Here is a 125,475-nt window from a genome sequence, read left to right on the forward strand (position 1 = left end):
TTATGCAAGCTGATGGAGCCATACAATCCACCTATGCGATATGTCACTATCGTATAAAAATACTACTAATAGGAATGGATTCATAGAATCTATACAAATGTTTATATAAATATGGGTCTTAATTTGTATTTTTCTGAAATTTGGATATTGTATAGTATTTATCTTTTTGGGAAATGAAGAAATTATTTAATTAAAATAATCGACTTTATGTAATGCATCTGAAATTAGTGTTACTATATGTGGAACAAATAATTGGCATATAATTTATAATCAACAAGTGCTGTCTTCAATAAATTTATACACTAATTTTCCTAGTCATTAAATAAATAAACTAGTTGAAATAATGATAAAACTTTCGATTAATAAGACAGTTTTACATAAAATTGTAGGGCATGTACATTCTATATACATATTTTGATCACTATATGCGAAATAGTTTTATAGGCGTATGGCTTCATATCTCAAAATATCTATTGTTGCTTCCTAACAACCTCACACATCTTAATCAAAGTTTAAAGAGTTTAAGACTATAATAATACAAATCGTACTACACACACTAAGTGTCGTAATAATACCAATATATAAAGTTTTTCTACGTGAGATTTGAAAATGACTTCCAATATGTATATTTTGAAAACATTGGCCAAATATTTACAATTTTAAAAATACGATAGTATTTTTTTAATTGCAAAATTTTTCAAACCGTTAATTTCATACTACTATATTTTATCCCGATTATTTTTCTATACCAAATTTGCAATTATTTTGAATAATTATGTCAATTTTTTGCAACTCTACTTAACAGTTGGGCTATAAAATATAATTAATCCTACATTAAATTTAATTATTGCAGATAATATTATTTTTAATTAAATTTGATGTTAATTATTAGAGTTTCCAATTAAAAATGGAGTTTATGATTAAATTTGAATTTTAACTCAATTTCTCCATAAACCGTAAAAAGTGAAGTCAGAGCGAAAGAGGTTATTGGGCCTGACATCCACTAAATGACGCTATACTATAGTTATATAATTGGAATTTAATTTTATGACTGAAGCCCAAACTTAATAGCCCATTTTAACATTTCAAAATTTTCATATGGTGTTGTCACATTCAAAGAATGAAAGAATGAAAGAAAATAATACTCTCTCCTTACATAATAGATGGCATATTTGTGAAATGATATGAAATTTTAGGAGATGTTGTTTTGCATGTTAAGTGGTGAGTGAAAATAGTATATTTGTATTAATATGAAAGAGAGTTTTTTTCCGAAAAAGGAAATGTGACGAGGAAAAAAAGGAAAGTGTGATATCTATTACGGAACGGAGGAGATACCAAATAAATATTGTTGTTTGAAGCAAATAAAGATAAGATATCGGACAATTAGTTTCATCCTTTTAACTACAATTTATTATCAGAAAGACAAATAGTTAATATAGAATCTTGAATCATTATGTGAGAAAAAGAAAGACTCAATAGCACAATTAAAATTAATTATTCTAATAGTTTGTGTTTGACTAAATCAAAATTTGACCCCATGATAATTTGATGCACAATAATTGTATTTTGTTTTGCCCGTGTATCGTATTCTAGTACAATCATTTTATGTAAAAAATATATTTACGAATTTTCTTCTTTTATTATGTTGACTAATCGATAAAATAAATAATTAAATATGTTTACAGATATCCGTCCTTGTATAGTTGTATTCATATTTAACTTAGCAAAAACATATATCGATGTTTATAGAGTAATTTAAACGTTGATATTATAATGATTGATATAGTAATAGGTATCTAATTCATGGTATATAGAGCATGATGATAAAATATGTACTTAAAAATGTTGCATACGTTTAATTTTTATGATCAGCTATCTCAATTTTAAATATGGATACATATTTATTATTGGTTGCATACAGATTATTTGATTTTTTAGTAATTTGAGTTACTAATTGCATATTGGCATGTTCGAAAATAGATTTGGAGGAAAACTATTTTAGGTAATGGTTTTGATTAGTCAGTAATTTAACACACAATCTGATATCACTAATTCGTAATTAAATTCACTTGTATTTCTGGATTTTGTAATTCAACGCACATTAAGAATAAAACTGAATGCTTTATTTTGATGAATAATAGATCCCCTAAAAATATATCACCTATTTGAAATTTATTGTATTTATTTATTTGGACCAGCTAACAAGATCTAATAAACAGAGACGAATATTATATATTTATATGAGTATTCTATTAGCATAAAATATGACAAAGTAATAAAAAATTTCATTTTTATAGAATCACATAAATGCGAGAAAAAGGAAAAAAATAATAATTTTAGATCTATTTACTAAAATTATAGATTGTCATTTCATATTGACTTTTTGTGTATGCAAAATTGGAAAAATATGGCATTCAACTTACATTTCCATAATTTGCCCATTTTTAGACTTTCTAGTTTCTAATATATAAAATTATTTATTAAAATTTTGAAAATTAGTGGAAAAAATAAAAGGAAAGGGAAGAAAAGAAAGAAACAAAGAAAAAAGAAACGATCTTTGCGTGTTAATGGCGCCTGAGGTCGTAAACGCTATTCTTCAATCTCTGTTAGTCAGAGATTTTTCAATTTTCGCATTCAGCAGGTGCATTTCCATTTGTTGCATTTCTCCGATTTAGGTGTTCACATCCATTCCCCCAAAATATTTGCGTTTTTGTGATTGCAATTCATCTTAAAACGATCATTTCTGTGAAGGAGTACGATTTAGGGTTTTTTAAAACCTTATTAAGATTGTTTGTAGTGATGTTTCAGTTTTGTGGCTAATTTTATTGGATATGTTATTGAAATTAGATCTGATTTTGTGTCCGATTGCAGTTATTTCTGATCGGGTAGGATCGAGTCGAAAATCGCGATTGAGTGATAATGTAAGTTTTATCTTCTGCTTTTGTGCTTATTTGTGATGTTTTTTTGGTTTTCATGAAAATTATGATTAATGAATATGCTGACGAACAGTTGATGATACGGTTGGAGGAGAGTGATAAGCCGAGGAGTTAATACTTTGTACGTGAGAATAGAGGGGAGTGGGGTTTAGGTGATGTCTTTCGACGAAGGTGAGAGGCAATGGAAATGCGTAGCTCCAGTGAGTTTTCAGAGAGTCAGTTCGATTGTGCGCGATATTGGGGAGCCTTGTCTCTATCAATCACCACTAAAGGTTGTGTCGACTGTAAGAATCTCAGCACTTTTCTTCATGTTGCAAGAAATTCCTTTACTTGATCTGAATAACTGGATGGTCATGCTCACTCGGCAGGGTGATCATGACGAATATATTTGAGTTGTTGTATCTTATCTATGATATTGACTTTGTATGATCCTTTTCCTTCTGTCAATTATGTCTTGAGATGAAAATTGTCCACGTTTGTATGAGTTATATGATCATGTTGCATGTTGATCACTGGCTAAGTTATTACTGGTGTTAACTTGGAAAATCTCGTTAACTTTAAGTGGCCGATAAGTTCTAGATATGCTTAATCTTACGCAGTTTCAAAAACACAATTGTTCTATCATGTTGTGACTTCAGCAGGTACATGTTGATGGGGTGTATCTTTTTGGTATTGTAGATTTAGGATTATATATTGGGATTGGTGTTATTCTTACAATCAACTTTTTCTTTCTTTTGATTTTTGGACTATACAGGCAGGAAAGATGCTTAAGCCAGATAAGTGGCAGTCAACCTTTGACAGCAATGGAAAAATTTCTGGTTTCCGGAAAGTGCTGAAGCTAATCATTTTGGGGGTAAGTCAAATATGCTTTTGCAGGTTCCCATCTCCTATTTCTGCTGTCTTATTATAGATATCCTTGCCAGAGTTTAGACCCATGGATAATTTTGTATTGGGTAGTTTTTCCTATTAATAATTTAAATACCAATGCTATGCTCTCTATAGTTTTTTTTTTCATCTCTATTAACTTACCATGAATGTTCTCTTCGGCTGAATTTTCAGGCTTGGCTTTCTTTTACCTTTTTACTCTTGGAGTGCCTTGTTATATTTATGGCTAAATAAGCTCTAAAACTGTCTATAGCCACTTTTAGTGAGATTGATTACAGTGATCCATCCCAAAACCTATATTTTAAGTAATCAAGTGTCTCTTTGTATTTTAATGTCAGGGTGTTGATCCCTCCATACGAGCTGAAGTCTGGGAATTTCTTTTGGGTTGTTATTCATTGAGCAGCACTGCTGAACATAGGAAGCAATTAAGAGCTGCTAGGAGGTAATGACTACTTTTAACACCAGTTTAGTGCTAAGCTAGTGACATCACTCTTTTGTTCCTTTTATAGTTTAAAGTAATCGAGCGCTTTTGATGTGTCTTATTCTTCTGTGCTGAGTGCTCAGGTCCTGCATTGACTACTTGCATCAATAGGTTTTAAAGAGTTTTTTTCTAGCAGTCTAATTTAGGATGTACTATCTCTGTTACCAGTCACTTCTGAAGTCATTTTGAATTAACCGCAAACCTTTCCCAGAGAACGTTACAGAGACCTTGTTAAGGAATGTCAAGTGATGCACTCTAGCATAGGAACTGGTTCCTTGGCTTATGTCGTAGGGTCTAAAGTCATGGATATGAGGCTGAGTTCTCAAGAAGAAAGAAGGGATGCTGAAGATCAAACTGAACGAATTTCGAAAACCAAAGATGTTAGTTGTGCTTTAGATGGAGGCTGTACAGAAAAATTTGATACATGTTTGAAGGAAAGCTCTAATGATTATGGTGACCTTGTATCTGTCCGAAGAAGCACCATGGGAGGAGCATATGATTCCTCTAGTTATCCACCTTCTCCTGATCCATGCAATTACAGTTCCCCAACTGCGTATGGACCACATGACTCCGATTATGGATCTGAAAGTTATTTGGACTTCCCAGCTTTACCCTTTACTAATTTGTTTGAAGACAATAATAACAAAGACGGTGATGCAGTTGGGTTTCAGGGTCACACAAACTCAACTAGGCGTAAATTGAGATATGAAGATGATCATATGCACAGTTTTCAGATTGAAAACAATGCAGATCTTATAGAGGAATTAAATAGTTTATCATCTAATGATGTCTCTCCACACGCTAATTCTAATGGTGAAACTATTCTTCCTGACACGCGTGAGTCTCCTCGGTCAAATGATGTGGAATGCAAAGGACCAAAGCACAAAATTAGGATATCAGATGTACCAGATATACCAGCCAAATATGCAAACACAGCCCAGGGAGGATCTGCTAATGGAGATAAAGTCTCTGAATGGCTTTGGACACTGCACCGAATAGGTGAAAAAAAGTACCTTGATTTTCATTATCCTTTTTGAATTATGTTAACCACCATATGTTACCATTTTCTGGGGCTAAATAAAACTTCTTCCCTCCAGTTGTTGATGTTGTCAGAACAGATAGCCATCTTGAGTTTTATGAGGACCCAAAAAATTTAGCTAGAATGTCAGATATTCTTGCTGTTTATGCATGGGTAGATCCTGGAACAGGATATTGCCAAGGTCACATGTTATTTCTTTTTTAATTTCACTATATCATCCATTTTAGTTATGGACATAGCATTAACATAAGAATATTTCTGATCTGCAGGGATGAGTGATTTATTATCCCCTTTTGTGGTTCTTTTTGAGGATGACGCCGATGCTTTTTGGTGCTTTGAGATGCTCATAAGGAGAATGGTACATATATGTCAAGATTTTCTTAAACTTACCTTTGCCTTTTATGAATTTCTACTCCTTTTGTTTGCTAAATATCAATGTTCTTCAGCGTGAAAACTTCACGATGGAGGGGCCAACCGGTGTCATGAAGCAGTTGCAAGCACTCTGGCATATTTTAGAACGTACAGACCGGGAAATTTTTTCTCACTTGTCTCACATAGGTGCTGAAAGCCTTCACTTTGCTTTCCGCATGCTGCTGGTACTCTTCCGCCGGGAGTTATCCTTCAATGAAGCTCTTTGTATGTGGGAGGTCTGTGCCTAAATTTCTGCATCTTTACCATCTTGTATCATCTGATCACAAACATGCTGTTGAGTCAGTGATGATTTTTTTTGTTATTGCAAAAAATAATGCTGCAAGAGAGGTGGGATGGTTACATTAGAGAGTATGTCTGAAAGAGATAACTCACAAAATTATTTTCTCACACTTAGTTGTTTTTCCCTCTCAGATGATATGGGCTGCTGATTTTGATCTTTCCCTGACCTGTCTTCTGAATGACAAGCACCTGGATGTATTGTCCATACACTTACCTAAAGAAACCGAGGGTGAATCAGGAGAAGATAGCTCTGATAGTAACAATGTTGGTCCGAAGACTGGGATACAAGAAAAACACGGGACAGCAGAGTGTCCCATGCCTGACAACACAGGGATTGGATCTGGATCTACCACACCTTTTTGTGGATTGGGAAAGCCCTTCTGGTCGAGGACTGAACAATTCCAGATCCGTACCCTTTTATCAACAAAAAATGGTGATGATGAACTGCCTGTTTTTTGTGTAGCGGCTATTCTCGTTATGAACCGTCACAAAATAGTCAGAGAAACTCATTCAATCGATGATCTAATAAAGGCACGTGACTTAAATTCTTTAGTCTGTGTAATAATGCCTCTTCCAGCTCTTCATATTTATCTGTTTAGCATATTAGTACAATTTGTGATATCTGGTTTAGGGCCTTCATTGATGATACAATGTTTTTTTGGAAGCATTATTCGTGGCTGACCTCACACATAGTTTTATGCCTCTGCATTTTCTCATTCATTTCCTTTGCTTTTAGGTGTTGAAAGCATTTGTTTCCTTGTCAATTTCCATTTCTTTTTTGCAGTTGGCCTTGCATAGAATTTTGTGGCCTGCATTTTCTCATTCGTTTCCATTTCTTCTGGATGCATAGAGCATTTGTTTCCTTGTTAATTACCCTTCCTTTTCCATATGATTGTCCCTCCTCGGCATAATAGGGTTCATTTTTTGCTGATGACTTATAGGGTGCTTCAACAGGTCGTGTATTAATTGAATATTTGCATACGGAAAATCAGTCTGTAGACATGTTGACTCTGTTCTCTTCCTTGATCTTCACATCTTATTTGATACATTTTGCAGATATTTAAGAATAATATATTTATATGTTGAAAATCCGAATCCTGTTCTCACTCGTCTCACATCCTACTTGAAACATTTTACAGATATTTAATGATAATATATTGAAGATCAGAATCAAGAGATGTGTACAAACTGCCATCAAACTACGGAAAAAGTACTTTTACAAGGTTGGTACTTGGTCTAGTTAGTTGCCAGTGCTATTTTTCTCATCTATCTGCACAGTTTCACTCGGGTTTCATGGTTTCCTATATCTTGTTTTCTGGAACCTGGAGTTCATAAAGGATGTGTTTGGATGGAAGGACATGGAGACTGCTGGTTATAGGACCATTGTTGCAAATCAATTTATGGTTTTGTTTGAAAAATGATTTTCTTTGAAATCGATCCATTCTACCTTGCCCATTTTGGACATTTTTAAAAATGACGTAGGTCGATTTTGATCTTCACTTTTACATTGAGTCCTTTGAGTTCACTATCCTAAAATCAACCTCTTCAATCTAAATGCAACCTTGGTACTCTTCTTTTTGTTTATTGCAATTTATTTTGTTTTAAATAACTGCATTTCAGCACTGGTAAGTCGAGACAAAAATGGCTTAGAGTCCTGATTTTGCAGCATCGCGCAGTTACCTCTCCAAATTTGAAGCATTAATGTTTGCCTTCCCTCATTTATAAAGCTATATATTTTCTATGGATATATCTTCTGTCCTATCTTCTGATGTATAAAACCACCCCATGATTAACAATGTCAGAGGCTTAATTTAAGTGTCAAGCATCTTTAGCTTGTTACCGTTCTTCCACTCATCCTACCGTGCTAATCTTTCCGTCTTCCTTGAAACAGCTTATCAAAAGTAGGAGTCCAGCAGCTCAGAATGAGAGTTAAATTCTGATCTTTGATACATTAGAGATACTTTTCCTCGGAGCCTTGAGTCCCTGCAGAATATTTGAGAATTAATGTTTTGGGTAGCAACTATTTCTCTTCATAGACCCTTGGAGGAACTCTTAGCCAACAAAAAATAAATAAAAATCATGCCCGTGTGTGTCCCTCCAAGGAGCATTCCCCGTCTTTATGAAGGTATCGTAATCTTTTATCTGTGTTCAAGTGTTCGTACGTGTTCTATATCTGCTGTATTACCATTCCCTTATGAAGATGACTGAATTTTTATTTTGGCATGATCTCGTTATAACATAGTAATATTGCATTCACCACCATCTCATTTCATGCTGACGCTTACTGTCAATTTCAGCTCTATAGGTGGCTTCGTTTTTGTTTCCGTTGAAGGACTACGAAGTGATGCAGGCTAGAACATTAGACACTGGAAAAAAAATGTTTCTTATATTCGAAAAGAGTGGTTTATATCTTCAATTTTGATTTTTGATCATGTCAAAACTGTCCCAGTTATTAAAGAAATATATATACTAATAGAATCATGTGTAGTCCATTTTCTTAGACGAAGTAATTACATGTAGAAAGTCTCCCACTCTTTATTAATTCTACTTTTCAAATATTGTATTCCTCTTCTTTTAGTAGTAGCGAATATATTTCATGTAGCTATCCTTGCATCACTTTCATTTGGAGTAAATTGTTGTGCCTAACTATAGAAAGCTGCCCATTACTCTTTTAATTATTTATGGTGTGTCTCATCCACTTACATGGACATGCACTCACAATAAATCTCGATATTTATTAAACAACATGTTTATTCTCTCTTTATCTAAAATATTTTTGTGAGACCATAAAAGATGTCTCTATCCTCTATGTGTGTATAATATGTCACGAAAGGGTCTTTCTAGCATACCAGATCATGGCTAGGATTGTGACCAAAATTATATTAGTGTATGATCTAAGAACATATGAAATGATTGGTCTACATTTATTTTTATTATTTGCTTTCTAGAAAGTAGACCATATTTAATGGACATATGTCACTTCATCGCTTAGTGCAAGTAAAGTTATTTAATATTTTTCGTCGTGTGATAACAAACTCCATATCCTATGATTCGATTGGTATCTTAAGCATGTTAAAGTGAAAACCCCAAATACAATTTCTAAATACTACTACTATATGCTAAAGTGAAAGGGACTTGACAAAGTACACATGTTTTGTTCGTCATTATCTTCTTTCTTCCTTTCAAAAATATCTCTTCGTTTTAATGGAAAATTATGCTACAATAAAAGGGTAATAATAAATTCTAGTGTCATTCATTGTTCCATATCTCACCTAGTCACTTTCGTAAATTATGATTGTATATAAATTTCATATAAATATGACCCATATCTCATAGATCGAGATATTTTCAAATTAAGTATTAGAAAAAAATATTACAATCTCACATATAAACTATACTAGTATAAAAATAGAAAGTGCCAGAACTTTATGTGTAAATTATGTCTTTCGAGAATTAAAGCGATTGAAATTATTTTGCGTTTTTTCTCTATGCTTATTAAGAGTATCCATTGTGGGCGCGGACGATAGTCCGCCCGATGCATCGTCCGCCACTGTAGCCATGCGGACGATGCCCGATGCATCGTCCGCGCCCTATACATCGTCTGCGGACGATGGCGTCGGAACACGCATCGTCCGCCCAACTGCGGGCCACGCGGACGATACCGCGGACGATGCAAAGTGTTTTCCTTTTTTTTATATTTTTTAAAATTTTTATCTATTTAAACCCCATTTCTCATTACATTTTCCACACCAAATTTTCACTCACATCTCTCACTTTCCTCACACACCAATATTTCTCTCCTAATCATTCTCACTAAAAAAATGAGACCCGGTGACGACTGGAGTACCTCGGAGGGCATTACTCGGGCCTTATTCGATTGTGTTCATGAGGCTGCGACGGAATGCTTGGCCGAAATGGAGCTTGAGCGTGAAGCGGCGGAGCAGATCCAGACGGTGAACGAATCCCCATTGTGGATGCTCTAAGTTGGAGCACTATTTTTACATAGTATTTTCCAACAGCAAAAAATGACTTTCACAATACCACAACAATACCACCTTTGATTTAATAAGAAAAAGTCGAGATCTACTATTTTTCGATATAAAAACAACGCCGTTTCACATAAAAAAGAAATTATTTTCTAAAAGGTTATGTATAGAGAAAATATGATGACATTTTTATCAAAATATAGCAAAAACAATATCCATTTCCCGATTGAAATAGAATTTCTCAAGCTAACCCGCTTTGGTCAAATGGGGCGGGCCTATTGAATCCACTTTCCAGACCGGCCCGTACTTATACCCATACCCGTATCCGACATATATAAACACAGTATAAAGATAATCCCCCGTCTATTCAACCGGAAATCCCTAAACCTTGCCACAATCCGCCGCCGCCGATACCGACACCGACACCGTGCCGCCGGTCAAAGACCAGCTACTCGCTCCGTCGCGTAAGGGTTCGAGTTCCCCTGAAATTAATTAAGGTTTTGATCCTCACAAAGCGATTTTGAACCAAATAGGACAGGTTTTTTCTTTATGATGTTCTAAATTGGAATATCTAATGTATGTTTCGTTTGTAATTTCACTTATTCTGCTTAATTTTGCTGTTATCTGGAGTTGGTTTATTAAAAACTTTGATTTTTTTGATGCTTTCATTAGAATGTTAATGCAGCTCATTTGCCCCAGTTTTTCTTTTTAGAGATGGAAAAAAATCTCTGCTTATGTCCTTTTAGTTTGTGATGTATTGGTGAAAAGCTACAGTGGTCTAGATTTTGAGGTAGAAAGACAAAAATATTACAATCTTTGTAGAAAAATATGGATGTTTGGCATAATATTAAGGGTTCTAGGGTTTTTAAGATGTGGCTTGGTTGGAATATATTGTGTTATTCAGCTCTTCGAAAGTGGCTATGCTGACTAGTGATGAAATGTTAAGAAAGAGTGTCTCGTTGGGTAGTTATTCGTGTTGTCCCAGTTAATGGTGAGCTGCACATCAATTTGTAACCATGATTTTATATGTTGCTTTAAGTACTCATCACTGGGAAATTATGCTGCGCTCATCTTTTATTTCAGCTCGAATTCAACCTTCCATCCCTATATTTGAATCATTTGATGCAATAATGAAACTAATTTGATGTCCATGAATTGATTCTATAACTGGGGGAGCTGGCTGTTGCTCTGTTAGCAATTTTACCTTGAAATAACAATGTGTATCTTGTTGTTGTCAACCATATGAACCCTAGAATTCGTTCTTGCAGTTGCAAACAAAAGGTTTTCACTGAAAAGCATGTCTGACTCTGAGAGTAAGGCAGCTGTAGGGCTTTCTTGGCAACCTAAACTTGATTTATTTTCATCAACCAAAAAGGGAAAAAGTCTGGCTGAAGGAGGTGCCCTTTACAAACCTGAATCTCAGCTCGTTGATGGCCTTTTCGTTCCACCCAATGATCCCAGAAAGCTGAACAAAATGGCTAGGAAACAAGTAAAGGACACTGCTGGAAAGAATTGGTTCTCAACTCTTCTATTTCCTCCTAAATTCCATTAGCATATATTGTCCATGTAGGGCCTAAACGCTTTTCGTTTTGTAATATGAACTTACCATCTGTTTGTGACAGGTTTGATATGCCCGCACAAACGATAACTCCAGAGCTTAAAAAAGATCTCCAGCTATTGAAGGTTCTGATGCCTATCTATTTTCCCTTGTATTCTCACAATTTTTATTCTTTATCAGCAATTCCTATCATGTGAAGCTGGGGTAGTTTAGGGTTTAGGGTGATTTTCTGTTGTTACTTGGTAGTGTTATTGTTTTTGTGTGTGTGATCTTTTATGCATGCAAAGTCTTGTTTCATGTGCAGCTTTATGAATCTATTGCAATTAATTTAGAATGGTACTCTCTTGATCAAAATTGAGACGTTGATTGTTGCAGTTAAGGAATGTGATAGATCCAAAGAGGCACTATAAGAAAGGAGATTCCAAAACACTTCCCAAGTATTTCCAGGCAAGCCTAACCCCCAATGTTATCAACAGTGCTATATCCCATATCTTCCGAAGACTCTAGTGGTTGTTGATCGAGTTATTTGCTAATTTATCAGGTGGGTACTGTGATAGAGTCGGCATCTGAGTTCTTCTCTGGTAGACTTACTAAAAAGGAGAGAAAAGCAACTCTTGCTGATGAGCTTCTCGCTGACGGCACTTTCCACCAATATAGGTATGTGATGTTTGTTATGCGGTGTACTTCACCTATCCTGTTAGTTCAAAAATGCATAAAAAGCAAAAGTGATGCATGCATGTTGTTGTAGTGTGTTGCCTTTTTTCATCAAGAAAGCTTGTACTCATTCATGTGAAGTTCGGAACATGTCATGCCTGTTGCCTGTCAGTCTACATCTGCTACTTAAAAGATGTAAACAAAACCAAGCTAGCCATGATCGACTAGACTGCTAATTCGTCTTGCTATCCACCATTGTGATGCAGGAAACGCAAAGTTAGGGAAATTGAGGAGAAAAACCGGCCAGCTGGAGTGGACAAGTGGAAGAGGAATAAGTTCAAGAAGCATGGAAGGAGCAATGGAAAGAAAAACAGGCACTGATGCAGAAGCAGATCAACAAACAACGGACGTTCCTTGTCAAATTTTGCAGCTTTTGGTAGCAAGTTTGGTCTCTAATTGGAAGTATATGCATCAGATTTTGTGGTTGAGATCTTCAGCTTTTGGATTAAGATATTGTGTTATGGTTGATTTTCTCTCTTTGTGTGAGGATTTTCCATGAAGGAGAAGATTATATGTAGTAGTACTTGATATGTACTAACTGTATTTAATCAATTTCAGTTCTTTGTTACATGAAAAAGAGAAGAAAAAGTTATAATCTTTAGAGTTAGACACAACCATGTTGAAGACAAATGAAATTGTTCGATCTAAATTTCAGTAGACATTTCCGGTAACTTGATGAGTTATAAGAAAGTTTTATAAATAATTGGACTTTATCATTTATTTGTTATGGATGAAATATATAACTAGAAAATCAAAAGAACAGTTTTTGAAGGATGCGAAATACTAACTTCACACTTCAATCAATTTCTGTTAACATGATTCTGGTTTGAACACATCATCTTATATTTTGGGCAAAAAATTATGAAGATTTACGAATAGTTGGGTAACAACTAATTCACTCAACTATTTATCATTTCAATAATTATTACATCACATGATTTTGTTTCTAACATTACATGTTCTGACCAAAAAAGTTCGTTAACACTTGAAACATATCGGGCTAATAATTAATTCACTCAATAAACATTTATTGCTTTCTTAATAATTATACTCAATAAATATTTATTGTTTTCAATCACAACATGTTTTATTTGTAATACAAATAATTATACTCAATAAACTTATTTGTAATTCACAAATAAACATTTCGATACTACGAGGCTGAGGCAGGCAAAAATGGTAAAGAAGAAAAATGATTTTTACAAATCCTATGACCGACTGTGATTTGATACCGAATCTAGCTAGTGTTATGGGTGAATTAAATTAATTTATACATGACAGAGAAAGATTGTGACAATACATATCACTTAATTTTGCTTTGAGCTCCGGCAATCCCCCTAATTAAGAATACTTGCTTTTAACCTATGTTTTCCCTAGTAGTTAAGACAAAATTTAAATAAAATGATTATTTATATTTTATTGGCCTAGTTTTCAAAGGGCTGATAGCAAAAAAATACCCTAACTATAGACCCATTCATATTTTTACCACAAACTTTAAATATAGTGAAAAAAATATTATGTGTAGCTAATTTTGCACGTTCAAATAATACGACATAATTAAATCATCCAATGACAATTTTAAATGATGTGAAGATAAAATGAAAAAAATAGTGTTAAATTGACAAATTGATACCGTTTTGATATTAATTAAGTAGATTTTTTTATATGAAATTTGAATTTTTATGTATATTTTTTAACGAAACGACGTCATTTTGATCTAGTTAGACATTTCGACATGCCACATCAAATCAAGTCTGACATCATTTCAGACATTCCAACGTGTTATTTTTGATTTAATTTGATCCAAATTTGATTTTGTGGAAAATTGACTACATGCTAAAAGTTTGTCTATTTTTCACCATATTCAAATTAAGTTGGGAGAAAACTTGAATAGGCCTATAGTTAATGTAATTTTTGGCTACTAATACTTTTCAAAATAATGCGATCTTTAGAAAAATATTTAATTCACTTAAAAATATACATTCATTGGAGTCAATTCATCGGCTCTCTTGAATAAGCATAGTTTGATATTTGAGCTTAAAATTAGACTATTAAATTATTATTATTATTAGTATTATTTACAAAAAATAACTTTTATGGATTTATATTTAATTTTTCTAGAATGATAGACGAGAACGATCATAATTTCCTATACATTTTATACTCTTGTTTGTTGTCTAGTCAAATTCTTCGCAACTTCACATTTGATTTCAAAGTTAGATATTTAGCCGTTTATCTAATTGCGTAGAAGCTTGTACCATGGTTATTTTAGTGTAATTGGATTAACTTGATTGATCAATATTATTATAATGAGACATCATATAAGTTTGGAAGTGCGGAGTGCATGCTTGTTTGAATTCATTATGATTAGACAGGGGTTCGGGGGCAGCGCCCCCGAGTAGCGGGGTCCAAGGGGCAGAGCCCCTGGCTGGGGTCGAGCTGTACAGAAAATTCATCCGGAAATATAATTTCCGATAATTGAAGGACTAATTTGCAATTTTCGAAACCTGCCAAAAACTGTTAAAACAGTTATGAAAACAAAGAGACGCGACGTTTCATTTTCAGCCTCTTCTTATTGATAATTTTCTGGTTCAAAGCATAATAAAAAAAGTAACATACGAAATATTGGTAGAACCATCAAATTGATTTGATCTGAAAGTGTTTCATGCCTTTCAGGATATCCAATTGTTCACATCTAGTAAATCTCCCTAACAAAAATCAAATCATTTTGTGAAAATGTCGAACAAGGAAACGGCGAAGGAAGCAACAAAAGGTTTCGCGAAATTGGACAAGTTTGCTGGCCAGGATTTCAGACGCTGGCAAAAGAAGATGCATTTCATGTTGACGAATCTGAAGGTCGTGTATGTTCTGAGTACTCCCATGCCCGAGGCTGTTGAGAATGAAACTCTGTAACAAACAAGGAGGCGGCTGAAGTGGGAGAACGACGACTACATATGTCGTGGTCACATCTTAAACGATATGTCTGATTCCTTATTTGATGTGTATCAAAACGTAGAGTCTGCTAAAGAGTTGTGGGATTCCCTCAAAGCCAAATATATGGCAGAAGATGCCTCTAGCAAGAATTTTCTTGTTGGGAACTTCATTAATTATAAAATGGTTGATTCGAGGCCTGTCATGGAACAATACAACGAATTGTTGAGGATATTGGGACAGTTTTCCCAATATGATATGAAAATGGATGAATCCATTTCTGTTTCTAGCATTATCGATAAACTGCCACCCTCCTGGAAAGATTTTAAAAATAATCTGAAACATAAGAAGGAGGAGTTGAATCTGGTCGAACTTGGAAGTGACTTCCAAATCGAACAGTCCATACGTGATATGGAAAAATGCTCTGTGGTAATGGGAAAACAATGGTTGGTTCTTCTGTGAACATGGTGGAAGAGGGTGAATCCTCCAAGGCTGGTAAAGAGAAACATACATTTCAAGGGAAACAAAAGTTTCAAGGAAACAATAGTAAGGCTGGGAATAAGAAGCCTAAACTGATGTGCTGGAAGTGCGGTAAATCTGGGCACTTCAAGAGGGATTGCAAGTCTGGAAACAGTGGAAGTAAAGGAAAGAACGAGGCTGGTACAAGTGGATCCAAGGATCCGGGAAAACAAGCAGGTTCGTTTTGTGTACCTAATGACCATTCTGTTGAGAATTATTATGCATTAATAATTTCTGAAGCACTTTATGTGCAGGATGATGATCTTTCGTGGTGGGTTGATTCGGGTGCAACATGTCATGTGTGCAAGGATCGTCAATGGGTCAAAGATTTCAAACCAATTGAAGATGGATCTTCATTGAAGATGGACAATGTTGCAACTGAACCAATCAAAAGAATATGAATTGTTAGCCTAGTGTTTACTTCTAGACACTCTTTAGTTTTAAAGAATGTTGTATATGTACCTGGTATTCGTAAAAACTTAGTGTCTGGTATTGTATTAAATAATTGTGGCTATAAACAAGTTTTAGAAAGTAACACATACATTCTGTCAAGACATGATTCTTTTATTGGTTTCGGTTATCTTTGTGGCATGTTCAAGTTGAATCTAGATGTTTCTTTGGTTAATAATTCTGTTTGCATGACTTCTACTAGTTCTAGTAATCATGTTAGTAAATCAGAATTGTGGCATGCTAGATTAGGACATGTACATTACAAGAGATTGAAAGACATGCCGAAAATGAGTTTAATACCAGCTTTTGAATTGAATATTGAAAGGTGTAAAACTTGCATGTTAACTAAGATTACTCGACAACCTTTCAATAAACATATCAGTAAAGATACTAAGGTATTAGATCTTATACACAGTGATTTGTGTGACTTTCATTCGACTCCATCACTTGGTAATAAAAAGTATATAGTTACTTTTATTGATGATGCTACTAGATATTGCAATGTGTATCCGGGCCATTCAAAAGATGAAGCTCTTGATAAATTTAAAATCTTCAAAGAAAGTGTAGAGCTTCATCATGGTGTGAAGATTAAAGTTCTTCGCACTGATAGGGGAGGTGAGTATTATGATCCAGTATATTTCGAATATACTGGTATAGTACATCAGACCACTGCTCCATATACACCACAACAAAATGGTGTAGCGGAAAGAAAGAATAGAACATTGAACGAAATGCTTAATTCAATGTTGTGCTATTCTGGCCTAAGTGAAGGATTTTGGGGTGAGGCTATGTTAACTGCCTGCTATTTATTGAACATAGTTCCTAATAAAAGGAACAAGATAACCCCTTATGAACTTTGGCATAAGAAACCACCAAAACTGAGTTATCTCAGAGTTTGGGATTGTCGGGCAGTGGTTAGACTAACTGACCCAAAAATTAAAACCATAGGTCAAAGAGGTATAGATTGTGTATTTCTTGGCTATCCTTAAAATTATGTCTGCTATAGGTTCTATGTCATAGAACCTAATGACTACGTATACGTGCACTCTATTATTGAGTCAAGAGATGCTGATTTTGGCAATGAGGATAGATTCACATCTATACCTAAACCTGGAGGCATGATTGCAAGTTCTAGTAACAGTGATGTGACTAACAAAATGACTGATACACCTTCTGAGGTTAGAAGGAGTGGTAGAGCAAGAAAAACTAAGTCTTTTGGTAATGATTTCCAATTATACTTGGTAGAAGGATCAAGGGATGAAATTAACTTTCAATATCAATATTGTTTTAATATTGGTGATGATCCAAGGACTTACAAAGAAGCTATGGCATCGAGAGATGCTGCATTTTGGAAAGAGGCAATCCAAGATGAGATGGATTCTATAATCCAAAATAATACTTGGAAACTGACTGATTTACCACTTGGGTGTGAACCTTTGGATAGTAAATTGATCTTCAAAATGAAGTTGAAGGTGGATAAAAGCATAGACAAATATAAAGCCAGATTAGTTATCCAAAGTTTTAGACAAAAGGAAGGAATTGATTTCTTTGACACATATGCTCCTGTTGCTAGGATTTCCACTATTAGATTATTGTTAGCCTTTGATGCTATACATAATCTTATAATTCACCAAATAGATGTTAAGACTGCCTTTTTGAATGGTGAATTAGATAAAGAGATTTACATGAAACAACCAGAAGGTTTTGTCATGCCTGGTAATGAACATAAGGTATGTAAATTGGTTAAATCTCTTTATGGACTAAAGCAAGCCCCCAAGCAATGGCATCAAAAGTTTGATGACGTGGTGTTGTCTAATGGTTTTGTATTAAACCAAGCAGACAAGTGTGTATATAACAAATTTGATACTACTGGTAAAGGGGTGATCATTTGCCTATATGTAGATGACATGCTGATTTTTGGTACTGACCAAGATCAAGTTGACAAAACAAAGGAATTCTTGTCATCTAAGTTTGAGATGAAAGACATGGGAAAGGCTGATGTGATTCTTGGAATTAAGATCACACATGGAGAACAAGGAATTTCCATTTCTCAATCACATTACGTTGAGAAGGTGTTGGAAAATTTTAATTTCAAAGATTGTCCTCCAGTTAAGACTCATTTTGATCTTAGTGCAAAACTAGTGCCTAATAAAGGAGTTGTTGTGAATCAGCTTGAATATTCAAAGGCTATTGGATCACTCATGTATGCTATGATTAGTACTAGACCCGATATAGCCTTTGCAGTTGGAAAATTGAGTCGATATACTCACAATCCAAGTTTAATCCATTGGCAAGCAATGAATCGAGTATTTAGATACTTAAAAGGAACCATGGATTATAGTTTGTCTTATTCTAGATTTCCTTATGTTCTTGAAGGTTATTCGAATGCAAGTTAGATTACCAATATGGAAGATCATTCTTCCACAAGTGGTTGGGTATTCCGTCTTGGAGGTGGTGCTATATGTTGGGCATCAAAGAAACAAACTTGTATCACAAATTCAACAATGGAATCAGAGTTTGTGGCATTAGCAGCAGCTGGTAAAGAGCCTAAATGACTAAGAAATTTAATTTATGAAATTCTATTGTGGCCTAAACCGATATCACATATATCTATCAGATGCGATAGTGCAGCCACCTTGGCTAAGACATATAGCCAAGTGTATAATGGAAAGTCAAGACACTTAGGTGTTAGACATAGCATGATTCGTGAACTTATTACGGATGGGTGATATCTGTGGAGTTTGTGAGAACTCATAACAATTTAGCCGATCATTTAACCAAATGGTTAAGTAGAGATCTTGTGCACAAGTCGGCTATAGGGATGGGATTAAAGTCCACTACAAATCTATGATATTAAGATACCCAATTCCCATTTAGTAGTATGATACTAGATGCTGAATTCAATGTGGAAGGCTTAATGTTTGGAGATCAGAACGCATTGATGAATCATCCCAAGGTATGTGTTCAGACCTACAAGTTAAGGAGGTTGAATGTATATATTCTTAATAGTTCTTTTGAAAAATTGCATATGTAGGTGCAAGAATAAAAGAATTACCTATGTAAGAATGAAAATTAGCCGCTTCAAGAAACTAGGACTTGGTTTCGACATGTTTATGAAGGATAAGGACATAGGCTAGTAAATATAGTGTCAAGATAGAACATATTCGTATGTAAACTTTTGTGTACATTATCTTCGTGTATTCAATGTGAGTTCACATGGTTCAATCCTTAGAGACACCCTGTGTATTCGAATGTATGGAATGTGTAATGTACTAAGGTGGAATTCAATCGTTACGATATTTCATTTATGCAAAAGTTTGAATTTTGAGATGACTTGTTTTAGTTAATCAAGGATTGCACTAAAATGGGGGAGGAATGTTGGTTATTTTAGTGTAATTGGATTAACTTGATTGATCAATATTATCATAATGAGACATCATATAAGTTTGGAAGTGCGGAGTGCACGCTTGTTTGAATTCATTATGATTAGAGAGGGGTTCGGGGGCAGCGCCCCCGAGTAGCGGGGTCCAAGGGGCAGAGCCCTTGGCTGGGGTCGAGCTGTACAAAAAATTCATCCGGAAATATAGTTTCCGATAATTGAAGGACTAATTTGCAATTTTTGAAACCCGCCAAAAACTGTTAAAAATAGTTATGAAAACGAAGAGACGCGACATTTCATTTTCAGCCTCTTCTTATTGATCATTTTCTGGTTCAAAGCATAATCGAAAAATTAACATACGAATCTTCTACAAACCTGAATTGTATCAGATCAAATATTAGTAGAACCACTAAATTAATTTGATCTGAAAGTGTTTCACACCTTTCAGGATATCCAATTATTCAATCCAATTATTCACGTCTAGTAAATCTCCCTGACAATATTGCCATAGAAGAATTGAAAGAAAAGTTGAAAAAGTACATAATGATTTTATATCAATCTAAAAACAATAGTGACTATCTGTCTCTTAGTGGGACAAAATATGAAGATGAGACAACTTATGTAGGTACGAGACATAGACCTATGAAAAAAACAATCATTTAGAATATATCATGACCAACTCTTGCACATACTAATATATCTAAACGTAAAAGCACAAAAAATGTCAATTAAATTAATTAATTAAATAAATGAATACACTGTCTCCATGTGTGATAAAATGAATTAATGGAGATATTAAGTAGGTTAATATATATACTTCAAAAATGGAAAAATGATATAAATAAAAATGTGTGTTAATATAGTATTCATCATGAATATATATCACCTTGAGTTTCCTTTAACTAAATAAAAGGACATAATTTATAGACAATGAATTTAAAGAATTTAAAATCGACCACCAATTGAGCTGCATTTTGCAGATTTGTATTCTTTCAACAGTTGGTCATTCCCAATGAATTTTAAAAATATTACCTGTAAATTTAGATCTAGACATTTGCTGTCTTTAATATTGATGGTCAATGTATATATACATGTCAATGCATGATCATTTTAAGGAATTTAAGATTTCAAGAGTCACATGCTTGCAAAATCAATTTCACATAAATATTCTTAATTAATATACCCCTATATATTTAACTATTCAACCAGTATACAACCTTATCTTGCAGTTGTAATGAATAAATAAATAAATAAATAATTTTAATTCTTCGGGTTCCTCTAGGAATATAAAATACAAAAAGAATATTTAGTTTAACCATACACAAATCTCGAGGATTTTATATTACCCATTGCAAATTAAATTAAAATTGCAAAAAAGGATTCTTTTTGCCTAAATAAATAATTCAAGCATGGGTTTGCGTAATTAATTAATTTGTAAATCAGAATACCATTTGAGATCAAAGAATGTTTTAAAATTAATTTACTTTCAGATTAGCCTCTAGTTGGAAATATAATACTATAGGCTAAATTGGAACCATAATCTGACATATTTTTATTGCACTGTTGGTGCAGGTTGGAGCTAATATACTACTCCCTCCGTCCCGGGCTACTCGCTCCTTTCCTTTTCATCACGGAGATTAAGGAATGAGTGTATAGGAAAGTAAAAAATGACGGCTGTAGGTGAAATTTTTTACTAAAAATGGAAAGAGTGCAAGTAACTTGGGACGCCCAAAAAGGAAATAAGTGCGAGTAGCTTGGGACGGAGGGAGTATTATATTTAAAAAAATGAATGGACGAAATACAAATATAATCTAATATAAGAAAATATTTATTTTGTGTTTAATATTATAATCAAAACCATACATAACAAAAACATGAAATATTGTCACTTGAAAGGGTCTATTATTTTATGTCTAAAGCAAGTAAGCATTTTTAATAACGTTTCAATATAACATAGGGAGTATTAAGTAAGCATGATGTATTAATTAGTATTCTGTTAGTCACTTTAAAAGCATTTAGTATAACATTATTTCTTGGGCGTTTGAAAGCATCAAAATTCAAAATATTCCATTCGGTAAAGCAAAGAAAAAGCTGGTGCTTATCCCATCAATCTAAAAGATAAACACTGAATTAATGCACCATTGCATCTTTTATTTATTTCAACAAACTTACTTTAAAATACGTATACTTTGGAAAATAGTTATTATTCTTTTGTAAAATCGATGATTCAGAAATAATTAGCAATATTTTTTATTTATAAATTCGACGATTCTGCATAATATTACATGTAAAGACTTGCTTTCAACAAAACTGTCAATATGAGAATCGATTCAAATTCCTTAATACTATAAACGGCTCCCAATATTTTGATTTATGTTTTTATATTTATTCTCAACAAAACGATTGCCACCACTTCAGCAAGTGTTACATAGACATTTAGCATCTTTTTTTTACCATGAATATTGAAAACGTGATTTTGAAAAATATACCCTAAGTTTTAATTTTCAAGTGCGAAAACTCTAGAATCAAAAGTATGATCGATTCATTCTCATAGTATAATGATTAAAATAATAGTATATCATTTTTTTGTGTGAAAATTATTATATTCAAATTAACTATAAGAGTAACTGTTTCAGAATTTTCATTCTTTGAGAAGCCTATAAATTAATATGAGAAATAGTCAATGAATCCACCGATAGAAATCCCGACTATGACTATAGTAAAACCACCATTTCAAACCAAAAATACTAGTTTTCTTTTTCTTCAAACCGTTAAACTTAGAAGACTAGTTCCAATTAAACGACTAAAACCCCACGAAAAATATGTGATTACTTCTTGAAAAAATAAAATATAAATATAAACGAAAGTCCAATGATGTTCATATCATTACAAAGTGAGTGAAAATGTCAGTTTTTCCACCACATAAATATTAAAAGTACATTGCACCAGACTTTAAAGTGTGACACTTTTCCCCTGGCCAATAATAACTACGCAGGACAAAGTATAAAGAATACTCCAAATCTATCATCTTTTTTAAAGGAAATAAATTTATATCAAATTTTTTAAAAAATTAAATAAAATCCCATAGATGCTATGCTGTCGTTGCGTCAGCCCCCAATTTCCCATTTTCTTAAAAGGAAAAATCTTTTTCCTCTTCTCTCAAAACCCATAAATTCTTTCCTATCCCACTGTCAAATTCCATTTTGGAAAACAACAAAAGGCACATGCATTATGTCATGCGAAAACCCTAATTCACTTCCCTTGAAATAAAAATATGAGTAGTGCTAAATGGCCACATTATGGCCAGCCATAAAAATAAAAAATAATAAAAGATAGTGTATTTAATGTCATTTCATTGAAATCAATACTTCTAAAAAGTATCAATTTTATTTATACAATTGTACCCTTAGTTATGAAATATAAATATGAAGATACTAGAATTTATTTAATTGGATCATTAGTTAACTCATGTTGCATGAAATTTATATAAATAAAAATTAATATTTATTAAGGTTACATGATAATTAATTTAATTATTTCTTATATTTATAATACCAACGCATCGTGGTAATACTTTTATTTTTCATATTTACTTAAAATACTCTAAATGTTTGTATATTTACAAATAAGTAAAATTGAGCTTTGATCAATATACTTATTTATATTAATAATCATGGGTTAATATTATAAATGATCACCAAACTACAGAGCATGTATCAAATTAGTTCCAAATAAATTTATTTCATAACGAGTACAAAACTTTATTGATTCCAACTTGGTATAATAGGAAAACATTTTTAAAAGGACAAAATTTTAATCTTAAATTTAAAAATAGTGTAAAAATAAATTATTGAAAACATAAAATTAAAAAAATGAATGAATCTAATAAAAGAAATACGTATAAAAGTGTAAAATTTGGATTAGAGAAATGAAATAAAAAAACAACTAGAATTAAGTAAAAGGGTAATAGTGTAAAATTATTTGAGCATTAAATGACTTATTTGAAACATTAATAGTCATACTATCTAAATTTACTAAAATGCCATTTTATGGCCAGCCATAATGTGGCTGCATAGCATTTCCCTAAAAATATATGTAATGGTGAAATAATATCGTTTCGAGCAACACGCACATTAATATATAGTCGTGAAGAAAAATATTGAGCATTCGTTCACTCACAAAATAAGACTAATTATTCATTTATTCGGTTGGTATTGATAAAGAAAAAATCAAGTCAATAGATTTTTAGAAAGATAGACAATCATACTAAATTAAATTTTATGACTAAATCAAAATAAATTAATACTCATATAATTTACAAATAATTAGGGTCTTAGATCGCATTAATCATTCGTGTATTTAGTTTTTTTATACATGTCATATAATTTACAAATAATGTCATGCTAAGATCGTTTTAGGTCATGCTTTGTTAGCATGACCTAAAAATTACCTAATTATGACCTAAAAGTAACCTAATTATGATATTGTTCTGCGTTTCTGTATTTAAATCTAGTTTTGCATAGATCAAAACCCTATATATATATATATATATATATATATATATATATATATATGTATATGTGCATATGTGTCATGTGCATACATATATGAAGAGATGTTCTCTATTCACACGCGTGCTACCAAAATATATAAATAGCCACACAAAAAGTTGCTTCCATTTGTATTTCCATACTTTAATTTTCTTTCCTTCTTTTCTGTTTTTTTTTCTACGTGCACTTCATAATTCAGATTCCATCTTACTTTTATTTTTCCCCTCTTCAGTCTTCACCTTCCCACCACTTCCAATTTCTCCCAGCAAGAATCTTTGAGCTGCAAAAAAAAAAAAAACAATCTTGTTCCATGTTCTTCCTCTTTTCTTGAGCCCCTCGAGCACACCAACAATCTTGATCAGAAAGAAAATCGATTTTAATCCAAAAAAAGCAAAAACAAAAAATTGATCTTTATGGGTGCATGTTTCTGTTATGATGGCTAGCTCAAGTGGGACCTACAAAGAAGGAGTTAACAAGCAAGCTCACAACTCTGTTTCTTCCTCCTACAATGGAAGCTCTGTGCATGGAGAGTGGGGTGTGCCAACTTTTCAGCATCAGCAGACCATTTCCATGGATTGGACTCCTGAAGAGCAAGCTCTTTTGGAGGAGGGTTTGTCCAAGTAAGGCCCTTTTTGTGTTTTTTGGTTTTGATTTGGTTGAAGATTTGTGGGGAACTTTGCATATTTATTGAAGATTTGTAGGAAAGGTTGCATCTTTGTTGATGATTTTTGGGAAAGATTGCATCTTTATTGATGATTTGTAGGAAAGGTTGCATCTTTGTTGAAGATTTGTGGGGAAGGTTGCATCTTTATTGAAGCTTTATAGGAAAGTTTGCATCTTTGTTGCTGTGGATATGGGATTTGGGATTTTTCTGCTGCTTTTCTTGTGTTTGTGTGTGTGTGTTTGGTTTGAGTAAATCTTGATTTGTTTTGTTGTAATAAGGGTTGGTGTGGTTTGAAGGGATGAAGACGATATAATGTTTTTAAAAAATGTTGCGTTTGATTTGCTGTGTTTTGTTAAGAGGAGATTTGTATGTTGCGTTGTGTGTTGTACTGAGTGTGGTTTGGGATCTTCTTCTTGGTCAGCCTTGGAGAACTTTGTGGTGATTTTTTTTATCTTTTTCTTTGGAATTAAGTTTCTCTGTTTGCTTTTGAACATTTTATTGGCTTTCTATTCTTTTTTTTTTCCTTTTACTTTTCAACTTTTGGTTGATGTTTGCTTTATCTTCTTCTGATAGTGTGATCTGATGTGTAGGATGTGTATCCAAATTGCCTGTGAGAGTTAAACACGTGCTGAAATGTTTATTTCATTGCTTCTTTGATGTATAGAATTTCACCTATTTTGAAGATATTTGCATCTAGGTGATATTTACATGGTTTCTTGATTTCTCGAGAGATTGAGATACGGAGATTCGATGTTCTGATGCAGGTTTTGATTCATGGTTTTACTGTCGATGTTTCTTTGTTATGAAGTCTTCCCAATTTGAAAATCATACATATAGAGATCGTGTTTTGTTGTTATCGTGTCGTTACTGCTGTTAGTACTTACGTCATCATGTTCCTCGAATCCTGCATAATCTACGCTGAGCCTCTCTGCATATTTGGCAGCATTTTCTGGGATTTTGTATATTACTAACTATTAGTAATCAAAGACTAGAAACAATTTGTTATTCAATTTCCACATTTTGTAGCAAAATCAAGAAACTTAGTGCTATTAATTAAAAATTTTGCTTTCTAGAATATTGTTTTCTGTCTCAAAGATACGTTCTGATTCTTTTGATTTCCTATAGTTATGCCACAGAGTCGAACATCATCCGTTATGCAAAGATCGCTGTGCAGCTAAAGAACAAGACCGTTCGAGATGTGGCTTTGAGGTGCAGATGGATGACTGTGAGTATTATTCGACTTCTCAAAGTGGCATAGTTGTATTTCATTTTTATGTTATCAAAGAAAATTTCCGTATTTATAACTAAAAACTCGGAAACTTAGAAATCGAACTTGCATATAGCTAGAGAGAACAAAAACTGTCAAAATGGCAATGTAGTATGAAGTCTCAATGAGATAGTCATAAGTAGTTGGTGTGATGAATTCATTGGCATAGCTATCTTGATTGATTCGTTCGACTCTGCAGAAGAAGGAAATCAGCAAGAGACGGAAAGACGATTTCAATGCAAGGAAGAGCAAAGATCGAAAGGTATACTACTTCCCTTGAGTCCATTCTCTCATCTACTGCTAACAATTTGAAGTAGCAGAGAATCGACTTTTTCCTTTTTCGCGGGTGCCTTTCAAATTCTGTTTCATGCGTATCTCCAACCTCTTAAAATAGAAAACTCTCAATGATTTAGAGCTTATTTAGCTCCCACCTACCATATTACTTCCTCTAATATACTAAATATTTGAGGCTTGATGAATATATTGCGTTCTGTCAGGAAAAGTACATCGACACTACTGCAAAGCCTTCTCGACTATCCATCCAATCGGGTCCATCTCAACCTTCGGGAATGATTTCCAATTGCAATGAAGAAAACATCTCATACAATGGTTAGCTTATCTATGCTTCAATTCTGCTTTATTTCCACTGTTTTTCTTTCATATTACTCTGTACTGTATTTTGGTGGTTGTGTGTTTTGCACAATATAAGCCAAATTCCTCTTTTTTCCTCCAAAGTTATCACAATACGCATGAAATGTCGAAGATTCAAAATCTGCTCTTAAAGATCTTCCTCGTATACTACTATTGTGTCGACAGATGTAACTGGAGCCACTCGACAGCTTCTTCAGCATAACGTGTGGACTTTCAAACAGATATCAGCAAATCTTTCAACTCATCAGGTATAATCTTGATGTTTAATCTACCTTAATAGAGTATGATTAACTTGGGATTATATACTAAACTTCCTGTCTTTATACATCCATTACTTCTTGTTTAATTCTTTTTGCATAACATTTGATACCTTTGTAGCGAAATATATGTTTACGCGGTTAATGCATGCTCTCTCATTGTCGTGTTTTGCAGATACATGACAACATCGGGCTTCTGAGCCAAGCTCGAGATAACATCTTTAAAATTTCAAACAAGTAGGCCATCATTCTATTGATTTACACTACTTTCTTGATTGTAAGTATGGTTCTTGACATTCATTTGATGCATTTTTTTTCTGATCTTTTATCAATGTATGCATCGACTGCAGCTTGAACGGCATGGGGCCAGTGATGAAGAGAATGCCTCAGCTCCCGAAGCTGAACGAAGAGCTAGCAAACTCCATCCTTCCCTTGACAAACTTCCCTATCCAACTATGATCGAGCCACTGATCATCGAGAAGCTGCAGATTGTGCACGGCCTGACTTTGCTGATGCTCGTGATGACAAAAAAGATGGATGGCTCGACGTGTTTCTTGCTATCTTGTTTGACAGTAGAGGTAATTAACATCTGAATGTATTGAAAATGGTTGAATCAAATCTATTGGAGTATACTTTGTACCTTGAAACGCTGAATTTTTGAGTTGATTCATAATAGAGTGACTTGGTATGGATGACTTGGATTTGTATAACATTAGTACATTACACCATGGAAAAGAAAGTATCCAATTCTGTAGTTGGAATTGCAACTTTTAACATAATTTTGATGCTTGTTGGAGATGAGTGTTTATTAGTATTTGGCAAATTGGGCCATGTTTTCACGGGCTTGAAAGCCGGCCCGACTCAATTTGACGAGCAAAGTACATTTCGGGCGGGCCGGATTGGTCACATGACCATGCATGCAAGGTATTGAAGTGGAATAAACTAATACCTAATCTTTGCACATGATTCATTAAATCGCATAATATATTGGATTAAAACTAGATTTAATTCATTTGATTACCTAATCTTTGCACATGCTTCGTTAATATATTTCAATTGATGATGCGTGTTATTGTACATTTTATTATTGTTGTTCTACATTATTGTTAATTTTTTTCCAGTTAGTATTCATTAGTAATATTATATATTTCTGATATAATTAACTACGAAATTAAATCACATTGTGTTCATTATTATTTTTCAAATTCCATAAAAAAATGTTAGCCTATTTATATAAACAAAAACAAAAACAAAAATGAACTACCTCTCTACCATTCAAATTTCAAACTTTTCACCCTTAATTTTTTTGGTTTTTCTTTTCCTATTGTTGTTGACAAAGGGATGGGAACAACATGCAGATTCTCAATCAAGAAGCCAGGGAAGATAATTCCTTTGTTTCAAAGAATCTGCATAAAACATTCCAATACACTATGAGCTGGTATGATTATCTTCTTGTTTTTAATGAAAACATAATTTTTAAATATTTAATTACTTTTTCTATCATATGCACGAAGCTCGTAGATGCACATATAACCAATCGTAATAATGTGTTAAAAATGGCGGATTATTACTTTTCTCGTTTATTTATATTATGTATAAGGTGCATTTGTTAAGGATGTTCTTGAATTGGTATAAAACAACTATTTTCGTCGCGTTACTGTTAGGCTGATATCCTGCGTTGAATGTTTTTCACATCTAATTCTGGAATTGGTCCCTTCTATAAGAATTTATGGTTTTGATAGTTATGATATTGTAAATATTTGTTTGTGTATTTTTCTTTTCTCAGTGTATAACGATTATTATATTATAATTATATGATCATGGGTTAAACTTTTAATCTTGTTTCGTGAAAAACCTTTCTTATTTATCAACTTTTTTTTCAAAAAAAAAACTTGGTGTGTATGTGTGTGTATTATTTTAATACAGAATATTTGAATACTTAAAAGAATTATGGAAACAATTGACAATACAATCCAACAAATTCAAGTACTGAATATATTACAAAATCCTTAAAAATCGAAAGATGTTTTAATCAGTTTTTCACACATTTTCCGGTCGGAAACATAGAAAACATTTTAACTGACTTACTTTTAAAAGTCAAAACTGAGAAAAGGACAGAGCAAATTACACACTAAATTACAATAATAATAGTAATATTTAGTGACTTGTTACTCAATAATTCTATTTGTAGCTTTTCTTCGTCATGCATAAACCTCTCCCCTAAAAAATATAAGGAATGGCCAGTGATAATATTTTGCCCTTTTCTTTTTTCATTTTTTATGAAAAATGAAGATCTTCTATCGATTCCAGTTTAACTGGATCGATGGAATACATTGATCAATTCCTACCCATTTTATTTTATTCCAAGGTACTCACATCGGCTTCCCTGAGCAAAACTTCATAATCAACGACAAGAAACGCGAGCTCAGAGGAAAAAGGAGTAGCAGTTCTTTTCCGAGTGAGTTTTTTGACTGCTTCCTTCTTTCAATATCTATACACGTGGCATGCATTGATGACGAATAATGCAAATAAAACACCATTTATTATAGCATCTATGTACCAACATGGCAACATACCATTAATAGATTGCATCAAGTACCAAAATACCACTAATAGGCATATCCACGGATTCGTTCCTACTCACTTCATACTCCCAATTTTCGGCACCTAAGCTTAAACACGAGAAAAATGTTCGATCACCTAAATCAATGACCATCAACTCCTGTCTCCTATAAATTTGTTTTTCAGTAGAAGAAGAAATGAAGCACGTTACGCTAATTCTATAAAGCTAGAAGCTGTTTTTCTCTACATTTTTTTCCTTTATAAGTCAGGCTTTCGCCTAGTATGGTTCAGTCTCTGTATCTCACATTTAAAGTACACTTTGTCTTCACTATCTATCAATCATACCCCACAAAGTAAACACCCCCTAAATAGAGTTAGCTTATCTCCAATTTACTTCGTTGTGTAATTACTGCATACAACAGAAGGTGTGATGTGTGTCGGTGTGTGCTTGGAAAAATCTGAGCATGCATTTCTATATTTCTCATGGTCTAAGTTGGGGAGGCAAAGATCCTCTAAATGCCCTATCCAAACAATAACCAAATGTAAACAGAAAATCAATGATAGGTAGAAGAAATGGGAACCTTTCGTGGAACAAGGATGGCAAAGCATGTAATTCTCGGGATGCTTGCCTTGAGCTTCACAGGAGTTTCCAGCTCTGAATCAGGTGTCTGATTCATCTCTTCCTTTGCTTCTACTTTAGGAGCTTTTAACCTCTGCATAAACTCTTCTGTGATTATAATCTTTGCATGAAAGCTGTCAACCTTTCAGGACGAATTTTAACAGGATCGAACATGACCTCAGTAGGGATGACATATATGAAAGAAACCGTTAGAGCCGACCCTTTAAATTTATTGAAGAAATACAGAGGAGGATATAACGTTACAAATGACCATTACTGGAGTGTAAGTATTGGTATAGCTATTGCTCCCACCACTTTCATCTTAACGAAAATGAAAAGTTGACTTATTTTACAGCATATGTTCTGTTGTGCAGTCAACGGCATTTACAGGCATACCCGGGTATGCTGTTGCACTAATATGGCTTCTATGCGGTATAGGATATGGAATTCTTCTTTTAGTAAGAACTGATTGCTTCAGGACGAGCAGAAAGCGCAAGAACAAATCATCGTGTTATGAGCAGTACCATTTACAACCTATTATTTTGGCTAGTTTCTGTACGCTCCTTGCAGTGTAAGTAATAGGCACATCAGGTTACTCTTTATTACATGGCAACAACAGTCAATAGAAGCGAAGCAGCTGTAAAAGTTGTGTTTCAAACGAGAAGTCCTAATTACACGAAAAAAACATCATACCTGCTGCTATCATTTCAGAACGGCCTCTGGCTTGGCTTTAGGAGGTAATTCAAAGTCCCATTCCAGAGCAGAGAAAGTGGTAGAAATTCTTCTTGACACAGCAGATGGTGTATCTGACACAATATTCAACATAACTGGAGCCATGAAGGAAATAAGCCAGAATTTGCAACAACAACAAATGGATGAAAAGAACAAGCAATTAATAAATTCAACAACCATAAAGCTCGAAACTCAAGGTTCTGCTATAAAAACACATGCATCCAAGAACAGGAACTTAATACAAAAGGGCCTGAAAACATCGTATATATTCTCATTGCTCCCCCTGTTTTATGTTTATTCGAAGCCAATATAGATCTATGATTACTACTTTCTGGTATTGACAGATACGCAATGACAACAGTGACGATAACGCTTACACTACTTGTCGTAATCTCTCTCTTAGGTAAGGCCAAATGAGCACCTAGCTGCTACTCTGATTCCAAAGACGAGTTATGTTAAAACAAATTAATCTTCTGTTAAAAGAAAACTGTCAATAGTGATAACAGTCAAGCTTTCTTTCCTGCACTTTCCTTCTCTTCACAAAATGCTCTTGTTATTACAGCACTTGGAGTTTCAAGCTTTCAGAGGCCCTTTCAAGTGTAAGCTCAAGGAATTAATACATAGAATACTCATTTGATTAAAATGAAATAATTTCTAACGGATTTACCCCATTGCAGATTAATAGCAGTTTGCTGGATGTTAACTTTCTTCTGTTGGTGGCTTTTTGGGATAAGCTTCTTCCTACAAACGTAAGTTTTCACCTCCCAGCTCCAAAACAATTGATGTGAACCAAAAAATGTATGGATATATCTAGATAAAAATAAATTCTAGTACAATATTTGACTTGCATATACATGTCCATCGGATCAACTAAAGGGATAAAAACTTTCAGCTTGACGGGAGACACATGCAGAGCACTTGAAGGCTTCCAGAAGAATCCTTATAACAACAGCTTGAGTCCCATTCTACCCTGTGAACAATTGCTTTCTGCAAAACCAATGCTTAATAATGTTACTGCAGGGATACACAACTTAGTGAATAAGGTAAGCTGATAAGCAGTTATAAGAAATGTATTCTGTATGAATAAAATGTTTGTTGGTTCATCTATTTGTCATGGTAATTTATTAGGTGGTATAAACTATAAACCCTTTGCAAGTATAGTTCAAAGGTGCTCAAGTCCAATTAATAGAACATATCAACATTTGAACTTGTGAATGAAAGAAAGTTGAAGAAAATTTAACTAGAATATTATCGAGCCATAGATGACAATCTTATTATATGCAATAAGACTTCATCTTTCATGGCACTCAACTGGTCTAATGGATTCTGGGGTGATCTCAGTTCCCTGTGTCATTAAGAGATCCAAACTATTCATGATGGGCATAATATATTTCAGTGGAAGACCTAGTGCATTGCTTTTTCTTTAATTATTTAGAAATTTTTTACCTGATATCATTATCATATTCATACCACTCGTGCAAAGGAAAAGGAGAATGTTCTGTGGCTTACATTCTTGAGATCAACTATTGCAGGTAAACGAAAATATATCTATATCATATGGAGGAATTATTCAGATTTGCAATCCTTTCTCCCCAACACCTGCACATGACTACCAGCCATGGAACTGTCCAAACACATCTGTGCGAATAGGAGATATTCCTAAGGTAAGGGGACCTATGAAAACTGAATCTACTTTACACACTCACATCAAAGCTCCCAACTTCTTTATGTGTGTGTGCGTGTGAGAGAGAGAGAGAGAGAGAGAGACTCACCGAGACCAACAATTTTTCTTGAGGGCGATGTTAAACTAAGAACAGATCTCTTGCTTCTGAAGGTTATAGAACAGATAGCCTGTCCTGATACCCAGACCACATGTAATGGAGGAATTCTGGTTCCTGCAGATTACTACAACTCAATAGGAGCATACTGCACTTCTATACAAATATTACTCGATCAATTTCCTAGCATAGAAGGCCTTGTTGAGTGTAGGCCAATCAAGGATGCCTTGTCCGAAATTCTTAACAAACATTGCAAGCCACTAAGGAGATACATACGATTGCTATGGTCAGCATTGTTGTTCCTGTCAGTGGTGCTAGTGATCTTGGTTCCCATTTGGACAATCAAAGAACACCACGACCAAACTCATCATTCATCAGGTGGATCAATCAACCCTCATAATGGTGGTACCATAGAAAGTGGAGCAACAAATCATACAGGTGATGACTCAGAAGATGGTCCAGAACAATAAGTAACATTGTAGAAAAACTATAGGAGATGCTAACAACCTAATGACTGTACACATAGAGAAACCCCTTGTATGGCAAGTTGTAAAAATTTCCTCAGCCGATGAAATATAACTGTTTGGATCATGTGAATGACAATGTATCAGAGAGACGGATAGAAAATTTCACAACAGCTATATAGGCACTAACACTCTGTAACACAGTAGGACTTTTGACAAATGTAGGAATTTCAATTAAAATAGTTAAATTAATTTGTTCTCAGCCATTGTGTTCAAATACTTGGCAGCTGGCACAATAGCCATATAATGCAGCAGCTGAATATCTTATGCTGCCTTGTGTTGTTTTGAGTGGGCAGCTAAATTTCTGTGCACTCGAGAATGATCCAAATAGTCTAAATCTTTTTTCTTTTTTTTAATTCAGTTATATTATGCTGGAATTTGATATCATTCCAGATCCTTAGAATCTGGATGCAACATGTCACTTATGTGTTATGAGGGACTAAATTTCCAAACAACATCATCATCATTAACAGATAAGCTACTGCAACATGGAAGGGCAATTAATGATTCCATAATCCAATCACAAAGGACAAGTTAATGAATTCCATATCGAATTATAACATACTAGATGACATTGAAAGCATAATGTATGTGACAAAGTCAAGATGGATATGAGTAGATCACTGCCATTCAAAAATCTCAAAAGTAATGTAAATACATCCAATCTTCAGAAAGAACAGTAGAACAGCTGTAGGATCATATGCATATGCTGCAAAAAATCAGAACCTTCATCCAAGATTCCCTTCATCCTACAAGAAATATAATAGCTGTAAGTTTTCATGCAGATAAACCAAAGTACCCAAGGAAAACTAAAATCTGTATGGTTATGGTATGAGAAACCACGGTATGCGATAATATTCCATAAGATTACATTATAGAAAGTATATATTGCATAACATGATGGTGTATATTATAGAAAACACAGATCGGTGCCGAAGATTGAATTTTCCTCGACCACTGAGGGTTCAACTGTAATTATGGTCAGGCACACACCAGACACCAGTACACCGCATCCTTAAGTTGATGAAGATCCATCCCTGTTATTCACACACCTCTCTCTCCTTTTTCCCTGCACTTACATTCAAACTGCCTCCACTTACTTTGTGATTTCTACATGCATAACACCGACTCACTGAGGACATAATATATGAACAAACAACCACAATTACAGTTCAAGAAGAACTGTCCCTCCCTAATGCCTTTCACTCGACCCACAGGACTTGATCACTTCTTCAATACATAATTTTCACGACATTACAAAAAATTCTGCAATCCATAGGCTAGCTTCTCCTAAAACTATTGCAATGCAGTTTCATTCTAGAAAAACAGTAAATAAAATTTCAATTAAAAAATATAACCTCAAACAACAATTACAGCAACAAGCAACCAAACCTGAGGTGAAGTATGATTGCTGGAAATCACAGACTCCAGATTAAACACTCGCGCATCCAGCGAATCGAACTTTTCCGTCACCTGCACATATATTAACAGTTGATTACTTTAAGAAATTTATATAATCATCTATCGTTTTCGATAAATTCGAATTAAATGATAAACAACAATACTTGAACATGAAATTCTCACCTGAGAAGCAAGGGAAGTGCGATCCGTCCACAGATCCTTGAGCACAAACTGCGCAATTGCTCCAGAAGCAGAGGCGAAACCTACACCAAACCACAAAATCCTTGTTCGCATCATTGATACGCTTTTAGCAGAGTAGAGACGACTGTTCTGCACTACTTGGTCGGAGTCAAACTCAAATCCCCGTTTTGCAATTTCTCTTTTTATTTTTACATTTTTAAAACATTTCTATATCAATTAAAAAGGATAAAATATGTAAATTACAATTTAGTCAACTTTTTATTTTCATGCGATTTTAAAAACTCATATTGGCATGTGGTTTTATATGCTCAGACAATACTATTTAACTCAATACCGATGAGTTCACATATAATTTCTTGGTTGTTAGATAAAAGTTCATCAAAAATATTATCATGAAATAACTACGAACAAATTTGATTTCTTTTCACATAATTCTAAAATTATAAATCCTAATGCTCATCCGCGCCGCTCGCGTTTCTTTTCTCTGTGTAAAAGTTGGTTACACAAATTTGTCATATATTTGCCTCAAATTTCCGGAGGTTGAAAGTTCTCGAAGCTTTTTCTTTAGTATCGTTCATATTTATGATTGTATCATTTGGTGTTTTCATTGATTTTGATCGATTCTAAAAAAGGAACTCACTCGTTGTGGTTGACGCACATGGGAATGCTTTGAGCCAATCTATACTTGGGATTGACAAAAAACACACAACCCGCCCTCAACTGAGAAACGTTTTGAGAGAAGGGTATTTCAGCATCCATCGCATGATTCCAACTCAATTTGCTCCCTTCACATCTCGACTCATAAATCTTCGCATATATATTCCTCCCTTCGTTCCTTGTTAATTGAGACATTTCTTTTCGGCACCGAGATTAAAAATAGTGTGTTAGTGAATGGTGAATAAAGTAAGAGAAATGAAGAGAGAATAAAATAAGAGGATTACTTTTTGACAAAAATAGAAATGACTCAATTACGTTGAAACTTCCTGAAATAGAAAAATGACTCTATTAACATGGAAACGGAGGAGTACCTTGCAAACCAACTGGTATTACAGGCAAGACAATGAAGACAAACGAGTGGTCATCTTCTGCAAAAATCTCTGCCCAACTTGTATCTTCCGACCAATCTGGCAATGAAATTGTCCGAAACACTTCATTCTTCATGTCCAAACACAATATAAACCTCTTTTTCTTCAAAATATTATCCGCAGAATGTAGCCATCCTTGCACCGTGACTTTATAGGTTCAACCCAGGTTAGATCGGGAAAGCCGGCCAACTCCCTCCAAGAATTCGTCTTTTTGCAATAGAGCTGAGCACGGAGGAAACGATGAGCATAGCACCACAACATCTGTACAACTTTGTAATCTTGGTGGAAACCAATTGAAACCTCGCGCCAATATATGTCACTCGAGGAGTTGGGAGAAGACGGAAGAAGTTTGAGTTGACCTAAAAAAAGGTTGCATATGGCTGTGGGCACATCGGGGTGACTTTCACAACATTCACCGTGGATGCAGATTAGACCACACCCTTAACTGGCCCAGATAACACAACTTGATCATTGATATGTGAGTAAGGTAGCGCGGAGCTGTCCAAGTGGTCGGATTCACACGACATTAATGACCTCCCATTGTGTTGAAGCTCTATCAACAGTTGCTTCCGAAGTTGATCATTGGCAAACGGAATTGTAAATATACCGCATCCGGTGGAGAATCGATAGCATCACGCGACAACTTGGAAACAGCTCGGGATCTCAAGAGAGATTGTGTAGGCAGATACGAGAAAATCTCTGTCAACACATCCCTGTTCATTGCTTTGTGTTTGATTGTAATGATATACTCCCTCCTCCGTCCCGCACTACTCGCACTTATTTCCTTTTTGGGCGTCCCAAGTTACTTGCACTCTTTCCATTTTTAGTAAAAAATTTCACCTACAACCGTCATTTTTGACTTTCCTATACACTCATTCCTTAATTTCCGTGCCGAAAAGGAAAGGGGCGAGTAGCCCGGGACGGAGGGAGTAATATTCAGAGAGTAATAATAGTATTATTGATGATTCGAGATACATGTATGTAAATATGTTTTTTTCCTTTAGAGAACCCTAGAATTAAATGCGTATATAGTCATAGATATGTATATATTCGTGCGGCTATGTTTGGTATGGATATCTCTTATCTCGTCTGTTTGGTATTAAATTTCTATGGTTGATATTTTATACAAGGAAAATATTAAATTATGCAACATTCCATAATTTTGATTAGATACTCCTTTTTCCTAATTTCCAAAATTCTTTGTTTCTTACTGTTATGAATGACTATATTTTTACACCTTTAAATAATATCTTGATGAATGACAAGTTTTAATATAAAATTTATAAAATATAAGAGAGAAGAGGTGGAGTAGGAAAATATGAATGAAGTAGGAGAGTTATAAAAAAATGAGTAACAAAAGTAAGCAAATTTTCATTTTTAATATGAGACTATCATTGCCATCATCGCGGTAAGGAAGCACGTAATCCAACCCAATTTTAGTTTTTAGAGGTAACTCAACCCAACATAATAGTTCAAAGCTCAAAATATTTTGTACATCATGTTGGCACTTTAAGAAAATTAGGTAATTTTCTCCTAAATATTAAAATCAATCATTTTAGTAACTCAAAGGTTGAATTATGAACAAAGAATTTGGATTTGAATTTTAATTACTCTCTCCTTCTACAAAAAATAACTCCATTTTACCATTTTAGATAAAAAAAATAGTCTAATATCTAAAAATGAAAAATTTATCTCTCATGTTTTTTATTCTATCTCCCATACTTTACCTATTTTTTCTTCTTTGTTATACTCTACTTACTTCTTCTCCATATCTCTTTTACTCTCTACCCACTTTTTATCTTATTTTTTTAATTTACTAATTTATCCCTAAAACTCGTACAGTCCACATATAAGACTTATTTTAAATTCCATATAACCCTCTATTTTCCTAGAAAAGACGGAAATGATTTCCGAGTCAATAGTAGATTGGCACAATATTCAAAGTCAATCGCATATTCAAACAATAAACGAAAAAAATTATCATTCTTCGAAATTCATTTAAAACTTACTATGCTGGATCTAAAAAATGAATCAGAACCCTCACGAAAATTTGGTAAGCCATTATACAAAAGTTCATAGAAAAGAAGCCTTCTTGGAATAGTCTTGCACTAGACTAATTTTCAAGTGAAACGAAGCTCCCTCTATACTCCACCATCTCGGACCCTTTGGGCAGCTCGGAATGCTTGCTTATGACTGTGTGTGTGCACGCTGATCATACACAAACGTGCCCAATACATCCTCAAAAATCACACAATCATTGCTCCACAAAGGCACCTCAGAGTTAGAGGTGCGTACTTTCCCAGCCATAGTATAATTCCAACTCAATTCGCTTCCTTCACATATCAACTCATGAATATTAACTCCATTCTTTTTAAATTCAAACCCCTGAAACGAGTCCTCGTCTTTTGCAAAGATGGAACTTGCAAAAAAATTTGGCCTCGACCTAATTCTCCGAAACACTTCATTTTTCATGTCCAAGCTTAGTATATCTGCTCCCGTCATGTAGTCATGCAGACTCCAATGCGAAAAGTAGCCATTCTTGTACCTTGATTTTATGGGCTTAATCCATACATATATATCATCAAGGATACGGTTGTCTCCCTCCAACTCCCTCCAAGAATCTGTCCTTCTTGAATACAGTTGGGCGTGAAGACACTCGTGACTCCTGCAATGCTGCAGTTGCACCACTTTGTAATCTTCATCCTTGTCGAAACCAATTGCAACTTTGCGCAAGACTATTTCACACGAGGGGCTGGAAGAGGACGGGAGAATCTTGAGTTGGCCTAGAAAAGGGTTGCATATGGCTATGGGCACCTTCAAATCATAAGGGTTTATGAAGATTAGACCCTTAACTGCCCCAACAACAACATTACAAGGCCAGTAGGATTTCAAGTAGCTGGTGAATTGGTCGGATTCATATGAGTTGTTGCTCTTGTATTGTAACTTCATTGACAGTTCCTTAAACGTACTTCCAAACATGCCTCGTCTTGTTTCCTAGGTTGACAAAGCTGTAGATAAACCATGTCATGTGATTTGTTGTTTTGAGTGTGCAGTTTTCTGAATGGCTGAGAATCGATACTGTCACGCCAGAATTTGCAGACAGTTCGGAATCTCAAGAGAGATTGATCATTGATATAATAATGATATGTGTTTGATTGTGCTGTTGGAATTATTTAGAGAGGAAAATAGTGTTAGCAATGCAAGGACAAAAAGGAGAATGTATTTCCAATATAAAGACTAATTCTCAAGTGAAACGAAGCTCCCACTATACTCAATAATCCCCACAAGCCCCAAAGGGGGTACGTGCTTGCAGATAAATTTGTGTGCACGATAATCATACACAAACAAGCTCCTCCAATATTTGATAAACACACAACCACTCCTCCAGAAAAGTGCCTCAGAGTCCAAGTTAGAGAAGGGTACTTCCACATCCATCATATGATTCCAACTCAATTCGCTTCCTTCACATCTCGACTCATAAATCCCTACCAAGTCAAGACGTGAGCGAGAATGCAAAACAAAGCGGCGAAATGAGTGTTCATCATCTGCAAAAATCGAATCATAATAGTAAGTATAATCCGCCGGCAACCTAATTGTGTGAAACACTTCATTCTTCATGTTCAAGCTTAATATCTCCTGCACAATACCAGCTCCCACCTTAAGCCGATACACGCGCCAGTGTGCAAAGTGATCATTCTTGCACCACGATTTTATGGGATAAGGCGAGAAAGAATGTAGGTTATCAAGGAGGCCGCCATCATCTCTGGCCAACTCCCTCCAAGATCCTGTCTTTCTTGAGTAGACTTGGGCGAGGACATGGCGGTGTTTTGGGCACGACATCAGCTGCACAACTTTGTAATCTTCGTCGAAACCAATTGCAACCTCGCGCCAGCATATTCCACAGGATTTGGAAGTGGGAGGGGTGGTAAGTGGGAGAAGCTTGAGTTGGCCTAGAAAAGGGTTGCATATGGCTATGGGCACCCAAAATTTATTAGGGTTAATGCAGATTAGACCCTTAACTGGCCCAACTAATTTTAACGAGGAATCGGTTAAGCTTTCGGCTTCATACGACATTAATGACTTCCCGTTGTGTTGGAGCTTTATCGACAGTATGTTCTGCAAAAAGTTGGTAGTATAAACTTGAAGAGTGACCGCGTCATCTGATTTGTTGTTGCGAGTGTGCAATGTTCTGAAAGATTGAGAATCGATAATGTGACCCCAAGATTTGGAGACAGCTCGGAATCTCAAGAGAGATTGTACGGGAAGACACAAGAGAATCTCTGTCAGCACATCGATGTTGATTTTTATGACGGGGTCAATGACAAGAGATGCACGGCGAGAAGGGATCGAGATAGTGCTACGATCCTCCTCAGCTTTAGCATTGGCATTGACCAGAGATGCATTGCCCATGATAGAGTGAACGCTCGAGAAATATATTGTATTGCATCAAATTAGATGGAACATTGAAGACTACAATAGTAAGCATTTTATAGCGGAAAAATAAATCCTATCACTACTTGGAAACGAAGAGATGATTATAATGTAAAGGACATCGAGTTATAGTAGATCTCGGACACAACAAATTAGTTTATAAATAAACGATAAGCTCACAATATATGCTACTACTGTATTAATTAGCAGCGGTGGATGTGTGCGTAAATTCAGAGCTATTTGAGAATTGGGCAAAGCGAGAAGAAAATCCATCGAATTGCAAAGGTAATTTCAATTTCTTTCACATGTAATTATTGAAATTTATTTGGTCCTTAGTTCTTTTCTTCCATCTCCCATGGGATTTTTGAGCATGAAATCTATTTAAAAACAAACAAAATTTAAATAAGCATTAACAAAAACTAAATGAATCAGAACCTCAATTCAAATAATTATGAATATTTCTTAGGGCATATTAGTAAGTAGTACAAATTATTTTGACACTATATAATAGTAGTATACGGCAAATCAAACATGTTTTGAATTATATTAAAATTGACGATCTAACCAAACAACGAAACAACTTTATTCTAACCAAGATATAATCATTGTATCTTTATTAACCAAGATACAATTTTATATAGTGTATCTCACTATTAACCAAGCTTGACACTATCCCTATATAATATCGAGGTGATATTAAATAGGAATTTTTACCAAAGGGTCCTATGGACACATATCAAAGGGCAAAGGTATACCAAAGCCTTATAAAGCAAATAATATCAAATCATAATGGACTAATGAGAGATGATCAAGGTGAAACGAAGCTCCCTCTATACTCAACGAAAGCCAAGGGTATCACACAATGGCGTCCGATGAGTTTGCGTGCACAATAATCATACACAACTTCCGCACCATCTCCGTCATCCAAAAACACACAACCAGCCCTCAATAGAGGCACTTGAGAAAAGGGTACTTCAACATTCATTAATGGAATCCAACTCAATTCACTCTTTATCCATATCGACTCATAAACCTGCACTAACTTATCATCTTCAAAAGCATTACAGCACGGATGAGGTAAAACAAATTTGAGAAACGAGTGCTCGTCTTCTGCAAAAATATGATCCAAAGTATCAGGTTCATATTCCGGCAATGTGATTGTCTGAAACACCTCATTCTTCATGTCGAAAGTCAGTATAACCTCCTTCAAACTAGCACCATTTAGTAGATTAGCACGCCAGTGCGCAAAGTAGCCATTCCTGCTCCGCAACTGTATGGGGTCAACCCAATCGAATTCTTGATTATCGAGCACGACACTCTCTCCAGTCAACTCGCTCCAAGAATCCGCCCTTCTCTTATACAACTGGCCATGGAGGCACCGATGTTTCTTGCATGACAAGAGCTGAACAACTTTGTAATCTTCGTCGTCGAAACCAATTGCAACAGCTTTGTAATCTTCTTCGTTGGAACCGGCGCACGAGGTTGTAAGAGGAAGAGTCTTGAGTAGGCCTAGAAAAGGGTTGCATATGGCTACGGGAGCCTCGGGTTTCAAGTTGCAGTTGATGCAGATTAGACCCCTAACAGGCCCGTGTAACCTAACTAGGTAATCGCTGATGTTGTCCCAGTAGTTTAACGACAAGCCGTTAAAGTGGTCGGATTTATACGACATCAATGACTTCTCGTTATATTCGAGCTCTATTGACAGTTCGTTCCGTAGTTGAACTTCATCATTAGGCAAACTAAATTGTAGATATACCGTATCGTCTGGATTGTTATTGTTGGTGTTGGTGTAATGAGTTTGAGTGTGCAGTTTTCCGAAAGATTGAGAACTGATAATGTCGCGCCACAACTTGCAGACAGCTCGGAATCTCAAAAGTGATAAGAAGGGCAGCCACAACAGAATCTCGGTAAACACATCGGTGTTCATTGCTGTGTGTTCTATTGTAATGGTCGAATTATTCAGAGAGGATAACAATAATATTGATAGAGGCGTGACACATATAATATTTGCTTAGCTTATTAAAGAAGCCGAGTGGGTTATAGTAAATAATAAAAAAACATGTTTTCTAAATATATGGTTGAAGATCTTTATTATAAATGAATGTGTATGTAGTCAGATCTATATTAGCAAATGATATTGCATGAAAGATAATCCGATTTCATAAAAATATATTCATATATGTTTCTTCATTCCCTAGTTTTGATTAGATATTTTTTCCTAATGTGAGATGTAATACAAACATAAATATTTAATTTAATTATTTTATTTATTTTATTAATATGCAAACTCTAATCTAACTTTATCATCTTCCTCTGAGAATTTCTTATAATACAATATTTATTACACCTGATCTAGTTTTATTAATCTAAATTATTAATTTATAATTTATTTTCATGTCATATTATGATTATAATTCATTATTTATTACACCTAATCTAGGGATGTCAATCTGGTTATGAACATTTAACCCTAATTCTAAACTCTCAGTTTTGGGCTAGCCCAACGGGCTAATTAGACTGTTACCGATTAAATTAATACTTGATCAATTCAATATATAATGATGAAAATTAGTCATATTTATATGTTATAGAACATTTAATTATGATAATTTTGAGATTATGTTTAAACTCAAACATTTAAGATTTGTATAAATAAAATAAAACATAAATATATTTTGAGAAACTTTAAAGCACATTTTATTAGTATAATATTTCTCATGGTGAATATAATTATACTTTAATTTTCTATTATTATACATTAATAAAATACTAATTTATATATATATATATAGTACTCCCTCCGTTCCATAGTAGTGGGGGCATTTCTTTTCGGCACGGAGATTAAGAAAGTAGAGAGATGAAGAGAGAATAAAGTAAGAGAGAGTAAAGTAAGTGAGAAGAAATGTGTTAACTTTTACTAAAAAGGGAAATGACTCCACTACTATGGAACGTACCAAAATGGCAAAATGATTCCACTACTATGGAACGGAGGGAGTAGTAATTTAGGGTAAGTGCTCATTAACTACATAATTAGAGAACAAATCATAGCCACATGATCAAAAAAATCAAGGGCTAGTATTAATTTTCGAATTTAAGGAGAAATTAGTTCCCTCAATCACAAATTTACTCCATAATAACAAGGCAGGTGCATTATGGTCATTGCATAGCAAATTGAATTTACTCCGACATCAGATTAGGTTGGCAAATTGAATTCATTTGAAAAGGAACCTGCGGTTCTTCTTCTCTCTTCTCTTCTCTGCTCTGGAAATTAAACCAACAAATGGAGTTGAGCTCGGAAGTTTCAGTTAATGCACAAGGAATAAACAATGACGCAGAGAAACATCGATGGATTCACGAGTCTCTCGCCGAAAGAGAAGCCGCAGGAATTGTGCTCTCCGTCGGCGGTGCCCGGAGGAAGTGCCTGCGGGGAATTACGAAGAAAAGCAGGTAGCAGATGGTTGTTTGGCAGGGCGGTGGCGGAGATTGTCACCGGGAAGGAGTGAGAAATATATTAATTAATGGATTTTGTTTTTGGGAAATGGTGACGATGACGATCGATAGTGCTAAATAAAATCCAACCGTGCATGTTTTTTGGGTCAGTTGTTGTCTCTTGGATACGAGTATACAGCTGCTTAGAATTGAGGAAGAGCTAGGTGATCAAGCAATATATGGAGGTCTCTGAGTGATGTGTTTTATAAACAACAGTGAAGTAAGATCATGCTAAGAGTGATGTGTTTTGTAAACAACAGTGAAGTAAGATCATGCTAATGCTAAGAGTGATGTGTTTTGTAAACAACAATGAAGTAAGATCATGCTAAGAGTGATGTGTTTTGTAAACAACAGTGAAGTAATATCATGCTAAGAGTGATGTGTTTTGTAAACAACAGTGAAGTAATATCATGCTAAGAGTGATGTGTTTTGTAAACAACAGTGAAGTAATATAATGCTAAGAGTGGTGTATTTTGTAAACAATAGTGAAGTAAGATCATGCTAAGAGTGATGTGTTTTGTAAACAACAGTGAAGTAAAATCATGCTAAGAGTGATGTGTTTTGTTAACAACAGTGAAGTAAAATCGTTCTAATAGTGATGTATTTTATTAACAACAGTGAAGTAAAATTGTTCTAATAGTGATGTGTTTTGTTAACAACAGTGAAGCAAAATCATGTTAATAGTGATGTGTTTATTAACAACAGTGAAGTAAAATCATTCTAATAGTGATATATTTTATTAACAACAGTGAACACTACAATAATATTATCACAATGCAAATACTCTACACATTATTAGCTTTCCCTACATATATCAACTTTCTAACATCCAAAATACAATAAGTTTTCCCAACAAATTAAACTATGTTGTAAAACCAACTAGGACACATTAATTAATAAAACCAACTCTTACTCCATCTCGCATATTTATATACATATATATGTCGATAGAGATACATTGGAATAAGAAGGGTTTGTTATTGGGATTGAGATGTGATCAAATATGAAATTGGTTTCTCAAATTAAAGATTGCCAAATTAAAACATTTGTATAAAAAAATACTTACTTTCTTAGTTCCAACTAAATTGAGTACTATACCTTTTTTTATTATCGTAATTAAGTTGAATCTTTTTCTTTTTTCACAAAAATAAAACATTAATGATTCTTACTTTATTCATTCACCTACTTATTTTCTCTTATCTCTCCTACTTTTTTTCATCTCTCTTATTTTATTTTATTTTATTTTATTTTATTTTAATCCACTCAACATATATTGGCGTAAAAAATTAACATTTAAATTTGAAATAATATACTAATATTTACGTACAAACTGATATTTTAATTATTCTTAATATTTTATATAGTTATTATAAATACATAGACTAAAAAACACAAAAATATCGAACTTGGGCTATTTTTCAAATTATTTTGTATGCAAAATTTAGAGAGAAAAAGGTTAGTTTGTTACGGGCCTAAAGAAAGGCTAATTTCTTACAAACTGGGCTATCATTAAACCAAGGCCCATTAAGGTTTCATATCTCATACTGTACTACTTTTCTGTGGTACATATAACCTCCCAAAATTAGGGTTTTTTTGCTCACTCTGCTTCGCCTGCATCCGCCATCCTGCCCAAAATGGTACTCTCCATTGAATCAATCTACTGTTTTTCATGTATTGCATCGATTGAGCTGAAATCTGTTGGTCAGTTGGTGTCTTCTTCTGATTCACGTTATTTAATTTTTCTGTTCCGTTTTGTTGTTCTTAATTTGATTTGCAGCTTCCATCTATATGAAAAAAGTTTTATGTATACGTTTTGATCTTGCTAGTATTGTTTACGGTGTGATTTGAGCTTGATTCAAGCGTGATAAGCTGGATTTATGTTGAAAGCTCTTGATTTTGTTGTAAAGGGTAACAGACTTGCAGCTATCAGTTTAAAGTTTCTGATTATGTTAAAAAAAAGAATTAAGTTAGTGTAAGCTGTGTGTTTTGAATAGTTAATGTCGATGCAATATGTTAGCTCGATTTTTTTGTTGAACATGATTTTCTTATGATTCTAGCAATGTATCATAGCTTTGCTTTTGTAATCAGCACATTTTTCTCGTATTATTTGTGTTTTGGAATAATTTAAACTCTAATTATACTCCGTATTTTGGCTGTTGCATTGTTGAGCCTTGTTGTGAAGATCATAGATTGATAGAGTGTCCTTTCTTCTTTTATGAATTATCATACTTGATTTTGCTTTGGAATTTTTCTGATGTAGTGCTGCTGAACTAGACTAGGCGTTATTGTATTTAAGTTTTGTTCTTCCCTCGTGAGGCAATTCTCGGTTCTATACGCCTGAATAGCTGTTGTATATATTTATCAATTTCAATTCTTTATATTGCCTTGGATTTTAATGGCTCTGGTTTAATTCTCTTGCTATCTACAGCCGAAGCAGATTCACGAGATAAAGGACTTCCTGCTCACAGCCAGGAGGAAGGATGCACAGTCCGTGAAGATCAAGAAGAGCAAAGATGTTGTCAAGTTCAAGGTCAGGTGCTCGAAATACCTCTACACCCTCTGTGTCTTTGACCTTGAGAAGGCTGACAAGTTGAAGCAATCCCTTCCACCAGGTATAATTTTCCAGCATTGCTCTTACCATCTGTATAATTTTATCAGAATTTTGTGGCACCTTATCTCCATTCGAAATCTTATTAATTGCTATTACCGGAGCCTCTTAATTGCTAAACATAATGAATTTGTTTGCTTCATTTGCAGGTCTAAGTGTGCTGGACCTTTGAAGCTGGAACGTTCCGCCTTTGGAGAGTTGTAGCATGTCGAAAGGGATTTAGCTTGAGCTTTTCTCAGTATTTGTTTGAAAAACTGTTTTGATGGAAATTATTTACTCTCATTTGTAGTGAAAATCTATGTTGTGATCAATACATGCCTTGGGTGTTATAAGATGGTATCAGATAATGCTTTACTTTGAATTAGTAGTACATGACCTGACAATTGAGATTGAATTTTGCATTGTTTTGCACTTGCTTTATTTGTTCAGACTTGTTCATTTTAAACTAAAAGTTACCTTCATAAAACTGAGGCTTTTTGGTTGTGATTTTTAATTTGTATTTTTAACTTTAACAATGCTAAAATTATTAGAAATTTAGTGCAAAGTCAAATTGCTAGAACCATTAAGGCATTAAGAACCTAATTGTGTTTCTCAATTCCTAGTTCCTATAACTAAGAGTATTAATATTGATAGCTGACCACTTGAGCTATAAATTTTTATATCATTATTTTAGACGTAATGCTAATCAATTAATTGAGAATAACTAAATTATTGACAACCACTAAAATTCTTAAAAGCAAAATAAGACCCAAATTTATGTCTAAAGTGTTATTTAAGACCTTGGTTATCAATTTTATACATAAAACGAGTATTGCATAGTTCGATATTTTAAATAATTACCCACGTAAAATAGTAGTCTTTGATATAACGCATAACATTTGTTTAAATAAACTTTAGTACACAACAATAGAAAATAAAATTTGTTCTAATTAAATACTATACCAAAAATGAAAATAAACAATCGTACAATGACGATTGGATCATCTTCTATCCAATTAAAATATAACAATTGCTTGAAAAATAAGAATCGTGTTAAAAAAAAATCCAGAGAAACAAATCTAAAGTTTCCCTTCACTTTGCGTCTTCTTCGACTCAATGTTCATGCACGCTCTCCAAAACTAACACTTCGGCAGCGCTCTCCAGTCTTTCCTCTGTGTTGTTGTTCTAGAGAGAGAGGAGAGAGATAGAGATCCTCTCTCGACTGCTTCCATCGAATTATTTTCAGGTCAGTTATCTATTCAGATATGGTGGTTTTCATTTTTAATCTATTGAGCCGTTCATCTTTAGCTTAATTTCCACAATGCAAATGATCGATTTGGTTGAGGTACCATTGGATTTATGAAATTGAAAGGAGTGAGGTTAGATCCTGGTAGATCCCGAACTGTATTGTAGGCGGAGTGATTTTGCAATGTGAATTCGAATTCGTTTTGTTGTTTTGTTAATTTTGTGTGATTTGGTTATTACGATCGAGATTATTAATGTCTAGCTTGAATGTGTTTGCATCCAGACGGATCCGCGTGGATTGGTAGAGTTGTGGATGGAAGGAGCTAGATCATTTTGTAAGCATTAAGTCTACAGTTTATCTCTTTGATAGTTTCAAAAGAATGAATCTCTGTTTGATACTTCTTTCTGCTTTCTTAGCTCTACAAGTTGAGTATCTGATTTGAAGGGAAAGGAGTCGAGCCGGGAGAGCTGGAGTCGGTGCAGGACACTCAGCCATTGAAGTCTGGTGGGGGGAACGGCCAGATTCGATTTCGATCGCCGTCTGCGGCTGAGCTTTCGGATGCGCAGCAGCAAGTTCAGATGGAGAAGGTTTTGAAGAGAAACAGGCAGCACGAGACCTTTTCGGACAAGTTCCAGAGATGGCGTGGTGCGATGCTATTGGTTTTTGTCCCTCTCCTGCTGATTACCTTTGTGCTATTTCTCATGCCCTCGAGATCGTCTCCTGATTCTATCCCTCGAAAGTTTGCGCCCGAATTCATGTCTAAGAAATACGCGGTTATCTTTGATGCTGGAAGTTCTGGCAGTCGGGTGCACGTCTTCTGCTTTAACAAGCAGCTAGATCTTGTTCCCATGGGAGACGAACTTGAGCTTTTTGTGCAGGTTATCTTTCTAGTCCTTCTCTTATAGCTGTATTTGTTTCAAAATTTTCACCTGGGTTGAATAATTGGTTAATGAGATTTTTGATTGAGAATAGGTATAGTGGAAGAATGTTGCATTAATGTATAGATACCTCTAGTTTTAGAGAGTGGATGCTTATATTTTCTTTGGGTGATGGTGGCAGTTCATGGAGGGGGGGGGGGTGATATTATGATGTAGAACAGGCAAGATGATTGAAGGGATCAACAAAGACATGATAATTCTGGACTCATTTACATCAGTCCTCAACTGTCAATTTGTAGTGTTGCCATAAGCTTTTTTGTAGGAGAGGGTATCGATTATGTTGGGGTTGCTGTGTCTCTGATCTGCCCTTTTCCTTTTGAAACAAGAAGCATCTTCTTAGGTGGGGCCCTCTTGTTTCTGTTTAGGAACACGTATCCAATACCTTGAAAAAACGAGAAAAGTAGTGCAGTCAAAATATTTCTGTTCTGTAATTTATGGGACATGGAGAAGAATGTTGAGCTGGGCTCCTACTAAAATATTAAGTATTGCATTGCAGAGGTTGTGCTAGAATTCAAGACCTAGTAGTAATTATCATAATTTATGTCTTTCACATATACTTTTAATTTGTTGTGTAAAGCCTCAGTTTCAATCAGTCAAAGCATCATATATATTAGTGGATATAAACAATTTTACTTTTTTTCAGAGCCTATGCATCTTGTATTCTCTCTCTCTTCCTAACATTATGCTGGATATTGACTGTCATCTGTAGTTGTCACCGGGTCTGAGTGCATATGCAAAGGACTCTGAGGCTGCTGCAAAATCACTATCAGAACTACTTGAAAAGGCTGAAGCAGCAGTTCCCGAAGAGCTGAGGTCCATTACACCAGTTAAAGTTGGGGTAGGGAATGTCATTTTCTGCTTACGTATACATGAAAGCTCTTATCTCCTTGTATCACCTTAAAATTTGAGTTGCACCAATAATGTTCATGCAGGCTACTGCTGGGCTAAGGCAATTGGAAGGTGATGCATCTGACAAGATTTTACAAGCAGTAATTACATGCTCCAAAATTCCTATTGCAATTGTCTTTTTTTGCCTTTCTCCTTGTTCATTCTAGTTACTCCTCTAAACTTTTGCATAGGTGAGGGATTATTTGAAGAAAAAAAGCTCATTTAAATCAAAGGATGACTGGGTCACAGTTTTGGATGGCAATCAGGAAGGTGCTTACCAATGGGTATGTCAAGATATACTATCTTATATTCCATTTGAGTGAAGAGTTGATTGTTATCTGCCATTTGTAAAATTGACATTTGTAGGAAGCTAAAGTTAAGTATGTGTACTCGACTAGCTTAACATGATCCTTACTTGCAAAATGACCAGCAAATTATATACAGTTTTCAAGTGCTAAACTCTTCAACATTGTATACATTGTTCTCTGAAAACTAATATCGATATGTTTACATGTTTACAGGTGACTATAAACTATTTATTGGGAAATCTGGGAAAAGAGTACTCCAGTACTGTTGGAGTGGTTGATCTCGGGGGTGGTTCTGTTCAAATGGCATATGCCATCTCGGAGTCAGATGCGGCTAAAGCTCCTAAAGTATCTGGTGGAGAGGAGTCATACGTGCAGGAAATGTATCTCAAGGGAAGAAAATATTATCTTTATATTCACAGGTATGTAGTCCTTATTGTTTTTATTTACCCTTACCCATGCTATTAATAATGGTTGTTTTTCTTTATCTCTTTGTTACGGATTGTTTGAGTAGTGATGTATTTTCATTAGCAAGGTACTTCTAGCTCTTATGATAAGAGTAAATGATCTAGATACTATTTTCTTTCCTATGCAGTTACCTACATTATGGGTTATTGGCTGCTCGAGCTGAGATTTTGAAAATTAGTCAAGAATCTGAGGATCCATGTCTACTTGCGGGCTATGATGGTTTGTACAAGCCTACTTGATAGTATTTTCATCTAATCTTGATTTGTGTTTGTGGTTGGTTTAGAACAAGCTTACTTGAATATTGTGTAATATGCTGGGAACTGGTGATGATATATGGTTCATTCTCTAGGTTCTTACAAATATGGGCCAACAGAGTACAAGGCTTCTGCTTTACCCTCTGGCTCCAGCCACAGCAAATGTAGGGAGGCAGCTATTAAGGCTCTAAAAGTCAATGAATCTTGTACACATATGAAATGTACGTTTGGGGGCATCTGGAATGGTGGGGGAGGCGATGGCCTGAAGAACTTATTCGTTGCTTCATTTTTCTTCGACAGAGCTGCTGAGGTAAGTACACCCTCTACACATGTCCGCTTGACACAATTAGCACATTCTTGTCATTGAATCATGGTAATTCTCCTGTGTAGGCTGGTTTTATCAACCCAAATCTGGCTGTTGCAACAGTTCGTCCATCTGATATTGAGGAAGCAGCTAAACAAGCGTGTCAAACTCGTCTTGAAGATGCCAAGGCTTCGTATCCTCGTGTGAAACCAGAAAACCTTCCATTCATGTGCATGGACCTTGTTTATCAGGTTACTCTGCTTGTTGATGGATTAGGTGGGTAACTGCATCCATGCTTTGGTTATTTTGAACACATGCACAGGTTGAAAATTTTTAAGCGAAACTGTTGATTGTGTCTTTCATGTGGCAGGCATTGATCCATGGCAAACGATTACATTGGTGAAAAAAGTTAAATACCAGAATTCACTGGTCGAAGCAGCGTGGCCGCTGGGCAGCGCCATCGAAGCTGTTTCATCACCCGCCTAACTACTTCACCTCCCGGTCAGCACATTCTGTTGATCTGAGTGCATATTCTGCAACTGGTTTGCGAGTATTGCTTTTGGAATTGGGCTTTTTGGTGACGAAATTCGTGATTCAATATATTAATTCCTTGTTTATTTGTTGTTAAAGAATGAGAAATAAGTATTTGAAACTTAGGAATAGCTTACCGGAAATTATTACTGATATTTACGGACTGTACTGATAAAACTCGAAGTTTCAACATTTTTTTTGTCATGATACTGAACTCGCCAACATAGGAATAGCTAAGTTTAATTTGTGTGATGGACACACTTTTTGTTGATGGAAAGCACATATTTGAGATTTGGGTATGTTTTACAAATTTTATTGACATGTGTTGATCATCGGTAAATAATGCTCCCTTCGTTATGAATGGCACGAGATGGTAGGGGAAGTTATTTAAGTAGAAAAAGATAAAAAAGTTAGTTTGAAAAGCTTTGGCAACCGATTCTTTCGTTTCCATGTTTTGTTTGTTGGTTCTTTTCAGGATCGAAATCTATAAATATGCGTCACGAATAAGAATATTATTAAAATCATCTCCTTTCTCTCTAACCCTGATTCGATTAACTTTCTTGTGTTGACTGGCGACGTGATGTGTAATTTTCGAGCTTTTATATTAAGTGTAAAGTTCACACAAGTTTAATAAATTAACTCTAATATTACAATCTATCTGCAAGAGTACAGAGTCGATTGTAGTATTTCGAGTATCGAACCACAGGGAGGCGTATGCTATTTAACAAGAATTGACAAGATTAATGAACTAAAAAATACAAACTAAGGTACGAAAATGGAGAAACTCAAGAGATAAAGAACGTTGCTCCTAATATGCTCCAGATGTGAATTAACTTAACGGACCAATTAACCTATGGATTAACGATTAATCTAATGAAAGTTGTAAAAATCTCGTTCATTCTACTTGCACTGAACATGTTCGTAGATGCTTGAATTTAACCTTGCTGAACACTAAGATCAAATTCGTACTCATCAGATTATCACTCCTACAGACGCATAGTAAGCTCTAATCCAACTTCTTAGTTCCAACGTACATAATTCATTTACAAAATCAATTGAACATTCCTACAGACGCATAGTAAATGTACAACAATTATTGTAACGACATGTAAATCAACTTATCCAAGATTCATATGCTGAACACGATACAAATCTCAAACTCTTTATCTACGTTTCCACCTTTTAACCAAGTTAAAGAGACATTGGCTAAAAGATAAGATTGAATAATAAATCAGGCCGGAATTATCATTTAATGTAAAAAGCACCATAGAAAAAGATCATAGATTAATATTAAACCATAGAATCCTAAAGTAATTCACATCTTTCACAAATTAGGAGCAACGTGAAAATTTAGTTACACATCAACAACCAATAAACAAGAAGAACTCATGAAATTGATGTGTAGATGGTAGCAAATCTCCTCCGGGATGATGAAGATTGGATCTCCCTTCCTTCCTCTCTTTCTCCCTTTTCTCTCTTTTTTTCCTCTGCCAAAAAAAACGTCCAATCCCTCACCTCTTCTCTCTGGATTTATTCTCCTTCCCTCTGCCACCTTTCCTCCTTCTTTTCTTTCTTTCATTCTGCCCAAAAAGTCCCATCACCCCCTCTCTCCAAAACCGCCTATGAAACCGCAATATTGGAGTTAGAATTTATTCACCCGGCCGGGTGGAATTATTAGGCATAAAATTCACCCGGCCGGGTGGCCAATTTTGAGGACTTCCTGGAATTTTCAAATTCTGAAAATCATACCCGGCCGGGTAGAATTATTAGGCATAAAATACACCCGGCCGGGTGGACAATTTTGAGAGCTTTCTGAACCGCTTTTTCACCATCCGAGCTTCATTCCTACACCGTAAAACATACTTTTGCAAGCATCAAACTATATAAATCATGTAAAGTTAGGGGAACAAAAATGTACAATTTGATTCACATCACGACGTCGTTATATAAATTGATGGGCCATAGTAGTAGTAGTAGTATCATTTAATACATGTAATGTGTACATCTAATTAATTTAAAGTTTGACATTTACTAGCTTCTTAATCGCGCAGCAATAATTGGAGCATCTTGTAATTTAAAACTGCTTCCATAGTTGACAATTAAGCCACTAATCACCTACTAAATAATTTTGTTGTGTTTTATTATGTGCCAATGGGAGCTGGGAACCATGGAACATCCAATAGTTTCAACTCACCGATGCCAAATGTATTAATTAATTTAATGTATGTAATATACTAGAGTAATATATCAATCACTATATATATTTATATATGGGTTGTGATCATATGATAACCCCTAATTTATGTGATAACCCTATAACTAAATCTGGACCACACATATTTTCTAAATATTTTTTCCTTACAATTGGCGTGATTCACTACTGGACTTCAAACCCTCTCCATCACAGATCAATACCATCATAAATTAATAGAGAATCAAGGCTAACAATACGGAGTAATAGTTTATTATAATTTTATAGTTGTAACGATAAATTAATTCCTGTATTATGATCCTCACTTTTTAATAGTCATCCAATAGTACATGCAGTGATATCACGTATACAAACAATTAAACAAACACACACACACAAAAATCTAAAACTATCATTTTAAAATAAAAGTATCATTTTATCATTTGAAACTATCATTTTATCCCCTCAAACTATCATTTTATGATGCAAAAGTATCATTTTATCATCCAAAAATCTAAAACTATCATTTTAAAACAAAAGTATCATTTTATAATTTGAAACTATCATTTTATTCCCTCAAACTATCATTTTATGATGCAAAAGTATCATTTTATCATCCAAAAAATCTAAAACTATCATTATTAAACAAAAGTATCATTTTATCATTTGAAACTATCATTTTATCCCCTCAAACTATCATTTTATGATGCAAAAGTATCATTTTATCATCCAAAAAATCTAAAACTATCATTATTAAACAAAAGTATCATTTTATCATTTGAAACTATCATTTTATCCCCTCAAACTATCATTTTATGATGCAAAAGTATCATTTTATCATCCAAAAAATCTAAAACTATCATTATTAAACAAAAGTATCATTTTATCATTTGAAACTATCATTTTATCCCCTCAAACTATCATTTTATGATGCAAAAGTATCATTTTATCATCCAAAAAATCTAAAACTATCATTATTAAACAAAACTAAAAATTAGAAATAAAAATTGAATAGTTTTAATGAACACATAAAATTTGCTACAGAATATTATTTCTATGGATGAAGGAAGTAAATTCTAAGGATGAATCAAAATTAATAATAATGAATTTATCTAAAAATCTAAAACTATTCAAATTGATATAATGGGGGAAGTTGACCTTGTAGTAGTAGAATAGCTGGGCCTCACCTTTTATTTGAAGTTGAACAAGCCATCGGATAAGATAGATACGGAAACCACATATTCTGTGGTGAGATTTAGTTATAGGGTTATCACTTAAATATGGGTTATCATTATAACGCGGCCCTATATATATATATATCATCTACAGAAGAAGTAAACGAGATCCATGGTCCGTCCATAAGTATTCATTCCCAAGAAAAAAAAAAGAAGCAGAAAAGATCAAAAGATATAGAGAAGAACTAAGGTATGTACTAACGGTTAGAAATTTAGAATTAATGTGTTTTAGCTTAATGATATATCAATATATTTGAGAGATTTTAATCTTTTTTTACTTTGGTGATTAGTGATTTTCTTATTTAGCTTTACTATGAGTGGATTTGAGCTGTTGATTTGTGATGTAGTAGTAGTTATTACAAAAAGTTGTTATTGCAAAGAGGTTATAGATGCATAAACGGCCGATTTGATTTGTTATCAAGTTTTTACCAAATCATAATTCGAATAAATATGTCAATTTACAACTCCGAGATGTCGGCAATGAATTATAGTAAGGAGTATGTAACAGCATCGAGAAGAAAATGATACTACTACCTCCATCTTTTGAAAATAGAACTTTGAAGAGAAATAAGTTTCTTAAAATAGAAAGTGCTTAATTTTAAAAGGGCATACCAAAATAAAAATAGTTGTTATTTTAAAGGATGAATGCAGTATGTTGCATATGAAATGTAAAATTGAGCTTGTATTAGTTATCCAATTAGATTCCTAATTATGCTATCTCTCTCTTTCACAATCTGTTATCAACATAGAATGGAAGTGGTACCAGTTGCTGCTATTGTCAATGTTGTTGTTCAAAACCTTGTCGATCATGGTAAGAAAGAGATCTCACGTGTCCGAGGCCTCGAGAAAGAAGCAGAAAAGCTAGCTAGGAGCTTGGATACCATCCAGAAATTCTTGAACGATGCAGAGATGAGTACCATTGTTTCTGGTGAGGCTGTCAAAAGCTGGCTTAAGAAACTCGAAGACGTAGCCTTCGATGCTGACAACATTTTGGATGAGTTCAACTACCATCTTCTCTCCAAACCAATCAAGTCCATCAAGCCCATGAAAGAAAAGGTACTCTCATGCTTCTCATCCTCCAATCCTATTATACGTCCCCGAAATATGGCTCTTAAAATCAAAGGAATAAATGAGAATTTGGAGTCCATTCAGACAGAGGCAGTCGGCCTTGGCCTCGTACAGAGGCTTCGCGATGTGCCTGCTTTGGTTGATGTTACTTCTGAAACTGATTCATTTACTCTTGATCCAATTTTTATTGGAAGAGAAAATGCGGTTTCGGATATAATTAAGATTCTTACCACGAGTATAACAACTGATGAACGTGTCATATCTATCCTTGCCATTGTCGGAATGGGAGGATTGGGGAAGACAACCTTGACTAGGAAAGTCTTTAATCAGCTAAAGGGACAGACTACTTTTAGATCACATATTTGGGTGCATGTTTCTCAAATTTTTGATCCAATCGTTCTTTTCAAGAAAATCCTCAAACAGTTGACTCCTCATCAAGTTGAAGCTGAGATGAGTAGGCAAGATATTATGAAAAGGATGGAAGAGGTTTTGAAAGATAAAACCTATCTTCTAATTCTTGATGATGTTTGGAATGAAAATCTTCCCAAATGGGAAAATTTTATAAATTCCTTGTTGGGTGTTACTTCTGTTAATGGAAATGCCATTGTTGTTACCACTAGAAATGCAGATGTGGCAACAACTGTGAATGCATCTCATACATCTCACCTGAAACAGTTGTCAAATGACAATTGTTGGTCAATTATCAAAGAAAAATGCTTTGGAAAAGAAGATTTTCCTACGGAATTTGAGACTATTGGGAGAAAGATTGCAGAAAGATGCCAAGGTTTGCCATTAGCTGCCAACGTAGTTGGTGGAGTACTGCGTAATAAATCTGAAGAAGAATGGCTATCTATTGAAGAGAAAGGGCTTCCGCGCGTTGAAGGAGATCATATCACAAAGATATTGAGGTTGAGCTTTGATAATTTGTCTTTACCGTCACTTAAGGAGTGTTTCGCATATTGTTCAATTTTCCCTAAAGGTCACAAAATCGAAAGGCAGAAACTGATTGAGTGTTGGATGGCAGAGGGATTTCTTGAAACTGATGGCAGCAATGATGATATGGAGTGTGTGGGAGACAGATTTTTCCATGTTCTTATGCACAACTCTTTACTGCAAGTTGCATGGCGAGATGACTATGGAAATGTGCAAAGTTGTGTGATGCACGATCTTGTGCATGATATCGCATGTTCAATTTTAGGCTCTTCAGGCCGAGTGAGATACATGGTTCATTGTGATGAATCAAGTCCTATTTCAGAAAAAGTGGCAAAATATCTTCGTACATTATTGTTCGAGGATAAGATTTATGGTAAAATGTTTGCAGATTTCAAGCGTCTGCATGTTTTAATACTTGCTGATTATGGATGCAAAGAGTTGCCAACTTCGATTAGGAATTTGATACATTTGAGAATTCTTGTAATTTCATCGACGCAGATCAAATATTTGCCTGATTGGATTGGTGAACTCTATTGGTTGCAAACATTATATGCGGATACTGCATATTTGGAGGAACTTCCAAGTACGCTGAAGTACTTGACTAATTTAAGGCATCTTTATATTCAGTGGGCTATGAAGCTGACATTGCCTGCCGAGATTGGGAGATTAACTTCTCTCCAAATTCTGGAGTATTTTAAAGTTGGCGACAAAGATGGATACAAAATTGAAGAACTTGGAAGTTTGAATGGTCTCAAAGGAAAACTCGAAATTTCTAACCTTGAAATGGTTGAAAACAAGGCAGAGGCTGAGAAAGCAAGTCTATCTAACAAGTCAAAACTATCGGAGTTGCGTTTAACATGGGGGATGCGTGGAGAAGTTGAAACTACAAATGATGAGAATGTGTTGGAAGGCCTCCAACCTCACTCTCGTCTTAAGAAGTTAGAGATTAAAGGATTCAAAGGCAAAATATTTCCATGGTGGACTCAAAAGATGGCAGTTGAGAATGTGGGCGAAGATTGTTGGGTACCACTTAACAAGTTGACTGAGATAAAGCTCTCCAATTGCTCAGAATGTGAAGAAATCCCAATGTTTGGGCAGTTGCCAAATCTCAAGTCTCTGTGGTTGAAAGGATTGAGCAATGTGAAGTCCATAAATTCTTGTTTCTATGGATTAGTGAATGAGGAGACGCTTATTGTTTTTCCAGCTCTAGAAACACTTGAGTTGGGTGAAATGTCTATTCTTGCAAGGTGGGAAGGAGTGGAATTAAGTGAGGCCAAGGTATTTCCTCACCTCAAGTACTTGATAATTGAGGATTGCAAGCAATTGATGAGTTTTCCAAATCATTCCTTGTCATGCCTCAAACATTTGATCATGAGGAGTATTATCAGCTACAAGCCTTTAGCAAACATATTTCTGACGAAACTAACGTCGCTAACAAAGCTTTGGCTAGAAGGAATAGATGATCTGGAATATCTTCCAACTTGGTTATTCCATAGCAATCCCAAAATGTGGGAGTTGAGGATAGAGAAGTGCCCCAATTTGAGAGCATTACCAGATGGTCTATGTAACATCAATTCTTTGGAGGAATTGTATATAAGGGAGTGTCCAAAATTGGAAAGGGTAGGGGATGGTGGTGGAGAACAATCACAATCACAATCACAATCACGAGGATTGCTTCGTCATGTGGAGATTTGTGAATGCAATGCATTGGCGTATTTTCCATGTGAAATATTACAATCGTCGTTAGAGATATTGAAGTTGAATAGTTTAAGTAGCCTACAGAACCTGTCCAGTCTCATTGACTTTCTCCCAAAATTGCCTCATCTAATAGAATTAACAATTATTGGTGTTCCTCAATTCAAGACCACTTGTTCTGTAGAGATCCCGCCTTCTTTTAGTAGCTTGGCATTGTTAAAAATAGATGCTAGTAGGAGTGGATCAATGGAAGCTGTTGATGGCATATTGCAAGGATGCAGCAGCTCTCACTCACTTAAAATACTACAGCTGAAGGGAATGGAAAATTGGGAGAATCTGCCAGAATCAATTCAACATCTCAATGCTCTTACTATATTAAAGTTGGAGAATTTTGCAATGGAAGAGTTACCTGAATGGCTGGGGAGTCTCTTCTCTCTAGAGCTGTTGGAATTATGCTTTTGCAAGAAACTAAGGCGTCTGCCCTCTATGGATGCAATGCGGCGTCTCACTAGACTAAAATTGTTACATATATCCGAATGTCCGGAAATATGTATTGAACAACAATCTGAGGCAGTTGATTCTCAATGGCCCAACATTTCACATATCCCCAATGTCAAGATTGATGGAGACAAAGTTGGTGAGTATGAATATCTTTTCTTGTTTGTGTACATCTCTATTTACTTTGACTTTCACTGAAATATTGATTTATAGTAATCATTTTTGTGTTTGGTAGTTGATATAGCTTATTCTAAAGAAAGAAGGAGAAAACATATGTGTTTGATGAGTGAGTGCCTCTAAAGAGTGAGAATGAACAACCTTTCTTCATTATTACTGGTAAGAAATCTCACATCCCAATCCTCTATTCCTTCTTTTATGGTTTTGGGACTGTAAATTGCAAATAATATGCCCAACATGTTTTCGCATAAAAAAATGGTAGCTATTTTGTTCCACAGACATATATGGGGTGAAATGCAATGACAATAAATATTTATCTTGTTCATGTATTTTGAGTGTTTATACATGCATTTTCATTTGTCAAGTAAAAAACTCTTCCTCACTTGATATCCTCTCTATATATAGATAGATATATGTTGAGTTTGCTTGGCATAATTTTTGAGCATGAATCATTTTTTGCGTTTTATATACACAGTTGACTTGATTGTGAAGGAAGTAGATGGAAAAAAATATTGTTTGAGAGATTGGGGAGGTAAAGAAGGATGATCGTCGATTTGTTAGAGACAGAGCATCTCTCCTCTCCACTTGTACACATATATCGTTTCTGTCGTGTGTTAATACAAAAATGAGAAGATATGTAGTTCGAATATGTTTGGCAAGTATCAACTTCAGCCCTTATTTTCATGTTTCTTATTTTTTGGTAAAGAAATTACAAATTGATAGTCAATCTTAAAATATATTCGTAGTTATGCCCTACTCTAAATATATTTGTAGCACAGATTAATGGATTATAGTACATAATTGCATTAAAACTTGTCATATTAAAGACCAACGATTTCTTGCAGTCGAACATGTTCTTGCATGCTATATATATATGCTTGGTATCAACTATGAAGCTTTAAGGCTTTAGCTATGGTATGCTTTTTCAAATTGAATGCGAAAGGGAGAATGTAGAAAGTAAAATAGTCCATGGATAGCAGTTACTGGGCATATAAAGCCAAGTTATAATATAGTAGTACAAAGTACCAAAGGAGATGGAAAAATTAAGAAATTGGCAAAAGTAAAACTCCTATGAACCAACAAAACGAGAGGGAAGAAGGAATGAATAATGGCGTCATCGACAATAATGCCTTGGCTGCTTCGACTCGTGCCTCGCATCCTACACCCGCATCACTGTTTACCCACTTTCTTTTTTCTGTAACACACACACACACAGAGAGGACCGATTAATTCTTGTGTAAATAACTCTTGCAAATTTTCTTTTATGTTTTATCAAAACAGATGCCTGCCGTGTTTAAATTCACATTGTATAAATAAATATAAAGTCCATTTTGTCTCCACTCAATTATTTTTGTCAAAAACCACTTCCACCTTCACAATTATCGAAAACCAGTAACATAATTCAACATTTTACTCAAAAAAATGTACCAAACGCTAGTTCAGCACGTACACGTCATTGCATACACTTTGAACCAATTATTTCATTTCATAAAATAAAAATGAATCATCTCCGCGGTTGCAGTTGTTAGCCTTGACTATAACGCTTGTATATATAATTTAAATAATAAATTATACGTTGGAGTTTCAGTATTTTCAGATTACACGTTGCTAGGGCTGTCTATATATAATCATAAACGATATCGAGTCCAGACCAGCACAATTTTGCAACTGAGCAGCTATGTTGGGTGCTCCACTTTCATTTTTTGTTTTTAAAAAATAATCAACCATCTTTTTCTAATAATCTCATTTAATTGCCATTAATTTAGTAAAAATACGTAGCAGGGAACTAATAGACTAAAAGACGAGGTTCTTTATCTAAAAAGGAAAAAAAAATCAAAAAGAAAACACTTTAAAGGTAAAAAGGTTTATATTTAAATTTCCATAGATTGAAGGATTAGAAGAGTTGTACTTAATTAATCACGGGATTATGCTGTTGAAGGATTCTGTTTGAATTCTTTCCTAGTAGAGAAAATTGTGTACACGTTTTTCTTGATACTATATATATATATATATATATACTCATTTTTTGCTTTTCTCTGATTGATATTGGCGATTCAGTTATGTGAGGCACTTAATTATGAGGTTTATGTATGTATCTTTTAAATGGGTTTGAGTTTGTTTTCATGGGAAATACTTGAGGAGAAAACACATAATTGAAATCATGTCAGATTTAGTGAAAGTAGGTTTACAATTTCCAAATACAAATTACTATAGCTATAAAAATAGTAACTGAAAACTAAAATAGACAAAAAAGAGGAAGGGGGCAAAACATGCATCACCTATATGGCATATTTATACTATCAAATGCAAATGACCTGAGGTGGAGTATATAGTGTGAAATGGCACTGAAGGTTACATCTACCATATACTAACATATTGTGTGGTAAATGCATATATATGGAGAGATGATCATGGAAATCAGAATTCTAATAAGGTAAAGATATCAAAATATGTTGAGAAGATGCAGATGATCAATTTCGTTAGCTCAAAATCCTCTCAACAGATACCTAACCCGACCCTCGAAAGCATGTAACCTTCCTAAAGCGCTGCGCCTCAAAGCATGTAACCTTCCTAAAGCGCCTTCTTATCCCAGCACTTTAAGCAATCTAGCTATACTCTCTAGTCCATGGCTACAGTGAACGACAACTAAATCACTAACTATGAAAGCACATAACTATGAATCAGCATTTCACATCCTTTGTATTGGTTTAAAATGTCCACCCACAATTATCAGCCTGGCACTTGAGATGACCATCAATTAAAATTATACCCACAAGTATTACGACTTATGGTTTATCCATTATTCAAAACCAAATAATCACAACTAATAGGAATATCAATACATTGTTGAACTCTCACTGAGTAAATTTCTGCCTAGTCAAGAATCAGATGCAGAAAAACAAATGCTATTACAAATAGCCAGACTCCCCATTTTTTACTTCACATATCTCCCTCTAGATAGTATAGTCACAAAAAGATCCCTTAGGTATTCTAGTACATCAAGAGGTGAACAGCATCTTATATGCATGATTGAAATAATATCCAAGCATTGCTCATCCAGTGCCAGACGCTATACTAACTACTAAGCAAGGTGGTCAAATTAAATGAGTAAATAAACAAACTACGACATCTTCTATGACTACACCTTATGATTTATGTTTGCATTCAAACATCAAGAGTGGATAAGACCAAGAGGCCCTAAACAACTCTTGCACGTTCGTCACTGGGCCAATCTCAGGTGTCAGTGCTGCTATTACAGACTGCAAGGTTGGAAATAACCTTTAAAACATGGACATGAGCACACTGCTCAAGATATAACCACATAAGAGGGTCATATCAGCCACCACCCTACCCCAGTATTAGATGGACATAATATATATGTATGAGCACACTCCTACAATTTCCTGACAAGCAATTTACCCACAGAACCTTACCCTGCTATTAGGTTATTGAACATGAAAATGTGAGAGGCAGCACATGAAAGAAATACCATCACGAACATGGTTGGAAACATGAAATAAATGATTGAAGAGTCATGCCCTTCATAAAAAAGCAAAAGAAAGACACAAAAATGAAGGTGAATAATATTACCTGATGAAGAAAGGGCATTCAATGACTCCCTGCACCCTGCCCCGGTTGATTACCTGATGGTTGGTGTATTCGGGAGAGAAGATTAGCTGCAAACAGAAGTGTACTCTTGTAACGTTCATTTTTGTCAGCCTCTGTTTCGGCACTTTCCTGGGTTGCCCCAGATGGAGGAGCACCCTGAGGCAGCTGACTTTGATGTGCTGCCTCTATTCCAGAAGAAGGTAACGGCATATACGGCTGTGGCTTGGGAACACCACTAAGTTGATTTGGTGAAGCCATAGGATAACCCGGTTGCTGGACAACAGATGGGTTATACAACCTCTGAGCATCTTTTCCATTATCCATCCCCTGACCCCTCAAGACATCCTGAGAAACCCCTTGTAGATAGTATGGGTTGATATCATTTCCACTTTGCGAGGAAAAAACAGGTGTTACTGGTTTAGATGAAACAGCACCTTGAGTCGCCATATTGATTGGGTGATCATTCATCTGGCTGTTTGGAATGTACATTTGATGGAACTGGTTAGCTGCATTTGCACCTGCATGAGCAGTTTGAGCTGCCTGCAGATGTTGCAACTGTGGGTTGATCTGGCTACCTAGCTGTTGCAAGAGGTGACTGGCCTGACCTACCAACTGCTGCTCATGCTTCCAGGGAGCCACATTGTCAGGACCACCAGCAACATGTGATGCTGCACCAAATGTAGAGGTGGTCTGCAGTGACGATGCAGTTTGTAAACCAGAAGAAGCATTGTTTGGAGGAAGTAGAGATGTAAGAGTAGCAATGAGTTCAGGTGTCAAAGCTAAGCCAGACTGTGTTGCAACTGTAGCTGGGGGAACAGAGTGTGCAGGAAAAGAGCCAGTTGCAGGATTAGGAGCTTTTGGAAGCATATTTGGATCCTCAGGGAGAACTCTACAGTTATCCAAAGGCCATTTCTCTGATTGATTAGGAGCATATCCAGTATGTGGAACAGTCAATTTGTGTGGATTTGCATACTGAGGATGACTTAACTGCGGATTAGTGGGAGCGCTGCTAGGAGCTACATCAGAAAATTTGAGAACCACTCCATAAAGACGTTCGGGCCCTGAAACTTTTAGAACTTTAGTCAAGAAATCAGATGGAGGAACTAGAAATAAGGTTGTCCCATCATCTAACTTCGCAACTCCTGCCCTGTCTTTTGAACCCAGGTATCTCAAGAACTCCGTATACGAAGCAAAATCCTCCTCACTATCGGGTACAAAGAACACAATATCAAACCCGGTAGCATCCTCATAATGTTTGCTCAGCAAGTCCAATCCAGTTCGCGCAGAGCAATTAACCACTTCAGGGCTGCACCAAACAAAAATCCAAGAACAGATAAGGGAACAAAAACAATCTCACGAATATCCATCAATTTTAAACTTAATCTATTTACTGTGTACTACAATGTTGAAAATTAAGAAACACACGCATCAAAGGAAATTCCACAGCATACACATTTTCAAGCCAAATAACACCAGGTTCTTAGAAGGTGCCCATGCTTATGTAGGATATATAGGGAGAGAAAGAAAGAATGGGTTTTAATTCATAGCATAAAACTTACTAACATAATGTACAAAATCACAACTGATAAAACTACATTAAATATTGCAAATAGATTGTTTAGTTGCTTGTTAGAGAGCATCCAAATTTTGCAGGCTGTGGTTGCTACCAACTATATCATATGATGCTGGAATATGCAAGCCAAGAAGATCAGAAACCTAGTTGAACTTCTAACAGAATATGTGATAAATCGTAGGCTATCCATTCTTGTAAACTAAATGAGATTTTTATTACAGATAGATCTGTACAAGTGACTCAAGAAGCACCATGCCAACCATGAAGCTGTATTCTTACAATCTTTAGTAAACAAGTGGTAGAATTGGTCATAAGTCACTTACAGATCAGCAGCAAGGCCATCTCCTAGAGCAACACATCGAGCATGACAAACAGGTGTGCCACCCTTTGCAATAAGACCCCTCCATATGCAAGCATGTTCAGCATGACGCTGGCCGGGCCCACCAATCATGCCCCTTGTTAGAGAACCAGACGCTCCACTACTTCTAGCTAAAGGCAGTCCATACGGCTCATCCAATTCAGCTCTTTCTGAAGGTAAAGATGTTTCATACCTTGACCTTTTGGAGTCCCTTTGAAAATGATTAGCATCGAAAACCTCCCATGTACCAGGCCCAGACCTGTTTGGTATATTGAAACCTATTGACGGAGAAGAAACTATTCCAGGTGGAGGAGATAACCCATTCCAAGACGGCCCTCCCATCAATGTTTTGGGACTCGGGTTCTGTAATTCAAACGTACTATGAGGCCCTAAGGGTGGCCTCACATATAACTCCGCTCCTCGAATTCCAAGGGAGGGAATTCCAGGATTATTGCCTAGTAAAGCGGTATGGTTAAGACCAAGAATGTCCATCTGACCTGGTTGAAGTGCATATTCACTAAATTGTCCTCTCCCTCCAGGAAATTCTCCACTAAAGTACTCAATTAATATCCTGGGATCATTGAAGAGTTTTCCCTGTAATCCTTCTTTGGCACGCCTTGCTTCTTCGACACTTCTGAACTCTACGAAAGCACAGTTCTTGTCACTAATTGTCTTAATCCTCTCTATTTCCCCAAATAGAATGAAGGCATTATGGAGCATATCTTCTTCAATAACAACGGCAGGAGGATATCTTATCCATAGAACTTTACTAAGTGGTGCATCTCCATATTGCAATCCAGCTGGAAGGAATTGCTGCAATGCCAACATTAGAGCAAATAATTGAATCAATTGTGAGAAGGCAACCACAATCGCACACACCATAAACTTAACATGATAAACATGTTCTTAGAAACTGGGTCTACAGTTAGTGTTAACAAATTATAAGATCAAGGGACTCAACATAATGTACACATGCAGAGACGAAGAGTAGACTACTCAGTATCATAAACATTATTCAGTCCCATGCATTAATGCAGTGGTAGAATTTTCTAAGTTAACACTCACATTTTTCCTTTTGGTCCCAGCAAGATTAGGGTCAGAATAATTGCTCGTGGAATCATGTCCCATCCACATATTCTTACCAGGAGCATCTGGACCAAGCTCCTGTATAGATTTGTAAGAGAAACCGAGCTTCAGTCAGTAAAGGACTGAATGAACATTATGCTAAGAGATTAAATACTAGTCACATTCCAAATATGACAAGACTCTTGTGGTTAATATGAAAAGTTCTTAGAGAATCACAGGAACAACTCGTGGCAAAATAACTTACTCTTTTGGAAGACTGTGACCTGAGATAATCCACACGTATATGAGCACCACCAATCTGTTTCCCATTCATTGTCTTCAGTGCCTGGGTGGCGTCCTCCAGTGCAACATAATCAACATAAGCAGTGCTCCGATCTCTGAGGAACCTGAATTCCTGGATTTTTCCAAAGTTGAGGAATTCATTCTCCAGTTCTTCTTTGGAAACAGATTGACTTATTCCAGCCACCCACAAGCTTTTACAAGGTTTAGCCTGCACAGAGAAGAGATTCAACAAGTATTCCAAAAATGTACTATTGGCAGCAAAGAGAGAAATGCACAGCGAAACACAATACATAGCAAAATGTTTATAGATTTCCTACGAAATACTTCAAAAAGAGGAGATTGACCTAGACATTGTTCTTTTAACATTTACACAAGTAACAGCTTAACAATACAGGTTAACCCAACAATACCATTTCACATTTCATAATTGGTCATGCAAAACACACCTTATACAGTTAAAACCTGCATGTTTTCTGAACATATCTCTAGGCAATTAGATATAACGAGATTGGTAATGAGCAAACAATTTAATATATTCAGGCATTTTGATATAGAGCGCAATCAAACTTCATTATTGGTCACTACGAGGAATCTACCCACCAGCGTGAGCTGGTTCATAACTTATTATTCACTCAACGTCCAACATTCATTCTAAAGAAGCCCAAAATTGAGTCATTGGCAAAGGCACGTACATGTATGAAGGCAAAAATAAAATTGTCTAGTCTTGATAAAATTGAAACGAAAGTTAACAAGATGTTTTCCTAGCCAATTGCATCATGTATGACAAACAAGTCATTAGCAAGATAAAAGGCCTATATTGGTCAATGAATGATCATGTCATTGGGATGAGGACCACAGATCGAATGTATTTTCCTCAGCTCATTGTTTGTGTTTTAGTGAGTTGTACCAATTGGATATGTGTTGAGGAATGCTTTGTGTTTGAAGCAGCAGAAGAATTTTTCATTTATGACCTCCATAAGATCTATCAAATTAAAGAACATAATAATTTGCTGCAACTTGAAAATACTTCCTTTTTCTTAATGGGAGACTATTTTTCCACCAGTGATCATTGTCAAACTACATATAGCTTTGATATATGCTTATCATGTTGTTTTTCAAAATTCTCTCAGTATTCTCAAACTCAAGATCCTTTCAGCATCTGAATCATATTTTCATTCAACGTTGCCGTTATATTATCACAAAAGCATCTTCCCTTATGTTGGGTAACTTGGGGTTAAAGACTGTCAGAGCAGTATAACTTTGTAAAACATATCTCAATGAATTGCCATGTTAAAATTTATATCTTTCAAGACAATCCACCCTTTATGTTGTACATTGTAAAGACTGTTAGTAATCATGTAAAGACGGCTTGTAGGGCTGGATGGTGATATTAGAAACTCTTTGAAGAACAATATAAAGATTTCTTTTCATGGGGAAAGCCTAACTATTATAGAATTTCCCCAGGCTTACAACTTGTAAATGATTAATTCAAGTATATTAGCAAATGAGAAGGACTCACAATTTTACACTGAAATAGATAGATTCCAAAAGTAAATTTTGTTGTCTGAATTATCAACTGTTCTCAAGAAGGGAAAAATAGAGTTGTACATATAAAAAAGACAGTGAACTGGTTGGTATATATTATAACCTCTACTCCAGTAGGGAATAAATGAATACAGTGGGAATTTGTGAACCATTTTTTTCTTCAGTTGACTTTAAATGTATAGTAATGAAGGACCTTATAGGTTAGGCACTCAATCATATTAGCATGAGTACAATACCCAACGTTATCCTATTCTGGATTCCAACATTTGCTTATAAGATAATGTGATTAGATGTTTCAATAGTTCCCATCAATTAAATTGGCTATATAGAGCGTTTCACCAGGAAACTCACTTTTTCGAGCAAATGCACAAAAACATTTTTTTGCAATAGCAACTAAGTTATAGGATATATATCCACAGTTGAAATGTTATCCGTGTTGGAACGTACGCAAAAAAAAAAGACAAAGGCAAAGTTGCTTATTCAAAACCTAAACGGTTAAAACTGGCATCCAATCCAGCTCGATTCAGCTCAAGTACAGAAACATATTCAGCAAAACCAACTAATTTGAAATCCGAATAATAATTTACACATAACAAAGTCTGAAACCAATTAATCAATAAATATTCACCAACCGGTTTCGCAAACTCGATTTTTAAGGAACTTCCATGGAAATAGAAGCCCTGGAGAGCCAATTTCGCGGATCTCGCCTCCTCCATTTCCTTGAACTGCAGGAATGCGTAGTTACGAGCTGAGTACGTCGTCACGCTATCGATTTTGCCGTATTTCTCGAATAGCGCCTTCAGCTCAGCCTCACTAACGTCCTGCGACACGTTACCGATCCATAGATTGTTCGAGGGAGGGTTCTCCCGCTGCATATCGCCGCCGCCGCCGTAGCCCTGAGCTGGAATTCCGGCCGGCCTCATTAGAATTGAATCCAATCGAAAGGTATGAGGCGGAAACGGAAGGAAGAGATCGACGGAGGTTGAAAGAGAGGAAAGAGGGGAATCGAGGTAAATTAGGGCTTTCGGAGCTGAGCTGAGAATTGTTCGATTTGAAAAACGCTGCCTTTTGTAACACTCATTCGCATAAATACTTATCCATGTATATCTATTTTAAAATTGCAAATATTGGGTTATTTGATTTTTGACATTTTGGGTTATTAGCTGTTGTCTTCCTACATAATTTCAGAGGTAGGCATTCAAATTTAGGATTGTTTTTTTTTGTCTAAATTGGCCCGATCTAAAAATGTAAAATTTTATGAAAATTGAATCTGATCCGATCCGAATTGATAAAAAATTTGAATCTGAAAAACTAAAACTCCGATTCGATTAGAAAAATCCGAAATTATATATAAAAAATCTAATAATATGAAAATCCTAAAAAAAACAGATAGAGATGTCACATTTAAGATTGACATAAAATTTTATGAAATATTGTTCAAGGGGGTGTATTAAAATGTAATTAGAATTAATATGATAACCATATAATTCAATCTAGACCACACAATCAAAAAAATAAAAACAGAAAACTATCATTTTTAGATTTAAAAAATTTTATTTTTTGGATTTTATAAGGCTATTTTAGTCAATGCATAGTTAAAAATGGTGAGTAATTGACGTGTATAGCATTGCACAATCTCTTTCTCACTCCTCAAAATTATCTTAAAATCTTAAATTTACCATAACTCTCTCAATTAAAATTATATTTTTATAAAAGATATATCAATTTAAAGATAACTTAACAAGGATAATAAATGTAGATTCGTCTCGTTAACACTATATTGCAATGTATATGATCGAAAAAGAAATCATATACATAGTTTTCTAATAATAATTGCATAGTAAATAAGTCCATATAGTCCTATTTTCGGGGCGGAAGAAAAATATAAGTATATAGGTTATACAGCTAGATTATACATTAAAAAATATTTTTTCTTAAAAAGAAACCAATCTTTTGTATAAACTTGACTATAAAATATATGCAGTATAAACTAGACTACAAAATATATGCACTTGAATAATAACAATGCAGATCTCCTACTCCGAGCTACAACACTCTTATTTCATTCCTACTCCAACACTCACAACACAATAAAATAATATTATAAAACTCACTTCGGTCAATTTAAAATAATCATTTTGATATCCTCACAAGTCAATTTTCATTTATAGACACTTCACAACATATTATCCTCAATATCTATACACTACTCCGAGCTAATAAAATGACCATTTCATTATATTAGTATTTGAAATTGCACCAATCATCTAAAGAAATATACTAGTGACACCTCGAATTCAAGCAAGAGATTCAAATCTTAGGATATCTTTGATAGTATTATACCATTGTAATCTAAAGAAGCTAAACTATATATCTACAAAAGTTGTTACAGAGTTACAAGAGTAAAGTTACAAAAGGACGGGGGGTGACCCAGATCTTATTGCCTGTCATCTAACAAACTACGGTTAGATCCCTTCTCCGTCAACGGATTGTAGCTAGAGTTAGGTTTTGGCAATTTGCTAACCAGCAAGATTGTTAGCTTACTGGCAATCGTGTATATGATAACTGCTATCTCATCAATCTTCTCCTCATATTGTTCGTACACGAAGCACATACTGAACGCAAAGACCAAAGCTGCAATTGATTTGACCACGAAGAGAAATCATTAAAGGATATCAAAAATTGAAACCAAGTCTGAGCGCATATGCTCAAAAGAAATAGCACTGCTGTCCACGACATACCAAGACCAATGGCATGGACCAAGTACTGGGAAACAATCCACTTGAATACATATATGAAAGATGCAACCTGTAATCAACAGAAAACAAATTAAAGCTATCTACATTTTACATTAGCGATTGGATACACTGGAGATGATAAAAATGACAGAAAACACAGAAGATTACTCCAAGCAATGTGAGCCTCATCAATTATGTGAGCAACTTCTACCCACACGAACAATCAAATAATAAAAAAAATCAACATGAGCAATTAAGAAACAGAGGACGCTCTTATATTAAAGGCATCTTACCAAATGCATATTCAAGAAAGTATATCGATTGGAAAAAACTCATCTACCATCGAGTCTTCGCAAAGGACTGAATTTTCACCATTTTGGACTTAATACAAACCATTTCAAATTAGGGCAAGTTCAGTAAATACATACCTTAAAAAAGATAAGCCAGTCTTCTCCTTGAGCCAATGACTTGATCAGGCACTCCACCTTATCCCACATACATTTCATCTCGAAGAAAAAGCTTCTCAAATTAACTTCTGACGATGGTGGTAATCTAAGAACTGTGGATCCATATCTGTAGAACATGTGTTATAAATAATTGAGCATGATTTCAATAAAAAAACAACGATATTGAAATTACGCGATATATTCACTCAGTGATAATAGTGCTGAGTACTTTACTTTATTTGTAGAAAATATTGTAACCTTCCAATCAACTAGATGCGGTTGTTTAATTCAGAAAAATGTCCAAAACAGAGTACGATAATGAACATGTGATAGACATATTATATGGAAGAATAAACATCATTAATCTTCGCAGCAAAAACAACCTCATATCCAATAGAAGAAACTAGCAGAGAGATATCTGACAAGCAAAGAGGATAGTTACATTAAACTTACCCAGACAACTGTAGAACATGGTGCCCACAAAGCAATATGATGGTTAGCAGCAGCAGTTGGGCAAGAGATGAAACAAAAGTATTCCCAGACAGGAAGAACCAATGATACATAAAACCAAGCAATGCAAAACATATAAAGGTCTTCTTCTCATCACGCCACAGCAAAATATCAGCAACTGCAGCAAAATAGCACATTGTCACCAATGTAACAGAGATCCAAAAAAAAATTTAATTACGCATCTCTTTCCGCAATACCTAATTGCATCCCATACAGAGGATGTGGCATCTATCCAAAAGCGTGTAGGTGCTTTGTTGTTTGGGGGGGGGAGAGAGAGTTAAGATACTTGAGTTTATAGATGGAAAGGAAAGGCTTACGCTATCCATTATGCTAAAGATTCAAGTAACACAATATGATACAGTGCAGTTGAATTAGCAAGGTCACTGATTAACAGGGACTTTCTGTTCCAAACATGATCTAATTGAAGAAACCTATAAGTCGAGAACAAAATATATGACTGCATAGTAATACCATGGACCGGAATATAAAACCAACCTTGTCCACCGCCTAACAGCTTTTCTATTTTTGATGGTTCATCGCTGCATCTGTATCTCATAAAAACTGGCTCTATGGCCAAATCTGAGCATGAATCAACAGTTAGAGTCATCGCTTCCTGTGACAAACAACAGTCCCACTTTAAGGCATTTATTTGGTGATCAACCTACTCAAACTTGGGATGTGTACTTCCCAAGCTACTGGGCAAGTACGTTGATGACATAGATTGTTAAACAGGAAATCTTCGTTCTAGAAACCATATTCCAGAAGCAAGAAAAACTATACACAATAGCCTAAAAAGATCTATATTCTGAAATATAAGCGTCAATAAACTTTTTGTTTATGTAAGATGCACTGATGCAATGAAATACTCCATAAAAGAGTTGACAAAATTGAGTAACTTAAAAAATAGCAGTTTCAACTTCAAAATGTTCGACCTGACTTTAGTTCTTTAAAGATAAAATACCAACCCATCCCAAATTCTCACAACAACTTGCTTAGTCTAGCTCTCTAGATAGACGAACATGTAATAAGTCCTGAATTTGTAAGTCCTGAATTTGTAAGGTTAGGGGGACCATGGACTTAGTCTAGCTCTCTAGATAGACGAACATGTAATAAGTCCTGAATTTGTAAGGTTAGGGGGACCAAATGTTTAATTTTTACCATGTTCATTTTGTCAAGTGTATTGATATATAGGATCCAAAAACACCCTCAGAGTCTTGTATGGGGCCATTTCTCAAGACAACCAGCTAGCATGAGTATATGATATATCTATCTCAATAAACATATACTCATAGCTATTCACAGCCAAGTCATCAGTCATCATTATAGTGAACAGTCAACAAGAGTTGAACATGGAATAACTTGATTATCCTGTTGACGAAATTATTAGTGGGACTTGCAAGTCACCTTGCAATTTGCAAAGCAATATTCTTTGAGCAAGTTGTAAAATTCATCCTACTTTTCCCTACTTCAGTTGGGACTACTTCATCAACTCATCTAGATAAGACCAAACTAACCTTCACAAGTTTGAAAATTAAAACTTTCAATATTATTTGAGCAACAAAGCTAATATATAGCTCTTCTAGGTACTTCAAAAGAGAGTATGAAAAGTGAATTTTCTTGTTACAAATTATAGTAGGAGATGTTTTTAAAGAGAGAATGGAAAATGTTACCTTCAGGGAAACAACTGGTGAGTAATTAATATGTTTCTGAGCAGCAAGACAACTAAATGTCCTCGTGCATGAAGCTAACTTGTAAATAGAGATAGAAGGATCAAGCTTTTTGAAGTCTGACTTCCGATGAAGCAATTTTATTAAAGAAAATATGTGTTCAGCTACGTGAGTTGGAATATTAAAGAAAGGCCTGCAACCAGATAAGTAAAATGCTATAAATCAAAAAATAAGAACATTCATCCCAACTGCAGGCCAATAAATCAAAATTGCAACACAAGCGAAATGAAACCATCAGCCCAAGAGGTTGTCCATATATCGCTACAAGCAAACACCTACAGTTACTTTCTGGTTATGAAAAGCGGGGGACGGGAAAAAGGGATAAATATATGGTGGAGGCTAGAGGACTTCCGTTTCTGCCAGTTAACAGATAGAAATGCAAAAGGTATGAAACTGATTAATTGTGAGAAAGTTATTAACTGAAAAGGTTTCATTCATCAGGAAACTAGACCTTTCATATCAAAGGGAAGTTTTTGTCCAATAAAACTTGCTCATTAACAACATTAAATATTCAAAGCCAACTAATAAAGATTAGACCATCTAACTGTTTCATCCACCAAAGACTTCTTCTCTTATGATGGTCATATTTTCTGATAAATTAATTCATAAGGTCTAACGGCCATTCTCCCTCTTCAAAATCTTCAAGAGTTTAGACAAAAGCCTCAAAGCACTTATGAGAGTGGCAAAGAACTCAAGAAAAGAGGAACCGTTTTGGGAAGTTTGTAGCATCTAACATTCAATGAGAGAATTGTACCTAGGGTGCCCCAAACGATCTAGGAAAAGAAATGCAAATTCCCGAAACTTCATTGGCTCCAGATTTGTTATAAAGAAGGCCTGAAATATATATCAGCATAAAACACTATTTCACAACAAATGAAAGTGATTGATCATTGACAGAACAAAGAAGAGCTCAAATTTTGAAGATACCTTTCCAGACACAGTATCAATCTGAGCACTTAGAGATTCTTCAGCACAGATATGAGCATGAGCAACATTATCAACATATGTGAAGTCCGACAGATTGTTTCCACTTCCTATAATAAACTGAAATGAGAAAGCCTATTACTAATTCCAAAAAGTACATACCTAACTCAATTAATAATATAGAACGTGCAACAGGGAAATAGCAGAGAAAGACCCTATGATTTGTACTTTTTCCAATATAATGAGCAGAAGCATGCAACTGATCACTCAGTAGTCAATCATCAAGAGAAACACATGTCATCTACTCAATGCAGAACAAAACAGTGTTTGGAAGATAAATTAATATCTTTTGCAAAATCTTTGTGAGATAGCAATGTAGCTTCCGCACCTTATCCCAATTGGATTTTGCCATATTCACCAGCAAGGGTATGAGTTGCGAGTCTCCAGGTCCAAATACATTGCAAGGACGAAGCGCACAAGTTAGGAGGTCGTCAGCACCATTTGCAGACAAGATCAGCGCCTCAGCTTGAGTCCTAAGGTCAGCAACCATATCCCAGAACTGCAGCATATGTTCGTGACAAATGTGACTAAGAGAGAGAGGGAGAGTAGAAGAGAGAGACAAGGAGTTTCACTAAGACACATACTTGCCCAGAATATGGCAAGGATTCATCTCCACCACATATGTCATGCACATCATCGAAAACTACATCAGCAGAACTGTTGTATATTAGCCGTTTTACTCCGCATTCTCGACAAGCCTTCACTACATTCTTTGCACCTGAAGAATTGTGCCAAATAAGGATTAGTACAAGATGAAATGCCAGTAGACCACATAATTATTTTATTACCTGGAAAATGAGAAATTACCTTGAACGATTACTTTGTAGCAAAGATAAAAATCTTGGGGAAATAAATCCATAGAGTCAGTAAAAAATACAACCGATACTCCTCTCAAAGCTGCACAGATATGAAAATGTGTTACTAAGCAGCAATAAGTGTTCTGTCTTTACAAAATTACAAAGAGGCCTTAACATAAGAAAATGTCTAATGAGATGGAGAACAAAACTGAGCGAAATCCAGAAGAACTAAAGAATAGAATGAACCACAGAATCACAGACAAGGCAAAACTGCATCGAAAATTAGTTTCCAAACTCACTGTAAGAAACTAATAAAAGCAATAAGCAGTTGATTCTTCCAATGACAAGGGTATCAAGTATTGTTAGTCATCCTCACAGACATACTGCTTCAGCTTGGGGAAGTTTTAGTGAACAAATTTCTCTCTGGAGATTGCTTTCTATCAAGATTGTGATATTCATTTTGTTATAAGTCAAGTGGAATGTAGAAGTACAGTAGAGTCATCTTCCCCAACGAAAGCTCCAAATTAAACGGCTTAACGTTATAACTCTACTCATATAAACTGAATTCCTAGTATCTTATGCTGAATATTCGAAACCTTCAACACGTATCCATTCAAACTCCAAATACAATCATTAAACTGAACCTTCCACGAGCATTACGTATCAATCAAATAATAGAAACATTGCAACTTCAATTCAAGCTCGGAATGAATACCTTCCACGATTTGGGATTTATCCCGCACATCAACCTGAAAATAAGCGGCGCGGCCGGAGGCGATCGCATCGGTTAGGAGCGGCTCTGTAGGCTTGAGCTCCGGAGACTTATAAGAATCGGCGACTAGGACAATCCAATTACCGAGTTTGAGCAGCCGCTCCACCAATGCGCGGCCGATAAATCCCCGGCCGCCCAAAACGACGCAGGTTTTCGAGTGTTTGTCCGTCGAATCACCGATTTCTTTCGGCATTTTCGAAGAATCGGAGTGAATAGAATGGGAGAGAGATGAGAGAGAATAATGGGGGTGGGGGAGGAATGGATCTTGTGTGGTAGGCTCCACCGGAATCAAGTGGTCGGTCGACTGAACTTAATTTTCTATTGGACTTTTTCCTTTTTGTATTATCTGCTAATTGGATTTGTCATTTGATTATATCTCAAGGAATATTGTATTTTCTACTACCATTTTAATCGTCTGAAACATCTTTATTGTTTGTGCCTTGTTGGGAATTTTCTTTGTGCAATATTTATAGGTAACAAATTTTGCTAAATTGATAAAAAAAATTGGCTACTTTTTTTAAACTATATTTTACTTTTTATAATAATTTAAGTTCCATAAAATATAGAGTAATAATCTACAACAATTTAAAATCATTGTTTGAATCATGTACTCCAACTCCATGCCAATTTCATGAAAGTTGTACATAAAGTCATTCTTAAATATCATCCCACAATTAAAAAATGTGTTTTAAGAGAGATTTTGGTTTGATGATTATATTTTCCTATGATTTTGATTTGTTGGTTTCATTGAAACAAGAAATTACGTACTGTAGCAAAAAAAGATTCAATTTAGGTGAACAAATTCAACAAATCTAACTGCTTTCTTCATTATGAGTGGTATTTATTTACTCTTAGAGCCATTTTACCTACTTTTCATTTGCCTTTTCCAGTATATTCCTTTGCGTTGAAGATTTCAGTAACCTTTCCAGCATCGATTCCATTTTCTTTTTCCTCCAGTAGAAAAAGGGGGCATTCTTTTTTACTCTTCAATTTTAAATTATAATGATATTAATAAGAAATTTATTTTTAATTTTCAGATTCGTTGATCTTCAATAGAGGTAAGTATATTTAATTTATACCCCCAGCTTATTAACAAAGAAAGAAAGTTAACTTTACTTTTCAAAGTTACACACCAACAACTCAGAGGGGCAAAAGAGAAACCCGATATTTCATCATTTGATAAAAACACAGAATTCTTGCCTTCCAAACAAAGCAAAGTTCGATCAGAGCATGGGATCCAACACACTGTAAAGGACCTACCTTATACATACATTACTCTGTCCATGTCACCACTTTCTTTCTCCAACAATGCCACAGTATGAGTCGTCTTCACTCCACGAATCGAGTTTAGCAGACTTCTAGAAAAATCAGTGTCCCTCCAGTCTCCTCATCGACTCTAGAAGTTGTCCTTAGCTTGACGGATGGCACCTAGCACCTCTGCATCATCTGCAGACTCGGGTATTTTGAGTGACTTCCGAATTTCCACACTTGATGTACGAAGAAACGGGTTACACAGCTTCTCGTTTCCTAATGAGGTTGGGATCTGGTGCACATAAGAATATCAGACAGATTTTTGACAGAAAATTTAGAGAAAGAAACCACGGCTCTAATCAGATTAACAATCTTGTCCCTCTGCCTTAAAAGTAACCTACCCTATCAATTTGTGTGCGGCTATGCAATAATATAGAGTTCGTAGCGTTATACTGGAAAATTTTGTACACGATTCAATAAACTGAAGAGTATGTGCATTGACAAAGGTAAAAAAATATGATAAAAAAAACTCGCAAAAAAGAACATAGCAAAATATCCACCAGTGTTTTGATAGAAAACTTTTTAAGTGTAAATAATAAGGCTACAGGAAATACCGTTGGGAGGCCCTTATTACGGAGGTGAGCTATGAGGGAAGCATAAGACTTCAACTCCTCGTTTCGAGGTTCTATAGATAGGGCGAACTTTGAATTACTCTGTTCAACATGTCACGCCAATAGTCACAAGAAGAAATTAGTTTGAGAAAATCATGGGGCCCAGATATACAAGGAGGGCACTCAAGCCTAAAAACTAGGACTGCCTTTGTATCTTGGGCCAATCATAAAAGATTTGAAGTTAACTTACCAATGTGTATTCATGACCACAGTAAATATTTGTGTCATCTGGCAGCGCCACAATCTTCCGCAAGGAAGAGAGCATCTATTTAAGAAACAATGCACAGGATGCCAGTCAGATATGTATCACTAATGGCACTTGGACGAAAGTTGATACAGGCAAAAAGATGTGAACACTGAACAGTAAATGAAACAATATTGTAACCTTACAAGAAAAGTAAGTCAGCATAATTACCTGTGCGGGAGTCCCTTCAAAAAGTTTACCACACGATAAACTGAACAAAGTGTCTCCAGTGAAAATTGACTTCGATCCAGGAAAGTAAAAACTTATATGACCTGATTGCAGAGAACAATAATAGGTAAGGCAACATCGTGAAAATAATGCCTGCTTGTACTTGAGAACAAATAAAATAGAAAGAAATCCCAACACCTCCTTTTCAGTCCTCACCATACTTAGTGATTGAGTTAAAACAGTACATAGAACAATACCCACTAGGAACAAAAACTGCAAATGATTATATCGAAACATAATACATGCAATCTTTAGCTTTCTAATAATTTTATGGGGTGGCTCAAAACAAAGACCTAGATATGTCACCAATTAAACAAAAAGGGAAAGTGAATTCACAAAAAACTTTACAGCTGATATACTTCAACTAACGACACATGATGCTAATGAGTGAAGCATTTAAGTATAACCTTTTGTGTGGCCAGGGGTCTCCATCACAAGCACCTCATGGCTTGCAAACTTCCATTTGTCTCCATCATTCAGAGCTATGTCAATGCCAGGAATTCTCTCCTTGTCTAGACCAGAACCAATAACCTACATAAAATATATAGAGGTGGCTCTGATATACTTAATTAAAGAATGATAATCAAGAAAATACTAGCAAATAAGTAACACATATTCACCCTTACAACTAATTATTAAAAGTAATAACTAGTGACAAATTCTAAGGTAGAACATTCTATATAAAAGTAGTGAAAATTTTACCTCTGGAAGTTGGGTGCTAAATGCTACTTTGACTATCATGCATGGTAAGATTGTTAGGGTCAGTAATTAGCTTATTAAGAACAGATCCACTTATATAGACACACTTGAACAAGTAGATTAAGTTATTTAGGGAGCATAGGTTCCCACCTATCAATTGGTTCATCAAGAGCCACACTATATTTTTTGTAAAATCCTATTGGAGGATGAGATAACCCAGTTTTGCATTGCAGATGTAGGCAAAAATTCTGAAGCATCCCAGAATTTACAAAAGGTGTATAAGAACCAAAAGTCACATTTGTAATAATGCCAAAAAAATCCTACCCAGTACAATTGATAGGATATAAGCAGCTGAGTTACAATCGATAGGTAATAATAGAATGTGTTTGATTTTATAGGCATCCATCTTATGCGATTTTATTTTGTATTTCTATGATACTTGGTTGTTCATTTTGATGGTCAAATGCTACCAAAGGTGGAGTGTGTCATACCTTTGCACCATACCTTTCTTTTAAGTCCAGGTTGCCACCAGTATGATCATAATGATGATGAGTGTTGAGTATGTAATTCAAATTCCAATTTTTCCTGTTCAATGCATCTATGATAGGAACGGCTTCCGAAGGATCAACCACTCCAACAGTTCCAGTGTCCATATCATGTAAAAGATAAGCATAATTGTCTTGAAGACAAGGTACCTATGAGAAATGAATAATAAGTAAGATATTTACAATTGTTTAAGCTTTCCCTGGTATATAAAAATTAAAAACACATCACACTTAGTTCCAAAAGTGCATACAAACAGATTCTTTCTATGTCTCTTGAAATTGATTTGAGGTCAAAAACAGAGACAAATGCAACACTGCCCTCAGCTTAACCACCCCTCGAAAGAAATAAGGTCAAAATCATATGTTCAGTGTTCCTATAAGACACTGGCAAAACACAATCTCTTCCTTGATGCATCATGAAATGAGCCAGCTATTATTATTTAAGAGTAAAGGCCAAAACTGGTCCTGAACATATGTCCATTTTACGATTTTGATCCTAGACATTATCTTTTGAATTTTCGCATCCCAAACATTTCAACTCGGATCACATTCGGTCCAAAACTAACTTTTCCGTCAAATTTTAATGGTCAACGTTTTTAATCTTGATTTTGACCAAATTAGGTCGTTAATTATGATTACTAACCCCCTAATTAATCACCCCATTTGCATATGTTAGGAAATTTATCTTGTGTCAAAATGTGGAATCCAACCACCTCTTGATATAATTAGGGAGTTAGTAATCATACTTAACGGCTTAATTTGGTCAAAATCAGGATTAAAAACGTTGACCGTTAAATTTGACGGAAAAGTTAGTTTTGGACCGATTGTGATCCAAGTTGAAATGTATGAGATGTGAAAATTCAAAAGACAATGTTTATGACCAAAATCGTAAAATGAACATATGTTCAGGACTAATTTTGGCTTTTACTCTATTATTTAATCATAGATTGTACTGAAACTTCAGACACCATACTCACCAGTTCAATTTGCAAGCTGTTTGACATATTCGTGATACTGCAAAAATTTGAGACTCCTCCAACTGTCCGGCTAACACTGCGTAGGGTTTTGAATGGCATTGAAAAAAGCCTCATAAATCCATACAAAAGATTCTTTCTAAGGCAAAGTTGTCCCATTCCGGGCCACACACATAGCTCCTTCTGAAATGACAATACAACACACTGATTTAGGTAAATCAAAGGAAACACCATTTGGTTGTATTTCAGAGCAAAGGGATCAGAGAAGTTGATTTTGAACGAAAATTAGAGTTTAAAAACCAACTACAATTGCATTCCATTGCCTAAACAACATACAAAAGAAGAATCCCAAATGAGGCCCAAAGCTTAGTAGTCATTAATATCCAAACCAAAAATATTAAAGACAAGCTTCAGATATACAATCAAACGCATACTTCTAATACCAATAGGCACAGCCATCTTGAGATGCAAAACAGTTAATTCACAAATCAAACTTGATAACTAAGACAAACGGATGGGAAAAAGGATCAAATATCATGAACTAGTGAATGAATCTAAAATCATAGTTAAAGACATGCAAAATTAAGAACTCATTCACTTACAAGGGTCAGAAATGTATAAGCATGATATTCAAACACAAACATCAGAATGGCTGCCTACACTAAAACTCAAATAATGATAAAATAACAAGCAAAAATTGGTAAAAATGATACCAACAATCTAGTCCTCCAGCTTATGAATCATCATAATTTACCAAACAACGGGGTTAAACATTCCGTGAACACAATGATCAATCACACTACCTAAGAATGAGTACTCACTTCACTACACATGAACAGCATTATGTAAACAGAATATCTGAACACAAATACATCATCAATCATCATAGTCGTTCCTCTCAGCTAAAAGCCAAAACAATAAACAAATAAATAAGCAAACAATAAAATATTGAAAGAAATCGGAATCATTGATTAAAGAATCTTCCAGTAAAACTCCAAACCGACAATTTTCTCACAAATATGAAAACGTAAAACAGGAATCACATTCACAATCCTCCATCCATTAAACGATCCTCACATAAGCACATAATCAGTGAACAATTGAACGTGAAAAACACGTAAATGAACTAGATCGCAGCGGTTTCCTTCGATTAAAAACCTAAAAAAAAAGGTATTATAGAGACTAGAAACTCATATCTCAAATCCCCAAACATATCTCTCCATTTCGTTTCCGAATTTTGAATACAGTGTGAACCATAAACCCCTAATAAGACTCACAATCTTAAACATTTCAAAAACGATACTCCACGTAATTAAGGGGAATTTGAAACTGAAACAAAAAAAAAAGTTGAGAAGAAAAGAGAAGAGACCCTGGGCCTGGAGTGAGGGAAGGACGACATGGCCTTAGGTACAGCTCTACAGAGGATCATCTGCATCTTCTAGTCATGACACAGTCGCCTTTTCTAGCTTTTTGGTGAGTGGTAGGAGAGAGAAACGACGCGGATATCACACCCACACTCAAACGCACCGCACAACCAACAATTATTACACTTACTTTCTTTAAACCAAAAATATTTTTCAGGAGAGAGAGAAAGGTATATTTGTATTTTATTTATTCTTTATTTATTTGGCGATACAATTTATATCCCGCTTTTATTTATCATTCAAAAAATAAAACTCATATATACATTACATCAGTTATTTTGGAAAAAAATTATATACAATGAATTAAATTTATGTATAAATTAACCTAATATTTCAATATTAGCACAATTTTTTTCATAATTCACAATATAAAAAAATTACAAATACTAAATTAGTAAAATTTGATCATAATACTTAATATACTATTACATCATAGATATTTACTCAAATAACCACATCTGATATGAGTCTCTAATAACATAACCACATCTCAATTCACGACTTTTACATTGCCTTTAATTTGATGACTTAGCAAAACCAAAGAGTCATGGTAAGATGTCAAAGTCAAATGCATTTTTCATATTCGAAGAATACACATTGCATTTTATATAGCGGCTATAGCTATATCAATGACAAGAGAATACTCTCTGCAAATTGTACTTAACTTTATTTATTATAATTAACTCGGTATTATCTAATACTCAACAATTTAATGCTCGATATCGGCATGTAACTATACTAATAATAGGTATATACTTACTAAAAAAATTAAAATTATAAATTTCATCACATTAATAAATTATATTATAAAATTTAGAAAATGTTATATAGTCAATGTATAGATCAAAAAATATCGTCAATGTCTCTCAAATATGAGTAATAATTTAATTTATTGTACATATGATCATATCTATAGGTGTGTATAACAACAATTTAAGTATACCACTACAAATTTGATTTACAAAATACTAATAAAATGATAAGTAACTTAATTTGAAGAGTAAATTATAATATATAATTATCATTTTTGCATTCTAGTTTTTTTAATAAAAGATTATCAAATACTAAAGTATATATGAGAGAAAAAAAGACAGTGTATAAAAAAGAGAATAATTTTTTTTTGCAAAAAAATGAACTATTTTGGGACAGCCCAAAAGGAATACTACAATTCAACTATTTTTGGACAAAGGGAGTAATGTTTAATTGGTTACTGTTTATTAAAATCTCAGTATTTCAAAACATTTTTATTTTTATTTTTTTAAATATAGAGTATTTTTAGCATTATTAATGTTTTGATTATGTCTTTATTACTCTTTTGATAGATTTCGTATAATTTTATGATATTATTATTATCGGTACTTTTTTAGCTTTTAATCTAAATAAAACTTAAAATAAATTTATGATATTATTATTATCGGTCCTCGAATCCCCCACGTCTTTAGGTTAGGACTCCCTCAGAACACATCCTTTGTGCAACATGAAGGTGCCAATCTATTAAGTGTCCTAAGATATCTGGCTACTTCACCTTCCCGTGGGGTTTGAACAATGATGGCTGCTTTTGTCACCAAATGCCGCAGCTAAACCATCTTCTTCCATATAATACGGTGGAATTGAAGAGAAGACGACTTAGTGTCCACTACCAGAGTTTCAAGGTAGAGTAGACTAGATTGGCTTTTCGGGATGAAATCAATCTCATCACAAGATAGAGATATGTACCTCAAATGGATAATAATCTTCAACTCGCAGGGAAAGCTGGTGAAATTGACGCATCTGCACTCCAGAACCCTGAGCAACTTCAACCATTTATGTATCTTGGAACTTTTCTTACAACTCAGTACAACCTTCTCTTCCTCCTTGAAACATAGAATAGAACGTAGATGGGATTCCTTTGGTTTACTATAAAGGAATTCAGGGATATTAGAGTAGATACATAGACGATGATTGTTTGGTGATAGAGAAATTGGACCATCTCCGGTCATTTCGATCCCTTGGTAGAAATCTTTCTCAACAGCTTTATATTTGCAGAATGCATATATTAGTTTATGCAGAAGCCCTTCTCAACACTATTCTCTCTCTTACTTTACCATTTTTTCACTTTAACTATTTATTATCATTTTTATAAAACGAGTACGCAAAAGTGACCGAGACTCCTAATGGTGGACAGAGGGAGTACATAATTAATGTGTATAAAAACATAATGTTAAGTCATGAATTTTTAATTTTTCAATTGTTTCATCCATGCACGATGACTTGAAACTTGCACGATGGTTTGAAATTTGCACGATGGCTACTCTGGCTGATGATGCTCGATCTTGAGCACGTATTCCAGCCAAAGTTGCCAGACACTCTTGGTAGACTTATAACAATGATATATCTCGGGTAGTGGCAGACTCAACTCCCAATTTTTATCAAAAAAATTGTTCTACCTCCAAGTGTTGGAAGTAAAACATACATAAGCATTCTTTCTAGATCCATATGGTGTATGTAGTTTCTTATGCATTTGTTTTTTAGCGAAGCTTACCACACCAGGTTCCCTTAAAAGCACATCAAGGTCACTCTCGGTGCTCTTCAGACACTTTAGGGCACCTTCGTGGATGAGACACCCCTCAGTCGAAGGTGAATTACATACACCATTCAACATTCGCAAATGGATCTCACATAAGGAGCTCACATATGGCATGTAACATATCATTTCCCTATAAATAAATTAGATTATAGAGATTTAAAACTTATTTGAAAAATCAACTTCTTTACATTTTTCTATTAAATAATGGTGGTGTTTACTATTTTTTCTTTAAATTTTCACCAATAATCATGTCTCATAATCTCAATGCATATTAATATATAGATTATAAGTATGCTGTATGCATAGATATAGGCATAAATTATAGTAAGTTTTTCATTATTTACAAAGCCTCTAAAATCCATGTAAAATAATTTTTCAGTGGATTGACTGTAAGTCCCTAAATGGCTAAATTTATAGTATATTTTATTGCAGAACATTGAGGACCTACAACGAAAAAATGAAAAATATTTGTTATATTGGATTAAACCAATGTGTTAGAAACAAAAAACAAAGGAAGCAAAATTATAGTGAAAACATTAATTGGTAAATGCATATATTAGAGGCTTGATGAATAATATAAGTTCTTAAGTACGTATATGGAGTAACTTTATATTATGTTCAATTAAGGATTTTTAATATGCATCGAATAAAGAGAATGTGGGGTTCTTTATTAATTTTGACAGCTATTGGACTTTGTTGGCCACCTACTAACTACAACTGTATTTTTAATTTTTGGTCTCCTACTTGGATTACTCCTATTTTATTTTCAAATTTATGGGTTGACAAAGAGAGTTTTATATACATAAGAAAAGTGCTTTAAATTAGAGTTGAAATTTTGGTATATAATTAAACTTTGATGTGCAGTTGTAGTAGTAGTATAGTTGTAATATTAATTTATTGAAAATGATAATTCCGGGAAAGAACGACCCTGCGAAAACGAAATTTAGGAATATGTTATTTAGGGTCAGAAAATACATAGTTATGAAAATATAAATATTTATGTGATGTCATGATCAAAATCAATTGTATTTATTGGTTGGCTAATAGACACTCAATTCTAAAACCCTATCTTTCTAGATACGAATTCAGGGGGGTATTTATATAGCGAATATACGTTTTCATTTAAACAAAAAATATTTGTATAGTAAATACAGATTGCGATATCCTTTAGCGTTGAACTAGTAGTATTTCTCTACTCAAAGTCATAATCATCTAAATTTTATTATAAATTGTGCCATAAAGAGCGGGCACACTCTCTTGGGTTATATTTTAGTTTATTTTATTTTATTTTTATACATGTATATTATCTTCATCCTTTTCAGGTGGATAATTTAGTTTTGATAGTTCATAAGATAATTGATAACCTTGTTTCCTAAAACCGAGGGATGCTCGAATACATTTTATTTAAATCACAATAAGTTTTAAAAATTTATTTGTACTCCGTATAAATGACTAGAATCCGAAACTATAAATGCTGAACTGCATTCCCATAAAAGCCAAACGATTTTTTCAGGAAGCATAACTTAAAGGCTGAAAGCTCATCCTGCAATCAAGAAAATGATGAAAATAAGCTTTCATAAAGAAACTGCATGACTGTCTGTGTGTATGATGTGTGTGTGTGTGTGAGAGAGAGAGAGAGAGAGAGCTGACATGGTAGTCATCCAAGTAATCATCAGGATCATGCTGCAAGAAAATGATTCAAGTACACTTAATAAGTTGTAATTACAAACTAGTTCACTAAATCAATCAACAACAAAGATCATTAATGAAATGAAGCTTCTTTCAAGTTTCAACTACCCCATTGACATTTAATATCCCTTCTTTCAAGTTTTTTTTTTTTGGCTGCAAAAAAAAAACTTTATTTTTCATTCCATTCTTTGCGGTAAATGAGTAAGTTGATGTATGCTGACTAACTGTATGCAAAAAAAGTAAAAGTAAAAGCCAGGTGATCAACTTTAATCTACTCTTTCTCACTCATAGCTTTATCAAAAGCTACAATGTGATCAACTTTAATCCATTATTTCTCACTCACCGGGAATCGGATTTGAGAAAGTGAATATACTACGGTCATCTATGCGGAACGTAGATCGACGCTATATCATTTAATTTTCCAAAATTAAATGTCTCGTCACATTTATTATTGGTCAAACTTCGTTGACCGGACATCTTAAGATCAAGATTCCTACAATGTCCACCGCAATCCAAGGTACTTCAGTGCGATGAGCTTATGAAGTGTGTCAGGCAGTTTTGGCCGGAATACTCCTTCCAAATCCAGTGAATTCAGCCAGATGAAGTAGCCCATTGAGATGCAACGATCTATGAAATTTCCTATATCCTCTCCCACTTTCCTTCCTTCTTGAGTATTGAATGACACGAAGGAGATCACATCTAGCAGTGGATGGGTAAGAATCGGTTCCCCAACGATTTAAATGAAGTTGACATCGTTACAAGTCGCAACCGTTGTGATCTACCAGCCGCCTTATCACGATAGGTAATCTGGTCGAACACTAGTTCTTGATTCCCGATCTACTTTCCTTGATCCTATACAATTAGTACACATTTAATTTCATAGACCTATTTACACACATTAATTGATAAAGAAAAAAATATTACTATAAGCTAAACTCTTTTCATTATCCTTATTTTAACATCCTAGATACAAAACATAAAGTATTTCCATTATTATTCTTTTAGCTTCTAATCCTTACTGCACTGGATCAACATTTTACTACTGCTATTAATTCATTCGGAAACATTTAGAGGTTTGTCTTAACATATTCATATACCAATAGAAGTCTAATTTACAATCCAACAAGATTCACTTAAAGACTCCTAATAGTTTGGGAGATATTCTCATTTTCCCACAGACTACCAAAATCAGACAGTTTCTGGCAACATTTTCTAAACAATATATATAAATGGTATTTCTACTCTTTAATTCATCCTAAAATTCCAAGAACAACTAGAAACCATATAGGTAATTTAGAAATTATTTATTCAATTTTATCTCTAGTTCAATTACCCAGAATAATTCTGATAAAATGTACGAAAATAAGGCAGTTTACCATAATTTCGACAGTTTATGGTCATATAGTTCAAACAATTTATACATACAGTAGAAGAACTCCTAAATTCTCCATAAAAATCAGGAAACCTCTAGACTCATCAGAGTTATTATAAAAATTGTTAAACCAAAGTTTTAACCTGTCTAAACATGCTTAATAATTCAAACTCCCGACTGTCTTCTAATTTACCACCCCCGATCCTATTAATATGAATTGCAAGATTTTGATCGGTTAAATATGCAAATATACCTAAGTACATAGTTGGTGATCAATTGTAACATAAAATATGTACGCATACGTTTATCTCATGAATCTACTCTTCTCAAACCATGTGCTTTCTGCTCTCCCGTTCGTCCCTTTTCTTTTTCTAATTTATACCCTTTTCTCTCGTATGTGTATATATATGTGAGCATACTAATGGCAGCTAATTAATCCACTTGTATATGGTTTCAACTAATCCACCAGGACACAAAACATGCAGTAATTCATGGAATTACACGTGCCCTCTCCTATACATATTTATAAAAAAAATAAACTTATTATTTTAGATTATATAAATAAATACAAATAGAGCTAATTTACAAGGTCACGCTTATCTACTTTACATACACTATATACGTGTAGTTTAATAAAATTTTACACGCCCTATACTCACCTTTTGTTAAATGGATCCACATTCTTGAAGTTAAAATAGAATATTACATATATCTTAGCTATAATTAATTATACAAACAACTGTAAACAAAAGTCATAGTAAAATAATATTAAAAAAATACATAAAGAAATTTAGTTAGGCTATTAGTACGTATACAAATATAAATACAATCACACATTATTACACATATACATGCATTTAGAATAACTATTTAGTATTTAAAGCAATATTACATAATTTACGTAAATGATTTTATTACTATATATTTTTCTTTTCAAGAATCATAACCTTAAATATTACTATCTATGGTATCCACTTAATATTCCATGACACATATAATTAATTAAAATAAATATGTTAATATGCAAAATGATGCATGTTTCGGGTTAGAGATGTCACAGATGGTGTTGTTGGTACTATGGAGTCGGGAGGAAAGAGAACGAAGTACTCCAAGCAACGCCTCAAATGAGATGTTAGACTTCTCTGTGGTGCTGAGGAAGACGTCCCCGGACGAGCCTCTTGGAGAAGTTTTGAGACCTCGTCGTGAGCCTCTGTGATCTTATCACGGATGCTTCTTTGAGAGACAACATATGTTGATTGCATTGTATATTGAGGCCGCATTTTTCTGCATCACCTGTTTGGTGTCAGTCTCGGGCGAGGACTTCCATTTGGCCGATCAGTCTTGTCAAGTTGTCGAGCATGTCTCTTGATCTTGATCAGTAAGGGCTTCAGCACTTTCCAACAGAGGTATAAGTCTCGAGCTTCATCCAACTTGCTACCTTATCCCCATCCATAAACTGTTTTACTTGTTTAAGAAATGGTTGCATCATATTAGGCGCCATGTTAAGGGTGAAGTTCCCTTAACACGATAAAAGGCAGTCGCCGGAGCTTTGCCGGTCGATCAAACCAAGATTTAAGATTGTAAAAAAGATAAAATACGTAAACGCTAAAAAGATAATTTCATATTTCTTGATTGGAATAGAAGAATAAGATATCTCCTATTTATAAGACTATAATGACTTAGGGAATAAGAAATAAAGATACTACGAATATATGGAAAGATATGTTAATTCAATACTAAACTAAATAAGAGAGATTTGAGGATATTCTTGAGATATTCACGTATCAACTCCCCCACGGTTGAAATCCACCTTGTCCTCAAGGTGGGAACCACGACATAACCAAGAGTGTCGCGGACCTAAGCTTTGGCGAGACCCCCCCTCCTGGATCAAACGGTCGGTGCCGATAAAGGAACAAACTTTGTATACGAGATCGACACCATGACTCAATTATGCCGGTGAACACAAGCTTTGTTGCTCCAATAAATCTACTATTAGATGGGCTCTTAACTAGAATAAAGTTATCTGCACAACCGACAACATTCTCCTCAAGCAAAGCCTCGATACCATATTTTATTCTCAATTCATGATGTGTTGGAACAATAATTCCATCCCCATTTTTGTCATCATATGACTCAACGAGCAATTGAGGTCTCATATTGTCGTTCCTGAGGATCACTTTGCAGGACTCGTTGTCTAGAACATCAAGAGTAACACCATTATCATTGTGAGTAGCATTGTTGAAAACATCTTTAATGTCCTCAGGAATATCCTCACTCAATACCATCGTGGGAGGATTTTCAAAATTCTCCGCAGCTATATTCTCCTCAAACCGAGCGGTCACACGGGCGAGCAGGGCCGCTTGGTCCAATCTATAAACCCGTAACTTCTTGTTGTAATCGTTTACGGCGACTAGCGATCGATCCATGAGGTTGGTAATATTGTTGAGACCACGCGGCTGCCCCGAATCAATAAACTCCCGGTGGTGTTGAGGCAGGGGCGTGGAGCCAGATTGTGGCTGGACCGTAGCAGGCAGCAACGCTGTGCCGGTGTGGAAGGTCTGTGGGCAGCGGTAGCTGGGTGGGTCCCAACATGAGGGTTGACGGGGCTGCTCGGCGCGGACATTATGAGGCTGGTGGTGTAACCCCGGATACCCGGCGTTAGGATTTTGTTGAGGAACTGGTCCATCTACGAACGGGAGCGGCGACTGATAGCGGAGCCATGGCGGGTCCCAGCAGGTGGGCTGTCGGGCCTGGTAGGCCGGCTGTGCATATGGGTCTGGCCCAATCTGGTAGTTGTGCGGCTGCTGTACCTCGCGCTGGTAGGCGTCGCGAAAATTGTGTGGTTGGGTATATGAGCCTGGGCTGGTCCAGGTCGGCTGACCAAAGGGTGTCGTCACGTTTCCAGTCAGCGAATTCAGTTGTGGTACTCCCAATGGTCCAAACGTCATAGTGTTGTCGGGCGGGTCTGGATCTGGTTGCGGTGGCCCGCGGAGCTCTCCCTGGCGACGATCGGTTAGGGCCAGCCGGGCCTCCAGGTGAGTAAGTGCAGCACGGATGCGGTCAAGCTGAGCGGCGGTCAGATCTGCTGTGTTAGCCTCCTCTAGAGGCGGCAACAGAGGGTCTTGCGGCAAGTCCTCCATGGGAAGCATACCCCAAGGCTGTCGTTGCTGATTTTCGATGGTGTAACGAGCCATGAGTACGAAGATGAAAGCACCAATTGTTAAGGGTGAAGTTCCCTTAACACGATAAAAGGCAGTCGCCGGAGCTTTGCCGGTCGATCAAACAAAGATTTAAGATTGCAAAAAAGATAAAATACGTAAAAGCTAAAAAGATAATGTCATATTTCTTGATTGGAATAGAAGAATAAGATATCTCCTATTTATAAGACTATAATGACTTAGGGAATAAGAAATAAATATACTACGAATATATGGAAAGATATGTTAATTCAATACTAAACTAAATAAGAGAGATTTGAAGATATTATTGAGATATTCACGTATCACGCCACGGCTGAATTTTATCTGGATTGGACGGTCCTCCCTTTTGTTTTGAATTTTATCTGGATTGGACGGTCCTCCCTTTTGTTTTACAGTGAAGAATTAGAAAAGGAGATGCAAGAAAATGATAGTAATAAATACTCCTCCTATCTAGTAGACTAGTACTATTAGCCCTCCCATTTCAATAGTGCGTACATTGATTGAAGTGTTCTATTTGCAATATTCAGACTAATTAATTAGTACTAATAAACTACATTTATCTAGTGTATAACAAATGAAATAAATTTCGACACTTCAATCAATGTACGCACTCACGAAGCCGGAAAATTTAAGTATTTTTTGGCATTTTCAATTACATCGATACTTATTCGCATTCATATATTTTTTTATTCATCAAGTATATATTTTATATTTTTATGTACTCCAGTAATTAACTCTCCAATTGCATGCTATGCCTATGAACTTGATAATGATATATCACATAGTAGTAAATATACTTATTGATTGTTAATTAATTCATCTTACTAACTGAAATCATCTTTTTAATCGTGATCAAACGGATAAGCTATAGGATTCAAAGTTAAAATAGCCAAGTTTGAGATTTTAATAGAATAATTATTTCAATATTTATTTATTTATTTTAAGCTTCGTTTAAAGTAATTAAAAAAGTGGTGAATCATAGTATTTGTCGAGAATACTCGGATAGTCAAATCAAATGTTGAGGAAGTGAAGTGTTGACCGTGGTCGTTGCTTCCGGCAACAGCGACAACAGACAGCACGATGAAAACTTAGAGATCTGTCCGAATCTTCAGGTTTTAACACCAAAAGCAGCGGTTAGCTAGGACGACACTATAGCCGCATATAGCGATGGCTGGCGTGTAAGTCCGACGGCGTGCATGCTGCGGTGATCAGTAGTAGTATTGATGATTTCCTCCATGCCATTATCTTAGAAACGATATGTGGGTTAACCTTTAGATCAGTGTTGAGGAACTCCCTCTTCAACCACTCCTCTAGCTCAAGAACAATGGACACGAACTCGAGTGAAAACTACACAAGACTCAATCTCTCTACTTCTTGCTCTCACATCTGTTACACAATTGCGGAATGAAGTGTGTGTGTGTGTGCACACTACACCTTAAGTATGAGTGCGTGTGAGCTCGGGCTCTTCTCCTCTCACTCAAGTCTGTTGTATGCCAATTATAACCGCCTCATGATCCATGTTGGCTATTGCTACGCGCCATGTCACCCAACACATTCTGATTTTTTCAGCCAGTCAGTCAAAATCGTCGAGGTTTGCTATAGTTTCTGGAAAATGAAATACGTAACAAGTAATTTATGAAACATAATCAGTCTAATATGGATAATAAGAACAACAATTGGGACATGGAATCGATCACATTATACCGACTATTTTTGTGCATTGAGTGACAACAAACTAACATACAATACAAGCACAACAGATCAACCGGGTCACACAAAATCACAAAAAAAATACTAGTATTATATATCATCTCTACAATCTCACTGCACGCACCATCGTAAATCTGAAAAAATTCACATACCTCTTCTTGAGCCTTCTCCCGTGAAAATTTCAGAACGAAACAACGAATTTATAATCATTCTGATTAGGTCCGCAAGTAAGGTGAGGGGCATATGTGTTATTTAGGCTCCTTCAATCAATGAAAAACATGAAAATCAAACGTAACCTATCTATGCCCACTACCTTCACACGATTAATGTTATTTGTTCCAAACCCATCTCTCTAACCAAACTGTTGGCAATTGAAACTAAAAATATAACATATAACTGTCTCACATCGGTGTCAAGAGAAAATTGAAACTAGTATATAAGTCTCATGGGCCCCTACTCCTATCACCAATTGGTTTTAGGATGGAACCCACAGATTTCTATCATGGTATCAGAGCGGGTCGCCGACTGTGGGTCAAATTTAACTGACCCAGCAGTATATCTGGGACGAAACCGAAAAAATGACTGACCCAGCAGTATATCTGGACTTAAAAATTTGGGCCAAGTTGTCCAACTTATCGAAAAAAAATTGGGCCGATTGTCTAATCGATTAGAAAAAAGTCCAACCCCTCCAAGGTTCACCTTGAAGGGTTTGAGGGAGGGTGTTGACAATTGAAACTAAAAATATAACATATAACTGTCCCACATCGGTGTAAAGATAAAACTGAAACTAGTATATAGGTCTCATGGGCCCCTCCTCCTATCACCAATTGGTTTTAGGATGGAACCCATAGATTTCTATCACAAACGTCTTCTTAAAATGCATCTATAACTAAATTGTAACATTACATCATAAAATCAAGACTCAAGATTATTCAGTATTTGTCTCCCTGATCTCCCATATTTTTAAAAAAATTGTTTGACTTTATGTAGTAAAGTGGGTACATAAGTTAGTAGAATATGAGACCTATTTTTATATATTAGTTTTATAATAAAATGTGAATGAAATGAGTTAGTGGAACGTAGGGTCCATTTACCAAATATAGTAAAAGTGAATTGGGACATTTATTGGTGGACAGACGAAAAAGAAAAAATGAGACATTTAATAGCGGTCGAGGGAGTATTTCTTTTGGCTAAATAGTGAGAAAGTAATAAAGCAAGAGAGAGATTAAGTAAAGTAAGAGAGAGATTAAGTGTGATTGACGATCCCCCATATAATGTACATTCCCCATATAATGTACATTATATGGGAGTGGTACATTATTACATATGGGGGTGGTACAATATATGTGCATAAAATGTACATGGTTTGACGTTCTGACAATACTTAGCGTTCTGACCTAAATACACCCCTGGGTCTAAAAATCCATCGTAAAAGTGTTGGAACGAAAAAGGATCTGAGGGTATGCACAACCCCGTTCTTGATCCAGGCTTCAAAACATTAAATTGCATTATTTACAACTTCACCCTATATAACTATTAAAATTAAAAACATCGAACATTATATTTCGAAAAATTCATTGTTCATTCTGAAATTATAAATTGCAAACCCTAGAGATTAAAATATAAAGTCCTAAAAATTGAAAACGTTGAACAATTATACTTCGAAAAATTCAAATGAATGAAAGTGTTTTAGAGTTTAAATAGGAAACAGAATTAAAAAAGAAATCAACTTTAAAAAAATGGGGTCTGGGTCCGGCCCGAGCGCTTGCAACACCTAGACGCGGCCCGTCCGCTTGCAACATTGAGTCGGACTGCAACTAGGCGCGGACTCAAGCCCTCCACCGGCCCTAATCGCGGCCCAAACACAGACTCCCTCACCCACAACGCACGTAGGCCCGAGCTGGACCCAAAGTGTTGTCCGGCCTGAAGCGCTGCGGATGTTCTCAAAGATTATATCTACGCGACCATAAAATATTTGATTAAAATAATTATACTTCCTTCGTGCTATAAATATATGGCTATGATATGAATGGTAATTAAGATTAATTGGTAAAGTAAGAGAGAAGAGGGGAAATGATAGTTAAAATAGTGCTACTAGAGTATAAGTTGTAAATAAAGTAAATTCTGATGGACGGATGGAGTATGTATCCAACTAATGATTCGGAATTTCACTTTATAGATAAAATTGACACGCTTTTTAAGAATGTATTTGAATTAGATTGGATAATACCAAACTATCATGTCTTAAAATACTCATGATTATGCCATCTTGTTCTCGTCGTATGATCGTATCCACCCCTTTAAATTTTTTAACTGCATTCCTAATTTACACCTCATAATCAATAAATTAGTTTGTAAATCAATACTTATTAGAGGTTAACTGCTTTCAAATTTACTAACTTGTTACAATTTACTATTACTCCTATGTTTTATACAAATTCTATAAACTATCACAACAGCAATTCAACCTTTTGTTTTGTAGCAAAATGAAACGTCATAACAACATAAACTTTATTTCGAGGTACGTGTACAACGTCATTTTACACTCTTAAGTATTTTTTGCCATTTTGGAAAAGAAGGTGCATCATTTATTTTGATTCCTCGTAAATATTGGGGTGTGAATATATGGATACACAATAAAAATCATATTATAATTGTTACAATTTATAAATAATTGTCAACAACAAAATGAGGTCAATCAATTATTGTGTTTTTTCTTTTTCAATTTTTTCGAAAACCCAAATTATGACGTCCTTTTTTAGAGACTAAATAACCATTACTTACTCCTTTCAAATTATAGTAACACAATTTTTTATATCTGTAAAATGTAGTATAACACTTTCTTTGATCTTTTAAAAACTTAACATTCTTGGTCATAATATTATACTAGTACTATTAGTAAAAAATGAAATAAGAAATACTAGTATATTTTTTTAATTTATTGGGCCGCCGATTGTCCATTCCCTTGCCTATATCAGCACGTCACAGCTAGTATAAAATAATCGACCCATTTTCATTATACACACACTGATAGACACATTATTGTGTGTGTATATATTCTGTATGTATATACTCATTGTCTCTCTGAAGCTTCCTAATCTTCTCACCATGTGAGATGTGATTCTCTATTTCTCATGTGATAAAGCTGTTTTGGATTCCCCTCACTTCACCTCTTTTAGAGATCTAATCTCGAAGAAAAAACACGGAGAGAGAAAAACGAATTAGAAAATTATTCTGTTGTAAGCACTTTCTTATGTCTTTGGTTTTTTTTTCCGGATTTCCTTGCTTTCTTCAATTTTCTATTAATATATAGATGTGCTTTCTGTGGTTCATGTACACATTCCATGTTTTAATGCTGTGAGCTTTCTCTATTTAATTGTTTGTGTAAAAGTGTGTTTGAAGCTCATTGAGTAAGCAGATCTTTAGTTGAGTTCATGTGATTTGGTTGTATTTGTGATTAGGATTTGCAATTTATTATTAACATACAAATTTTACTTCTGTAGGGTTTTTACTAGCTGCTTCCAGTTTAGGAGATTTACGAGAATTGGAGCAGTCATTTCGGAGAAATTCGAAGAGTTATATTGTTAGGCATTTGCTTCGTTTTTAGTCTTCTGAGCTTCTTGTGCGAACTGAGGTTGGCTTTGTAAGTAAAATTGTTTGGTGTTGGAGATTGTGCATTTTAGAGATTGCGGATTATGGATAAGGATAAATCTCACCATGGGAACGCACTTCCGCCGTCAGGGAGATACCCTGTTTTCTCTCCACCTGGGAGTAGTTACAGTGCCAAGTTGGAGCAATCTGGTTCATCGAGTTTACCTCCGTTGGGACCAGGCAGTTCATCAGAGCAGGGTCATTTTGGTCATGGTATGCAGTCAGATTCTAGGCAATTTAGTCATGATATAAGCCGCATGCCCGACAATCCACCGAAGAATATTGGTCATCGACGTGCTCACTCTGAGATTCTTACACTTCCGGATGATATTAGCTTTGACAGTGATTTAGGGGTTGTTGGTGGCTTGGATGGGCCTTCTTTTTCTGATGACACGGAGGATGACCTGCTTTCCATGTATCTTGACATGGATAAGTTCAATTCTACATCTGCAACTTCATCATTCCAAGTTGGCGAGTCGTCTAATACAATGCCAGTGGAGCAAGGTCTTTCATCTGGTCCATTGGGAGCAGCTGGTCAATCTTTAACTGAAAAACCGAGGATTAGGCATCAGCATAGCCAGTCCATGGATGGGTCGACTACTATCAAATCAGAGATGCTCATGTCTGGTTCAGAAGATCCAGTTTCTGCTGATGCTAAGAAAGCCATGTCTGCTGCTAAGCTCGCTGAGCTTGCTCTTATTGATCCAAAGCGTGCTAAAAGGTAGTAGCATTTTCATTCTGACTGAATATTATGTTTCCATTACTTTCTTCCATGGTAAATTTGCAAAATTTTGAAAATGCTATTTGCATCCTGCATGTCCATGTTAAATTTTAGTTCGTACTTTCTCAGGTTGAGTCAATTTGTATTACAGTTATGTGCATTTACTACTATTTAATTATCACTGTTTGTATTTAGTTGAAGATAACATCATGTCTTCAACATTAAGAATGTGAAGAATATTGCCAATTCATATTAATTGTTGATCTGAATTGCCTGTAACCTTCTATTTATGTCTACAGTTAGTGTGTCAGTTACTATAGGAATGCCTACAGTTAAGTTTCGTAAGAATATGTCATTACGAGGAGATATCCTTAATGTCCTTGTGCTATTTTAGCTGACCAGCATGTCTTATGATTTCTTCTAACAGGATTTGGGCAAATAGGCAGTCAGCAGCAAGATCAAAGGAACGTAAAATGAGATACATAGCTGAACTTGAAAGGAAAGTACAGACTCTGCAAACAGAAGCAACTTCGTTGTCTGCACAGTTAACTCTACTGCAGGTGACTTTAGCCTCTTTCCTGCATCAATTATTAGTTCATGCTGGCTGCTAGCTCCAATAATCAATCCCACTTTCCTACTCCCTTGAAAGAAATAAATAACTTGTACATCTTCTGAGTCATATGCTTGTTGACTGAAACTTCAACTCTAGACAATAGATGGATTATGTAAATAAGAAAGGATTGAAAGGAAGAGTTCAATGAATAATATGCCGTGTCAGAATTGGTTAGGGTTTTATGTTTGAGTATGCATTTATCTGGAAATGAATGTGATTTGGATTTAGCTGAAATGACAGAATTGCACAGTTTCTCTTTGGTTATTATATTCATTGCTCGTGCAATCATGCATGTTTCTCTGTTTTTTCTTTCGAATATTGTTGCCCGTGTAATCATGCACCGACCTAGTATCTTTGAGTATATCTATAGAATGTTAATTGTGTCTTGCATTTTTAAGCAGAGAGATACCAATGGGCTTACAGCTGAAAATAGTGAACTCAAACTGCGGTTGCAGACGATGGAACAACAAGTGCACTTACAAGATGGTAAAAATATCTACGCTTACATTTTATCCTTCTGTTTCTTACACTCTTTCCTATCTAGCTTTCTTGAAATAAGAAGATGCAGAATGGGGCTGGGAAGGAAGCAGAGTATTGGCTTTAAAGTCTGATAATTTACTCTTGCTAATCTTATTATGTTGGTTTGAGTGGTTAATTTATTTGACCATTTCATCATCTATGCATCAAATCATTACTGAATTTAATTTTCTTAAGATATCTTTTTCTAAGTGCCTGCTCTAGAGAACTGGTTGATCTTCCAAAGTACTCCTACTCCATAAAATGTCTTTTTGGATTTCTACTACTAATGTCATAGAAGTAAACATGAATCAAGTGAAAATGAAGAATAGATTGGTGTTACTCTTTGGCATGAACTGTCATAGGATTGATGAGGGAAGAATTTTGGTTTAGTGCTTATATTATTAAGGGGTTTTCGGTTCGCAAGATTATATCTCATTATTAAATTTGTATTTTGTTTGGTTCATGAGATTGAATCTCATGACTTAATCATAGATGGATAGTCATGCGATAATTAGTCATAGCCAACACCCTCCTACTAAATAATCTCACAACTTAATCCTAGATTATATCTTTGCTAGTACTATTTTATCTAGGAAACCGAACACCACCTTAGAAGATTAGATGACTAATGTATTTGTAACACTGAATTGGTATATCTTTCGCATCCTACACAATAAAAGCTAACAGATATTCTCCTTCACTCAAACTTCAGCTTTGAATGACGCTTTGAAAGAAGAGATTCAGCATCTCAAGGTTCTAACTGGTCAGCCAATGTCTAATGGTGGAGCTATGATGAACTTTCCTGCATCCTATGGAGCTAATCAGCAATATTTCTCCAACAGTCACACAATGAACACATTGCTGACGGCTCAACAACTTCAGCAACTCCAGCTACATTCTCAGAAGCAGCAGCACCACCAATTACAGCAGCGTCAACTTCATCAGTTTCAGCAGCAACAGATGCAGCACCAGCAGGAGCAGCAGCAATCGCAGACTGTTGATATGAAGCTTAGAAATTCTATGCAATCTCCTATGGAAAAGGACCGTGCCCCCGACTCATCATCGAAGGACTAGACATGGAAACAGGCACGCTTTTTAGGCAGAAGGCCGCATATGTCATGAATCTCTGTTGTGATCTCTTAGCTCAGTTACTTTGGTAGTCTGATTTAGGTAAAAATGCACAATATTGGTTTTAGTAGGCAGTTTATTCAATTTGAGCTCACTCCATATTTGTTTCATTACTCTCACCTAGTGTATTGAGTTCCGAGTATTATGTTAGTGTTCACATGCCTGTTCAATTTTTTTTTTATTTCTAGTAAAAAACAATCTTTCAGCACCTTTTGACGTATAGTCGGTTAAGATCAATAATTTTATGTTTGATCAAAGTATGTTTCATTGCATGATTTTTTCACTGAATTTCCCTTCATAAGAAATTAATACGGAGTATCAGAATAGGTGAGCTAATAAAATTATTGATATACTTTTAGATAAAATAGGTCTGAAGTATTCATATATTGATAACCTAGTGATGATGAGGAGTACTCCCTCCGTCTCATAATATACGTCACACTTTTATTTTTAGTTTATCCTATAAAAGATGTCACATTTCATTTTTTAGAAAAATTTCTATCACATTAATATAAATATACTATCTCTCTTCATCTAACACACAAAATAACATCTCCTAAAATTTCGTATCATTTCTCAAGTATGCTATCTATTATAAGACAGAGGGTAAAAGCAATGTCAAGTCAACACATCTCAAAATGTGAGTACTCCTATATTGTAATCAAACATACTCCCTCCGCCGTAACAAATAGACAAAGTTGTAAATGACATGAGTTTTAATGTGCAATTAGTAAAGTAAGATAGAAGGAGAAAAAATGTGATGGAAAAATTTAGTGGATTGTAGAGTCTATATCTAAAATGACGTGGAGTTAATATTGGTTAAAAATTTTCATTTATAATTAGTTTAATTTTAGTATAACAAAATGCGTTCTTTTAAAGATTATCTTTAACTCGGGGGGTAAAACAGTAATGTCAATAATAAAAGTAATTGCACCAATATAGCAGTATTGTTATTTTTATAGCAGGAAGTAGAATATATGAATTGCTTGACCTACAATATGCCTAACTACATCTACATGTGCATGTGTCACATCAAAACTGAATCTAATACATGAATAAAACAAAAAAATGCATTGCAAATATGGAAACACATAGTGAACACACTACCAAACGCGCAACATAGAATACGAAAATTGCAATAAAATTTCTCACATGGGAAACCAGATGTGATGTAAATTGTGGTTCACTGATCAATTCCAAATAAACAGTTTATTACATCATGTAAGTGCATTCAATTGAACACTAGTTCACACAACCTAGTTAGGGATCTGATTATACCATAAAGTAAACAGCAAACTGCCTACATGACTGTATATCCGGGACCTCCGCCCCCCTCTGGTACTGTCCACTCGATATTCTGTTTCGGGTCCTTAATATCACAGGCCTGCAGAACGTAAAGAAAAATCGAACTCATCAACTAGAACGATTTTATCAAAGAATCACAACATTATGATAGCATCAACGGTTCATCTTTTTCATGGTGGCAACTTCACGTTGAGTTGTTTCTGGAAGATTCTTGATACGCGCATTTTCTAACGATTGATGTATGGAGCATACGAATTAGTAACGACTGTACCTTGCAATGCAGGCAGTTTTGAGCATTGATCTGTAGCTTCTGATGGCCATTTTCATCTGCGGTGTACCTATGATTCGTGCAAGGATCATCAACGAGGACTGGAGATAAACGACTCGGATTGGATGATTTTGTTATTAAGTGTACTTACTCATAAACACGAGCTGGGCAATATCTTGATTCAGGTGCAGCATACACGGGCAAGTTTACAAGTTCAGGAATTTTGGGGTCCCTCAGGCGAAGGTGAGCTGGTTGGTTGTGGTCGTGATTTGTACTGCTCCTTAAAGAAAGTGAAAATTGAAATTGGAAACCATGTTATAGCAGGATTAGCAGAGTTCAAACATGACTGATATAATATGACAGAAAGAGAGAGAGAGGGTACCTGTACAAAGATGTTGGTACGTCAAAAGATATAACACCATCAGGCTTTGGGTATTCAATCGGGTTCCACTTCTGCGCTTCCTGCAGTTTCAAGTATGGCGAAATAAGTAAAGAGCATAGTTGCCGCCTTCATTAAATAGGTAATGAAAAATACCATCCCATTAAATATGAAACATTTGGGAATCGACACGGGATTTTATGTAGTGTTGTTTTGTGAGTAAGAGAGAGTAAAGTAAGAGAGATGAAAAAGTAGAGATAGAGTTGTTTCCATTTTAGGAAACATTTCATTTTTAATTGGACAATCCAAAAAGTAAAACGTTTCATTTTTAATGGATACATAAATCACGGATTCATGATTATTAATCCCAACTAAAGCAAGAAAAGTGAACCATGATTATTAGCCCCATAAAATTTTACATCTCGTCAAAAAAAGATCTTACATCTGTTGCCTCGTGATCAGGTTTTCCATGCTTCAGTGTCCATGGAGATCTACCCTTCATTATATAACTGGATAAGGAAGCACCAAACAGATGGTAATGTACCAGCTAAAACATGAAGACAAGTCTAGAACAACGTTTCACAAAGAAGTTTTTGATGAAATAATGGAATAGTTAAAACAACGTTTCATAAAGAAGCTTTTGATGAAATAAACGAATAGCTAATCTTACTGTTCCAAAGCACTTAGTGCCAGACCAGGATATAGACCATAATCAAATGCCTGCAATGTAGTAAGAGATATTTTAGTTCCCTCTCAAATAATTATTTTTAAACAAATCATAACACTCACCGGACGATAATTTCTTGCACTGTGAAGCTCTTTCCATACCCAAGAACTTCTTAAACTGTCCCAGAAGGCTTCTAATGATGAGCCTTCGCGAACAGCTCGGAATGCAGATTCCGCAGCTAGCATTCCTGATAAGAAGAGAGAGATTTAGATTGACATAATAGTGAAGTATGAAATTAAATAAGACGGAGACATTCTCTCAGTCCAAAAATGACCTGCCTCCTTTAAAGGTAAGAGCAAAACATCTATAGTGGGAAGCTTTTTGTTATTTTTTAATTTGGATAATAATAATTTAACGAACAATATGAAGAATTTTTCATTATGATTTCTCTTACAGAATTGCCCATCAGATGAAGCTTTAATAAAAATTTATAGATCAATACCTGATTTCATAGCAGTGTGGGATCCTTTTATTTTTGGTACATTTAGGAAACCAGCCGAACATCCTATGATTGCTCCACCAGGGAAAACTGGATATGGTATGGACTGCAATATAACTAACATCATATATAATTGAAATATGTTTAAACACTAATGTATTTTTGAAAATTAAAACTTTTCTTCCAATGACCATATAAAGCTACAATTGATTGTTTCAATTCTTCAGTTATTTGTTATCTCTTTTGTTTTTCATGTCCAGTTTCATTGTAAGTTGGAGAAGAATGAACTGCTTGATTCACCTGGTAGCCACCTTCGTTCAACGTTCGAGCACCATACTCAAGGACAGTACCTCCTTCAAGCAGAGGCTGAATTGCAGGGTGATGCTTAAATTTCTGAAGAGAGAGAGAGAGAGAATAAAGATAGATCAGTACCATATTCAGAACTCTAATGAAAGATCAGTAAGCATGCTTTAAGTAAAATTTTCAGTTTGTTGATGAATCCAGTGTGAAGCACTATAAAAAAAATACGAACGAGCTGGTCAAGCTTTACCTGAAACTCTTCATAAGGATTCAAGTAAGGATTGCTATAGTTCAAGGCAACCACAAATCCAAGAGCAACCTATGGAGGGGAAAAATAGAGAAACCCAAATTTATATCAACAGCTCAAGACCATCATAACATCAGTTATCCACATCTAGAAACGTTAGGATCCCACATGGATTCTACACAAAGCTACAATCTTGTGATGTCTTTACATAAGAAAACTATTTGGGAACAATGAGGGTATGTAGAATTAGTGTATTGCAGAAATGGAGGATACGATTAAAGCACGTGGCATGGGGTAATCGTGGGAAACTGGAACCAAATAAAATGCTAGCAAATAAAAGCTATTGATGGGTGGGAAATTACAATTTTTTTGTCTATATGAAATGTAGATGCTTAAGAAATACCTGTTTATCTTTCATATGATACAAGAAAGATCCCCCATAGGTCTTGGGATCCAGGGGCCAGCCTATAGTGTGGAGCACAGAGCCAGGATGATGCTTGTCTTCATTAATCTCCCAAACCTGACAAATTAATAATCTAAGGAACAAGGTTCGTTCGTTTCATGGATACAGTAGCAGCAAAATTGTTGGTATACAGCTCTTAAATTAGAGGTTTTAGTATCATATTGGAAAATTACTAGTTAGAACACTTGCAATATACGCCTCATTTTCGCATGAGAGAAAAGTATAAAAGAATATTATCAGTGTCAATGTTTCCACACTGTTGAAATGTCCCTATAGAACATTTATATGGAGGCTCGTAGTGACAAACATACAAAGATGAGGTGCATGTAAGAAGATAATGAGAAGCTCACAACCAGAAAATAATAGACCTTCTAATGTGCAAGGTTCAGCAGGAAAATGGAGCTCTCTCGCGTAGAATGCTGCATATATACCTCTTTAATTCCTAAAGCATAAGTCTGATGTTGCCCGTGCCCTTTTTCTCGCAAGTTGTACTTACTTATAACTTTCTGCGTGTATCATATGATCTCAAATCAATTTACATCTCCATAGATAATTTGTCAGCCAAGATGTTCTTGGTAATGATACAGATAACAGCTCATTCAGAATTACCTCCGATAGAGACCCTCGACAGCCTTCTGCAAATAGAGTCACATGGCCTGCATCAAGCATACGAAAACGAGATGCTTAGTGCCAGAGACAACCATTTACTTGTTCATTTTAAGACAGAGCAAATTGTGATATGATTTGAGTGTTCATTACTACTATACTATAAGAACCAGCACTATTGCACAATACATATGCTATATCTAAAAATTGCAATATCCACAGTATGGTGCCCCGCACCCAAAGATCCATATCCATTTATCCATGAAGAAGAATGTGTACACAACATGACTTGCCTTTTAATTCCACACCCGGCTGAAAAATGTCTTTTTTAGAGCCATCTTTAGCCACTCCCATATCATTGGTAGCAATGCCGACTACCTTATCAGTTGAGTCATATAGGATCTGAAGAATAAATTGATAGAGTGAGAGCATAAACTTACGAACATAACATTGATGAGCCGGCCCCAACCAATAAGTACCTCGCTAGCTGCGAAGCCTGGGTATATCTCAACTCCTAATTCTTCAGCCTTCAAACCCAACCAACGTACCAGCTGACTCAAACTGCAGAAGTAGCTCCACATTAATATATGCGTCACAAGCAACAGTTCCTAAATCATTCTACACATTGAAATATAAATTCAGTCTGATCACGTCTCCCCTGATTGTAGAGCTGATGATCATGAACTTTTATTTTCTCATTGGATGGTACATGGTTCCAGTGATTCAAATTACCATAAACAAGATCATGAGAAGATAATTTCTTTAAGGGAGGCTTAAAAGATTATTACCTTATGACATAATTTCCTCTGTTATCGAAAGGAGATGGTAAGGAAAAAGCTCGAGTCTTAGAAAGCAACCAAAATTTATCCGACGAAACAGGGACATAGATGGGTGCCTGGAAGTTGTGTTGATAATTAGAATTAAAACATTGCAATGAAGACTATTAATATGCAGCAATATCATTCAAACAACCAAAAGAATGCTCTTTTCTATCATTGTCACACAATAAGATCAGATTTTATCAGCAAGATTGAAAGTTTGTCAACTAAAATAGAAGAAGCAAAAAATTGTCAGAAGTTACTTGAATTCATTTTTCCTCGCCAGTGGTTTCATGATCTCACTGAAAGTCTGGAAGATGTTATCTCCATAAAAATGCTAATGGAATGCAAATTAGAGTGTAGCTTTTCCACTAGATAGGAAAACAATGTTCACAAGCCAAGTCATAAAATGCATATCCCCAACTAAAGAAATTTTATAATCTTGAAAAGCTAAATTTCAAAACATATTTTTCTTAAATGGAAAAAACACACAAACCTCCTCTTGTTTCCAATTTGGCAGAAGCTCATCCAATGCTCGAGGCTCAAAAACATTCCCAGATAGTATATGAGCACCTAGTGTACAAAACAGAGGGAATAAATGACAAAGAAGAACAGAAAAGCAGAAGCTGCTTGTGCTTGAACATATCCCATAACAAATTATTACTGATTAGAAACACACTTCATATATATAGCCTCCATTTAATCAGATTGCTTAAAGGTTAATTTTCACAAATCTCATATTTCAATTTGTTAGTAATTCTCTACCTTTCTCAAGCCACAGAGAATATCTATAAGTGCTTCAATATTTCTTTTGAAGGAATAAGAAGACAAATTAAAATTTTGAATGAGCAAATGACTAGTTTCATACCTACTTCAGCTCCCTTCTCCACAACACACACAGACAAATCAACATCATTTTCCTTACAAAGTTGCTTCAATCTTATTGCAGCTGACAAACCAGCAGGTCCCGCCCCAACAATCACCACATCATAATTCAAACACTCTCTCCTCACCGATTCACTGCAAAAGCTCCTCACTCTACCGATCGAATTCGGACTGAAATCCGCGAAATTCGAAGGAGCAAACCTAGACAGGCAAAACCCTATATAATTTCGACTAAAAGGTGCAGTCTTTGATGAACACGATTGAGCAGAGGTGGTAGAGAGATGGTGATACAGAAAAATTTGGATTCCGGTTACGGATTTTGATGATTTGAATTTGGAAGAGGAGGAGATGAATTTGAGCATGATTCAAAGAATTAGTTATGTTAACTACTGATAAAAAATGTAAGCTTTGAAGTTGATGCTATTTAGTTCAAACGAAGGGATGTGTAAAAAACTCGGACTTCGGTATTATTGATTTGTGTATTTATCGATGTTTTTTGGTTGAACTCAATAATAGTATATTGTAAAAAAGCTCAAAGTAAATTAATACTATTTGCATTATATTTGGTGATAAATTTCTCCTCGTCACTAACTACAAGAAATAATGAGTTTCGGAAATATCACAGTAGGTGCATTTGGAAATATTTGATATATTTTGGATACTAGATTTAATGGTGAATATCAATATGGAGAAAATAAATCTAGATTAAATTAAAGTTGAATAAATAGAATAGGACGTGGAAACACGTGGAGATACGTTTGTTTTATTTAATTATTTAAGGATAAGCTCCGTGGGGGATTAACATGAATGCGACTTTTGTCGATCTTTATAGCATCTTTTTTTAACTATTTTTTAAAACAATTAACTCGGTAATTAGAGTTGATTATGTCACGCATCATGATCTTATTTTATCTATATAAGAATAACTCGGATAATAAGAGATGATTATGTTAAAATCTTGAAATTTTGTCACACATGATGACCTTGTCTCATTTATATAAGAGTAGATAACCCTCTATTTAAGAGGCTTCTTATTTCTAATAAATTATTCCATAAATAACGCCTAGCTACATGCATAGTCATGAATATCACAAAACTAAGCAAAAAAAAATGTAGGAGCATGAAAAAAGGAGTACAAAACAATGTAACATAAAATGATTCTACAAAGTGTAAGGCAGCATAGCAATGTGGTTATGAGCCACAGTTCCAATCCACAATTTCCCATCAATCTCTCTAACCTCACTCACTAGCTTCATCACTTTCCCTTTCCTATCATCAAGAACGTCCAAGATCTCTCCCTCGCCATTCAATCTCACCACCATCGTGTACATCGGCGTTCCAGCCGATTCCGCTAGGTATTTCATTGGAACCGGCAGCCGGAAATAGAGGCTCCGCATCCACGGATAATGGATCAGAATCTCTTGCACCGCTGTTCTGCAACAGTCTATCGCCACCCAGAAATCCCCTCTCTCGCTTATCCGCACGTTGTCTGGGAACCCGGGAAGGTTTGCGGCCACCTCTACCTTGCCGGACTTTGGCCCCTCCAAGAAATATTTCATGATCCTACACTTTAAGTGGTTACTACGTGTTCTAGCATGACTTTCTATGTCGAGATGCACATTTTATGACAAACATAGTAACACGACGGAGTACTAAAAAATAGTACTAGTAGTATATGTTATTATAATATAATATGGTGAGATAAGCAAATATCTAGAATCATAATGTTTCATATATTCTCTTATTATTGCAATTCTATCTAAACATTGAATTTCGAACTAATATCAAATATACGTATTTTTTGCTTTGAAGACACCCTACCCTAAAAATAGACACATAAAATTAAATTTGGGTATAGTGAAGAGCCTAGCTATTTTTATAGTCACGTACATGCATAGGCGTTGTAGTGTTTGAAGCTAGACGTAAATAATAAAATTACCTGCAATTCGTAGTTTCAGTGTAGAAAAGGAAAGATTGGTCCTTGGACAACTGCACCCCATTTGGAAAAGCTAATCCTCCATGAACTACGTGTGTAGTTTTTGTGGGAGGATCATACCTCAAGATTCTCCCCGTTGATTCCCCTTCCAAAAGTATGAAGAAATGATCCCTACATTAATTAATCTTCCAATTTCATCACCACAATTTATATACACATACATAAATTAGGAACTTACACTCTATTGTATCTAGTACTCGAATCCGTGAAGAAAATGGAACCATTTTGATGAATATCAAGATCATTAGCAAAAAGAATTGGTTGGCCATCCACATGTGTTGCTAGTGGTGTTGCTAGCCCACCTTGGCCTCCCACCACCATCACCCCATAATAAGCATCCGCGATGTACAAATCCCCGCTTTTCACGTCGAATCTCAGCCCGAGAGGCCGTCCACACTCTGCCTCCACCTTCCACTGCTTCTTCGTCGTAGAGTCCACCCCTTGCACACAAACTTTCTCCGTCCTAAAAAAATAGTACGTTCAACATTAATGGTCAATAATTTGGACTAATTAGACATGCCAAAAAAAAAACAATTAACCGGACTCGATTGGGCCGGCCGGCTTACCAGTTAGGTGAGACGAGAGCAAATGTCTCCCAGCCCACGTCTTCACCCATCCACCGCACAATGCGACCATCGGCCAGACCCGAATACGGGCCCCGGCCTGAAGGGTCAAACTCGAGGGACTCGGGCCCAAATGTCTCGTTCTTGAAGAGCAAATTGCCTAGCCCTAGACGGCTCCGGTCGTCCCAAGGCCAGCTCTTCATCACTTGTTTGTAAGGAGCAATGTCGTTTCTCACCGGCCGGAAGTCACGGCCAGCGATCGGGCTCATCCCGAAAGGGTCCATCATTATAAAACTCAATGCTAGAAAAAAGAGAAGAATGTAAGGGTGCTGCAAGAGATGTATTCTCCTCTCCATGAAATGATGATGATCAAGATTTTTTATTGGTTAGTGTAATTTGATTGTGGTAGGATTATAGTGTTGTATAAGTATTACTCCATAAGAGAGGGATGGTGGAATTGATCATGAGATTGTTGTGTGGAATTATGTGGTTTGGGAGTAGGTTTTATGATAAATCATTAATAATGTCATGCTTATCTTGTTCGTCTCGTTATAGTTGAGAAGTGGAAAAGGAAATTGATGATTTCTTCTTGCAATATAGGTTGTGTTTTTTTTACCTTACGAGATGCAAGACTTCTTCAATTCTTGGCTGATTATGACTTACTACAACAAACTATATATAGTTTGTATGTATAATTAATGTGCATATCCAAAGATGAACAACACAGTGTGAAGTAATGAAATTCACACGGTATGTCATAGAGATCGTATTTTATGGTCTTGTATGATCAACACATTTAATATAAGTACAAAATAAAATTCATTGACATCCTAAAATGATAAAATGAGACTTTTTTTTAACAGATTCTAAAATCTCGTGTCAAAAAAAAATTCATCACTAATAAGACAAAGAAAATATTATTCCCATGTCCCATTAGAAATGAAAATTTTTCCCTTTTTGAATTGTCCATTATAAACATGCCAGTTTCAAAAATGGAACCAACACTTATTTCTATTTTTTTTCTTTTAATATTTTATTCAATCTTCACTTGATATAATGAATAAAGTTACGCGGAATTTTTATTGAAGAAACAAATGTTTCGTAGTAATATGGCAGAGGAAGTATATTTTATTTTATTTATTGAAAAGCAAAAATTGATGATGTCACTATCAAGCTCAATTTGAATCAACAACCACGGTCAACACTTCACTTCCTCAACATGTGACTATCAGAGTATTCTCGACGACTTTTTTAATTACTTAAAAAGGAGGTCAAAACAAAAATATTTTTCTACTTTTTTTTCTTGGTGCATACATTATTTATATACCAGTACCTTTTTTTGAAATAATTATACTACTAAAATCTCAAACTTGGCTATTTTAACTTTGAATCCTATAGCTTATCCGTTTGATCACGATTAAAAAGATGATTTCAGTTAGTAAGATGAATTAATTAACAACCGATAAGTATATTTACTACTATATTATTATCAAGCTCATAGCATGCAATTGGAGAGTTAATTACTGGGGTACATAAAATATATAGTTGATGAATAAAAAAATATATCAATGCGAATAAGTATCGATATAATTGGAAATGCCAAAAAATACTCAAAATTTATTGGTTGAAGTGTGGAAATTTATTGCATTTGTTATACAGTAGTAGTTTTTATAAAAGTAGTTTATTAGTACTAATTAATTAGTCTGAGAATTGCAAATAGAAAAATTAGTACTAGTAATATTGGGAATGCAAAGAAAATTACCAAAAGAAGGTCTGGTCTGTCTGTATGTTTGGAGTGTTCCATACGACAATATGAAAAGGGTGTTTCTCTTTCTCCCCTAGCAGATTTTATTCCTCAGAGATATCATCCTGTTGTAGTTGTAGCCGTTGCCGGAATCCGAGCATAACCGTGTCGCCGTTGGATACCTTACAACACGAGCACCTCTCTTGCAGCTCAGATTACTATTGTTTTCTCCGGAGGGCAATTCCGACTTAGAGCATCTTCAGGGGTTCTGGACATGCAATAGCCCTCTCATAGCCTTGCCACTGCCACATCATCGGCACTAAAATCCTCCTGTCACATCATCTGGACATGCAACTGGACATGCAATAGCCCTCTCATAGCCTATCCATGTCACTAATAACAATTATATAATTTAATTTACAATCGTAGCAACATACAGAATTAGAATGTAAAAAATGTAAATATACTTGCATAAATAAAATTAGAATAATGCGATGTACAAATGCAATTTTATTGATACAAATTACAACTTAAAATTTACACAAGAATGAGGTGAGTAGAAATGGAGAGGAGGGGGTATTTATAGGGGAAAATTGTGATTAAATAAAAAAATTCAAATTTTCAAAATTTTGAAAATCCGACGGAACCGCCGGTTTTCGGTGGAAACCGCCGGTTTCGTCAACGGTTTTCTGACGAAAACCGGTGTTTTCTGACCGGTTTCTGAAAATGTTAGGGGTAGGTCGGAAATATGCCTGAAAAGGTGTCGGGAACCGCCGAACCGCCGGTTACGGTTTGACAAAAAATGGAACCTGAACCGGCCCGGTGGAACTGGCGGTTCCGGTCACGGTTCGAACCGCCGGTGACGGTTACGGGCCGGTTCGGTTCAGTTTGGGGACCTCTAACTACAGAGTTTATGGGACAAAATAGACCTTCGGCTTCTGGTACTTCTTAGGCCATCCGCAACGCTGTCTCTTATCCGTCTCTTTACCTTCTCATCCCTTAACTATTCATGGGCTTCACTGTACTTTTCACTACATCTCTTAACTAAGAGACGGAACTTGCAACCCTCCATCTCTTATCCGTCTCTTAACCATCTCATCCCTTAACTATTCATTCAATTTCATTTTTTATTTTTTTTCCAACAAATTCAATTAATAAAAAACACACTTCATTAAATAAAATAAAAATACAACTTAAAATTAAAAAAAAACATAATTAAAATCCTAAAAAAAATAAATATTACATCATTTAAAATACAATTTTATAGAAATTAAAAAAAACTACTCGCCGACAAATCATCCCCCGAAAGCGGTGGCGGTGCACTCAAGCTACCTAGAGGCGGAATACCAATTTGTCTTGCCATATACTCAATTCCGGCAAGATGGGTTTGATATTGTAGAGGCGTCATGCGGGAAGTGTCCGCCATCGTGGTGGTCAAGTACATGGACAATAGGGTGTTCGTGCCCGAGCCCGCATGGCTTGATTCACCTCGGCCCCTCCTCCCTTTAGCCGCCTTCGCCGCCTTGGTCACTTGCGGCCGACGGTGCCCACGGGAGGACCCCCCCGGCATCGTCTGTCGTGCCTTCAACCTCCTGCGAGGCAACATCTTGTGCGGCGCTGCCCGAACCGCCTCCACTAGACGAGTATTGGCCACTCGCCGTGTGCTTCGTGCGCTTCGAAGTCGAGCCCGAGCAGAACTGGACACCGCCGGCCCACCTTTCCTCGTCTTTGACGACCTCCCAAACATCGACATGTTTAAATTCTTTGTCGGTGTCGTCGAAATAGACTCGCAAAGCCGATCTCAGAATGTCGGCTCCTGTGGCTCCACTTTGGTAATGAGCCGCCTCGTTCTTGTAGATTCCGCAGATTTTTTTGACCTCTCTGTCGACTCTGTCAAAGTGAGCGCGGAGCATCTTCAATGTGCGGCGGCGGGACCCCTTCGGCTTAATCTCGTTGTAGGCCTCGGTGATCTTTTCCCAGAAGCACTTTCGGGTTTGTTGATTCCCGACGATGAGATCGTATGAGACGCTGATCCAGGCGTTGTATACAGTCATCGTGTCCTTGTGGTTGTACGGATGTCGACCTACATCCTCCTCCTCCTCCTCGGCTGCCTCCGACTCTTCCTCCACCGCCCTGGAGCTTCTACCGCATCGTCCTCCTTCCGGAGTGGGTTCCTCCGGATAATCCTCCCAAATTTGGGATAATCCCTGCGAACTCTACGGGGCGGAGGGACGAGCGTATGCATCACCATCAAAATTGGGTGGTTGGTACCCCGCCGGCGTCGACGAGCTCTTGGTGCCCGGCGTCGACGAACCGGAACCGGAACCGGAACCACCCAAGACATTGTACATGCCCCTCAGTCGCCAAACGCGTTGATGTCAAACCCGCTGGAGCCGCCAGAGTTTCCGTCGCCGGACATTTTGTGATGAAAATTGGAGAGGTTAGATGAAAATTGGAGAAGAAATGGAGATGATTTGGGAAGAATAGATGTGTATTTGTGTGTGAAATGATGATGAAATAGGAGTATTTATAGAGTAAAAAAGGAAAACGGTTGAAAAACGGTAATATTACCATTTTCGATTTTTTTTATTAAATTCGAATTAAAAAATGATTTATTGCGTAAGTGTGACGAAGCCCACTCGCAGGCCGGCGAGTGGGCGTCACGCATGGCGCCGGAGCGCGCCATGTCGCGCGCGCGTGGCGAGACAGCCCGCGATCCGTCTCGGTGGGATGGGCGTCTTGGCGAGACCGGGACGAGATGGGACGCTGCAAAGCGTCTTGCCGCCGTCTCGTCTCGGCGGGACGAGATACGAGCCACCCCCGGGACGCGTTGCGGGTGGCCTTAGGGCATGAATAACGCAAGGGGCCGGGCCGCAAATCGCGAGTCCCGGCCCGTCACAAGCGTTGCATGGAGGAGAGTCACGGCCTGGGCCGGTCCCGGGGCCGCATTTGCGGCCCGGTGACGCTCCCGGGGTCCGGCCCGGCTTAGGGTTAGCGTGATACGGGACTGGCCGCAAACCCCCAAAAAAATTGTTTTTCTTTTTTTTTTTATTTTTTTTTGTCTATTTTTACCCATTTATTCAACATTCTTCCACCAATTTCTCCATTTCTATCCTCTAAATTATTTCACTATTTTTTCTAGGAATTGTAATTTTTATTTTCTAGGGCTTAATAAAATTTTTTTTCTAGGATTTATAATTTTTTTTTCTAGGATTTGTAATTTTCTTTTCTAGGATTTGTAATTTTCTTTTTTCGACTGAACAATGTATTTTTCCGGCTTGAATTGTTCAACGTATTGCATTTACGAGTAAAATATGTTGAAGTTGTGAATAGTGTCATTTATTAGTTGTGGTCCAGGTTGCGGTCTGCAGGGTTAGAGCAGTTGGGGCCTGGGCCGCAACTGTCGAGGAATGATGACGTGGAGGGGACTTGGGACCGGAACTGGGGACGGGGTTATTCATGCTCTTAGCCTCTTCTTTCAAGTCGTCCTCCTCATCTTCATTGGAAACCGCAGAAGATACTCCCAAAGAAAATGGGTTGCCTTCGTTCTACGGGTCTCCTACCTCTCTGCTGACACTGTCGCTTCCTTTGCCCTCGGCATTCTCGCTAAGGACAATGGTAATTTAAAGAATGCCGCCGATAGGGAGCATATGATCACTGTATTTTGGGCTCCTTTCCTCCTACAGCATCTCTACCTATGCTATGCCGACAACGAGCTTTGGCCTCGATACTTACTCGGTCTAACCCTCCAAGTTATCACCACGCTCTACATATTTACCAAGTCATTCTCCACCCTCCTCCTGAACATTTTGTGGTTGGCGATTTTCATTGTCGGGGTCATCAAATTCAGCGAGAGAAGTTGGGCTCTCTACGCCACGAGTAAAGATCAGATTCGTGATTCTCTGAGTTCTCAATCGGATGAGTCGGATCCTGGGCACAACTACGCGAAATTTGTTGATGATGCGGCCTTTAGTGAGAAATACGGTTACAGAGTATCGATTGGGAAAGCCCTCGACCTCATCCCATTGTCGTCACAGGGTATGGGTGGATCCATCAACATCATCCCATTGTCGTCACAGAGTATGGGTGGATCCATCAACATCATCCCATCACAAGAGGGTGCCGGTGGAGAGGCCACCTCGTCGTCGTCGGTTATCCCGCACGGGGGTGGTAGTGGAGAGATTGAGACCATCCCTTGCGATCGGAGATGCTTTCCTCATAGTTGAGATTGAACTAGGCTTGGCATTCGACTTGTTCTATACTAAGTTGCTTTTGGTTTTCTCCTTATCTGGAATCATACTTCGCTATCTCAGTTTTTCAATCACCATTAATACATTCTTCGCCTTCTTGGGCTTATTTTTCAAGAACATGATGGATTACCCAAAAGAAGATGTCATCATCTCTTTTACCTTGTTGGCGGGTGCCGTTTTTGTTGAAGTATATGCACTTATTATGATTTCCTTGTCTGATAGAATGATGATTCTCTTGGAGCGATCTTTGACAAAGAAGCCGCATTTAAAGGAGTCCAGATTTTTATAAAAAATACACTGTTTTGCCGTGCGCGTGGGGCCGACAAAGAAGAGATGGTCTAATTCAGTGGGACAGTACAACCTCTTTAAACACTGTCTTCGTTATATGCCGATGTCCAGTAAAGTCCATTTGGAAGAGTGAGCTTGTGGATGCCGATTTAAAAGAACTGATTTTTGGTAAGATGATAAGAGAAAATGCTAAGGAAGAAGATTGGGTGCATAAGAACTGGGTCGACCAAAGGTTGAGAGAAACAAATACTTTGAACGAGGATGAGGTGGAATTAGACCAGAGCAATCTCTTGTGGCACATGGCTACAGATATATGTTTTCATACCACAGAGACACCTGCAGACGATGAGATTAAACGTGAAAGATGCAGATTGCAGTCTAATTATATGTTACATCTGATGGTTACCTCTCCTTTCCTGCTTCCCAGTGGGATTGGACAGAGTCGTTTCCGCTGTTGAATTCTTTGATCATCGAACAGGATTAGGAGAAAAAAGCGCTTGTGACAATGGTAAGTAAGTCTTCATATTCTCAGCTATATTCTCCATATTCTATGTTGAGCAATTTAAAGACAATGCACAGCTTGATTGAGCTGAAAGAAATTTGAGTGTTTAATATGCCAATCTCTCTCATCTTCTACTCCTGAATACACCCTTTTCAGGTGTTGGCAAGATCATACACCTCTTGCTTTGCATTTCCCCTGTCTCAACTCTGGCTTTGTATGCTGTTATTCGGGACATCTTGATGTTGGTGTGTGGAGTCAAATAGGATTCAACTTCTGCTAAATGCTTGCTTACTCATGTACGAGTATGGACTAGGAGTAGTATTTTTCATCTTGACACCTACTATTAATATCTACGGCAGCGACTCTCATGAATTTGGCCAAAACTTCACTCTCTCACTGCTTTATTGTCTATTTTCTCTCCATATAATTTCATTCGAAGCATGTAATTTTAAATTCTGCCTCATCTCCCATATCCAACTTTGTATCCTCTCTCTCACGCTCACAATCTCATACACTACTATTTGGATTAATAAATTCTTCCTAACAAGCAAATCTTTTAATATCTTTTTTTCTTCTTTACTTTTTTTATTACTACATATTGTTTGTTGCATTCCATATATTCTCTATGTTTCGGAATTATGTTTCTGCGTTTGGATGTTGAATTTGGAAGAGAGAGGGGAAATATGATATGAAGTAGTGTTAATGGATTATAATGTCTATATTTATAATGATGTGCAGGGGTTAGTATTTAATGTAGGCATGACTATTAGAAAATGAGCCTTTAATGACACCTAAAATTGCCACTAGAAAACTATTGTTGTGGCACTTTGCCTGTAATGGCACTTCATGCAAGTGCATTATCGGTAGCTGTAGTTATAGGTAACGTGTAAGGATAGGTCTTGTATTATGGCAATCAAAAAGTACCATGAAACATGACGTGTAATGTCACTAGAAAATGCCACGATATATTTTCTTAAACTACATTCACTTTTGGAAAAATATACAATATACCCCAATAAATATTTATTATTACAATTTTCCCTCATTTTATTTAATTTACTTTTTTCACCTACATAATTCTGTAATTTATATTTTTATCCTTCAAATATTTATAAATTCATTTTAATCCTTCAAATTTAATAAACTACTCACTCAAATAAAATGACAACTATTTGAATAATATTCAAACCATCAAATGATTTTACACAAAAATGTAACGTGTTTGAACACACAAACTAAACAATATTAAGTGTTGGTCATCTTTGACTTAAACTATACAAACAATACTAGTACTAAAAATTATAAAGTGCTAATCTATTCCAAAAGTGCTCAACATATTTGAAATTGTTTCTTTAGAATGTGAGCCTCTCATGCCTGCCTAAAAGGGCCAAGTACCTCTCCACGCCACGCGACCTACAACATTTCAGTTTAAAATTTCAAGTTAATAAAATAAATAACAACAATATATATGTATCAGGATAAAATAACAAAGATTGGGGATAATTCATCACAGAAAGCTCAATTGTGAATTACTTTACCAATACCATTTTCAAGATTTTGAGTCTGTAATCTGTGAAGGATCAATCACCATTCCATGAATTTGCTTCGGTCTTCCAGAAGCATTCGTGCGAGAAGCAGAAGAAACAGTTTGGAGCTACACACGAGAAGGTATAGGCATCTCCTCAGAGAAACCAGAGATGCATAGTGATCCAGATTCCATTACATCCCTACCATTTTCGGCCGATTCTGTACCTGGAATACTGATAAAACCTGCTCCTATCGGAACCTGCATATTTTCAAGGACTGTGTCGTTAACTCTACGTTTATTGCTTATAAGAAGTGTGCAGTAGCATATTTTCAAGGACTGTGTCGTTTACTTCTCGTTGCAGCATCACACTGTGAAAAACTCTAAAATAATTACAAACTTAATATTACTACTAGTATTATACAGCATAATTCAAATACCAGCACTGGTATCATAGTATCTCATCATTAACCATATGGATCGATATCGAGAAAGTTTGGATTGGAAATACGGAACTTACAAAAGTGAAATTGAATTAGAAAAACACAAAGAGTTCATCCTACTCTGGATTCTATGATATCACAAATTCACAAGACTCCACCATAAGCAATACCCAAAATGAATTTCTATAAAACACAAATGGCGTAATCAAATAGTGAAACCAATCAAAATGATCAGACTAATTCAAAACGACATACTAATCGAATGAATTGAGAAACCTAAACCTAAATTAGCCAAACACTAAAACACAAAAGCAAAAAAAAAGAGCTCAAAACAGACCTTGTTTTCAGGAATAGGCCTGCCAGGGTTATTCGCCCTAATCCTCCGCACAGCTATCATTCCCACTCCACACAAAGTCAAAGCACGACAGCTTAGAGTAGTACTTGTCCTCGCAAGGCGGAATAGGCGGCGCAACCAGTGCCTTAGGATCGGCATTGTTTCTGAACGAGGAGGAGGAGGAGGCGTAACGTGTCTCGATGGCTTCCTGGAGAGAAGAGAGAGGGCGACAGCGCTGAATCGCAGAATCGGGAGACGGCGACGGGCAATTTTCGAACTAACGCCGAGAATGAGAGAGCTAGGGTTGTTAAGTTTCAATTGGGGATTTACCTTGAAGAAGAAGAGAGAAAGAGGGGAAGAGATGGAGAGATGGAATGATTTTTTCCCGTAAGTTCTAGAGGGAGTTACTTCTCCTTTCTTCCTTTTTTTTAATTTCATTTTATTTTGAGTTCAAACAAATTTTTCAATGTATTATTTATTAGTATGACACTTGGCACAAGTGCCACTACATGAATCTCTTCATGGCATTTATTTGGAGATGCAATATTAGTTTAGGATATAAGTGTGGCTAAAGGTTGGTGTATTGAGTGACTATCTGTAGTGGCAGTTTTAAAAAAGAGCCACAAATTTAGTGTAGTCTTAGACTAATTTTCTAGTAGAGTGAGTTATAAGAAATGTGGGTGGAATAAGTTAGGTAGGGTTCGGTTTGCAAGATAAAATAATATCAAGATACAAATTAGGGTTGAGTCTTGAGATTATTTTAGTCATAGAGGGTTAACTATGACTAATAATCCCATGATTATCCATCTAAGATTGAGTTGTGGGGTTAAATTTCATGAACCAAACACACTATAAATTTAATCCCGGATACAATCTTGCAAATCGAACAACCCCTTAATGGATTATAAGTATCACTTATATATATTAGTTATATAATAAATGTGGTGAAATAAGTTGATATCATGTGAGGCTTACTTGCTATTTATTGTAAAAATGACTCTTATTGTGAGATAGACTAATATGACAAAAATGTGACTTTTATTGTGAAATAGAAGTGGAAGAGAAGTTGACAATGAGGAGGAGACGGTTATGAATGATTTTAGTTTATTTTTCCATTCTCCACAATTATCCATATTAATTAGCAATGGCTATACGGCCATGATTTTAGTTTATTTCTTAAACGGATAGTATATTTTCCATACATGATTATATATATACTGAAAATATCTATAGTAAATGGAGTAATCACCACATACTAAGAAATATAGGATAAATATTAATTACAATATTAAATTATATCCCTTCATTGATTTAAATTTGAATCCCATATTGGATAAATATTAATTACAATACATGATTTGACCCTCATATTTTTTTTTGTTATCGTATATGGATTCAGTTAACAATTTTAAAGTTCAAATAATATACATATAGTAATTTTTTATCTGACCCTCATATACTATTCATATCCAAATAATATATAGATATATAAATTTTTATGAGAATTATTTAAATGAGTAAAAAATGAAAAAGAACTAGAAATGAACAATGTCCCATTGATTTTCCCTAGCTACCTCCTATACATATCACACTGTTAACATTTGAATTTAATTCGACTAGAAACCTAAAGAGTTTTTAAAATTTGAAATTATATTTTTTTATAAGAGACTGAATAATGGCTGAAATGTTGATTAATTGACAATTAATGAGATTAATTACTGTCAGTTATTTCTTAATTTATGGGATTGATGAGATAGTAATTTGTATAATTGAGTATATACAAGAATCAGGATTTGGCGTTATGATTGATTAGATATAATTAGTAATTATATTTGAACAAATAAATTGTGATGTGATGCAAGAAAAGTTGCGGTATGCGGATTGCACGAAGAGAATAACTATACAAATATGAACATAAAGTTATTCTCGTGTTATTACATTTTTTTCTCATTAACTAAATAAATTTAACTTTTATCAAATTTAATTGAAAATTTTAATTGTGTTACAAACCTCATTATGTCGTGCAACGCATGAAGTTGATACTAGTTTTAAATAAAATGGCTCCTCATATTTCAGAATTTCATACGACATCTGGTTATAAGATAAACAATGAAATGAGTGTTTTTTATCATAGAATGACAATCATATTCTCAAATAATAAAACATAGTATATCCAAACGTAGTAATGGTTGCTCCTTGAGTGGAAATTGCCAAATGCATATGTATGCAGACATAAACTCAACCCTCAAGAGGTATGTAAGCATAATGATAGGTAGTTTTTGGCTTTTAACCATCCATAATCAACACCATCGGATACACATGCGGACTAGTAGCGCGATGCTTTGAACTATTCCTCCACGACGTGCACCGAGACAATGATGTTAATACTTAAACACCTCAACCTCATCCGTTCTCACGTTTTGTGTCCATTTCGGGCCTTGGACACCACTTTGGATTCATAAGTGTATTGTTTGAAGAGGCTCCACTTCACACTTACATAGGTGATTCCTCGTTAAGTATCTTGACATACTTGGTCTCCTTTAGAACTTCATCTCAACGAGATCCTTTAGGGATCAATAAAAGTCATAGACTTAACCTCACCACTAGGCAAGTTTTTTTCACACTCTATTACTCTCTAGGGAATAGATATAGATGAGTGTTCACACAAATTCTCATAGCTTAGTTTTCCCATTGAACCAAGTTCTTGGGATCTCCAGTCATCATGGTTGGGTTACCACTATGACAATTCTTTTAGTTTGTGGATTTCAAACACATACTCTAGCAATTTATTCATTTGATCAAAATTTAACCCTTTGGTTAGCGGATCCTCTAGATTATCCAATGACTTCACATAGTCAATTGTAATCACTCATGTTGTGATCAAATGTATCACGGTATTATGTCGTCGACGAATGTGTCGAGACTTACCATTGTACAAGTCATTGTTTGTTCTCCCAATAGCGGCTTGACTATCACAGTGAATTAACAATGGAAGGCACGAGCTTTGACCAACATGGAATATCTTCAAGGAAGTTTTTAAGCCATTCGGTTTCTTCCGCAGTTTTATCTAAAGCTATGAATTCTAATTCCATGGTGGATCGGGCTATACAAGTCTGTTTCGTGGATTTCCACGAGACAACACCACCTCCAATGGTAAAGACATATCCACTTGTCGAAAGTGAGTCATTGTTATCGAATATCCAGTTTGCATCGCGGTACCCTTCAAGTACCGGGGGTATCTCGAAAAGTGTAGCCCATGATTTTGAGTATACTTGAGATACCTCAAAACTCTTACAAGAGCTTTCCAATGCTCTTTGCTTGGATTGCTCGTATAACGGATCAACTTGTTCACGGGGTAAGCAATATCAGGTGGAGTGCAATTACTAAGATACATAAAGCATCCAATGACCCGTGCATAATCTTCTTGTGCAACGGGCTCACCCCTGTTCTTGCTCGAGTGAACATTGTGCTCTATAGGCGTTTTAGCCGGGATGCCATCATAGGCGTTGAACATCTTTAATACTTTCTCAACATAATGAGATTGCGTTATTGTGATTCCTTCAGATGTTCTTAAAATTTTCATTCCAAGAATTACATCGGCTAGACCCATATCCTTCATGTCGAAGTTTCTCTTTAACATGGCTTTCATGTCGTTAATCACTTGGGTGTTACTACCCATGATTAACATATCATCAACATAGAGACACACTATAACGTATCCATTATCAGTGTTATTAATGTAGACACATTCGTTTAAATCCATTTGATAACATCACGTTATCAAATTTCAAGTGTCACTGCTGCGGCGCTTGTTTCAATCCATAAAGGGATTTAACCAGTTTGCATACATTTTTCTCTTGTCCAGGTACTACAAAGCCTTCAGGTTGTTCCATATAGATTTCATCTTCAAGGTCATCATTTAGAAACACAGTCTTAACATCTATTTGATGAATCTCAAGATTGTGTACAGCAGCAATCGCGAGAAGCACTCGAATTGATGTAATCCTCGTTACAGGTGAGTATGTATCGAAAAATCGTACCCTTCCTTTTGTTTAAAGCCTTTGACTACCAGTCGAGCTTTATACTTGTCCACTGTTCCATCAGCCTTAAAATTTCTTTTAAGGACCCATTTGCATCCTAAAGGTTTAGCCCCTTCAGGTAGATCAACCAACACCCACGTGTGGTTTAACAAAATTGAATCAATTTCGCTTTGAACAGCTTCTCTCTAATGCAACCCGTCTGGGCCAGCAAATGCTACTTTTATCGATGTTAGTTCTTCATCCAACATAAAACCAATATAGTCAGGACCAAATGTCTTTGGTGTACTGACCCTACTACCACGTCTTAGTATTGTATCGTTTGGATCTGGCCTTGTTGACTTGTGCGATTCTGACTCTTCATCCGTTGTTTCAAAACTAGTGGCTTCATCCTCAATTCTCTTCTCAGAGTTGGATGCAACATTTTCCTTGTCTTTGCGAGGAAATATACTTTTCAAGAAATATTACATTTCTTGACTCGATTGTTGTTCGTATGGTCGCAGTCGGTATTTCAGACTTGTAGACAAAAAATCGATATGCACTACTATTAAGTGCATACCCAAATAAAGATGCAATCAACCGTGTTAGGACCGATTGTAACTTCTTTCGGCGGAGGAACCATCACCTTTGTCAAACACCCCCACACTTTGAGGTATTTGTAGGATGACTTCATTCTCTTCCACAACTCATAAGGAGTAACATCCTTACTTTTGAGTGTGATTTTGTTTAGGATGTAGTTGGCTGTCAAAATAGTTTCCCTCCACATGTTCTGGGGCATCCCTAAACTAATCAGTAACGCATTTATCATCTCTTTAAGAGTTCAGTTTCTTGCGTTATGTAGCACCAATAGATTGTGGTGAATATGGTGCAACCGTTTGAAGAATTATACCACTTGTGTTATATAATTATTCAAACGAGGCTACGTATTTGCCTCCTCTATTACTTTGAATCATTTTGATTTACAATCCAAGCTGATTCCCGACTTCGTTCTTATAATTTTTGAACACTTAAATTGCTTCATCTTTACTTCTTAAATAATGAAGATAGCAACATCTTGTGCAATCATCTATGAACGTGATAAAGTATTTTATACCACTTCTAGTTTACACGAATTTTAAATCACATACATTAGTGTGAATTAATTCCAGGGGTTTCGTTCCGTTCAACAGAATGAAACGGTAATCTAGTCATTTTTCGCCTCAAGACAAATCTCACATTGTTTTGGGTATTGACTTCTTTTGTCTTTAGTAAATCCAAGTTTACTAAACTTTTATATCATTAGGATTCACATGTCATAATCTATAATACTACAAATAGGAGGAAGTATTTGCATTTTCATTATTAGCCAATGGCTTTTCAACACGACGAATAGCCGATACACTTTGTTTAAAAAGGCCCTCAGTTACATAACATTTTTTTCGATGGATTTTCCAAACTATATACACATAGAACTTATCATACTCAAATACAAGTTTAAACCCTTATTTACAAGTATTAATCCAAAACTAGGTTCTTGTGTATGTCCGGGACATGTAGTTCTTCCTTCAGAGTGATTGTCACGTCAGACGACATCTTGAGGACCATATCTCCAAAGTCGACACATTTGGACGAGGCTTGGTTCCCCATGTTGAGCTTCCTCCCCTCAACAGTCTTGTAAGTGTAGAACTTACTTCTATCGGTACATACGTGGGCAGTGACACCCGTGTCGATATACCAACAACCTTTGTTCTCGACGTAGTTGACTTGTTCAGTTACCACGGCGGCAATGTTGCCTTTGGCATGTTTGATAAATTTGGCTCCACCAAGCTTCTTGGTTGGTAGCTTCATATTTCTCCCGACATCTCTCATGGAATGGGCGGGGCCAAATGTGTCCCGACATTTTTATTTCAAGACACGGACGAGTGTCAAACGTCACCCGATATTTTCTAAGGGACCGACATGTGCCTTATGTCTCCCGACGTTTGCTAAGGCACAAACGGGAGCCAAAAGTCTCCCCATGTCTCCCGACGAACGGTAGACCGACAGGTGCAAAATTTACTCCCGATATTTCCCACGGCACAGATATGTGTCATACGTCTCCCGGCATATTCTAAGGCACTGACGGGAGCGAAATGTCTCCTCATGTCTCCCGATGTTTTGAAGGCACGGACGGGTGAGAAATGTCTCCCGACATTTCCCATGCCACGGACGGGAGTCGAATCTCCGTCATGTCTCCCGACGAACGGGAGACGTCCCTTTGGACCAATGTGTGCCAAATGTCTTCGAACATTTTTTAAGGCACGGACGGGAGCAAAACGTCTCCCATGTCTCCCGACGAACGGGAGACGTCCCTTGAGACCAATGAGACACGCCCAACGACTCTATCCATGGGAACGACGGGAGACGTCCCATAGGACTTACCGACCATTCACATTCATGAGGTCTCTCCCCCATATTGGAGTCAGTCCTGTTGATCCTAAAGGCATCAACTCTCGTGTTGGACCCGGCCACTCAATCCATTAGAGGATTCTACGGAGCCACTAAAAATGGAACCCCCAGTTCTCGTGTTGGCCCCTAAAGTCCTAACACACGTGTTGATCCCGAAGGCCTCAACACTTGATCCGTTAGAGGGTCTCAAGGAACCACTAATAGTGGAACCGTCAATTTGGGTGTTGGCCCTGAAGGCCCCAACACTCGTGTTGATCCCAAAGGACTGAACACACGATCCATTGGAGAATTTTGCGGAACCACAAAAAAGTAGAACCGTCATTCTTCGTGTTGGTCCCGAAGGCCCCAACACCCGTGTTGACCTCGAAAGGTCCAACACTCGATCCTATCAATGATCTCATGGAACCACTTAATGTGGAACCATCGGTGCCACCAAAGGTGAATGCACCAGTCATCCCAAACGAATTAGTAATTGCTCATGGCGTTATGGGTAGTCATAGGTAATGATGTGGACTTGACGGGAGTCGTGGTCATGGCGGGGACCCGACGGGGACCCAACGGGGAATAGTGGGCACGTCGGTGTTGGAGTCCGGGAAAGTGGCGACGACGATCTTTCTCCATGTTAAGGTATTAGTTTCGAAAGTTTTAGATTCAGTTTAAAGTTCAAACTCCTTCTTCAACGGCAAGTATATCTCGTCTTGCGATTGTTGGTTGAAAAATTGACTATGATACAAAGATACACTAACCGGGCGTAATACAACCCAATGAAGAACGGAGAAAATAAACGGAAATAAACTGAATTGAAATAACAAATTAGAAACTATAAACCGTAGATATAATTTGTAAGCCGAGTCGAGGAGTTCTCTTTTCGCAAGACGAGATACGCCCCGGTAGTGCTCTCGGTTTGGCGTGTCGTCCCCAAAGATAAAACGGCTTCGTCTCTGAAGTAGCAGCACCGCTAGCAGCAGAGCTCCGGCGGACGGGAGTAAGACGGGGGCAGAGCTTCGATGGGAAGACTATGCAAAGAGGGTGAGAGCTATGCAAATGATATGAGTTTGTTGTGTGTTCAATCGTATGCAATGCATGGAGTGACTGCCTATTTATAGGCCAAGTCTACCCATTGGGCATTGATGGAGTCAACAGCCATTATGTGAGTCATGATGGCTTGACTGTAACTGCCGGAGGTTACTGACTGGTGCACTAGCCATTGGGAGCTGAAGAGACACAATGCATCTGGACACACTACACGACGGGATACACCATGGACCATCGGGGTCCATCGGTGACCTTTTGTCTCCCGTTATACGTCGGGGTCCAGCGGGAACCTTTTGTCTCCCGTTATGCGTCGGGGTCCAGCGGGGACATGACGTGGACCAGGACCACCATGAGTCGGGGTCCGTCGGGGATAGTGTGGAGTTTGAGGTGGTCTAAAAAGAACAAACGGGGCTTGAACCCTGCTCAACGAGTAGCTCCAAAGACCACCCAAAGACCAAGGCACAAGGCACAAGGGGCAGGGTCACGGGCGGGCGGCGACGGCGCGCGCGTGTGCGCACGTGTAGGCTCTGTCACCCATCTTATTCCACGATAATTATTACACATAATAATTCATCTTATTAAATACTTCATCAAAGAAGTTTATCATCCCCGATGTGGGATAATTAACACTCAGTTAATTAATCTCTTAGTTTTTCTCATAGCTCATTTCTGGCTTTATTGTGACCAACTTTAATATATTATTTCTCACTCACCGGGAATCGGATTTGAGAAAATGAATATACTACGGCCGTCTACTCGGAACGTAGATCGACGCTATTGCATTTAATTTCTCAAAATTAAATGTCTTGTAACATTTATTATTAGTCAAAGTCGTTTGACCAAGTACGATTCCAACATGAAGTTGGAGATGATGATGAGGAGGAGTTCTTCAGAGTTCCTGATCTTGGTTGAAATCTTGATGATCACAAGAATGTCATAAAAAGGATCTCATGTATAGTTGGTTAGGGCATAGCATGTAAATGAGATTTTCTTGCATACATGATGTAGCTAAATGATGTTTTTTTGACCCTTCTTTGTAGGAGATGAGTTTTTGCTTTTACATTAGTTTTCTACCCTTTTCTTGATGCACCCTTTTTCTTTCCTTCTTTTGATTGGTTATGCCTCTCATCTTGACCTCAAAGGT

General features: G+C 35.8%; 14 protein-coding genes across 32 annotated transcripts; 6 read left to right on the top strand and 8 right to left on the bottom strand.

Annotated features, from left to right (window-relative positions):
* Positions 1 to 2,509: 2,509 nt before the first annotated feature.
* LOC121777943 (small G protein signaling modulator 1-like) lies at positions 2,510 to 8,615 on the top strand. Of its 4 annotated transcripts, none has more exons than XM_042175276.1 (13): positions 2,510 to 2,641; positions 2,872 to 2,921; positions 3,010 to 3,220; positions 3,691 to 3,789; positions 4,160 to 4,263; positions 4,514 to 5,301; positions 5,400 to 5,522; positions 5,611 to 5,699; positions 5,788 to 5,988; positions 6,185 to 6,583; positions 7,192 to 7,275; positions 7,944 to 8,177; positions 8,350 to 8,615. In XM_042175276.1, the coding sequence occupies exons 3-12, from the start codon at positions 3,092 to 3,094 to the stop codon at positions 7,983 to 7,985; spliced, it is 2,058 nt and encodes a 685-aa protein (XP_042031210.1). In that variant the 5' UTR covers positions 2,510 to 2,641; positions 2,872 to 2,921; positions 3,010 to 3,091; the 3' UTR covers positions 7,986 to 8,177; positions 8,350 to 8,615. The 4 variants fall into 4 exon arrangements, with proteins under 4 accessions (XP_042031210.1, XP_042031211.1, XP_042031212.1 ...); XM_042175277.1 differs by having other exon boundaries at positions 8,358 to 8,615; XM_042175278.1 differs by having other exon boundaries at positions 3,010 to 3,208.
* Positions 8,616 to 10,368: 1,753 nt separating this feature from the next.
* LOC121777516 (rRNA-processing protein fcf2-like) lies at positions 10,369 to 12,887 on the top strand. 4 transcript variants are annotated; one of them, XM_042174798.1, is made up of 6 exons: positions 10,369 to 10,502; positions 11,307 to 11,553; positions 11,661 to 11,721; positions 11,972 to 12,043; positions 12,138 to 12,253; positions 12,517 to 12,887. In XM_042174798.1, the coding sequence occupies exons 2-6, from the start codon at positions 11,336 to 11,338 to the stop codon at positions 12,629 to 12,631; spliced, it is 582 nt and encodes a 193-aa protein (XP_042030732.1). In that variant the 5' UTR covers positions 10,369 to 10,502; positions 11,307 to 11,335; the 3' UTR covers positions 12,632 to 12,887. The 4 variants fall into 4 exon arrangements, with proteins under 4 accessions (XP_042030732.1, XP_042030730.1, XP_042030733.1 ...); XM_042174796.1 differs by having other exon boundaries at positions 10,378 to 10,535; XM_042174799.1 differs by having other exon boundaries at positions 10,388 to 10,508.
* An 11,378-nt stretch (positions 12,888 to 24,265) lies between these two features.
* LOC121776228 lies at positions 24,266 to 27,732 on the top strand. Of its 2 annotated transcripts, none has more exons than XM_042173387.1 (7): positions 24,266 to 24,759; positions 25,929 to 26,028; positions 26,270 to 26,332; positions 26,568 to 26,679; positions 26,887 to 26,969; positions 27,154 to 27,255; positions 27,329 to 27,732. In XM_042173387.1, exons 1-6 carry the CDS (start codon positions 24,572 to 24,574, stop codon positions 27,217 to 27,219), a joined length of 612 nt encoding a protein of 203 aa, XP_042029321.1. In that variant the 5' UTR covers positions 24,266 to 24,571; the 3' UTR covers positions 27,220 to 27,255; positions 27,329 to 27,732. The 2 variants fall into 2 exon arrangements, with proteins under 2 accessions (XP_042029321.1, XP_042029320.1); XM_042173386.1 differs by having other exon boundaries at positions 24,268 to 24,759; positions 27,154 to 27,215.
* A 1,270-nt stretch (positions 27,733 to 29,002) lies between these two features.
* On the bottom strand, positions 29,003 to 35,236 carry LOC121777147. Of its 8 annotated transcripts, none has more exons than XR_006045388.1 (5): positions 34,778 to 35,236; positions 34,586 to 34,666; positions 34,187 to 34,262; positions 30,853 to 33,942; positions 29,003 to 30,712 (listed from the first exon to the last, which is right to left on the bottom strand). XR_006045388.1 is itself a non-coding variant. In XM_042174293.1 (3 exons), exons 1-3 carry the CDS (start codon positions 34,889 to 34,891, stop codon positions 34,209 to 34,211), a joined length of 249 nt encoding a protein of 82 aa, XP_042030227.1. In that variant the 5' UTR covers positions 34,892 to 35,085; the 3' UTR covers positions 33,956 to 34,208. The 8 variants fall into 8 exon arrangements, 1 of the variants encoding a protein (XP_042030227.1); XR_006045386.1 differs by lacking the exon at positions 34,187 to 34,262 and having other exon boundaries at positions 30,853 to 31,481; positions 31,559 to 33,942; positions 34,778 to 35,234; XR_006045384.1 differs by lacking the exon at positions 34,187 to 34,262 and having other exon boundaries at positions 30,853 to 32,529; positions 32,664 to 33,942; positions 34,778 to 35,233.
* A 3,881-nt stretch (positions 35,237 to 39,117) lies between these two features.
* LOC121776998 (putative F-box protein At1g47790) lies at positions 39,118 to 40,290 on the bottom strand. Its single transcript, XM_042174129.1, has one exon. It carries the CDS (start codon positions 40,288 to 40,290, stop codon positions 39,118 to 39,120), a length of 1,173 nt encoding a protein of 390 aa, XP_042030063.1.
* An 829-nt stretch (positions 40,291 to 41,119) lies between these two features.
* On the bottom strand, positions 41,120 to 42,238 carry LOC121776999 (F-box/kelch-repeat protein At3g23880-like). Its single transcript, XM_042174131.1, has one exon. It carries the CDS (start codon positions 42,236 to 42,238, stop codon positions 41,120 to 41,122), a length of 1,119 nt encoding a protein of 372 aa, XP_042030065.1.
* Positions 42,239 to 47,450: 5,212 nt separating this feature from the next.
* On the top strand, positions 47,451 to 51,620 carry LOC121777520 (apyrase 2-like). 2 transcript variants are annotated; one of them, XM_042174804.1, is made up of 11 exons: positions 47,451 to 47,633; positions 47,916 to 47,967; positions 48,050 to 48,511; positions 49,281 to 49,409; positions 49,504 to 49,560; positions 49,651 to 49,743; positions 49,981 to 50,186; positions 50,360 to 50,451; positions 50,582 to 50,796; positions 50,877 to 51,066; positions 51,161 to 51,620. In XM_042174804.1, exons 3-11 carry the CDS (start codon positions 48,212 to 48,214, stop codon positions 51,274 to 51,276), a joined length of 1,398 nt encoding a protein of 465 aa, XP_042030738.1. In that variant the 5' UTR covers positions 47,451 to 47,633; positions 47,916 to 47,967; positions 48,050 to 48,211; the 3' UTR covers positions 51,277 to 51,620. The 2 variants fall into 2 exon arrangements, with proteins under 2 accessions (XP_042030738.1, XP_042030737.1); XM_042174803.1 differs by having other exon boundaries at positions 48,078 to 48,511.
* Positions 51,621 to 54,825: 3,205 nt separating this feature from the next.
* LOC121777202 (disease resistance protein RGA2-like) lies at positions 54,826 to 59,845 on the top strand. Its single transcript, XM_042174380.1, has 4 exons — positions 54,826 to 54,937; positions 55,497 to 59,080; positions 59,177 to 59,277; positions 59,594 to 59,845. Exons 2-3 carry the CDS (start codon positions 55,498 to 55,500, stop codon positions 59,239 to 59,241), a joined length of 3,648 nt encoding a protein of 1,215 aa, XP_042030314.1. The 5' UTR covers positions 54,826 to 54,937; position 55,497; the 3' UTR covers positions 59,242 to 59,277; positions 59,594 to 59,845.
* Positions 59,846 to 60,069: 224 nt separating this feature from the next.
* On the bottom strand, positions 60,070 to 68,636 carry LOC121777203 (flowering time control protein FPA-like). The gene is made up of 6 exons (XM_042174381.1): positions 68,204 to 68,636; positions 65,989 to 66,234; positions 65,724 to 65,822; positions 64,624 to 65,471; positions 62,710 to 64,033; positions 60,070 to 60,313 (listed from the first exon to the last, which is right to left on the bottom strand). Exons 1-5 carry the CDS (start codon positions 68,492 to 68,494, stop codon positions 62,728 to 62,730), a joined length of 2,790 nt encoding a protein of 929 aa, XP_042030315.1. The 5' UTR covers positions 68,495 to 68,636; the 3' UTR covers positions 60,070 to 60,313; positions 62,710 to 62,727.
* Positions 68,637 to 69,867: 1,231 nt separating this feature from the next.
* Positions 69,868 to 75,841, bottom strand: LOC121776174 (3beta-hydroxysteroid-dehydrogenase/decarboxylase-like). Its single transcript, XM_042173319.1, has 12 exons — positions 75,489 to 75,841; positions 74,784 to 74,873; positions 74,561 to 74,694; positions 74,305 to 74,475; positions 73,920 to 74,036; positions 73,747 to 73,826; positions 72,936 to 73,125; positions 71,761 to 71,878; positions 71,209 to 71,383; positions 70,738 to 70,882; positions 70,313 to 70,379; positions 69,868 to 70,205 (listed from the first exon to the last, which is right to left on the bottom strand). The coding sequence occupies exons 1-12, from the start codon at positions 75,736 to 75,738 to the stop codon at positions 70,009 to 70,011; spliced, it is 1,734 nt and encodes a 577-aa protein (XP_042029253.1). The 5' UTR covers positions 75,739 to 75,841; the 3' UTR covers positions 69,868 to 70,008.
* Positions 75,842 to 76,685: 844 nt separating this feature from the next.
* Positions 76,686 to 81,691, bottom strand: LOC121777932 (probable hydroxyacylglutathione hydrolase 2, chloroplastic). The gene is made up of 8 exons (XM_042175265.1): positions 81,527 to 81,691; positions 80,161 to 80,340; positions 79,130 to 79,333; positions 78,347 to 78,470; positions 77,883 to 77,983; positions 77,658 to 77,732; positions 77,411 to 77,509; positions 76,686 to 77,088 (listed from the first exon to the last, which is right to left on the bottom strand). The coding sequence occupies exons 1-8, from the start codon at positions 81,590 to 81,592 to the stop codon at positions 76,942 to 76,944; spliced, it is 996 nt and encodes a 331-aa protein (XP_042031199.1). The 5' UTR covers positions 81,593 to 81,691; the 3' UTR covers positions 76,686 to 76,941.
* A 13,454-nt stretch (positions 81,692 to 95,145) lies between these two features.
* LOC121775951 (probable transcription factor PosF21) lies at positions 95,146 to 98,907 on the top strand. Of its 3 annotated transcripts, none has more exons than XM_042173059.1 (5): positions 95,146 to 95,357; positions 95,622 to 96,490; positions 96,918 to 97,050; positions 97,502 to 97,589; positions 98,335 to 98,907. In XM_042173059.1, the coding sequence occupies exons 2-5, from the start codon at positions 95,814 to 95,816 to the stop codon at positions 98,694 to 98,696; spliced, it is 1,260 nt and encodes a 419-aa protein (XP_042028993.1). In that variant the 5' UTR covers positions 95,146 to 95,357; positions 95,622 to 95,813; the 3' UTR covers positions 98,697 to 98,907. The 3 variants fall into 3 exon arrangements, with proteins under 3 accessions (XP_042028993.1, XP_042028995.1, XP_042028994.1); XM_042173061.1 differs by having other exon boundaries at positions 97,505 to 97,589; XM_042173060.1 differs by lacking the exon at positions 95,146 to 95,357 and adding an exon at positions 95,429 to 95,528.
* Positions 98,908 to 99,872: 965 nt separating this feature from the next.
* LOC121777270 (electron transfer flavoprotein-ubiquinone oxidoreductase, mitochondrial-like) lies at positions 99,873 to 105,643 on the bottom strand. 2 transcript variants are annotated; one of them, XM_042174462.1, is made up of 18 exons: positions 105,171 to 105,643; positions 104,799 to 104,875; positions 104,273 to 104,379; positions 103,964 to 104,045; positions 103,778 to 103,886; positions 103,488 to 103,534; positions 103,310 to 103,384; positions 102,819 to 102,935; positions 102,419 to 102,487; positions 102,169 to 102,261; positions 101,872 to 101,974; positions 101,492 to 101,616; positions 101,373 to 101,422; positions 101,145 to 101,211; positions 100,706 to 100,785; positions 100,475 to 100,597; positions 100,327 to 100,393; positions 99,873 to 100,134 (listed from the first exon to the last, which is right to left on the bottom strand). In XM_042174462.1, exons 1-18 carry the CDS (start codon positions 105,547 to 105,549, stop codon positions 100,051 to 100,053), a joined length of 1,854 nt encoding a protein of 617 aa, XP_042030396.1. In that variant the 5' UTR covers positions 105,550 to 105,643; the 3' UTR covers positions 99,873 to 100,050. The 2 variants fall into 2 exon arrangements, with proteins under 2 accessions (XP_042030396.1, XP_042030395.1); XM_042174461.1 differs by having other exon boundaries at positions 100,475 to 100,603; positions 105,171 to 105,642.
* Positions 105,644 to 106,316: 673 nt separating this feature from the next.
* On the bottom strand, positions 106,317 to 108,152 carry LOC121776364 (protein STRICTOSIDINE SYNTHASE-LIKE 13-like). The gene is made up of 4 exons (XM_042173534.1): positions 107,750 to 108,152; positions 107,362 to 107,646; positions 107,127 to 107,294; positions 106,317 to 106,750 (listed from the first exon to the last, which is right to left on the bottom strand). The coding sequence occupies exons 1-4, from the start codon at positions 108,100 to 108,102 to the stop codon at positions 106,348 to 106,350; spliced, it is 1,209 nt and encodes a 402-aa protein (XP_042029468.1). The 5' UTR covers positions 108,103 to 108,152; the 3' UTR covers positions 106,317 to 106,347.
* Positions 108,153 to 125,475: the final 17,323 nt, after the last annotated feature.

Source organism: Salvia splendens, chromosome 18 (assembly GCF_004379255.2).
Source record: "Salvia splendens isolate huo1 chromosome 18, SspV2, whole genome shotgun sequence".
In the NCBI taxonomy this organism is placed as follows: domain Eukaryota; kingdom Viridiplantae; phylum Streptophyta; class Magnoliopsida; order Lamiales; family Lamiaceae; genus Salvia; species Salvia splendens.

Bases quoted from the DNA above. Each gene is read 5' to 3' on its own strand.
- LOC121776998 (XM_042174129.1), bottom strand. From the start codon at position 40,290: ATGGGCAATGCATCTCTGGTCAATGCCAATGCTAAAGCTGAGGAGGAT.
- LOC121777270 (XM_042174461.1), bottom strand. From the start codon at position 105,549: ATGCTCAAATTCATCTCCTCCTCTTCCAAATTCAAATCATCAAAATCC. The intron at 102,936-103,309 runs GTATATATGCAG...TTAATTTGTCAG, and splicing joins ATGCTTTAGGAATTAAAGAG to GTTTGGGAGATTAATGAAGA. The intron at 102,488-102,818 runs GTATTTCTTAAG...TCCCCTCCATAG, and splicing joins ATCATATGAAAGATAAACAG to GTTGCTCTTGGATTTGTGGT.
- LOC121777147 (XM_042174293.1), bottom strand. From the start codon at position 34,891: ATGATGCGAACAAGGATTTTGTGGTTTGGTGTAGGTTTCGCCTCTGCT. The intron at 34,667-34,777 runs GTGAGAATTTCA...ATATATGTGCAG, and splicing joins GCACTTCCCTTGCTTCTCAG to GTGACGGAAAAGTTCGATTC. The intron at 34,263-34,585 runs GTTTGGTTGCTT...ATGTAAGTGCAG, and splicing joins GCAATCATACTTCACCTCAG to GGAAAAAGGAGAGAGAGGTG.
- LOC121777203 (XM_042174381.1), bottom strand. From the start codon at position 68,494: ATGAGGCCGGCCGGAATTCCAGCTCAGGGCTACGGCGGCGGCGGCGAT. The intron at 66,235-68,203 runs GTTGGTGAATAT...TTCTCTGTGCAG, and splicing joins AAATCGAGTTTGCGAAACCG to GCTAAACCTTGTAAAAGCTT. The intron at 65,823-65,988 runs GTAAGTTATTTT...AAATCTATACAG, and splicing joins GGTCACAGTCTTCCAAAAGA to GAGCTTGGTCCAGATGCTCC.
- LOC121777520 (XM_042174803.1), top strand. From the start codon at position 47,946: ATGGAAGGAGCTAGATCATTTT. The intron at 49,744-49,980 runs GTATGTCAAGAT...ACATGTTTACAG, and splicing joins AGGAAGGTGCTTACCAATGG to GTGACTATAAACTATTTATT. The intron at 50,452-50,581 runs GTTTGTACAAGC...TTCATTCTCTAG, and splicing joins TCTACTTGCGGGCTATGATG to GTTCTTACAAATATGGGCCA.
- LOC121777202 (XM_042174380.1), top strand. From the start codon at position 55,498: ATGGAAGTGGTACCAGTTGCTGCTATTGTCAATGTTGTTGTTCAAAAC. The intron at 59,081-59,176 runs GTGAGTATGAAT...TGTGTTTGGTAG, and splicing joins GATTGATGGAGACAAAGTTG to TTGATATAGCTTATTCTAAA.
- LOC121776228 (XM_042173386.1), top strand. From the start codon at position 24,572: ATGATGGCTAGCTCAAGTGGGACCTACAAAGAAGGAGTTAACAAGCAA. The intron at 26,333-26,567 runs GTATACTACTTC...GCGTTCTGTCAG, and splicing joins GGAAGAGCAAAGATCGAAAG to GAAAAGTACATCGACACTAC. The intron at 27,216-27,328 runs GTAGGCCATCAT...CATCGACTGCAG, and splicing joins ATCTTTAAAATTTCAAACAA to CTTGAACGGCATGGGGCCAG.
- LOC121777943 (XM_042175276.1), top strand. From the start codon at position 3,092: ATGTCTTTCGACGAAGGTGAGAGGCAATGGAAATGCGTAGCTCCAGTG. The intron at 5,700-5,787 runs GTACATATATGT...AATGTTCTTCAG, and splicing joins AGATGCTCATAAGGAGAATG to CGTGAAAACTTCACGATGGA. The intron at 6,584-7,191 runs GCACGTGACTTA...AACATTTTACAG, and splicing joins CAATCGATGATCTAATAAAG to ATATTTAATGATAATATATT.
- LOC121776174 (XM_042173319.1), bottom strand. From the start codon at position 75,738: ATGCCGAAAGAAATCGGTGATTCGACGGACAAACACTCGAAAACCTGC. The intron at 74,476-74,560 runs GTATGTGTCTTA...CATATGCTGCAG, and splicing joins CCTTGCCATATTCTGGGCAA to TTCTGGGATATGGTTGCTGA. The intron at 73,827-73,919 runs GTATCTTCAAAA...TATATATTTCAG, and splicing joins TTGATACTGTGTCTGGAAAG to GCCTTCTTTATAACAAATCT.
- LOC121776999 (XM_042174131.1), bottom strand. From the start codon at position 42,238: ATGAACACCGATGTGTTTACCGAGATTCTGTTGTGGCTGCCCTTCTTA.
- LOC121777516 (XM_042174798.1), top strand. From the start codon at position 11,336: ATGTCTGACTCTGAGAGTAAGGCAGCTGTAGGGCTTTCTTGGCAACCT. The intron at 11,554-11,660 runs GTTCTCAACTCT...TGTTTGTGACAG, and splicing joins GACACTGCTGGAAAGAATTG to GTTTGATATGCCCGCACAAA. The intron at 12,254-12,516 runs GTATGTGATGTT...ATTGTGATGCAG, and splicing joins GGCACTTTCCACCAATATAG to GAAACGCAAAGTTAGGGAAA.
- LOC121777932 (XM_042175265.1), bottom strand. From the start codon at position 81,592: ATGCAGATGATCCTCTGTAGAGCTGTACCTAAGGCCATGTCGTCCTTC. The intron at 80,341-81,526 runs GTCTCTTCTCTT...TTGTCATTTCAG, and splicing joins TCCCTCACTCCAGGCCCAGG to AAGGAGCTATGTGTGTGGCC. The intron at 77,089-77,410 runs GTATTTCCTGTA...TATGTGCACCAG, and splicing joins GTAATAAGGGCCTCCCAACG to ATCCCAACCTCATTAGGAAA.
- LOC121776364 (XM_042173534.1), bottom strand. From the start codon at position 108,102: ATGGAGAGGAGAATACATCTCTTGCAGCACCCTTACATTCTTCTCTTT. The intron at 107,647-107,749 runs GTAAGCCGGCCG...CTATTTTTTTAG, and splicing joins GCTCTCGTCTCACCTAACTG to GACGGAGAAAGTTTGTGTGC. The intron at 106,751-107,126 runs GTAATTTTATTA...CTTAAAGTGTAG, and splicing joins ACTGAAACTACGAATTGCAG to GATCATGAAATATTTCTTGG.
- LOC121775951 (XM_042173059.1), top strand. From the start codon at position 95,814: ATGGATAAGGATAAATCTCACCATGGGAACGCACTTCCGCCGTCAGGG. The intron at 96,491-96,917 runs GTAGTAGCATTT...TTCTTCTAACAG, and splicing joins GATCCAAAGCGTGCTAAAAG to GATTTGGGCAAATAGGCAGT. The intron at 97,590-98,334 runs GTAAAAATATCT...CTCAAACTTCAG, and splicing joins ACAAGTGCACTTACAAGATG to CTTTGAATGACGCTTTGAAA.